At 37.5% G+C, this 101,907-nt stretch overlaps 3 protein-coding genes, 2 long non-coding RNA genes and 2 pseudogenes across 7 annotated transcripts in view; 4 read left to right on the top strand and 3 right to left on the bottom strand.

Annotated features, from left to right (window-relative positions):
- Nucleotides 1-39,071: 39,071 nt before the first annotated feature.
- LOC113530232 (uncharacterized) lies at nucleotides 39,072-39,230 on the bottom strand (annotated as a pseudogene).
- A 5,135-nt stretch (nucleotides 39,231-44,365) lies between these two features.
- Nucleotides 44,366-45,970, bottom strand: LOC128318792 (uncharacterized). The gene is made up of 3 exons (XR_008302226.1): nucleotides 45,658-45,970; nucleotides 44,598-44,651; nucleotides 44,366-44,427 (listed from the first exon to the last, which is right to left on the bottom strand). It is a non-coding gene; the product is annotated as an uncharacterized LOC128318792 (long non-coding RNA).
- Nucleotides 45,971-49,015: 3,045 nt separating this feature from the next.
- Nucleotides 49,016-50,998, top strand: LOC128318955 (uncharacterized). The gene is made up of 3 exons (XR_008302379.1): nucleotides 49,016-49,221; nucleotides 49,880-50,019; nucleotides 50,730-50,998. It is a non-coding gene; the product is annotated as an uncharacterized LOC128318955 (long non-coding RNA).
- A 10,085-nt stretch (nucleotides 50,999-61,083) lies between these two features.
- LOC113529563 (protein SCO2 homolog, mitochondrial) lies at nucleotides 61,084-63,219 on the top strand. Of its 3 annotated transcripts, none has more exons than XM_026918824.3 (2): nucleotides 61,084-61,315; nucleotides 62,118-63,219. In XM_026918824.3, exon 2 carries the CDS (start codon nucleotides 62,126-62,128, stop codon nucleotides 63,023-63,025), a length of 900 nt encoding a protein of 299 aa, XP_026774625.3. In that variant the 5' UTR covers nucleotides 61,084-61,315; nucleotides 62,118-62,125; the 3' UTR covers nucleotides 63,026-63,219. The 3 variants fall into 3 exon arrangements, with proteins under 3 accessions (XP_026774625.3, XP_026774624.3, XP_034163025.2); XM_026918823.3 differs by having other exon boundaries at nucleotides 61,087-61,479; XM_034307134.2 differs by lacking the exon at nucleotides 61,084-61,315 and adding an exon at nucleotides 61,501-61,964.
- A 133-nt stretch (nucleotides 63,220-63,352) lies between these two features.
- On the bottom strand, nucleotides 63,353-87,136 carry ncaph2 (non-SMC condensin II complex, subunit H2). Its single transcript, XM_026918715.3, has 20 exons — nucleotides 86,712-87,136; nucleotides 82,084-82,210; nucleotides 81,691-81,792; nucleotides 81,459-81,520; nucleotides 79,674-79,752; nucleotides 77,909-77,971; nucleotides 77,506-77,585; nucleotides 77,010-77,134; nucleotides 76,646-76,788; nucleotides 73,676-73,750; nucleotides 73,008-73,077; nucleotides 72,792-72,893; nucleotides 69,467-69,511; nucleotides 69,315-69,385; nucleotides 69,100-69,196; nucleotides 68,606-68,695; nucleotides 68,467-68,516; nucleotides 68,091-68,192; nucleotides 67,211-67,360; nucleotides 63,353-64,276 (listed from the first exon to the last, which is right to left on the bottom strand). Exons 2-20 carry the CDS (start codon nucleotides 82,189-82,191, stop codon nucleotides 64,133-64,135), a joined length of 1,758 nt encoding a protein of 585 aa, XP_026774516.1. The 5' UTR covers nucleotides 82,192-82,210; nucleotides 86,712-87,136; the 3' UTR covers nucleotides 63,353-64,132.
- LOC128318746 (uncharacterized) lies at nucleotides 86,188-93,359 on the top strand (annotated as a pseudogene).
- Nucleotides 93,360-98,555: 5,196 nt separating this feature from the next.
- cradd (CASP2 and RIPK1 domain containing adaptor with death domain) overlaps nucleotides 98,556-101,907 on the top strand; it is an 8,117-nt gene continuing 4,765 nt past the window's right edge. Inside the window, exon 1 of the mRNA XM_026919547.3 lies at nucleotides 98,556-99,682. Coding sequence (XP_026775348.1) covers nucleotides 99,352-99,682 — 331 coding nt within the window. The 5' untranslated portion in view covers nucleotides 98,556-99,351. The remainder of the gene's footprint in view (nucleotides 99,683-101,907) is intronic.

The following is a 101,907-nucleotide window of genomic DNA, read 5'->3' as shown; positions in this document are numbered from 1 at the left end:
TAATAAAAACCTATTATTATATATCAATTATAACATTTTATTGAAATTGTTCATACTTACAATCATTATTCTTCATAAATATGTTAAAAATGTCATTGCAAAGTAATTTCCTCAGGTGCATACATGCGTTTGTTCGAAAAACCACTTTCCCAAGCCGCTGGCGCCTTGAAACTCTCGGAATAGCGTTTTCAGCCCATGAAGAGCACACTTCTAAAAGCACGTACAGATTGGTTAACAACACAATGAACTAGTGCAAATTAGGTGAATAATGACTTTCTAAACTTGATTTTTCATGAATTTGACTCTATAAAACTTTTATTTCACTTTTATATCAAATAATACTTTTTAATAAAAACCTTTTATTTAATATCAGTGATAACATTTTATTTAAACTATTCTTACTTACAATCATTATTCTTCATAAATATGTGAAAAATGTCATTGCAAAGTAATTTCCTCAGGTGCATACATGCGTTTGTTCGAAAAACCACTTTCCCAAGCCGCTGGCGCCTTGAAACTCTCGGAATAGCGTTTTCAGCCCATGAAGAGCACACTTCTAAAAGCACGTACAGATTGGTTAACAACACAATGAACTAGTGCAAATTAGGTGAATAATGACTTTCTAAACTTGATTTTTCATGAATTTGACTCTATAAAACTTTTATTTCACTTTATATCAAATAATACGTTTTAATAAAAACCTATTATTATATATCAATTATAACATTTTATTGAAATTGTTCATACTTACAATCATTATTCTTCATAAATATGTTAAAAATGTCATTGCAAAGTAATTTCCTCAGGTGCATACATGCGTTTGTTCGAAAAACCACTTTCCCAAGCCGCTGGCGCCTTGAAACTCTCGGAATAGCGTTTTCAGCCCATGAAGAGCACACTTACAAAAGCACATACAGATTGGTTAAGAACACAGTGCATTAGTTTAAATTAGTTGACTAATGACTTTCTAAACTTGATTTTTCATGAATTTGACTCTATAAAACTTTTATTTCACTTTTATATCAAATAATACTTTTTAATAAAAACCTTTTATTTAATATCAGTGATAACATTTTATTGAAACTATTCTTACTTACAATCATTATTCTTCATAAATATGTGAAAAATGTCATTGCAAAGTAATTTCCTCAGGTGCATACATGCGTTTGTTCGAAAAACCACTTTCCCAATCCGCTGGCGCCTTGAAACTCTCGGAATAGCGTTTTCAGCCCACGAAGAGCACACTTCTAAATGCACGTACAGATTGATTAAGAACAAAGTGCATTAGTTTAAATTAGGTGAATAATGACTTTCTAAACTTGATTTTTCATGAATTTGACTCTATAAAACTTTTATTTCACTTTTATATCAAATAATACTTTTTAATAAAAACCTTTTATTTAATATGTGTGATAACATTTTATTTAAACTGTTCTTACTTACAATCATTATTCTTCATAAATATGTGAAAAATGTCATTGCAAAGTAATTTCCTCAGGTGCATACATGCGTTTGTTCGAAAAACCACTTTCCCAAGCCGCTGGCGCCTTGAAACTCTCGGAATAGCGTTTTCAGCCCACGAAGAGCACACTTCTAAATGCAGGTACAGATTGATTAAGAACACATTGCATTAGTTTAAATTAGGTGAATAATGACTTTCTAAACTTGATTTTTCATGAATTTGACTCTATAAAACTTTTATTTCACTTTTATATCAAATAATACGTTTGAATAAAAACCTAATTTTTTATATCAATTATAGCATTTAATTAAAACTATTCTTACTTACAATCATTATTCTTCATAAATATGTGAAAAATGTCATTGCAAAGTAATTTCCTCAGGTGCATACATGCGTTTGTTCGAAAAACCACTTTCCCAAGCCGCTGGCGCCTTGAAACTCTCGGAATAGCGTTTTCAGCCCACGAAGAGCACACTTCTAAATGCACGTACAGATTGATTAAGAACACAGTGCATTAGTTTAAATTAGGTGAATAATGACTTTCTAAACTTGATTTTTCATGAATTTGACTCTATAAAACTTTTATTTCACTTTTATATCAAATAATACTTTTTAATAAAAACCTTTTATTTAATATCAGTGATAACATTTTATTGAAACTATTCTTACTTACAATCATTATTCTTCATAAATATGTGAAAAATGTCATTGCAAAGTAATTTGCTCAGGTGCATACATGCGTTTGTTCGAAAAACCACTTTCCCAAGCCGCTGGCGCCTTGAAACTCTCGGAATAGCGTTTTCAGCCCACGAAGAGCACACTTCTAAAAGCACGTACACATTGATTAAGAACACAGTGCATTAGTTTAAATTAGGTGACTAATGACTTTCTAAACTTGATTTTTCATGAATTTGACTCTATAAAACTTTTATTTCACTTTTATATCAAATGATACGTTTTAATAAAAACCTAATTTTTTATATCAATTATTGCATTTAATTAAAACTATTCTTACTTACAATCATTATTCTTCATAAATATGTGAAAAATATTATTGCAAAGTAATTTGCTCAGGTGCATACATGCGTTTGTTCGAAAAACCACTTTCCCAAGCCGCTGGCGCCTTGAAACTCTCGGAATAGCGTTTTCAGCCCATGAAGAGCACACTTACAAAAGCACATACAGATTGGTTAAGAACACAGTGCATTAGTTTAAATTAGGTGAATAATGACTTTCTAAACTTGATTTTTCATGAATTTGACTCTATAAAACTTTTATTTCACTTTTATATCAAATAATACTTTTTAATAAAAACCTTTTATTTAATATCAGTGATAACATTTTATTGAAACTATTCTTACTTACAATCATTATTCTTCATAAATATGTGAAAAATGTTATTGCAAAGTAATTTGCTCAGGTGCATACATGCATTTGTTTGAAAAACCACTTTCCCAAGCCGCTGGCGCCTTGAAACTCTCGGAATAGCGTTTTCAGCCCACGAAGAGCACACTTCTAAAAGCACGTACACATTGATTAAGAACACAGTGCATTAGTTTAAATTAGGTGAATAATGACTTTCTAAACTTGATATTTCATGAATTTGACTCTATAAAACTTTTATTTCACTTTTATATCAAATAATACGTTTTAATAAAAACCTAATTTTTTATATCAATTATAGCATTTAATTAACACTATTCTTACTTACAATCATTATTCTTCATAAATATGTGAAAAATGTCATTGCAAAGTAATTTCCTCAGGTGCATACATGCGTTTGTTCGAAAAACCACTTTCCCAAGCCGCTGGCGGCTTGAAACTCTCGGAATAGCGTTTTCAGCCCACGAAGAGCACACTTCTAAATGCACGTACAGATTGATTAAGAACACAGTGCATTAGTTTAAATTAGGTGAATAATGACTTTCTAAACTTGATTTTTCATGAATTTGACTCTATAAAACTTTTATTTCACTTTTATATCAAATAATACTTTTTAATAAAAACCTTTTATTTAATATCAGTGATAACATTTTATTTAAACTGTTCTTACTTACAATCATTATTCTTCATAAATATGTGAAAAATGTTATTGCAAAGTAATTTCCTCAGGTGCATACATGCATTTGTTCGAAAAACCACTTTCCCAAGCCGCTGGCGCCTTGAAACTCTCGGAATAGCGTTTTCAGCCCATGAAGAGCACACTTACAAAAGCACATACAGATTGGTTAAGAACACAATGAAATAGTGCAAATTAGGTGAATAATGACTTTCTAAACTTGATTTTTCATGAATTTGACTCTATAAAACTTTTATTTCACTTTTATATCAAATAATACTTTTTAATAAAAACCTTTTATTTAATATCAGTGATATTTTATTGAAACTATTCTTACTTACAATCATTATTCTTCATAAATATGTGAAAAATGTCATTGCAAAGTAATTTGCTCAGGTGCATACATGCGTTTGTTCGAAAAACCACTTTCCCAAACCGCTGGCGCCTTGAAACTCTCGGAATAGCGTTTTCAGCCCATGAAGAGCACACTTACAAAAGCACAAACAGATTGGTTAAGAACACAGTGCATTAGTTTAAATTAGGTGAATAATGACTTTCTAAACTTGATTTTTCATGAATTTGACTCTATAAAACTTTTATTTCACTTTTATATCAAATAATACTTTTTAATAAAAACCTTTTATTTAATATCAGTGATAACATTTTATTGAAACTATTCTTACTTACAATCATTATTCTTCATAAATATGTGAAAAATGTCATTGCAAAGTAATTTCCTCAGGTGCATACATGCGTTTGTTCGAAAAACCACTTTCCCAAGCCGCTGGCGCCTTGAAACTCTCGGAATAGCGTTTTCAGCCCACGAAGAGCACACTTCTAAAAGCATGTACACATTGATTAAGAACACAGTGCATTAGTTTAAATTAGGTGACTAATGACTTTCTAAACTTGATTTTTCATGAATTTGACTCTATAAAACTTTTATTTCACTTTTATATCAAATGATACGTTTTAATAAAAACCTAATTTTTTATATCAATTATTGCATTTAATTAAAACTATTCTTACTTACAATCATTATTCTTCATAAATATGTGAAAAATATTATTGCAAAGTAATTTGCTCAGGTGCATACATGCGTTTGTTCGAAAAACCACTTTCCCAAGCCGCTGGCGCCTTGAAACTCTCGGAATAGCGTTTTCAGCCCATGAAGAGCACACTTCTAAAAGCACATACAGATTGGTTAACAACACAATGAACTAGTGCAAATTAGGTGAATAATGACTTTCTAAACTTGATTTTTCATGAATTTGACTCTATAAAACTTTTATTTCACTTTTATATCAAATAATACGTTTTAATAAAAACCTAATTTTTTATATCAATTATAGCATTTAATTAAAACTATTCTTACTTACAATCATTATTCTTCATAAATATGTGAAAAATGTTATTGCAAAGTAATTTGCTCAGGTGCATACATGCGTTTGTTCGAAAAACCACTTTCCCAAGCCGCTGGCGCCTTGAAACTCTCGGAATAGCGTTTTCAGCCCACGAAGAGCACACTTCTAAAAGCACATACAGATTGATTAAGAACACAGTGCATTAGTTTAAATTAGGTGAATAATGACTTTCTAAACTTGATTTTTCATGAATTTGACTCTATAAAACTTTTATTTCACTTTTATATCAAATAATACTTTTTAATAAAAACCTTTTATTTAATATCAGTGATAACATTTTATTGAAACTATTCTTACTTACAATCATTATTCTTCATAAATATGTGAAAAATGTTATTGCAAAGTAATTTCCTCAGGTGCATACATGCATTTGTTTGAAAAACCACTTTCCCAAGCCGCTGGCGCCTTGAAACTCTCGGAATAGCGTTTTCAGCCCATGAAGAGCACACTTACAAAAGCACATACAGATTGGTTAAGAACACAGTGCATTAGTTTAAATTAGGTGAATAATGACTTTCTAAACTTGATTTTTCATGAATTTGACTCTATAAAACTTTTATTTCACTTTTATATCAAATAATACTTTTTAATAAAAACCTTTTATTTAATATCAGTGATAACATTTTATTGAAACTATTCTTACTTACAATCATTATTCTTCATAAATATGTGAAAAATGTTATTGCAAAGTAATTTGCTCAGGTGCATACATGCATTTGTTCGAAAAACCACTTTCCCAAGCCGCTGGCGCCTTGAAACTCTCGGAATAGCGTTTTCAGCCCACGAAGAGCACACTTCTAAAAGCACGTACACATTGATTAAGAACACAGTGCATTAGTTTAAATTAGGTGAATAATGACTTTCTAAACTTGATATTTCATGAATTTGACTCTATAAAACTTTTATTTCACTTTTATATCAAATAATACGTTTTAATAAAAACCTAATTTTTTATATCAATTATAGCATTTAATTAACACTATTCTTACTTACAATCATTATTCTTCATAAATATGTGAAAAATGTCATTGCAAAGTAATTTCCTCAGGTGCATACATGCGTTTGTTCGAAAAACCACTTTCCCAAGCCGCTGGCGGCTTGAAACTCTCGGAATAGCGTTTTCAGCCCACGAAGAGCACACTTCTAAATGCACGTACAGATTGATTAAGAACACAGTGCATTAGTTTAAATTAGGTGAATAATGACTTTCTAAACTTGATTTTTCATGAATTTGACTCTATAAAACTTTTATTTCACTTTTATATCAAATAATACTTTTTAATAAAAACCTTTTATTTAATATCAGTGATAACATTTTATTTAAACTGTTCTTACTTACAATCATTATTCTTCATAAATATGTGAAAAATGTTATTGCAAAGTAATTTCCTCAGGTGCATACATGCATTTGTTCGAAAAACCACTTTCCCAAGCCGCTGGCGCCTTGAAACTCTCGGAATAGCGTTTTCAGCCCATGAAGAGCACACTTACAAAAGCACATACAGATTGGTTAAGAACACAATGAAATAGTGCAAATTAGGTGAATAATGACTTTCTAAACTTGATTTTTCATGAATTTGACTCTATAAAACTTTTATTTCACTTTTATATCAAATAATACTTTTTAATAAAAACCTTTTATTTAATATCAGTGATATTTTATTGAAACTATTCTTACTTACAATCATTATTCTTCATAAATATGTGAAAAATGTCATTGCAAAGTAATTTGCTCAGGTGCATACATGCGTTTGTTCGAAAAACCACTTTCCCAAGCCGCTGGCGCCTTGAAACTCTCGGAATAGCGTTTTCAGCCCACGAAGAGCACACTTACAAAAGCACAAACAGATTGGTTAAGAACACAGTGCATTAGTTTAAATTAGGTGAATAATGACTTTCTAAACTTGATTTTTCATGAATTTGACTCTATAAAACTTTTATTTCACTTTTATATCAAATAATACTTTTTAATAAAAACCTTTTATTTAATATCAGTGATAACATTTTATTGAAACTATTCTTACTTACAATCATTATTCTTCATAAATATGTGAAAAATGTCATTGCAAAGTAATTTCCTCAGGTGCATACATGCGTTTGTTCGAAAAACCACTTTCCCAAGCCGCTGGCGCCTTGAAACTCTCGGAATAGCGTTTTCAGCCCACGAAGAGCACACTTCTAAAAGCATGTACACATTGATTAAGAACACAGTGCATTAGTTTAAATTAGGTGACTAATGACTTTCTAAACTTGATTTTTCATGAATTTGACTCTATAAAACTTTTATTTCACTTTTATATCAAATGATACGTTTTAATAAAAACCTAATTTTTTATATCAATTATTGCATTTAATTAAAACTATTCTTACTTACAATCATTATTCTTCATAAATATGTGAAAAATATTATTGCAAAGTAATTTGCTCAGGTGCATACATGCGTTTGTTCGAAAAACCACTTTCCCAAGCCGCTGGCGCCTTGAAACTCTCGGAATAGCGTTTTCAGCCCATGAAGAGCACACTTCTAAAAGCACATACAGATTGGTTAACAACACAATGAACTAGTGCAAATTAGGTGAATAATGACTTTCTAAACTTGATTTTTCATGAATTTGACTCTATAAAACTTTTATTTCACTTTTATATCAAATAATACGTTTTAATAAAAACCTAATTTTTTATATCAATTATAGCATTTAATTAAAACTATTCTTACTTACAATCATTATTCTTCATAAATATGTGAAAAATGTTATTGCAAAGTAATTTGCTCAGGTGCATACATGCGTTTGTTCGAAAAACCACTTTCCCAAGCCGCTGGCGCCTTGAAACTCTCGGAATAGCGTTTTCAGCCCACGAAGAGCACACTTCTAAATGCACGTACAGATTGATTAAGAACACAGTGCATTAGTTTAAATTAGGTGAATAATGACTTTCTAAACTTGATTTTTCATGAATTTGACTCTATAAAACTTTTATTTCACTTTTATATCAAATAATACTTTTTAATAAAAACCTTTTATTTAATATCAGTGATAACATTTTATTGAAACTATTCTTACTTACAATCATTATTCTTCATAAATATGTGAAAAATGTTATTGCAAAGTAATTTCCTCAGGTGCATACATGCATTTGTTTGAAAAACCACTTTCCCAAGCCGCTGGCGCCTTGAAACTCTCGGAATAGCGTTTTCAGCCCACGAAGAGCACACTTACAAAAGCACATACAGATTGATTAAGAACACAGTGCATTAGTTTAAATTAGGTGAATAATGACTTTCTAAACTTGATTTTTCATGAATTTGACTCTATAAAACTTTTATTTCACTTTTATATCAAATAATACTTTTTAATAAAAACCTTTTATTTAATATCAGTGATAACATTTTATTGAAACTATTCTTACTTACAATCATTATTCTTCATAAATATGTGAAAAATGTTATTGCAAAGTAATTTGCTCAGGTGCATACATGCATTTGTTCGAAAAACCACTTTCCCAAGCCGCTGGCGCCTTGAAACTCTCGGAATAGCGTTTTCAGCCCACGAAGAGCACACTTCTAAAAGCACGTACACATTGATTAAGAACACAGTGCATTAGTTTAAATTAGGTGAATAATGACTTTCTAAACTTGATATTTCATGAATTTTACTCTATAAAACTTTTATTTCACTTTTATATCAAATAATACGTTTTAATAAAAACCTAATTTTTTATATCAATTATAGCATTTAATTAACACTATTCTTACTTACAATCATTATTCTTCATAAATATGTGAAAAATGTCATTGCAAAGTAATTTCCTCAGGTGCATACATGCGTTTGTTCGAAAAACCACTTTCCCAAGCCGCTGGCGCCTTGAAACTCTCGGAATAGCGTTTTCAGCCCACGAAGAGCACACTTCTAAATGCACGTACAGATTGATTAAGAACACAGTGCATTAGTTTAAATTAGGTGAATAATGACTTTCTAAACTTGATTTTTCATGAATTTGACTCTATAAAACTTTTATTTCACTTTTATATCAAATAATACTTTTTAATAAAAACCTTTTATTTAATATCAGTGATAACATTTTATTTAAACTGTTCTTACTTACAATCATTATTCTTCATAAATATGTGAAAAATGTTATTGCAAAGTAATTTGCTCAGGTGCATACATGCGTTTGTTCGAAAAACCACTTTCCCAAGCCGCTGGCGCCTTGAAACTCTCGGAATAGCGTTTTCAGCCCATGAAGAGCACACTTCTAAAAGCACATACAGATTGGTTAACAACACAATGAACTAGTGCAAATTAGGTGAATAATGACTTTCTAAACTTGATTTTTCATGAATTTGACTCTATAAAACTTTTATTTCACTTTTATATCAAATAATACGTTTTAATAAAAACCTAATTTTTTATATCAATTATAGCATTTAATTAAAACTATTCTTACTTACAATCATTATTCTTCATAAATATGTGAAAAATGTTATTGCAAAGTAATTTCCTCAGGTGCATACATGCGTTTGTTCGAAAAACCACTTTCCCAAGCCGCTGGCGGCTTGAAACTCTCGGAATAGCGTTTTCAGCCCACGAAGAGCACACTTCTAAAAGCACATACAGATTGATTAAGAACACAGTGCATTAGTTTAAATTAGGTGAATAATGACTTTCTAAACTTGATTTTTCATGAATTTGACTCTATAAAACTTTTATTTCACTTTTATATCAAATAATACTTTTTAATAAAAACCTTTTATTTAATATCAGTGATAACATTTTATTGAAACTATTCTTACTTACAATCATTATTCTTCATAAATATGTGAAAAATGTCATTGCAAAGTAATTTCCTCAGGTGCATACATGCATTTGTTTGAAAAACCACTTTCCCAAGCCGCTGGCGCCTTGAAACTCTCGGAATAGCGTTTTCAGCCCATGAAGAGCACACTTACAAAAGCACATACAGATTGGTTAAGAACACAGTGCATTAGTTTAAATTAGGTGAATAATGACTTTCTAAACTTGATTTTTCATGAATTTGACTCTATAAAACTTTTATTTCACTTTTATATCAAATAATACTTTTTAATAAAAACCTTTTATTTAATATCAGTGATAACATTTTATTGAAACTATTCTTACTTACAATCATTATTCTTCATAAATATGTGAAAAATGTTATTGCAAAGTAATTTGCTCAGGTGCATACATGCATTTGTTTGAAAAACCACTTTCCCAAGCCGCTGGCGCCTTGAAACTCTCGGAATAGCGTTTTCAGCCCATGAAGAGCACACTTCTAAAAGCACGTACACATTGATTAAGAACACAGTGCATTAGTTTAAATTAGGTGAATAATGACTTTCTAAACTTGATATTTCATGAATTTGACTCTATAAAACTTTTATTTCACTTTTATATCAAATAATACGTTTTAATAAAAACCTAATTTTTTTATATCAATTATAGCATTTAATTAACACTATTCTTACTTACAATCATTATTCTTCATAAATATGTGAAAAATGTCATTGCAAAGTAATTTCCTCAGGTGCATACATGCGTTTGTTCGAAAAACCACTTTCCCAAGCCGCTGGCGCCTTGAAACTCTCGGAATAGCGTTTTCAGCCCACGAAGAGCACACTTACAAAAGCACAAACAGATTGGTTAAGAACACAGTGCATTAGTTTAAATTAGGTGAATAATGACTTTCTAAACTTGATTTTTCATGAATTTGACTCTATAAAACTTTTATTTCACTTTTATATCAAATAATACTTTTTAATAAAAACCTTTTATTTAATATCAGTGATAACATTTTATTTAAACTGTTCTTACTTACAATCATTATTCTTCATAAATATGTGAAAAATGTTATTGCAAAGTAATTTCCTCAGGTGCATACATGCATTTGTTCGAAAAACCACTTTCCCAAGCCGCTGGCGCCTTGAAACTCTCGGAATAGCGTTTTCAGCCCATGAAGAGCACACTTACAAAAGCACATACAGATTGGTTAAGAACACAATGAAATAGTGCAAATTAGGTGAATAATGACTTTCTAAACTTGATTTTTCATGAATTTGACTCTATAAAACTTTTATTTCACTTTTATATCAAATAATACTTTTTAATAAAAACCTTTTATTTAATATCAGTGATATTTTATTGAAACTATTCTTACTTACAATCATTATTCTTCATAAATATGTGAAAAATGTCATTGCAAAGTAATTTCCTAAGGTGCATACATGCGTTTGTTCGAAAAACCACTTTCCCAAGCCGCTGGCGCCTTGAAACTCTCGGAATAGCGTTTTCAGCCCACGAAGAGCACACTTCTAAATGCACGTACAGATTGATTAAGAACACAGTGCATTAGTTTAAATTAGGTGAATAATGACTTTCTAAACTTGATTTTTCATGAATTTGACTCTATAAAACTTTTATTTCACTTTTATATCAAATAATACTTTTTAATAAAAACCTTTTATTTAATATCAGTGATAACATTTTATTGAAACTATTCTTACTTACAATCATTATTCTTCATAAATATGTGAAAAATGTCATTGCAAAGTAATTTGCTCAGGTGCATACATGCGTTTGTTCGAAAAACCACTTTCCCAAGCCGCTGGCGCCTTGAAACTCTCGGAATAGCGTTTTCAGCCCATGAAGAGCACACTTACAAAAGCACAAACAGATTGGTTAAGAACACAATGAACTAGTGCAAATTAGGTGAATAATGACTTTCTAAACTTGATTTTTCATGAATTTGACTCTATAAAACTTTTATTTCACTTTTATATCAAATAATACTTTTTAATAAAAACCTTTTATTTAATATCAGTGATAACATTTTATTGAAACTATTCTTACTTACAATCATTATTCTTCATAAATATGTGAAAAATGTCATTGCAAAGTAATTTCCTCAGGTGCATACATGCGTTTGTTCGAAAAACCACTTTCCCAAGCCGCTGGCGCCTTGAAACTCTCGGAATAGCGTTTTCAGCCCACGAAGAGCACACTTCTAAAAGCATGTACACATTGATTAAGAACACAGTGCATTAGTTTAAATTAGGTGACTAATGACTTTCTAAACTTGATTTTTCATGAATTTGACTCTATAAAACTTTTATTTCACTTTTATATCAAATGATACGTTTTAATAAAAACCTAATTTTTTATATCAATTATTGCATTTAATTAAAACTATTCTTACTTACAATCATTATTCTTCATAAATATGTGAAAAATGTCATTGCAAAGTAATTTCCTCAGGTGCATACATGCGTTTGTTCGAAAAACCACTTTCCCAAGCCGCTGGCGCCTTGAAACTCTCGGAATAGCGTTTTCAGCCCACGAAGAGCACACTTCTAAAAGCACATACAGATTGGTTAACAACACAATGAACTAGTGCAAATTAGGTGAATAATGACTTTCTAAACTTGATTTTTCATGAATTTGACTCTATAAAACTTTTATTTCACTTTTATATCAAATAATACGTTTTAATAAAAACCTAATTTTTTATATCAATTATAGCATTTAATTAAAACTATTCTTACTTACAATCATTATTCTTCATAAATATGTGAAAAATGTTATTGCAAAGTAATTTGCTCAGGTGCATACATGCGTTTGTTCGAAAAAACCACTTTCCCAAGCCGCTGGCGCCTTGAAACTCTCGGAATAGCGTTTTCAGCCCACGAAGAGCACACTTCTAAAAGCACATACAGATTGATTAAGAACACAGTGCATTAGTTTAAATTAGGTGAATAATGACTTTCTAAACTTGATTTTTCATGAATTTGACTCTATAAAACTTTTATTTCACTTTTATATCAAATAATACTTTTTAATAAAAACCTTTTATTTAATATCAGTGATAACATTTTATTGAAACTATTCTTACTTACAATCATTATTCTTCATAAATATGTGAAAAATGTTATTGCAAAGTAATTTGCTCAGGTGCATACATGCATTTGTTTGAAAAACCACTTTCCCAAGCCGCTGGCGCCTTGAAACTCTCGGAATAGCGTTTTCAGCCCACGAAGAGCACACTTCTAAAAGCACGTACACATTGATTAAGAACACAGTGCATTAGTTTAAATTAGGTGAATAATGACTTTCTAAACTTGATATTTCATGAATTTGACTCTATAAAACTTTTATTTCACTTTTATATCAAATAATACGTTTTAATAAAAACCTAATTTTTTATATCAATTATAGCATTTAATTAACACTATTCTTACTTACAATCATTATTCTTCATAAATATGTGAAAAATGTCATTGCAAAGTAATTTCCTCAGGTGCATACATGCGTTTGTTCGAAAAACCACTTTCCCAAGCCGCTGGCGCCTTGAAACTCTCGGAATAGCGTTTTCAGCCCACGAAGAGCACACTTCTAAATGCACGTACAGATTGATTAAGAACACAGTGCATTAGTTTAAATTAGGTGAATAATGACTTTCTAAACTTGATTTTTCATGAATTTGACTCTATAAAACTTTTATTTCACTTTTATATCAAATAATACTTTTTAATAAAAACCTTTTATTTAATATCAGTGATATTTTATTTAAACTATTCTTACTTACAATCATTATTCTTCATAAATATGTGAAAAATGTCATTGCAAAGTAATTTCCTCAGGTGCATACATGCGTTTGTTCGAAAAACCACTTTCCCAAGCCGCTGGCGCCTTGAAACTCTCGGAATAGCGTTTTCAGCCCATGAAGAGCACACTTCTAAAAGCACATACAGATTGGTTAAGAACACAATGAAATAGTGCAAATTAGGTGAATAATGACTTTCTAAACTTGATTTTTCATGAATTTGACTCTGTAAAATTTTTTTTTCACTTTTATATCAAATAATACCTTTGAATAAAACCTGTTTATTCAATATGAATTATAGTATTTTATTGAAACTATTCTTACTTAAAATCATTATTCTTCATAAATATGTTAAAAATGTCATTGCAAAGTAATTTCCTCAGGTGCATACATGCGTTTGTTCGAAAAACCACTTTCCCAAGCCGCTGGCGCCTTGAAACTCTCGGAATAGCGTTTTCAGCCCACGACATGTACACTACTTAAAATACACACAGATTTGTTAAGGAAACAAAGTGCTAGTTCAACATTTGTGAAGTATGACTTTCAAAACTTTTTTTTCACGATTTTTGTTTCATAACACGTTTATATAAATTAATGCATTTTATTAAAAACATTCATATTTAATATCAATTAATGCATTTTAATCAAAACATCCATTTTTAATACAATGATTCATCATAAACATGTCAAAAACGTCATTGCAAAGTACTTCACTAAACTGCATATTGGTTTTTGAGAAAAACCACTTTCCCAAGCTCCTGGTGTCTTGAAACTCTCTCAATTTTTTAGACCATCAAACGAACACTTCTAAAAAGGTAGTACACATTTGTTAAGGAAACAAAGTACTAGTGCAAATTTTGTGAACCATGACATTCTAAACTTTATTTATCACTATTTTGGCTTCATAACGCTTTCATATCAATTAATACATTTTATTAAAACAATAATATTTAATATCAATTAATGCATTTTATTAAAAACATAAATTTTTAATATCATTAATCTACGTAAACATGTAAAAAGTGTCTTTGAAAAGTACTTCACTCTAGCGCCTATATGCGTTTGTTAGAAAAACCACTTTCCCAATCTCTAAATAGCTTTTTAACTCGCACAATTCTAAAAGCACATGCACATGTTAAGAAAAACAGTGTCTTAGAGCATATTTGACGAATAATGACTTTTTAATATTTATTTTTCACAATTTTAACTTAATAACAATTAGATTAGTTTGCTTGTGGAGCCTCAATACCAGCTGAGCGAGGGGGCTTCTTTCAGTGCTCATTTCATGGTTTTTCAGGGCTTTAAAATGATAAGTTGAGGTCTTTCAATTTTAGATATTTTCCAAGATTTGATGGCTCTTTTCTCAGTGAGGATTAATAGAGCCTATTGGCCTAATTCTGCCCTGCATGCATTGTCAGGTGTGTTCCGCTGTACCTTGAAGATGCTTTTACAGAACTCTGCATGCAGGGCTTCAACTGTTTTTTTTTCCCCACATTTTTCAAAGTTATGATTTAGGAGATAATACCATACTTCACTGCCATATACTGCAATTGTTTCTATAACTGCCTGGAATATTTTGAGCCCGAATCTAATTGGTATTTGAAATTGAATAGATTTTTAATGGCATAGAAAGCCCTTCTTGCTTTCACTTTCAGTTCATTCACAGCCAAGTTAAAGTTTCCATTTGCACTGAATATCAGCGCAAGGTATGACGAGTTTGTGGCATGATCAATTTTGGTCATACCAAGGGTGAAATTATATCTCTTTCCCTGACATCTAGGTCTTTTGTGAACTATTAGAGCTTTTGATTTAATTGGGTTTATAGTCAGGGCCCAGGTCTGACAGAACGCGCGCAGGATGTCCTGCTGTAGACCGTCTTCTGTTGGAGACAGCAGGACCAGATCATTGGCATAGAGGAGGAACCTTATCGTGGATATTACACGATATATATATATATATATTCATATTGTGTGAGGCTAGGTGCTGCTGATTGTTCTAGTAGATATGCCAATTCATTAATGTATATATGGAAGAGAGTTGGTGGTAGTGAGCAGCCATTATCACCAACAGTTTAAGTAAGGCCATTCTTAATTTGTGATCTGTATTCTTGAGCATTTCATTGAGGATGCCATCTGGTCCACTTGCTTTTTTGATTTGCTGTGCCTTTATTTTATCAATCAGTTCTTTCTCTGTAATGGGGTAGTCTAAAGGGTTTTAGTATTTACCAAGTGTATTTTTCATATTGATCATTTTTTCATATATTTGGGTTTGTTCTGGGTTAGTTTTTAGTTTGCTATAAAGTTGTTCAAAGTGATTTTTCAAGGTGTCTCCATTTTGTATGGCAGTTTGTTCATGTTTTTTTTTTATTCAGAAAATACCAGTTGCACCAGAAATTGTTAGAATTGACAGATTCTTCAATAGTTTTAGCTGATTTTGGATGCACTGTTCTCTCTTTTGTCTGAGTGTATTTTTGTACTTTTTAATTTCTTCCCAAGATTGATGGCGCAAATATGCATTGTTTGGTTGTCTGTGGTTTTTATTTGATAATTGGCTTAATTTTTTGCTTATAGTTTTACAATATAAATCAAACCATTTTTCATTCTCTTGTTTGGCCTTATGAATTTTCTTAGAGGTTTTGCGGTCAGACAATGTTGCCAAATAAGTGAATATGTAATTTATGTTCTCCACAGCCAGATTTACGCCATCCTTCTCACGAGGATAAAAGCTAAATAGGTAGTTGTCTACAAGTGAACATACTTTTGGGTGGTCAATTGCTGTCCCATATTTTTCTGTGCTGGTTTGGGCCCATCTGTAGTTTTCTCTAATGTTATACAGCTTACTGGGCTGTGAATGCATGTTAATATTTTGTGCCCTTTTGAAATACACAGTATTTGTGATCTGACATTGTGAGAGTTAATTGTGAAGTCAAGACGTTTAATAAATTTAACAATCTTAACACTCCTCTAGAGTAATACAAACCCATGTATATTTATATCTGTATATACTTTTGTAATATTTACAGATAGCCATGTGCCAAGCATTACAGTCTTCTGTGTAGAGGAGCAGATTTGTGGTGATTTACCTGTCCCCTTGTTGTGAAAAGTCTGCCATTAAAGTCTCTGGATTTGTCTTCAGGCTGTATTTACTGTATTTATAGGCTTTCTTGTCCTTTGCACTCTTAATAGTTTGTGGATATGTGATTGAGTTTAGGAGGGGCTTTCCTGCTGTAGCTTTAATTGTTTTCTTTGTTTTGTTTTATTTTGATTTGTTTTTCTAACTGTCACTTTTTAACTGTCACTCCCAGACTGCTGCTAGTTTAACTATAAGTTTCTTAGCCAGCAAATATCCTTCCTTATTTCTGTTCCACTAATTTTGTAATAATCTTTTGTTTAATAATCAGTGCATATGGCAACTCTTAATTCCAGTATCTTCTGATTTGTCCGTCTGTCCTCCACACTGCTCTGTGTCAGTGCTGCTTAGTTGTATTGTTGAAGAATGCAGAAGAAATTAAAGGAAAATGGATCAGCTCCCAGTTATCACGGTTATTTTAATGTTCCTCTTGCTTTTATCTTCAATTTGACATAGATTTTGTTAGGTTTGGTTCACTCCAGAGGTGAAAAAAACCTGCAAAATTTGAAGAGCTCGTTTGGAGCATGACTTTCTTGCTGTTCTGAAAACTCTCTAAATAGCGTTTTCAGCCCACGAAGTTATGTTTGCACATAGAGGTTTGATAAGAAACTGAGTTTTAGTGCATATTTGCTGAAGGATTACTTTCTAAAGAGTTTGACTTTTTAGCACTTTATTAGCTAATTATGTATCTTAATGTAAACAATCATATTTTGTATCATGTCATTGAAAAGAACTTGACTCAAGTGTATGCATTCAGTCGTTAGAAAGGACATGTAAGCTTTTTTTGAGATAAAACACTCTCCCAAGCCCCTGGCGCCTTCAAATTCTCTGAATAGTTTTTTCAGCTGATGAAGCATACACTTCTAAAACCTTATACAGTCTTATTATGAAACCTGTGTATTAGTGCATATTTGGTGAATAATGGCTTTCTAAATATTTTTTTTCCATGATTTTGACTTTCTAACACTTTTTTAATCAAATAATGCGTTTTAAAATAAACATTCATATTTAAAATCATCATTCTTCATAAACATGTGAAAAATGTAATTGAAATTTACTTCACTCAAGTGCATATATATGATTGTTAGAAAAACCACTTTTCCAAGCTCCTGGCGTCATGAATCTCTGTAAATAGTGCGTTCATCCACTTTTTAAAGTGTTGGCACATTGACACTGTATTCAAGTTAATATTGACTCTGGGCATAGCTGAAATTTAACACTACTCAATAGTAAGCAGTGTAAAATAAATTTTACAACTTTTTAAAATAGATTTTTTAAAATAAATTTTACACTGGTGTGGATGAACTCACTCAGAGTGTAATTTGGAAAACATCATTTTAGTGTTATCTGTATTAACACTATTGTAATACAATAGCATAAAAATACAATTAAATATTACTTTGGAAAAAACATGTTTTTATTTGCAAAATACTATATTAATTGTAATCACATAAATCAATTTGTTTTTAAAATGTAACAATATGGCACTGTATGCTCTGTTGTCAGTCACATTAGAGTATTTCTTATCAAATGGTTTAAAGTAAATGAGTTGATCCATACAGATGACAGATACAGATCAATTTTAATTCCTCAATACAGTATGCATTTAAGTCGTTGTCAAAGTATAGTGTATCAGCACTGCAGGCTAAAATAAAAGCATGCTCTCCACATACAACAGATCTTTTTAAACACAGGGAGATCATAAGATTAACATAAAACAAACTAATGTGATATTCAGAACTATAATTTCTTAACCAATTGGTAGTTGAAACACCTGAAAATGGCTCTAAATGCAATAACTGGCTAAGCATTTCCCCAAATTACAAATGTTCTTTTACTTTTACAGGGCCAAATTCAAATCTGTTGAAACAATAATTCTCAAAGTGAAAAGCCAGTTGTATTGTCGTCGATTCTGAAATACTAAAGATTTTATTAGATTTGTAAAATTTTTTCTCAGAACTTTAAAAAAAATTGTACTTATCTTCAAACTGCAAGCAACACATATGGAGGACCAAATTTTTTAATGCATCTTGGATAGTATATCATCAGGTGGTGCTTGGGAATCAATTTCATTAGTGATTTCAACAGTGATTTGAAGAGATTATGTTGATCCCAGATCAAATGTTTCAAGTAACATATCATTCCATCAGCTATAACTGATGAGAACATTGCGTTGACAATCTGTATTAAAAGGAGAAGGAAGTTCCAGTGACCAATAACAGCATCATCAAAAATAAGAGGAGTATGGCAAAGAACACATCATGATTGGATAGCATTCCAACCCAGGTGTTTGCTTTTATCATCTGCTTGTTCGGTTTTTATGATACGTGTAACCATAACTAAAGCTCTGTATCCTGTCTGAGAGCATGTTTACAGAGACACAGCCCTTTTTAACAAAGTACTGAAAAACCAGCTTAAGGTGTACAACACCTTCCACCAAATCATATCAACACTGACGATGATATGGCATTTAACACACAGGGATTTTTAACACCAGTGAATGCAGTATAGGACTTTCATTCAGTGACTTTAGAATGAAGTAATGTTTAGAATGAAGTTGGTCTGAACATAAAATAAGTCCAGGATGAACCTCAGTAAATATAGTTTGACATTCATCCTTACTGGAGAAGCAAACCCAATGTGTTCCAATGAAAGATTCAACAAAAGCTAATTATTTAAAGCAAGAATATCTCCTGTCACTTGAAATACTGAACCAGCAAAAGAGTTTTCAAAATAAGAAAGCTGAATCCCTTCAGCTTCTAAAATTTTCTGATCATCAATAGGAAGCTTTAGTATCCCATTAAAACAATATTTCTTCACATCTTCAGTGTAGAAAAGAACTGCAAGATGTATATTCATTAACACAGAGTTCCACTTGGGTGAAAGATTTTTTTAAAAAGAAATACACACAGATATGTTTCTGGACTCCCCATTTAAGAGCCTGAAGAATTGGTGGTTTCAAAATCATCATAATAGGAGCTGGATTTGTAGAGCATACCTATGCTGTGAGAATAAAGAAACATTTTGGAAATATGAGCCATCATTAATGTCCTGGTAAAAAAGGATTGTTTAATTGAACAAATCAGTGCTCGGTTTTCTTATAAGTCTGAACTCTTTGGTTCAGGAGAAAAGGCTGTTAAAACTTCCTCTCGTGCTTGACTTTGAACATCATTATAACTTCTTACATAGACAAAACTATTGTTTCAACTATACTTCAACTGAGACCAGATGCTGGTAAGTATGCAACAATTGAACCTCACACTGATCACATCAATGTTATAGATTGAGGTCTGCATGAATGTATAAAAATTGCAAAGAGCTCCATCACAGAAGAGACTGAAACTGCAACAGTGAGCTTTAAACAGCCCATCAAAAGCTGCCACTGATGTCTCAGCCTTGCACGGGGATAGCCTTTTGGTCAAGGATGATGCGGAACCTTCTGATTTTGTTCTTTTGCTCACCAGTGCAGAGGAGGAAGGATTGCCTCGCTTCAGCTTGCTCAAGGAAGGTAGTGAGACTGGCTCCTTCGCTGGTTTTTTATCCCCTCTTGACTTTGAGGAGAGAAGATGCAGCAGCAAGAGAATTCTCTTGGTGACAGATGGTGACATTTCACCATCCCATCCTAGGGATAGACTGTATATGTTATCCAAATAAAAGTAGGATTAAAAGGCAAGAATACATCAATTTCTGAAATTAAGTTTGAAAACAGACCAAAGCTGTTCTCAGGATCAGGCTGAAGTGCTGAAAGCAGCTCCTCAAAATATGCATTTGGGGGGAGACTCCTGCAGTCAGCAACAACTTTAGGCTTGAAATATGTAGGCCACTTCGCCAAGAATTTTCCAGATGTCTCATCTCCAAACATCATGGAGAAATTCTACTCAGCACTCTAATGCAAGCGAATTCATTAATAAACACTCACAATATTTTTGCAATATAGATCTTGTAGATATGGAAAAAGACTCACAATTCACAGTGTACGATTAGTTTGTACACTTGATGGTGGAATCCTCCTTACAAAACATCACAAGCATTACAAGCAATTTTCACTGCTTGAATCCATAATCATTTCAGACAAGTGCAGGTTTTAAATAATGTTTAAGTAGAGATTTTTATGAATTCTTACTCATGTGACTCTACTATCACATCTGCCACCACATCTGTTAGTGTTTTGGTTTTATCATACTCCAGGAAGATTCCTTCACCCTTTGTATTATCCTTCAGAACAGTATCAACCATCTGCCAGAATAGTAAATCATAATGGCATGGAGCCAGAAGACATAACGTTTATAGCCTATGAAGCATACACTTATGTTAGCACATAGAGGATTGATAAGAGAACAGTGTGTTAGTTAACATTTGTTGAAAATTACTTTCTAAAGATTATTTTTCACAAGTTTGACTTTATGGTACTTTTTAATCAAATTATCCATTTTAATATAAACATTCATATTTAATTCATTTAATTCATTTCTCATCATGAACATCTGAAAAATGTAATTGAAAAGTCCTTCACTCAAGTGCATATGTGCGTTTGTTATGGGAAAAGGGTCACGATTCACTGTCCATGATTAGTTCATAACATCAGTTTGTAGTACGACATAATGGCTTGGAACAAGAAATCATTTCTTTGATGCCCCCAAAGAAAGAGAGCACAACTGCTAAAACCATTTTTTTGATTTGAAAAAAAAAAAAAGATCAATATTTACCATATTTTACTTTAATATTAGTTCATTAAAAATGTCAATATATTTAAGTTTTTCATCAGTTAAAGAGCTCTAACCCTCAGTCAGACGTTCAGGCTGCAGACTAAATTTTGCTGTTACTAACAGAATGGGAAAAAGCACACGTATTAAGTGACATCTAAAGCTCAAAGCAGAGCGTAAATAGTAAAGTAAATACCAACTTTCTTGACGAAATCTGTCGTAATGAAAGTTTTCTTCAGTCTGTGGACTTTTTACATACTTCTGCACTCCTCCAAACTCAAAACGTTATCATCAACGTTCATCTAACACATTACAGTTTTGTTAAGAAAACAGCGTGTTAGTGCATAATAATGCCTTTCTAAAGATTATTCTCGAGATTTTGACTCTTTTCACAATATTAGTAAATTAGGAATTTTAACGTAAAAAATCATATTTCGTATTATTTTTCACCATAAACATGTAAAAAAAATGTCATAGAAAAGTATTTCTCTCAAGTGCATTTATGCGTTTGTTAGAAAAATCACTTTAACTTCGTAATAGCGTTTTCAACGCCTGAAGCGCACACTTTCAAAAGCACATATTTAATATCAATTAATGCATTGTATTAAAAACATTCGTATTTAACATCAATTATAGCATCTTATTGAAAGAATTCTTGCTTAAAATCATTATTCTTCATTAACATGTCTTCATTAACAGCGTTTGTTCGAAAAACCACTTTCCCAAGCCGCTGGCGCCTTGAAACTCTCGGAATAGCGTTTTCAGCCAAAGAAGAGCACACTTCCAAAAGCACGTACACATTGGTTAAGAACACAGTCCATTAGTGCAAATTAGATGAATAATGACTTTCTAAACTTTATTTTCCATGATTTTGACTCTATAATATTTTAAGAATGTTTTATTAAACTATGTAATTTAATCTAAAGAAAATCCTATTTCGTATCATTTTTCATTGTAAACCTGAGAAAAATGTCAGTGAAAAGTAGTTAATTCTCATTCATGCAGGTGTTTGTTAGAAAAGCCACCTTTAATTAAAAACATTCATGTTTAATATCAGTTATAGCATTTTATTGAAACAATTCTAGTGGTTTTTCCAACAAACGCATATGTGCACATGCATGAAGTCCATTTCAATGATATTTATTGCATCTTTAGGATGAAAACTGATACGAGATAGGATTTTTTAGATAAAAGATATGAGTATAAGATCCGCGATACCAGATAAAATATTAAAATATTTGCTTTGATAATAACGTGTGAAAAAGTGTAAATCGTGAATAAAAAGTTTAGATGTCAATACTTGTCAAATATACAATGACACTGTTATTTTTGACAAATCTCTGTTTGCTAATACAGTTGTGCTCTTTAGGTGCTGAAAACGCTATTAAGACAGTTTGGGAACATAATGCACATGCATTTGTGCACATTCCTGTTTGTTTGTGCATTTGTGTACATCTCAATGATATTTTTCTCATGTTTGGGATGCAAAAGGACACGAGATATAATTGTTTACATCAAAATGTATGCATTAAAAAAAACGTGTGAAAAAGTGTAAATAGTCAAAAAAAAAGTTTAGATGTCAATACTTCTCAAATATGCAATAACACTGTCATTTATGACGATTCTCTAGGTGCACACTACAAGCGTGTCCCTTCGGCGCTGAAAACGTTATTTAGACAGTTTCAAAGCGCTACTTGCTTGGCAAAGTGGTTTTTCTACAAAAGGCATGCGTGTACGTGCATAAAGTACCAGTTCAATGACATTCGTCACACCTTTGGGTCTAAAAATGATAGGGCATTTGATTAATTTAATAATAATGGGTGAAAATGTCTAAACAGTGAGAAAAAAAATGTTTAGAAAGTCAATTCTCGTCAAATACGCACTATCACACTGTGTTCACATCAGTGCTCTTTGTACGAATACGTACGTGCTCTTAAGGCTCTGAAAACACTATTTTGTCAGTTGGTTTTTCTAACAAACCTATATGTACACATGTGTGTACATTTGCGCATTTGTTTACATTTCAATGACATTTTTCACGTTTAGCATAAAAAATACGAAATATAATTATTTTAAAATTGTAATTGGATAATAATGTCTCAAAAAGTCTAAATCATGAAAAAAAAATGCTTAGAAAGTAAATACTAATCAAACATGCAGTAACACTGTAATTTTTCAAATACCTCAGTGTGATATTTACTATGAAAAATGATACAAAATAAGTAGAAAAATATATAAGTTTATAATGTTTTGAAAAGTCCAAATCATGAAAAAAAAAGTTTAGAAAGTCATTACTTTAGTCATTACAAACTGGACATTTGAAAACACATGGTGTTTTTCCAGTCTTCAACTGTCCTGTTTGGGGGAGTTTGTGCCCATGATAGTCTCAGATTCTTGCTTTTAGCTTACAGGAGTGAAACCTGATGTAGTCTTCTGCTCTTGTAGCCCATCCACCTAAAGGTTTGATGTGCTGTGTGTTCTGAGATGCTTTTCTGCTTACCATGGTTGTATAGAGCATTTACTTGCGTTACTATAGACTTCCTGTCAGCTCAAATGAGTCTAGTAATTCTGCAGATCCTTGGCTCACAGGATGTTCTTTTGTTTTTCGTACCATTCTGTGTAAACTAGGGAATGTTGTGTGTGAAATTCCCAGGAGATCAGCAGTTTCAAAACTCAAACCTGCCCATCTGGTACCAACAACCATGCCACGGTTAAAGTCACAGAATTTTTTTCCCCATTTTGATGTTTGATATGCACATTAACTGAAGCTCTTGTCCTGTATCTGCATGACTTTATGCACTGGGCTGCTGCCTTATGATTGACTGATTTGATAACTGCATAAATTTTCCTGCTAAGGTGAAAAAGCATGAAGGCTACACATAATTTTTCCCTCAGCAAGGTACATATTGCTAAAGGACAGTCCAAATATTCACATTAACATACACTACCATGTTACATTAAGGTGGCAACTGCGAACTTTTCCCTTATTGAAGTGTAAAGCTTTGATATGTTCTATAAACTATGCTTTTTGGCTGATTTTTCGTCCCTGCGGTGTGAATAATAATAATGGCCTAATTGTTTAACTTACTAAAATAACTTTTCATAATGTAATTTAGTTATCTTGAATCAGTCCTATTAAATAGCATTTATGATTAAATTAAAACCAGTGGATTTAAAAGTTACATCGTACAGTAACACACATTTTTAGATTATCTGACAGATCATTTTTACAGGGCTGGCCTGTTTTACCTATGTTAGTATAAAGATCTAATTTTATGTTAATTAGGTTACTAAAGCAAACCATAATTTCTACATTTTTGTTTAGCTTGGGGAACAGACTGAATTATAATCAGGGAGGTTCACAAAGTACTCCTCCAAATTCTGTAGATCATGGCCTGAGTGATCTGTCATTAGATGTACAGCAAAACCCCTTATAGAATTGCTATTAATGAATGAAGGTATCATATGAATTGGCTTGAGAAAATTTAAGCTCACCAGTAGATTCACCAGAGCATTTATTAGATCTTTCACAACTCCACTAAAACTGCTTGTCTCTGCGTTTCTTCATTTGGATAAAATTTTCAAAATTCCCTTTAACCAAAAGGTCATTAAATGGTTCACCAAAAAGCTGTTCAGTGGCCTATCCTGTCAATAACTGAATACTATGTTCAACTCATGGCAGTATTTTGTTGTAATTACTGAAAATTCTTCTTCTTCAAAAAAAAAAAAAACCTGCATGTCATAATAACTTGCCATCAATACAACAGGCACAGCATATAATCAGTAAATAGGATAAACAGGGAAAGAACCAATAAACAAAATAAACCAGGATCACAAACACATAATAAGCAGCTCAGCGACATTAGCAGTAGACCAGCAGCAAGACTTCATAATGATTGAATCAAAGTCTGGATTATGTATTAAAGTGTGTGAGACTGTGAACAGAAATTCAGTGATTGCGAATGTGAATATGGATCATATGATGATTCCTTCATTGAGAATCATGGCAACTAGGGGTCAAGCACCGAAGCCCACACAATCATGATTTTATGATTCATCACACCACACCAAGGAATTCCAGTAAACCTCCAGAGGGCTACAATGAAAAATAGTTCACAGAATTTACTTAACTGTAACGTGTATGTTGACTCCACATGAATGAATTGAGTCGCATTAAAAAAATTGTTTTCATACAGCCAACATGATTTGATAATGTACAACTGATATAAAAGTCTACACATCACTCTTAAAATGGCAGGTTTTTGTGATGTGAAAAAAGGAAACCAAGATAAATCATGTAAGAACCTTTTCCACCCTCAACGTGAAATTACAGCGTATAAAAATTAATTGAAAACAATCAGAAACATTTTAGGGAAAAATAGGGAAAATAAAAATGTTACAATTACCTGGTTGCATAAACGTGCATACCCTTTTATAATTGGGGATGTGATTGTGTTCAGAATGAACCAATCACAATCACTCTCACGTTCAAAAGTAATTATCATACAGCTGTCATCAATGAAATTATTCTTCCTGGTTTCATCAAAAAGAAGAAGGGTATAAAAGAATTTCCAAAACATTAGATGTACCATGGAACACCGTAAAGGCCATCGTCAACAAATGAGGAAAATAGAGCACCACAATGACATCACCAAGAACAGGATGTCCCTCCAATATTTATAAAAGGACAAGTCAAAAACTTACCAGGGAGGCTGCCAAGAGACCTATGGCAACATTAAAGGAGCTGCACTAATATCTGACAAGTACTGATTGCATGTGACAACAGTTTTTCATATTCTTCATATGTCTGGGCTATGGGGTAGAGTGGTTTTGATGGAAGCCCTTCTTGACAAAAAAAAATTCAAGCTCAACTAAATCAACAAGATCATCAAGAACACCATAAAAGTGCAGCTTGGTGTTGGCAGCATCATGCTTTATGGCTGCTCTTCTTCTGCCAGAACTAGGGCTTTTATCAAGGTGCAGGGAATCATGAATAGCTACAAATACCAGTCGATTTTAGTGCAAAACCTTCATGTGTCTACTAGTAAACTGAAGATAAAAAGTAATTTCTCCTTTCAGCATGACAATGACCCAAAGCATACATCCAAATCAACAAAGGAATGGCTTAACCAAATGAAGATCAATCCCTAACAAAAAAATCTGTGGGGTGACATGAAGCAGGCTGTTCACAGGAGATGCCCTCACAATTTGATGGATCTAGAATGTTTTTTTCAAGATAGAGTGGGAAAATATTGCCAAGTCAAGATGCGCCACGCTGCTAGATTCTTACCTACTTCAAAAACTATGAGTTTAGCGGTGTGCACACTCATGCAACTAGGTTGTGCACACTTATGCAACAAGTTATTTATTTTTTCTCTAAAAAAAAGATTCTGATTGTTTATCACTTAATTTTTAGACTTTCTACTTTCACACTGAGGGAGGAAAAAGTTCTGATGCTTTATTTTGGTTTCATTTTTCTTTACCTCACTAAAACCTGCTGTTTTAACAGGGGGGTGTAGACTTTCTAAATCCATTATATTTTTAAAACCCTGGAATAAAATCAAACACTACCCACTCCCCTGAGCTCAGGAGCAAAACAAGGACCCTGCTGCTGTGAGGTAGCAATGTTACCCAGTAAACTACCATGTCCCTTAAAAACTAACAAAGTTAACGTAATACAAATTTAATACTTGTGAGATCTTATGATTGGATCGTGTTAATACTATGTGAATTGATCACTACATAATTCAAACTAGTAGATTAGATATGCGAATTAATAACTTTAGTATGAGCAATGAAATCACATTTTGATGAGAAATGTGTCAAGCTACATATATTACGTCAGAGATAGCAGTGAACCTGACCCCTTCTGCCCTCCACATGGATAGCCTAAAGATCACCATGAAATTAGTGTGGATGGTACCACACAGACATCCTAAAGATGGTTGTGGATTCACAAACCCCATCCTCTTCTGGGTGACCCCAGATAGCGTGATTATAAATAATTTTTCTTCCAAAATTCTATTGCTTGGAAAGCCTGCAATAGAGTTGTAGGCTAAGTTCACTACCCTGTTACTTGCAGCCCTGTTACCCACTGTAGGGTAACAAGGATGTGATGTATTAAGAAGAAAGATAGTTTTTTTTTTCTGAATGAGATATATTAAATTAATAAATGCCTACAGCCTGGTAGATTACAACTGAGTGCTGCTGAAAAGCAATCTCTTTAGTGCCCGGCATGATACTGATCTTGAGAGGAGAGCACAGTATCTTCAAAAAGAAAGAGAAAAGCAAAGAAGAGACTAAGGGGCAGGCAGGAAGAGCATTGATAAAGCACTCGAGTGAAAGAGGACAGTGGATCCAGTACACAAAGTGGAGATAAGCACATGAAAGGAGTAAAGCAAGGAAGCCTACTTTGAAAAAAATTGACCACTCCACCAGAAAGTCCTGAAATCCAGCAAGATCAGCAGTCACCTTCAAATTCATGGTGTCATTTGCCAAGGTCAGTTAGTACCGTGAATTATAAATGAATTACAACATAATCATAATGCAATAAGGGGGAAAAAATTTGGTGACAGTATGGGTTTATTGGCATACTGACCATTTTAAGGATTGTTGAATTGAATGTTTTTTGTTTTAGGCAACTTGTACAGGGGAAGAAAATATGATGAAGAAACTTCAAAAGGAGATCTCGGAATTACAGAAAAAGTTTAAAACAACAAAAGCAGTGCACAGCAAAACACAGGAAAAGGCTCCAGCACATGCAAAACGGGCATGCCTCACCTCAAACTAAAGTGAAGAAGCTTCTCAGACAATCCTCGAGCACAAATATAAGAAAACCTTTGTTTCACACTGCAGTAATTGAGAATATTAAAAGCAAATATATAAAAGGAGAGAGAGAAAGGCAAAATATTTCAAAAATAATCAAAGGAAAAATCATCCAAAAGCACATGTTACAACAATCTGCACAACAATGCCTGAGCTTCTCAAAATGGAGGTGGTGTCACCAGTCTGATGAAAATATTTGCACATATCAAAGGAAGAGACCAAACAGAATTGGTAGTGCCCTCGAAAGCAAGAGTGATTGTTTCTACCTCAATGATGACATAAGTAGATCAGTTACATATCACCAAGTTAGTATTGAGCCACAGGAACACTATCTCATGGGATGGTTGTGCAGATATAAGAGGTCAAAATAAAATTTAAACATAACATATGGCAGGAAGCAAACAGTTCTCCATTAATACAAATATTATATTTCATTAGCAAGATATCTTTAGCCCACACAGGCTTCCCTTTTGTGAAAGATGATGATAATGGGCTTAATAGTATTATAATATTACATGATATGCAATTACAGAAGTCATCCCCTGATTTTTGCAAGAAGTGGGGCCCTATAAACTATTAAAAGTCATAATATCATGTATGTAAAGAATTTTATTTGTTCCAGTTTAGGCCCATCACTACATATATAAAGGAGCCAAGCAACACACCACAAGAGCACAATGTAGGTATCTGATATGCATAATATTTCACAGTACAAAATGCTTCATCAGGCAGCACTCTCAGTATGTCTAATGGACCACACTGCCTTGCAAAAATCAACTCTGTGGTCAAGTTACAACACAGTCTGGAGGACCATGCTGTTATGTGAGTTAGAAGGCCCTATTCAGACAGATTGAGGTGGAAAAACTTGCAGATTCCTCCTAAACCTCTCATTATTTATTATTTATTTATTATTTATTGTTTTGGAAGGGAGTCCTTGTGTATTTCTCTCTTGGCACCTAATGCACAGAGTTGTATGAGCACATAGGTATTTACTGAGAAATCATATTTGATGAATATTAGCTTTTGAAACATTAATTTTGGTGCTTTTGAAGATTTTATTATGAAATGATCAATTTTTATAGAAACAATCATGTTTGATATCATTTTTAATCAATCATGTGAAAACACTTAACAATAATGCACACTACATTTGCTTGAAAAGCCACTTTCCTCAAGCCGTATTGTCTTGAACCTCTCTGTATAGTGTTTTTCGCACCTACTGCACACAGCTATGTGAGCACATAGGAATTCACAGAGAATGCAGCATGTTAGAACATGTTTGATGAATACTAATTTTCGTAATATTACTTTTCATGTTTTTGACATTTTAAGACTTTATTATCAATTTTGGCAATTTTATATATAAATAGTCATGTTTGAAATTGTACAATCTGGTGTGTAAGGGTGCATAAGAAGACTCTGAGGCAGGCGGAATTCGAGCAGAGCTCCGAGCTCACATTTAATCAACCCTGCACTTTCCAGCGCACTTTCAAAAACTCAATCAAAAAATCCAAACCAACTGAAAAGGAATGCTCTGTTCAAAACCAAGTTTGAATGGTTGAACTGACAGATACCAACTGTTGGACTCCTTCATGTGGTGGAGCCATTGGAACGAGGCGTGATCGGAACAGAGGGTAATCATGCTCCATCATGCTCTCTGAATGGGAGCTTGAAGCTGGTGTACAGCACGGGGCACTCCTCCCCCTCCAATACCTGGGAAAAAACGGCCCCCAACTGGCCTGACGCATTAGTCTGCAGAAAAAAAGGGTGAGAAAAGTCAGTTGAATGCAACAGGGGCCCCCACAATAAAACTACTTTTACCTGGCAGAAAGCTTGCATGCATGGTTCTGTCCACTGGACAGAATCTGGCTCTCCCTTTTTGTGAGGACAGTCAGTGTGCTGGTGACATATGAAAATTAAACACCTACAAACCTCTGATAGCTAACCCCAGGCTGCCTCAACCCCTTTTTGGTCTTAAGCATCAGACAGGCCTCAATCATTGCCGTCTTATCAATTTGGGGACACACCTGCCCATGGCTGATGTGGAAGCCCAGGTACTGTATTTCCACGCAGCCAATTGCACATTTCTTAGGATTAGGATTAGGAGTCCCGGCCATCTCAAAGATTTCAAGACAACTCTCAGATGTTATAAATGCTGCTGCCAATTATTACTATAAATGATGATCTAAATAAGTGGTATATGCATTGTGTGGATTGTGCATTCTGTCCATTACACGTTAAAATGTCGCTGGGGCTTCAAACAACCCAAATGGAAGGGTGAGAAATTGGTGTAACCCAAAGGAAGTAGAAAAGTATATTTTTTCTTGAGATATTGGAGTCAAGGTAATCTGCCAATACCCATAGGTCCAGTGTCAAATAATAAAGCAAGCCATGCCTAACCAAACGAGTAGTTCATCGATGCATGGCACTGGGTACGCATCAAATTTGGACACTACATTGACATTCCTATAGTCCACACAAACCCAGACCGACCTGTCGGCTTTGTGCACCAAAACCATCAGGCTGCTCCAATTAGTGCGGGACTCCTTGATTATTTCCATGTCCATGTCCCAACTAGTACCAGGTCCATGTCACCAGGGCCTCTATCCATCGTGCATCATCTCAATCTGTTCGCATGACCTCATATTTGACTTCTCCGACTTGCCATGTGACCTCAAAGGGACCTTGTCTCTTCACAAGTAATTTAGAGCTTGATGTGGGTAGTAAAACAAGTGCCTTATCTTACAGTGCAAATTTCCATAGCTGAGTAACCCTCTCAGACAGTTGGGACTGTCATTCTTGGGCCTGATGCAAATTCTCCTGTGTTAGGTGACTTAATGTGTGGAGTTTTGCTTTCAGGTCCAGAACGTATTGAATTTTGTTTTTTAGAAGGTCCATCCTAACAATTTTCCCTAATGATGTCTAAAGTGCCACAAGACATGCGCCCACACAAAAATTTGCATGGAAAAAACTCAGGGAGGCTTATGGGATCTCTTGTACTACAAACAACAGAGGTTAATTAAGGCTAATTAAGAGCATCATTGTCAAAGAACTTACGAATCATATATCATCATTTTAAACATTTGATTAACCCGTTCAACCAGCCCATTCCTCAGTGGATGATAAAAACTGGTGCGATCGATTTAATCCCTAATAATTCATAAACTTTGCAAAGAGTGAGTGACATAAAGGATGTGCCCTGGTCACTCAGGATCTCTGCACCACCTCCAAACACTGCCGTGAATGCCTGGCCAATAGAAATGGGCCATGAGACAGTTTTATCCTGCCCCAAATGCCCAGCCATGGAATTATGATGGGCTGCATGTTACAGGAGTTCCCTATGGCTCTTTGATACCAACGATTGTGTTGCCTCTTCCTTGATTTGTTTCCTGTGTCACTCAATATAACCTATTCTTAATAACTGAAAAGTATGGGTGGTATAACTCAACTTTAGGTTGGATTAGTTGACCATCAGCTACTCTCACTTGGCCAAAGGCGTGCCTCAGTGTCTTGACGCGACTGCTCAAAAGGGAAATCCCCGACAGGAAGCCCCACCAAGAGTAGAGGGACAGAACCCTCCTTGTCCCCCCTGATGCAGAGCTGATGTTGACAAGCTGACATCGATGGCCCCGGTTACTGCTTCCCCAGGCAAGGCTATGCTAAGGTTTCAGGCATTAGAAAGAGAGCTATTTGTGGCTGGGCCCTGCAGTAGTGAGACATTTATATTTATGGCATTATCCAGAGTGACTTACAAAAGTGCTTTTAAGTCTATCAAAAATATATTTGGATACTGGCTCACTAGGTCACAAACTAGGAATATCATCAGTCCAAAACTCTTTGTAAGTGCTAACTTAAATACTTTATGAAGAGGTAAGTCTTTAGACGTCGTTTGAAGACTGCCAGTGACTCAGCTGTTCGGACATCTAGGGGAAGTTCATTCCACCACCTAGGTGCCAGAACAGAGAAGAGTCTCGATGCATGCCTTCCTTGTAACCTGACAGTTGGAGGGACCAGTCGAGCAGTACTAGAGGATCGGAGGGAGCATGGTGCCATGCGAGGTGTGATAAGAGCTTTGAGATAAGTAGGTGCTGGTCCGTTTTTGGCTTTGTAGGTAAGCATTAGCATTTTAAATCTGATGCGGGCAGCTACAATCAGCCAGTGGAGAGAGCGTAGCAATGGGGTGGTGTTTGAAAATTTAGGAAGGTTGAAAACCCTGAGTTACACCCTGAGTCCACCAAGTCCCTTGTGAGTGTATTCCCTTGTATACTCATTCCCTTGTATGCTCCTGCTCTAAAGGGGAAGGCCTGCGGCATGTTAGGGATCAGGATCAGTGTTCCCGTATCCAGGAAAGATCGCTTATCCTGGAAATGCCTGGCTTCCCTGCCAGGAAACCTGCTCGAGCTCTGTCCCGGTCCTTGTGGGCACAGAATCTTCCACCTGTATGGACAGAGAGTGAGCTGGGGGAGACATCAGAGAAGGAGGAGAAGGAGGGAGGAAAAGCACCTTGGTTTGTGGCCCACGGCACATTGAGACATGCCTGCTTTTAGGTTTGGTGGCGGCTGGAGAGAGACTTTATGATCTCACTTAGTTTCAGGCTTCCAAATTCCCAAGTTTCAACACTACTCTAGAACCCAGTGTGTGATGGTGCAAAGGTCGGGGTCACACCAAACCCAATCACAAAACCAAACAAACCAAAAAGGATTGCAGTTTTCAATCCATTCAAGTTCAAATTCACAGTCCTCGCATTTGGGTGTGTATAATGAACACCCTAACTGTTTATGGCCATTACTGAAAACGCAACAAATGCAAATAAGTAGAGTGGAGACACAGAGGAGAATCATCACACGTTCCCTTTCACTTCAGATTGCATTATATCAATACGCTACTGACGCTAGATGACACCCCGCAGCCACGGATATAAATTTCATTATAATCATGTAAAAAACATCACTTAACACTGACAAACCACTTTCCTGAAGCCATAGTTCATTTAAACTCTGTGTAGTATTTTCTAGTACATAATGCACACAGACATGTGAGCAAATAAGGATTTACTGAGAAAGCAGTATTGAGAGCATATTTGATAATCCTAACATTCTAAACATTCATTCTTAAATATTTGACTTTTTAACACGTTATCATTAAATTATGCAAAATTATATAACCATTCATTTTTTATCAGAATCATGAGAAAAACATCACTTAAAAATCACTTTGTTAGAAAAATCACTTTCCCAAGCCCGGATCTCTGAAACTGTCTAAAAAGCGTTTTCTTGTTTTAGCACATGTATGTTCGTTAAGAAAACAGTGTTAGTAAACATCTGACGTGCTCTTTGTGCTAGTATGTGTGTGCTGCTTAGGCGCTGAAAATGCTATTTAGGTATGTTCAAAGTGCTACGAGCTTGGCAAAGTGTTTTTTTCTAATAAATGCATATGTGCACATGCATGAAGTACATTTCAATGACATTTATTGCATCTTTAGGATGAAAAATGACACGAGATATAATTGTTTGTATTAAAATTTATGAAAATTTTTTTTAGAATGTCAAGTTTCAGAACGTTAAGATAAAAGATACGAGTATAAGATACGAGATAAAATATTAAAATATTTGCTTTGATAATAATGTGCGAAAAAGTGTAAATCGTGAAAAAAAAATGTTTAGAACATCAATACTTGTCAAATATGCAATAACACTGCTATTTATGAGGAACCTCAAGGTGCTAATGCAAGTGTGTTCTTTAGGTGATGAAAATGCTATTGAGACAATTTCAAAGCGCTACTAGGTCGGCAAAGTGTTTTCTTCTAAAAAACGAATATGTGCAGGTGCATAAAGTACAGTTCAATGACATTTGTTGCACATTTGGGACGAAAAATGATAGGACATATAATTTTTTATGTTATTATAATACGTTAATAATAATGTGTGAAAAAGTCTAAATAGTGAGCAAAAAATGTTCAGAAAGCAATACTCATCAAATATGCACTATCACACTGTGTTCTTATCAATACTCTTTGTACTAATACAGGTATGTTCTTTATGCGCTGAAAACGCTATTTAGACAGTTTCAAAAGCTACGAGGTTGGCAAAGAGGTTTTTTCTAACAAACGCATATGTGCCCATGCATGAAGTCCATTTCAGTGACATTTATTGCATCTTTAGGATGAAAAATCTCCTCTGATTTCTCTCATCAATAGTGTGTTCCAGCCTGCAGATCCTTGGCTCACAGGATGTTCTTCTGATTTTCGCACCATTCTGTGTAAACTAGGGAATGTTGTGTGGGAAATTCCCAGAAGATCAGCAGTTTCTGAAATATTCAAACCTGCCCATCCGGTACCAACAACCATGCCACAGTTAAAGTCACAGAATTTTTTTCCCCATTCTGATGTTTGATATGCACATTAACTGAAGCTCTTGTCCTGTATCTGCATGACTTTATGCACTGGGCTGCTGCGTTATGATTGGCTGATTTGATAACTGCATAAATTTTCCTGCTATGGTGAAAAAGCATGAAGGCTACACATAATTTTTCCCTCAACAAGATACAAATTGCTCAAAGACAGTCCAAATATTCACAATAATATAACGCTCTACCATGTTACATTAAGGTGGCAACTGCGAACTTTTCCCTTATTGAAGTGTAAAGCTTTGATATGTTCTATAAACTATGCTTTTTGGCTGATTTTCCATCCCTGCGGTGTGAATAATAATAATGACCCAATTGTTAACTTACTAAAATAACTTTTCATAATGTAATTTAGTTATCTTGACTCAGTCCTATTAAATAGCATTTATGATTAAATTAAAACCAGTGGATTTAAAAGTTACATCGAAGACCAGGCAGAAAAGGAGAAAAGTGCTTTGAAAGATGAGACTGCTTCAATTGTTAAAGGAGGACAAGGCCTATCTTCAGTCTGAATTGTCTTGTAAGGTAGATTTTATCTAGGAACACATTTCTACCAAGAAGGAGGAAATCCCTCGTCCAAGTCGCCTGACAGCTTTTTCAAACTGTCTAAATAGCGTTTTCAGTGCCTAAAGAACACACATGTATTAGCACAAAGAGTATTGTTAAGAACACAGTGTGATAGTGCATTTTTGATGAGTATTAAATTTCTAAACATTTTTTTTCGCACAATTTAGACTTTTTCACACATTATTATTAAATTATTATTATAATATAAAAAGGTGGGTGGTGAAGTTTTAGACTTCATATGATGTTAATGTAATAATCACTATCTTGTGGCCTTCTGAGGTTAAAAATCTTTGTTGTGCCCATAAGGTATGAATCAGACTCAAAGAAAACCCAGCCACTTGAAAAGTCTGGTGAATCGGATGATGACTCCTCTGTACTGTCTGACTCTTTTGTGGAACTGCCAAAGAAGCCCACAGTGCATAAATACACAAGGCAAACACAAAAGTGACTACTCATGTGTGAGAGGTAATGAAATATCTGTTTCAAAGAATATGAAGTGTCAGAGATGCACCAAAATTTCAGAAATTGAAATATCATTGTCAGTTGTATAGGAACTACAGTAGTTCATGGTTTGTGACGATATCAGATTGTCAAAGAGCAGTCATCTTTATAATCTTTAGAAAATACATTCATGCAACCATAAGACTGACTAATTAATACCTATAAATCGGTGTATAATGCATTATGAGCATGGGCTTCATAGAAAGTGTTACCAAACTTATTTTTTGTGGCTATCTATGTTAGTATAAAGATCTAATTTTATGTGAATTGGGTTACTAAAACAAACCATAATTTCTACATTTTTGTTTAGCTTGGGGAACAGACTTAATTATAATCAGGGAGGTTCACAAAGTACTCCTCCGGGTTCTGTAGATCGTGGCCTGAGTGATCTGTCATTAGATGTACAGCACATCCCATTGTAGAATTGCTATTAACTGCCCACCCGTTTACTTTGAATAATGTATGCTAACAATTTTTTATTTATTTATTTATTTTTTTAGGAATGTGGTTGCATCACCCTCGCCTTCACCTCGCACCGGGGCACACAGGTGTCGTTCACTTTTCAGTGAGATCGAGAATCATACTGAGTAAGTGTATAGACATTATATTTTATAGATGTAATTTTGTTTATATCATCATAATACAAAAAGTATATATACTTGTATGATATTACTAAAACTTGTGTCTTTATGCATGGTCATTAGTGATTGATGATGATGATAAAAACAAAATACAATAGTTTCTTTTATTGTGTTATCAGCATGCTCATGTCTTTTTTTTTTTTTTTTTAAACAGATGTGACAGTGAAAATGATCAGCAACCTGTTCTAAACAGAGCAAAGGCAAGATACAGGCAGTCCTCCATGGCATAGAAAACACAGACTGATGATGACACAGTTCCACAGACTCTGCGATTCCTGCCTGCATGAGAACCTGGACCACAACTGAGATCTGCTGACGCACATTCTCTCATAAGTCTATTCAAACTGGTTTTTTTTCCAGAGAGTGCTGTGTCAACTCATTGCCACAACACCAATGCTCAGGCTGCCAAGGCAATTGCAAAGGGACACAAATATAAATGGACAGATGTAAACATCAGTGAGATGTACCACTACATCGGCCTCATATTTTACATGGCCATGGTGAAGTTGAGCTCCATCATGGACTACTGGCAACAGAGCAGTATTTTCACAGTACCTATTCCAGCTACAGTTATGCCAAGGGATAGATACCGGACAATTTCATGGAATGAAATGAGTCACCTGACTGAAAGGCTCATTATGCAGCTCATTAGGCGGGTCTTTGTCTTCTCAGGTGTGAATCACTGCATTATGCATGATCATTCATGCCTCCTCGCATATGGACTTTCTATATAAAAGGTGTCTTAGAAAATTTAAATCAATTTAAATCAATATATGGTAATCTGAATGAGTGAGCAGGATGATTTTCACGTCATTTTGAAGCAAAAATTCTATGTTACAAGATCCAGTTCTCAAACGTCTTGGGGACAAATGTTTTGAATGAGTTTTGTGGCCTTATTTCAGTAACTTTTGTTTCTTGTTTTTCCAATACCCACGCATAACTGTTATTTTCCCCAAAATACAAACTTGTACATATATGCTGCTCACATATTATTTTAGCCCAGTAACACTGATGCTTGCCTACAAAGCCAGAAACAGACCAGCACCCACTTATCTCAAAGCACTTATCACACCTCGAGCGCCACCACACTCCCTCCGGTCCTCTAGCACTGCTCGACTGCTCCCTCCATCTCTCAGGGTACAAGGAAGACATGCATCGAGACTTTTCTCTGTTCTGTCACCAAGATGGTGGAATGAACTTCCCCTAGACGTCCGAACTGCTGAGTCACTGGCAGTCTTCAAATGACGTCTAAAGACTTATCTCTTCATAAAATACTTAAATTAGCACTTTCAAAAAAAAAAAAAAAAAAAAAAAAAAGCATCTCCCCAACAGAGTTTTGGACTGATGGTATTCCTAGGTTGTGACCTAGCAAGCCAACATCAGAATGTATTTTTGATAGACTTCAAAGCACTATTGTAAGTCGCTCTGGATAAGGGCGCCTGCCAAATGCCATAAATGCAAATGTAATGTAAATGCAAAATGTAAAGTTTTGAATAGACAAGAAAAAATACAACACTTGATCATAGCCAAAAGGCACAGAAACAATAACCAGCATGTTCCTCTGGCCTGAAAAACACCCCACAGTAAAGTGGTTACTCCAGAATGGTAGGCAGACTCCACCCCCAACAGATACCGGCCAATCTCTTTTGTCACCTTGACAGCTATTGGAAACAGGCAGAGCAGTAGCTATAGGTGTAGGATTTGATTAGATTTAGCAATGGGCTATAGTTTGTATTAAAACCTGTTATTCTCCCTCCTTTCTCACTAAGCACAGCTGAAACATTTACAAATTACATCTGTTCCTTCCTTTTATGTACCATATGGCACTGTGCTCTTTTTTCTTCTGTGGGAGGAGATATAAAAGATATCAGGATGAGGATGAGGTTGAGGATGGGGGTGGGGGTGGGGTTGCTCAAGTCACCTTACTCTGAGCCACATTACTAGTTCCCAACCACTTATAGAGATAGTCATAATCAACCAACCAACCCATCCATCCACTCACTCAGTCATTCTGTCAGTCATTGTTTAAGCAATGGGTTATAGTTTGTATTAAAACCTGTTATTCTCCCTCCTTTCTCACTAAGCCCAGCTGAAACATTTACAAATTACATCTGTTCCTTTCTTTTATGTACCATATGGCACTGTGCTCTTTTTTCTTCTGTGGGAGGAGATATAAAAGATATCAGGATGAGGTTGAGGATGGGGATGGGGGTGGGGTTGCTCAAGTCACCTTACTCTGAGCCACATTACTAGTTCCCAACCACTTATAGAGATAGTCATAATCAACCAACCCATCCATCCACTCACTCAGTCATTCTGTCAGTCATTGTTTAAGCAATGGGTTATAGTTTGTATTAAAACCTGTTATTCTCCCTCCTTCCTCACTAAGCCCAGCTGAAACATTTACAAATTACATCTGTCCCTTTTTTTATGTACCATATAGCACTGTGCTCTTTTTTCTTCTGTGGGAGGAGCTGTAAAAGATATCAGGATGAGGTTGAGGATGGGGATGGGGATGGGGTTGCTCAAGTCACCTTACTCTGAGCCACATTACTAGTTCCCAATCACTTATAGAGATAGCCATCACCCACCCACTCAGTCAGTCAGTCAGTCAGTGTTTAAGCCATCCAAAAGCTGTCTGTGGGGTTGGAGTTGCTTCCCTTACTTCTTTCTAGCCACTTCTATGGTTGAGGTCTTTGTGAAGGAGAAAAAAAACAACTTCTTTCTTTCAACATTTTGAGAAGGTGCATCATTCCTGGAGGTACTGTAATACCAGGTTGATGTGTGGAGTGGATGGAGCAAGCTCTCAAAATCCATTTAATATAGAGTCCTCGAATAGAAAACATATCAGATATTGAATAGACAAGAACAGATTTTTTTTTTATTTAGAAAACACAGGCACATACAGTTCCACTTCCTCAAGCTCACGTATTTAGTAATTGAACCAGAACACTTGAATATTGCCAACCCCCCAAAAACAAGACAAATCAATCCCCACATTTACAAATGCATCAAACCCCCCCATAAAAACACTCTGCCACACTCCATCCCTCCACCCAACTTCGAGATAACAAAACACTGAGAAAAATCAACAAACAAATGCACCCAAGGAAAAGAAGAAGAAAAAAAGCTATCTCGCTCTTCCTCTTCCTGGCCTCTCTTGCAAAAGAGTGCCTCACAGAAGTCCACAGCTGCCTTCAACATTTCTGTGGTAGTCCCCACTACCCTCCATCTATACCGCAGGCTTTCAATTCGAGACTTTTTCTGCCTTGCTCATACTGCCTGGAAAAAATATCTGGACGGGCGCTCCCCATCCACCATCTCATGTGCCCCAGCCAATATAGCAAAGGCTTTGGCCTGTTTCTCAAAAAATACGATAGATTTGGGCTTTCCGCTCTGCAAACCCATCCCAATTCATAGACTCCCCGGATGCAAGTTTTGATCCTAGGACCTGCAACTCCTCCAAGGCAGCTTGGATCTCTTCTCGTTCACTCCGGGCTTTCCTCCTTGCCCATTCGCTACAAAAAAACCTGTGCGCTCCTTCACACCCTCCCACCAGTCACCCCAAGTGGGCCACCCCACCCTCATGGCCTGCCAGCCTTTAAAGGCAGTGCGGTATGACCCACAAAAGGCATTATCCTGCAGTAGGCCTATGTTGAGCCACCGAAAATTCCGGCCTCTGCTCTGCTCACTCAGGGCCACAGAAACTCCAACCATGTTGTGGTCCGAGGCCCATATAGGGTGATTTACATAGTCCCTCGCCTCCTGCCCTCTGGGAAAAAAACAGTAGTCTAGCCTGGACCGAGCTCCACGGGAATTGCTCCATGTGAAGCTTGGCACACTTGATCCCACCACTCTGCTGGCATCCAAGTAGAATGCTCTGCAAAGGGTCTGCAGCTCCAGACTCCCTTCTGTTACCTCCACTTTATCTAGGGAGACATTGAAATCACCACCCAGGAGTACCAGTCTGTTGGTGAAACAGACGTGCTCCAAGGCCCCGAAGAACTCCCCCCTTCCACCCCCAGCACAAGATGCATAGACATTTATCAGTCTAAGGGGGACCCCCCGCCATCTGCAATCGACACACAGGACCCTCCCTGGCACCATGCACACCGAAGCTTCTTTTATAACATCCCAACCCTTAAACAAGATACCTACTCCATCTTCTTTCACGTTCCCCACCCCCCACTCAGAAACCCCTTTCCCCCAGTCTTTTTTTAAAAACTTCCACATCCCCCTTGTCTTTCAGGTGACAATCCTGCAAAAACAGTACATCGAAGGACACATAACTTAAGGACAGAAAAAAACTCTCCTCTTTATGGGGTTCCTTAGCCCCCTCACATTTAAGGTGCAAATCTTCATCCTCTACTTTTTAAAAAAAACATTCAAACTCATAAACAGCCATACAATTAACAACCAGAGCAAAAGAACTTTTACATCTCATTCCCTTGGGGGCAGCTTACCCCTCTCTCTAGCTCCCCTCCCCATCCCGATAGTTACCCTGAGCCCCTCCTCATCCCATCCTGGAAAGGGGGAAGGGGGAAACAGGGGCAGTGTGTCCGGTGAGGAAAGCCCACAGTCCTCTATTTCCTCCACACCTTCTAGGAGCTCATATCGATTTGCTGTCATGAGGCAGGTTCTCCTCGCTGGCTCCACCTCCAACTCCTCCCTAGGGAAAGGCCGCTTCCCCGGAACTGTTACCCATTCCGGTGGCTCCGCTGAGCCGTCGAAAGGGATATTGCCGCACTCCATCTGCTCCCTTACTTCACCCAGCTCCTCAAGCTGTGCCTGAGAACCATCCTTGTGTAGGCCCACATGGGCAGAAGGATCCCGCACAGGCACCTCTGCCACAGCAGAGAGAGCCCCATCCCCATCCTTCCTCCACCGTTTCCATACCTCCTTCTCCATTCCTCTTGTTGCTCTCTGGTGCCCCCTGCTTTTGCCTTCCTCCTTCCACCACTTTTTCCCCTTCTTTGTTCTGTTTCAACTGGTTTCCCGCCTTTTCTGCATGTCTTTCTTCAAATAGGGCTGGAAAGCCATCTTAGGACATTGACTGCATCTTTTCATCCACTTTTCCTATCCTGGCTGACTTTTGACTTCCCTCCGCTTCTGAGGCAATCTTCCCCAGCTTTGTGTCCGAGCCTTCCTCGCCTTTCCCCTGCAAGTCATCAGAGAAGAAGAGGTCAGCAAAGGTTCTCTTCCTCAGAGAACAGTTTCTGTAGAGGTGGTCCTCCCCTCCACACAGGCTGCACTTTTTGGGGGTGTTGCACCCCGCCGACACATGCTCCTGTGAACCGCAAAAATGGCAATTTCTGATAGCGCAAAAGGATTTTGTGTGCCCAACTGCTCCACATTTCCTGCAGAACCCCACCGGGAGCTGCCGGATCTGACCGAAAGCGCACCTGGTATTTCTGTCTTCCGGTCCAAATCCCATCCACTCACTCAGTCACTCAGTCAGTCAGTGTTTAAGCAATGAGTTATAGTTTGTATTAAAACCTGTTATTCTCCCTCCTTTCTCACTAAGCACAGCTGAAAAATTTACAAATTACATCTGTACCTTTTTTTTTTTACCATATGGCACTGTGCTCTTTTTCCTCTGTGGGAGCTATAAAAGATATCAGGGTGGGGGTGGGGTTGCCCCTAACTGTAACCCTAACCCTAACCCTAATCCTAGCCCTAGCCCTAGCGCTAACCCACCTAACCTATCAGGGTGGGGGTGGGGTTGCTCAAGTCATCTTACACTGAGCCAGATTACTAGTTCCCTATCACTTATAGAGATATCCATACAGAAATGTAATATGACATATATGTTCCTATATCGCAAGTGATGCTGTCATATATGCTAAATATAAGACAATATATTGCTATCACATATATACATATCTCTGGTTATATGTTGATGTAAGTTTATAACATATATAAATTGTCCATATTAAAACAGTATATTGACATATATTAATACTATGTATATGATTATTTTTTATCTAATATTGTATGTTATGACCATATATGTCACCAATATATGTTTAATTTATATAATGCCATTTTATCTAAATAACATACATACAAACATTTTACATGCTTATGTTTTCCTGATTAATTCTTTGTTTTCGTTGTTTGAACAGCTTGAACTTTTAACAAGTCTACACAATCCACATTTCATTTCAATCCCATTTTAGAATTTGCACAATTTTTTATAAAAATGATTTCTTTTTATATTGTTTTTTTTTTTTTTTACATAATCATAATTAAAAAATCTAGGGACCCAACATATAATTTAAACGCATTTCTCTTGACTGCACTGATGCATCTATGTAAACTTGGGTTCTCCACTAGCATTAAAAGAAAAAAAACTTTATTGCTAAGGTAATATGAAATCGTAAGGTAATATGAAATAAAGTTTTTTCAACAGTACTTTACAAATTTTAGGAAAAATATATACATGTATACTCATGCATACACAAACATGTACTGTATGCATAACATGCATTCTCCTTACCTGCAAGGACCCGTCAGGTGCATCCAGATCATCTTGTTTTTCATCAACATCTGCAAAAAGCTGAAAAGAAAAATAATTAAAAGAATAAATAACAACATTTACAGATCACTTACTATGTAGCTGTGGGAAGGGGGTTATATTCTGAGAAAAAGTTCAGAAATCCAAGTTGTTACACTCTTGTAAGACTTTTAAATTTTATGGGCGTCACCATCCTTAATATTACTTTGGTCATTGTTGCTATGGTTACTATTAACAGAATACAGGCTTGACTCTTGCTGCACATTCATAAAGACAGTATTCGAGACGCTACTGTAAGCTGCTGTGTGAATGAGACATTTGGAGACTCACACCTGTATGTAAACACAGTTGTAAATCCCAGAAACTGACAGTGTGAACATGGCCTAAGTCACCAAAACCAACCTTATATTATCTTAATTAGTGCGTTGTTATCTAAAACATAGCATCACTTTGAAACATCAGAAACTCCTAACAACTGTTATTAAAGCCGGGCACACACTTAATGATTGTAAATGCTGATTATGAATGATAATTATGACAGATCCTGATCAAACGCGTCAAGTCAGAGCCAGTTGCATTCAGTCCATACAGTCGGTGTTCAAATTCCATGTGTAAGTATTTAAATCTGCTTCAGTCAAAGGAAACAATCGCTGTGTGTTGAGCACAGTCTTAGAATGTTTTAGCTAGTCGTTAAATGTGTGCCCGGCTTTAGGCTTGAAAGACATTTTCCACCAGCTGAGTTAGTTACAGTAACACAGTGTTACAACCAAGCCTTCAAGTGTATAACGAAAATGAAACAAAAATCATGGAAATTCCATTAATCAAAATGATACTATAAGTACAATATCAAGGGAATTAATTGACAATTATGATTTTTTTGTCATAACTGTGCTGCACTTTCTCTCATATCTGAACATGTATCCAACCACACTAGAAGGATGCTTAGATGACATATAGATGGATGGATAAATATGTGGATATATATCTATTATAGACAGATGCTTAATATCCATCTCAGGTAAATATCTGAATATCCTGTCTGTTACAATTAATCTCACCCACGGCATGGGGTAAGTTGTACAGTAATGTTTGCACTCCTTTCAGTGTAATTGTGTGAGAACAGTAGGTTCTGGAAACCGCTTTGTTGTTTCTGTTTCTGAGGAACTACTTTGTTTGGCGGAGCACTAATATTTTTTATTGATATCATTCATTACATTTTATTTGTGTTTTATTTTATGAAATCTTTCTATGTATGTGAAATAACCGTTTTGAAAAAACAATAAGCCCTGTGAAGCCAGCTCAGGGTATTTTACACTTCTTCGCCCACAGCTTCACGGTGCTTACTGATATATTAATCAAACTCAAATATTTTTTGTGTAATTGAGCCAAAATCAAAAGTGTTAGGTTGTGCCCCACTCTCACTCTACAGCCAACATTAGAAAGCACTTAATCCAGTATCAAACTCAGTGGACATCATTTGTTTAGAACAGTTGTGTTCATTGTTTGTCTCACCTGACTGGATGTCTCTACAGGGCTGATGATCACAACTGGATTCTGGTCTTCTGAAGGCTGGTTCTGCTGTGTTGCAATATGATACATATTTTGTTTTGTAGAAAATCTATTGCAGTATTTAGGGTGCTAAATAATTTTACTTCAAGCAATATTTTGTAACATTTATGACTAACGACAGATACACCATACAACATACTACACATTAGAGAGTAATTTGTAATTAAAATTCTCCATACCTGCACAGTATCGCTCACATGCTTGATACGCATGTCAAACAAAGCTGAGTCTTGCTGAAAGGCAAATAAAAATAACATGGTGACTAAAGTAATACCCAAGACATGCAACAAAAATTATTTCCTATAAATTCCTAAGAGAAAAAATTTGGGCACCCAGAGTAATTGTTAAGTTTAAATGTCAAGCTTATTGAGGCTATAGAGCATTAAAAAAATCAAAGGTTTGGAAACAAATTTCAAACAACTAGACATATGAGTTAACACAATAGCATATTGATACCTGTGAAGTGTTTGCTTTCAGGTATGTGCATTGAGCTATTCTCTTCAAGTGTGAAAACATTCATTAGAAGTGAGGGGTTTCATTCAACAGTGTCAAAGTTAATAACTACCCAACATGAACAAGTGTATAAATGTGAACCTGTGAAAACCCATCTATAGTCATACATACATTCATCCGACAAGTGTTTTGGGCATGCTTGTTTAGGACAAGTGCAACAGTGAAATGCAGATTACAATGGTGGAGATAGGTATTTAGGTTTTGCTTAGGTCAGACTGGGAAGGCACTGTCCTTTTATTTCAATTAACAAGTTAATACAAACCCATATTTTCATACATAGTTTTGAAACTATTATTTAATAAGTACAAATATCATTATGCACAGTTCTTTTATGACTTTTATTGTCATTTAAAACTTAGAAAGCTTTGGGTAACCCAACTTAAAAAAAAAAGTGTTGTATTAGTAAATGCATGGATGAAACCTTGAAAGCTTAATCACTTAAGCTTAGCCACTCATTGCCACTACATTAAAATCACTTAAATGATTAAGGTGGGATCTAATAAACATTTTACTGATCTGTGTCTGACATCGACCTTGCATTGCTGTTTATCTTGCAATTAACATGAACGTACTGAAATAAAAAACGTAGCTTTACCACTGTTCTAATTATTCAAACAATTGTATTAATGTTATTTTGCAATATGATTCCATTGTGATACATTCCTGCAAAATTCTCAAAGAATTCTTATACTGAGAATGTAAATTTATAAATATTAAGCTAGTCACCTGCCACAGACCCATCGAGTCCCTCTGCTATCCGCACTGGGTATAATCTTGATAAAACTGAACATTATAACCTTCTCCAGCGATGCTGTGTAGTTCGTGGAATGTCTTTTTTCTCCAAGAGATACTTCTTGTACTATCTGGGTGCACACAGTAGCAGAAGGTGAACAGTGTCGAACCGACGTCTTGTGGTCTTTCGAAGCCCAGGCTCAAATTCATCGGACAATCATGACAGAACAACACACGTGTGTTTGGCCTGTAGCGCTGCGCGGGTATCGAAGTACCGCGATTGCAGACTGTTCCGTATTCTTTCGAGTCGCTCTCGTGATACTTTGATGGCATACATCGATTGGTTTGCGCAACGAACTCGAAGTTCAAACTTCACGCCTTGTCGTAATTACAGTATTTACGGCATAACAACCCATGGAATTGTCTATAGCAACGGTAGTTGCGCCAGAAAAAATCTGTGTTTTGTTGTTTATTTTAAACCATAAATATGTGCAATACAATAATAAATTACGCCCATCAAGTTTGGACTAGCTACTATTTTTTAGATTTGTTCTTATACCGTCAAATAATATAAGACAATACAATAATACAATTATTTAGCCTACATACAGCATATGGAAATACTTAGCATAACTGAAGCACAAAAAGAGCATTGTGTTGCAATTACATTTATCAGAAAAAGCATTGTATTGTATATATACTGTATGCAATAATGAACTTCCTTTTAATTTGGGGGGAAATGAAATGTATTAATCTCAAACAAAACCTTATCAGTGGACAACATTACATTGCATTGTTTGGCTTTTAGATAATATTGCATGTACTTGCTATTTGAGGTTGTTTTTTTTTTTTCTCAAAAAAAAAAAAATCCTAATATCCTAATTGCTGTAATATCCTGTAATATCCTAACTGCTGCCTAGCGGTTACACTGCTGCAGACAAAACTGTATATGCAGAGGATTGTGAAGATGAAAGTATTATTGGCACCCCTCTCAAATCTGCGTGACATCTATTCTGAATGTCTTCTCAAACAGGCCACAAACATTCAGCAGGATCACTCTCATCCTGGAAACCCCTTTCTGTCAGCCTCCACTCAGGTAGACTGAGAACACTCCCCTCAGGTAGACCCCAGGAACACAGAATAATAGGTTACGGAACAGCTTTTTTCCCAGAGCTGTGGACAGGCTACAGAAGCCATAGCTACTTCTATCAATCCAGCTTCCCTCACATACATGTACACACATACACATATGCACAAACACACACATAATATACAGATATTACATGTAGAGTGGATATAAAAAGTCTACACACCCCTGTTAAAATGCCAGGTTTCTGGTGATGTAAAAAAAAAATGAGACCAAGATAAATCATTTCAGAACTTTTTCCACCTTTATTTTGACCTATAACCTGTACAACACATCTGAAAAACAAACTGAAATCTTATAGGGGGGCGAGTAAAAATAAAAAAAACAAAATAATGTGGTTTAACCCCAAATAAAGTTCAGCTGTTCTAGTAGGCTTTTCCTGACATTTTCTTAGTCGCATCTTACAGCAAAAGCCATGGTCCACAGAGAGCTTCCACAGCATCAGAGGGATCTGATTATTAAAAGGTATCAGTCAGGAGAAGGGTCCAAAAGAATTTCCAAGGCATTAGATATACCATGTAACCATCATCATCAAGTGGAGAAAATGTGGCGCAACAGCGACATTACCAAGAACTGGATGAAAAATTGATGAAAAGACGAGAAGAAAACTGATTAGGGAGGCTGCCAAGAGGCCTGAAGCAACATTAAAGCAGCTGCAGGAATTTCTGGCAAGTACTGGCTGTGTAGTACATGTGACAGCAATCTCCCGTATTCTGCATATGTCTGGGCTATGGGGTAGGGTGGCAAGACAGAAGCCTTTTCTTACAAAGAAAAACATCCAAGCATGGCGAAATTTTGCAAAACCACATTTGAAGTCTCCCAAAAGCATGTGGGAAAATGTGTTATGGTCTGTTGAAACCAAGGTTGAACTTTTTGGCCATAATTTCAAAAAGTATGTTGGGCGCAAAAAGAACACTGCACATCACCAGAAGAGCACCATACCCACGGTGAAGCATGGTGGTGGCAGCATCATGCTTTGGGGCTGTTTTTCTTCAGCTGGAACTGGGGCCTTAGTCAAGGTGGAGGAAATTACCTCCAAATACCAGTCAATATTGGCACAAAACCTTCAGGCTTCTGCTAGAAAGCTGAAGATGAAGAAGAACTTCATCTTTCAGCACGACAACGACCCAAAGCATACATCCAAATCAACAAAAGAATGGCTTCACCACGAGAAGATTAAAGTTTTTGAATGGCCCAGCCAGAGCCCAGCCCTGAATCCGATTGAAAGTCTATGGGGTGATCTGAAGAGGGCCGTGCACAAGAGATGCCCTCGCAATCTGACAGATTTGGAGCGTTTTTGTAATGAAGAGTGGGCGAATATTGCCAAGTCAAGATGTGCCATGCTGATAGACTCAAACCCAAAGAGACTGAGTGCTGTAATAAAATCAAAAGGTGCTTCAACAAAGTATTAGTTTAAGGGTGTGCACACTTATGCAACCACATTATTTTGTTTTTTTATTTTTACTCGCCCAACCTAAAAGATTTCAGTTTGTTTTTCAATTGAGCTGTACAGGTTATAGGTCACATTAAAGGTGGGAAAATTTCTGAAATGATTTATCTTGATCTCATTTTTTTACATCACAGAAGCCTGGCATTTTAACAGGGGTGTGTAGACTTTTTATATCCACTGTATGTAGATAATGCTGTAACTACAGGGTTTAATGTAATAACAGACTGTGCAATAATGATTTTTAATGTATTTTAATGTAATGTATTTTAAAGTATTTTTATGTGCTGTAAATTGGTTTGCTTCAACAGAATTTCGTCGTATAAACATATGCAATGAAAATACAGAACTAACTTAACTTTAAATAATTTTAATCAAATTACTACAAACTACTTACTGTAGGGTTCTAATTATTATTATTATTATTATTATTATTATTATTGTTATTTACATTACTGTGACCTAAACCAAGACTTACATAATGAACACATTATGCTTAATCCTTACTGATTATTGATTAAAGTGTTTAGATAAAAAAAAAATAATAATAAAATAAAATAAGATAAAATAATACAGAATGATAGAAACACATTCAGTCTGCATCTCAGGTCGTGCATTTAGGATGCGTTCCACCCTCAGTTCCTAGTGTTGCGTCATCGCCTAATAGGCGTCTTTATTATTCGCGCCAAAATTCAAACATAATCAAAAGACCGCCAAATTACGCGCATTCAGGAGAGAGACCAACGGATGATGAACATGTTCGCCCTTGTCGAGTGGAAAGAAGAAACGGATAATGAAAGCTGGAGCATTGTTCCAACATCACACATAAAAAACTTCGATAATAATGATTTCTTAGACGGACTGGATGACACATCTGTATATTTAATTGAGTGGAGAGGAGGACTGAAGAAAAAACCTAAAGGCGGATGGCCTTTGTACGAGGCAACGGTGCATAAAATTGCAGGTAATTTCTGAACTTTTATTATAATTCACACAATGATATTGCATGGAGAATAAATTTTAAATAATTGCTGGACCGCATGAGCCATTTATATACCAAGCTACTGATCAGATTGAAGCTAGTACAGATCGGGGAATTGTGCAGATATTCACCGTGTTTAACTGTTACATTTTTAATATTACTATTATTACTGCATTATTGTGTGCGGTGCATTTTCATGTTCTCATTTTCATGTTCATGTTTAAGAGCTAACTACGAGTAGATTATTACACTGCAGTGCATCATTCTAAGATCTTTAGCTAAATGTTTATGTGAGAATAATATCTTAAAAAAGTAAGCTTTTAGCTGTCACACACACGAAGTGGAGGAAAAAAATACAGTATGTGCCTAAATATATTCGTGGTCTAGAACTAATACAATAATACTCAAGTAAAGTAAGAATATCTTGCGGGATACCCTGCCAGTGCGTGTGCTAATATTTTGAACACTGTCCCCCATCATACTTGACATACTTACTGTGGGTGCAGGAGCACTTACATGTGCATGACTGTCCACTACAATAAGGGTTTAAAAAATATGGTCAGCCTATGTTGTTGTCATTGTCATAGCCTTAGTTGTATCTTTTGTTTTAGTTTCTACAATGCAAACCTTTTTCCCACAGAGAGACAGTGCACCCTAGAAAAACTAATGAGGACACAACGTCAGTCCAGTCCAAACCGTCTGAGCAAAAGAAAATGCAGGCCAAACCCTAAGTTTGTTGAAGAGGAGACCAGTAATGATGGACCATCTAGCCCCAAAAAGGTGACACTTTTTTTTCTTTCATATATATATATATTTTTATTGAGACCCAAAACTAGCATCTGCATTGCAAATGTAAAAAATTGGCTGCCCACTATAAAGTTGTTGCTTAAAGATAAAATTAAAAAAAATCATTATTACTTGTAACTTTGCAAATGAATTCCTAAATTTAGAAATTAAATACTTAAAATGAATCATCCAAAGTTAGGAGTACCTTATAATCTACAATTTTCCCTAGATCTTGACAGGATTAGTCATTTCTCTCAGCCAAGTACAAGCAGTCTGTCAGAGTTGTTTATGTTGCTCTGCCTGTTTTTACTTAAAAAAATAAAGTTTATGTACAAGTCTACATACCTGTTTACCTGTTTTAATGCCATCAGCTATTATCCACTCTGCTATTATTTCTGAGCTTACTATTTTGGGTAAGCCAATCTTCATTTTCTGCTAAAGAAATCTCATCATTCAACAAATATGGCTGAAGCTGTTGTGGTCTGCTTCCCTGTATGCTGTCTGGTTCAGTCTGTAATTCCTCAGATAAAGGTGAATAATTAGACAGCTTGAAATTGCTTATTCTTTTCTTGGTTTTGAAGAGCAGCTGATCCCATGTAGTTATTGGGAATGGAGGCAGATAAATTCAGAGAGAGCGTGATATTATCACTTTGTTTTTAATGTTTTGTCTTATGTCCTAATATTTTTTGTCATGTTTTATAAAGAGGCAAACTAGTGATGGAAATTTGGACAGGGAGCGTTACACCATGGACCTCGATTCCCTTCAGCTACAACTTCAGTTGTTCCACCTTTACCTACGTCACCATCTTCTGCCTCACCACTGCTGCCTAACTGTCTACCTTCACCTGCCTCATCATCGTCTGCTTCACCTCCACCTACCTCACCTTCTTCTGATCCTCCTTTGCCAGACATCATAGCACAATTAAAGGCAGAAATTGAAGCCCTCAAAATGGAATTAGAGAATCTAAAAACAAATGTTGTAAGTCGTAAGTGTTTATTAAAATAATTCCAAATATTTATTTATATTTATATTTATAGGTTTGCCCTTCTTTAAAATCTCAATCTTTGAACTGTTTTGCTCCCTAGAAATGCCAAAACTCCTCAGTACAATGTGCAAGCTGGGGGAATGGCTTGAAGCGAAGGAGCAGAGCCCACAGAAACAACTGGCATCACCTTCCACCATACAGGAAACTGTGAGTACGCTGTTTGCCTAACCACTATTGTAGTAACAGCAAGGTCTCCAAGGATCTGTTCACCATACCTGTGAACCAAAAGTTAAATATTTAAACCTTATTCAGAGTACACAATTAATGTTTAATATTAGGGCTGGGTAAAAAATATCAATGTCACTATTTTAATCAATTCTCATTTTTACAAAACAATATCGATTCGTATTTCTCTAGAATCAATTACTCTAGCCTGTTTACAGCTGATGAATGAACAACATTGCAGTGCACCTCTCATTTATTAAATTGCAGTAAGCTTTGTGCTTTGTTACTTTTAGTATGAAACAAATTCTCAGATTTGAAACTCTGTCTGTCTTATTATGAAATGCAAATAATAAATACCGTTTTAGCACTTTTGCGGTGACAGATCGCGCGGTGCGCCTTGCAGGCAATATCATAGTGAAGCGAGCACAAATGAGCATGCCACGCATCACACATCATCTCTTCTATACCAGTTACAGGCAAAAGTGTGATATAAACATGAATTGAATACCAGAAGGTATGTAAATAAATACAGTACAATTTACTGAAATGAATCCTGGCTCATGTAATTGGTCAATCAGTTCTTTAACCATGCTTCAAAGACGCCAACAACAGCTTCAGCAAGATGTCACATTTCCCTTATTAAAACCATATTTAATGACCATAAACTCGCTTATTCAGCTAGAAAAGAGAACTCTGGAGAGGAGTTGCTGTTCCTCTTTCAGCAGCTCCTATTGGGGGTCACCACAGCAGATCATTGGTCCACATATTTGATTTGGTTCAGTTTTTACACCAGATACCCTTCCTGTCACCCCTCCCCAATTTCATCTGGGCTTGGGACCAGCACTGAGAGCACACTGTTGCATACAACCCCAGTGGCTGGGGTCGGTTTCCTGGCCGGGAAACAAACCCGAGCCGCAGCGGTGAGAGTGCTGTGGCCTAACCACTAGACCGCCGAACTCTGGAGAGGAGCATTTTGTTAAATATATGCAACATATCACACATTCATTGTAATTTTCTTGTTCTTCAATATTTAATGTATGATTGATGATTGATGATTAATGTATGATATAAATGTTTTTATATGACAGGCACTGTATAAAGGTTTACATTTCAAGAAAACATACTTATGTAAAGATAGTATTGTAACTTTAATATTATAAAAACCTCCTTGTGTATAAATTAAGTGTTTGTATACAAATCAGTAAATTTTAACCTTTAATATTACAATAATGTAGTACCAACTGACTCCTATATTTTACAGTAGTAGTTGAGAGATTTTTTTCCTTGAGAAAATTTGCCATGTACCTTATATATATCCAAAATAATCACTATTGAATCGAATCGGAAATCGAATTAAATTGTGAAATTTGTGTCAATACCCAGCCATATTTAATATAGTAATCCTTGAAACATTCTAATCTGGCTATGTTTTCATGCTTTAATTATCTGTATTTGATTCTTAACATATGAAGGAAACTTCTGATCCATACCACATCATTTTCATAGCTACACAAGGCTTTCTGTTGCAACATCTCAGACAAATAGAGACCATTTCTAAAATAAAATTCTTTGACATTGCACATCGCTATCGTGACTGGTTAGGTTGAAAACTCAAGGAAAGAAAACAAGAAAATAATATTTTGAGACAGCACTGAAATTCCTTTTAGAAGAAACTGTTTATTTGACACAAAGTTAACCAAGTACAATTGTTTAGGATTTTTTAAATTTGTCTGAGACAGCCAAATCTTGGCCAAAATCGCACAGTGTACATTAAGCTTAGAGACACAAATTAAAACACACCTTCATTTTGTTTTGTAAACATTTCCCCCTTTATGCTTCAACCTTTGTATGTTTATTGGTTATTATTTGTCATATGTTAATTGTCATTTCTGTATGATCTGCAATGTCTTGATATCTTGCCTTATAAAATATCCTTAGGTCCTTGAAAGGAACTATATAAATAAAACATTATTATTATTATTTAGTAATAATAGTAGAAGTAGTAGTAGTAATAGTATAGAAAGTATGTAATGCAACGCTAAATTGTATCAGGCCCCCTAAAAACGTTTTGTTTTATTTATTAATATCACTTTAATAATAATGCATGCTTGTCCTCTCCCCACAGCTTGAAATTCACTCGGGCTCAGGAGTTTGTGTGCCAAAAAATGTGTTCTGGTCAGCTAGCCATGCAAACAGCCCCACTACCATGGCACGGATGCTTCTCCTTGGAGTATTTGATGTTGAGACACTTCTAAAGAGCAATCTCAGAGGTATGTAATTGGTCATAGTAGGGGTGGGCGATATGACCAAAATCTTATATCATGATATAAGTAATTTTATATTATGATAACGATATATATCGTTTTTTTTTTCTTTTAATACGTTTTTTATGATATTAAAATCTTTGATACCATAGATATTTCATAATTCTTATCACCAGTCAATATCATATACATTTATAAAAATCAAAAAACAAAATTACCCTAGTATATTAATTCTGGCATATTTACAGATATATGTACACTCATGCTTCATAAATAATTTGAGTTTGACTATTTACACTTTACCGATTTTACTGAAGCAGGCTATCCAAGGATTAGGTTGAAAATTTTAATGTATGGTTGAGTAGTTAGTGGAGTGTAGTTAATTCTGATTTCGTTCTAATCTCCATTATGTTGCTCTTTCTTAGGTGGCAAGTCCAAAAATGCAAGCCCTGAGGAAACAAAAGTGGCCTTGGACAGAACAAAAATTGATGCAATAATGAGTATGTATATTACTTGGTTAATTGGGCTCATTTATCTTTACAATTGTGTTAAACCAAATTTGACAGTAAAACCATCAGAATTTAGCAGTTTAATCTTGGTGTATCAGTGTGATGACACTTTACACCTGGTTCTGAATAATGCCTAAATTTCAGAAACGTTCAGTTTATCTACCTAACAAAGTATGTCCTGTGTTAATTTAGTGTGTTTTAGGTGATTATAATTTGGATGTCCTTAAATAAATGTTATAAAACTAAAATGTATTTCTTTGTCATTTTACAGATGCAGTGATCCAGAAATTTCCCGGAACCACCAGGAGCCAACTAGGGATAGCCATTAATCAAAAGGTCACTGAGCTGCGGGGAAAAGACTCAACAAACTTATCATATACTTGGTAGAGTTTCCTGTTCTGGGCTTGTTTTATGTTTTGTTGTAATATTCAGTTCAATAGTTGTGTGTTCAGTAGTTTTCTAATTTTGCCCAGCTTAACAGTTTTTCTCTTTAAATTAAAACAGTTTTAATAAAGTTTTATGGTTTTAACTGTTTTACTCTATTACTTCTTTTTTGCTAACTGCACCGTTTACTGTATAGGGCTTAGGCATGCCATGTGCATTACTTGGGAGATTAAATACTCATTGCAATTGATTAAAAGATGCAAATTTGCCATCTACATAAAGGTCCCCGATAGATATCAAACCTTTGCTTTTATACTCGGAAAAACCCAAGTCTAGCTGAGATGGTTTAAACAAATGGTTATTAGCGATGGGTGTGTGGAGAGAGACGTCAGGCGATTTAAGATGTTTTCTTATATGATTTAATATTCGTATCGAATTTTTGATTATTAAATTAGTCCCAATTAGTTTTGATAAGGGAGACACTTTGGAAAACAGTAAAACTGGGAGACAAGATGTTGTTAAAGACATTGTCTCTATCCTAAGCCATAGAGAATCAGCCAGAAGTAGCATGTTTGTGGATCAATCTCTTTGCGGATAAAAGAGCATCTGTAGAAACCAAAAGGAAAGCTATTAATCAATCTGGAGTTCTTCTGCCTTTGCTCAGTGTAGCCATTCCTTTTATAAGCGGCTTAATTGCATCCTGTAACGATTAACATGGAGACGGCAGAGAAAATGTATTTAGTCCCTCAACATCAGTTTGATAAACTTAGAAACATCACCACAGAGAACTAAAGACTGTTGTAAACAACTTAGAAGAGGCCTTACAATGGATTTTGTTAAGGACTGATCTGAATGATTATGAGAAGGTGAAAGTCTATGCATCTGCCTTGCAAATGATTTTAAAACTTGGTTAAACTAGGAGATCAGGAAACCGCTCAGCTGACCCTGTCTCTACATAAAATACCAGAAAGCAAAACAGAAGCATGAGTGACAGAAGGTCCACAACCTCCCAAAGAGGAAATCGTGCAAGAGGTGCTAGCTAACGTTTCTGCGAGGAACAAAAGAAATGCTTCGTACATTATGGAAAAAATTAAATCTGGTGAAGTTGCTTCATGGAACGATAATGGTGAATTTATTTTTAAAGGAAACACTATCAAAGGATCTCACATGGTGGATTTTCTTAAGAATCTCACAGCCCCTCATAAAGCATCTGATGATCAGAGACCTTTAGGATGGAAAGAATTATTACAGACTGTAGCTAGCCTAAATATACCTTTTTCAACAATACCTAATGGTGTCCGACGCAAAATATCCGACATAAAAAAAAATCTAAAGATCCGGATCCTCAGACACCCCCCTCTCAGCTTGTTTCCCCTTCTTCACCCCTAAAAGCAAAGCAAAAGCAAACATTTTTAAATCTCCTACTCCTAGCCGTTCTGTCTGGTTTGATGACTGATGAGTTGTTTTGTTGTATTTTGTTAACATTTCTTTCAATAAAATAATATTGCATCAACAATTTTCTTGTGAAGCATTGTAATTTAATATTCCACTACACATGTAATTGAAACATATCTAGAGAGTTAAAACACTGTAAACAAGTGATTGCTTTTTATTTACTCTAAGGTACTTTTTTTTTAACCAAAGAAACAACCACATTGTCATTTCTATTTAAAAATTTGCTATACATAGACATAATATGGTTAAACGAATAACCTTTAGCTCTGTAACACAGAAAAACACACAGTGTTACCTGCAGCAAAGTGAAGTAAAATTTTTAACTTGTACAGGATTAAATTTTATTTTGCAACTGTTTTTGTCAAAAAAAAATTATTGAGGGAGGAGAGAGTTCATAGTCTGGTGGGTGCTGCTATAGGATAGTTAACAACCACCATCATGAGCTATGTTATAAACATCATTTTTTACAGGCTAGATGTAAAAAAGTGTTGTTCAAGTGGAGGTAATCCTCACCATTTCCAAGGGCCCATTTGTCCATCAGAGCCGAAAGTGGAGGTATTTCAACATAAGTGTACTTTTTGATACTCATTTGTGTATAATGTAATGTGAAAATATCCAATTCTGACTTAGTATACTCTGAGGATAGACTGCATGAGAAAGCCATGATGTTAGAAAATGTTCAGCTGCTTTTTTTGTGAGAGATGGGAGGATGCTTGTTGCCTCTCTGCTTGGTCTTTTTCAGTCTTTTGCCTCTCTGCTTGGTCTTGATTTTAGTTACCTTACATCTTTTATTTGGAATCATGTGTCGAAGCCCAGGCAATGTGCAATCAATGCAAGACCTGATCTGTCTTGAGTCTGAGTTTGTGTCTTGGTCATAATATTGCTTACTATGTTGTTTACAATACTTTTGGCCGCTGTTTGTGAATGAGATTTTGCAATAGCAAACCTCCTTTTGATGAACGGAACTGCCATTCTAAAAAAAATCCTTGAAGAGACCTCCTAGACCTAGTGGGGCTCCATGAAAACCTGGAAGGCCATTGATCCACACAGGACTGCGGATCAACTACACATCTATCATTTTTACAGATGGAGTGAATAGCAGGTCTGAAGTGTAGTTTAGCTATAAATTTCACATAACTAAAAGGCATATGCTTGCTCTGATCCAATTTGACTTCGATTACTATATCAGTACTTTGGTTCTTGGTGAGAGGTACATAATGTGGCTTATCATAAGTAATAGTGACGACTTTGTTGTTTCCCCCCGTTATATGTACGCATCTCAGTAAAGGGACAAAGCTGTCACCAACCCTCTGATATTCAATAATGTCCATATATACATACATTGTGCAAAAGCCTGCATGAATACAAGTAGAATTAGGCGCATATTTTTGTCTGTGGTACATTAACAGATCATCAAGATTCATAATGAGCATATATGCTAAGTTTCCATTAGCACAAGTTTTTTGGGTCAGGATGCGTTTTTTTTTTTTCATAGGGTTATAGTTTCCAGTTTTTTTCACTGCTCTGTTGATTTCATTATCCAGTTTTTCAATACTTTCATAATATCTTTCAATACTTTCATAATATTATGTTTGTTTACAGACACTCATTTACACATATGTTTTTTAACATCTGTGTACATCAGTGTACGCTTTAGGTATTTAAAGCACGTTTTAGCTACTTTCAAGGTGCTCGGGCTTCAGGAGCATATGATTTTTCAAACAAATGCATACAATACATATAAAAAGTCTACAAACTCCTGTTAAAATTGCAGATTTTTGTGATGTAAAAAAAATTAAAGCAAGATAAATCATGTCAACCCTCAATGTGAAATTACAACATATAAAAATTAAGTGAAAAACAATCAGAAACATTTTAGGGAAAAAGAGGAAAAATAAAAAACTTACAACAACCTGGTTGCATAAGTATACACAACCCTAAACTAGTACATTGTTGAAGCAGCTTTTGATTTTATTACACCATTCAGTCTTTTTGGCTAAAAGTCTATCAGCATGCCTCATCTTGACTTGGCAATATTTTCTCATTCTTGCAAAAACAGTCATCAAATTGGCCCATCAGATTATAAAGGTATCTCCTGTGCACAGCCCATTTCAGGTCACCCCACAGAGTTTTAGCTGGATTCAGGTCTGGGCTCCGGCTCGGCCATTCAAAACACCGATCTTCTTTCGGGTAAGCCGTTCCTTTGTTGATATGGATGTATGATTTGGGTCATTGTTGTGCTGAAAGGTGACCTTCCTTTTCATTCTTCTAGAATGAAAACTACTAGCAGCCACCAGAAGGTTTTGCACAAAAATCAATTTGTATGGTATTTGTGATTAGGTATTTGATATTATACATGATTATAAATTATAAATGCCTCAGTTCTGCCCCAGTTCTGGCTGAAGTAAAGCAGCCCTAAAGCATGATGTTACAAACACCACCGCCTAAACAGCACTTCATCTGTTTGCCTTTATCACATGGATGCAGTTTTAGCAGAGGTTTAATCAAGTGAGGGTTAAACCAACCAGGCATCACACATCATATATTAACAAGGTAGAGACATAGAAGGAAAGAAACACTCAAAACCTATTAGTTTAAAAATCACATCACAGACTCTAACAGGCAGCAAATTGTGTGCCCAGCCAGAAACCTGAAAAATAAATTTCAAATATAAAGGTGTTTATAGCATTAGGAATAAGTTTAATTTGCAAAAGGTATCAAGTTCTACCAGGTTCTAGCTCAGTAAGCAAAGAATTGTGGGTCACTCTGTATCAGGTATCTTGGGGTACCTTGAATGTCAAGATTCATAGCAGGGATTGTCTCACTGTCAGCCACAGCATTGAGTTGAGGAGAGATGAGATAAGCTTCCCAGTTATGCAATGGTGGGAAATGCACTTGAGGTCAGTGTTATTGAGTAGGTGGAGGAATCTGTGAGGTGCATGGAGAAACACAATTATTTCCCACAGTAGGACCCACAGCTTAGAGGGCCCATTCAGTACAGTCCATGGCCAATAAGCATGGCAGTTGTTCCTTCATAGGAGCAGGTATGAGAGCTGAAAAATAACCAATAACATCATAAGCACTGTTCCCTTCAATTTGGGATTTGGGATTGGATTTGTCCATGTGTGACCAAATGTGAAAAGGCTTAGACATATCCTAGTGTTTCAGAGCTTGAGAGGAAATCAGGGCAGATTTAAGCAGAGTGACTCATCTATTTCTGGGGTCCAAGTGATACAAGTGCTACCTGGCTGGACACCTTTTAGGGCATTATTTAAAAGTTTGTCCAAATCAGAGAAATCTGGAATATACTGTCTGTTGAAATAAAAAAGCTCATAGCAGACCTCCGTCCTGTAACAGTTACGATTTAACTAGAAAGGGTAATATTTTGACTCTCCTTTTTCACAATACATATATTGAATTAAGGTGGTGTAAAGTAAATCATCTTTGTTGTGATCTTTGTTGTGACTTGTCAAGTTGTGATTTGGAATTCTATTTGTAAATTTAATATAATGAATAAAATATTTACCAAGAAAAATGAACAGGTTACATATAGAGTATGTTTCCTTATTGCATTCAGTAATTTTTTTGTCCAATATCTTCATTATATCCTTCCAAAACATCCTAGAATGAATACAGTTGGAGAAAGTGTTTTCAATACATTCATTGTTTTCACCACAGAAGTTACATATATCCTCCACCTGTAGATTGTGTTTTAAGACAATACTGTTGCAGGGGTAACATTTGTGAAGGATTATGGATGTGACTTCTGTGACAGTGTTACTTGCTACATATTCATTACAGAGGATCCATACCTTGTTCCAGTCACTTTCGATGCCCACTGAGACAGCACTACAGGTATATATCTTGGGATATACAGGTCTCTAATAACTCTATTAGTAAATCTTTTTCACTAATATTAATTCCATTGTTGAAGCTGTATTACAGTTATCAAATGTTGATACTGGTTTTGAGGTTTCTCTTTAGCAATAGCTTCTGATCCTGTAATATATTCTTTAGTGATAATTTCAATATTATATATAAGAAGGGATTTGGAGTGTTACCAACAAAATATTGCCCCTGCACAAATTTTTAAAGAATAAATTTTTCATGTGACAGATGTCTGTTATTCCAAACATTGAGGAGAGTAGATGTGTTTATAAATAAGAGACCAGAGGAGTAATGAGTATGTTTGACTGGTAACTTTCCTACTGCATAAGGACACTGCATGTGGGAAAAATGATGAGGCACAATAAAGTTGCTTTAGATAATAAAACTCTTCCTTGGAGACCGAGATCTCTTGCAAACAATTGAATTTCTTCCTGATAGAATCTGAAATCAGCCAACCTTTACAAATACCTAGCTTTATATAGCAAATCTTGTCCATATAAATGTATGACTAATGCTTACAAATGCTTTTTAAAAACCATAAAACAAAGAAAGAAAAAAGAATAGGTCTTTATATTCTACCAAGCCTGATGTTTTTGGAAATCTGACGATCTTTCAGAAACCCTGACTGGCACTCATCAGTGAGCTTATTAATTCTGTTTTAGCCTTCTGCTAAAACAAAAGCTAGGTTTTTGTAGTCATTGTTTAACAACGTTATTGGATGCTGCTTATCAAGAAGTAGAGGATCCTTGGTTGACTTTATTATAAGTCCTTTTCATAAGTTGCAAGCAGAAAATGAGATATGAGCTCTAATAAAATTTGGAATTCAGACCATCACATCCAGGTGATTTATTTATTTACTTATTTATTTATTTAATTCTATTTATGTATTTATTTTTGTTATTTCAGTGTTTTCAGCATTATTATTTAGATTTGCTATTTTTTTCAGTAATTCAATAATTTTAGTCTTTTCCTTGGCTCGATTTTTACTAAAAGCTAGTGCTGTGCACCAGACCTTGAACTTAAGTAATTATCATCATGCTGTAGTGAATTTCCCAATAATTCCTTTTAAATCATCACTTCTAAGTAAATTTCTATTTAAGCTACCATTAATATACATTTTTAGTTGCTAAGAAAGTTTATTATGAATCTAATCACGCTGTGGTCAGTGAGGACAGAGGGACACACTTCAGTCTCATCTGCCGAGGAAAATAACTAATTTGCTCTTAGCAACAGAGACGAGAGAAATCTGAGGCCTGGCGCAGATCGGGCAGCAGCACGTGCCATGCCCGGCGCATGCGTGATTCTAATCGGGATCAGGTAACCATAACGCCTCGTGTCACGAATCAGCTAACGAGCATAATAAGCACAATGGTCACAGCAAAACAAAACCACAATTTACAACTATATTAGAAATAAAAAATTTTCATTGAATTTACCGTTCAAAGTAGTCGATATTTAAACAATATCTCGGCTAAATAAAACAAGACCTCTGCTAAGCTGAATCTGTTCTTTCGAAACTAACAGTGGATTTACTCATGACATGCAGTCCGGCTAGGCTGGCTATGAAGCTAATCCTGAGGTGAGAAGGAGCGGCATCAGGGCTAGTAATATCTTTAATCTTTTCACAGGTGTTTTATTTAATCTAGCCGTTACATAGCCTTTTCAGCTTGTTAAAGCAGCGTTAAGTCATTGACAGCTGTATTAGTATCATTCTAAGCACACCAGATGCGGTTCAGATAAAAGGTAGGTGTGAGGAGACTCATGCACAAATCTGCTTTATTCATTTATGGGTACTTTTACAGCCCTGGTCCTAGAGAGCCGTTTTCCTGCTTATTTTATCCAACTATTTTTTCCTGCTCTAACACACTCGGGGGGTTTAAGGGTTTGCCTTTACATTAGCATGTCCTGCTCCAATACACACACACACAGTCCTGCTCCAACACACAGCTTCTGAGTGACTGTTAATCAGCTGACTGGGTAAATCAGGAGTGTTTGTGCAGGATTTTGAAGTCCAGGCCTGACGGCCCATGACTGCAGTTCCATGTTTTCACTGCTCCAAATCTAGTTGAGAAATACTTATGGCAGGTTTGCTAACTAGCATGCAGGCTTGGGTGTACCTGGAGCAGATAAAACTTTAAAAGTTGAAGGACCTTCAAGGGCATGTGTGGCTGCAGGCCTTTATTCCACCCAGAAAGGCAAAGTTCAACTGGTGAAACAGGTGGAATAAGGTGAGACTCCTGCTGGGTTGGATTGCAAATCTGCAGCCATGCTGGCTTTTTACATCAGGGAATCCAGTCCTTGACTATTAAGTGCTCTTCGTTAAGTATTGGTGAGCTTAAACAAAACGAAGCATTTGATTGCGTTTTTTTCTTCTTTTCCAGGTCTGAAGATGCTTGGTGTCAGACCTCTCGCCTGTTATAGGACATCATGGAGCATGCTGAGAATCCCTCTACAAGTCAGCCACAACCATATACCAAGGCTGTATAGCTGCTACACACTACACACAAATAGGTGTCAAAATAAGAAACATGCACATTTCAAATGTACTCGTGAAAAAGCTCTTCTGTCACAATCATTTGAGCACCAGCAAGCTACATTTTCTCAGGACAATACCCAACCTCCAAAGTCTAGTTTCTCAGCCAGGATAAAGCTCCAAACACGACTGGCCGTGACACTACTTGTTGGAGGTGCTATAATTGGCACCTGCTGGTTTGTGCATGAGGAAAAGCAGCAGAAGCTGCAGATGCAGCGGATAGAGCAGTTGAGGAAAGTGGCCATAGGTGAGGGAGACTTCTGCTTGCTGGACCACACTGGTCAGCGACGGACCAAAAAGGACTTCTTGGGGCAGTGGGTGCTCATGTACTTCGGCTTCACGCACTGCCCTGATATCTGCCCTGATGAGCTGGAAAAGATGAGCAGTGTGGTAAAGCTGCTGGAGGAGACAAACCTGCACTGTGTGCAGCCGCTGTTTATAACCGTCGATCCTGAAAGAGATGATGTGGCTGCTATGGCTAAGTATGTCGGAGATTTTCACCCACGGCTGATCGGATTGACAGGCACACCTGAGGAGGTAAAGGAAGCTGGACGAGCTTACAGGGTTTATGCAAGTGCTGGACCCAAGGACGAAGATGGAGACTATATAGTGGACCACACCATCCTTATATACCTCATCAATCCAGATGGCCTTTTCCTGGATTATTACAACCGAATGAAAAATGCCATGCAAATTGCTGAAAGCATTCGTCAACACATGAAGAATTATGTGAAGTTATTCCCTGAACAGCGTTAAGTCTGATACAGGGAGATTTGATTATATATTGCAAAATAAAGTGTACCTGGATATGGACTAGGCACTGAGTAAACAGACCAGTAAACAGAAACAGGCTAAACAGAAGATAAATATGACTGACCTTTTTAAAATGTGCCACTGATCAACTTTTAAAAAAAAAAGACCAGAATACATTTTTTTTTTATATAAAAATAATGTAAGTAGTTGTTTAATCGAGGTTCTGAGCAGTTTATCCAAATGAATAAAAAAAAATAATAATTCTATACTTTCAGAAAATGATGCATGTTCTTTATCACGTTGTTGATCAAAATTCATACATGAATGTAATATAGCACAAGTCGATGGTTTAATCACACAGGTGCACTTTAAAGCATTGAAAATATAGTAATATATGAGTCATTAGACAGTGACACAAATGACATTAAAATAGTACAACCACGCATAATGAACATCTCATACACAAAGAACTGTTTACCCAAAACTGCACTTAAGCCTGACTTTAAAAAAAAAAAAAAAAAAAAAATCTTTAAATGGGTATGCACTTTAATATACACTCACTCTCCACTTTATTAGGAACACCTGCACCTTCATGCAGTTATCCAATCAGTTAATCATGTGGCAGCAGCACAATGCATAAAATCATTCAGATACAGGTCAAGAGCTTCAGTTAATGTTCACATCAAACATCAGAATGAAGAAGTGTGATCTTTGTGACTTTAACTGTGACATGGCTGTTGGTGCCAGATGGGCAGGTTTGAGTGTTTCAGAAACTGCTGATCTCCTGGGATTTTCACACGCTACAGTCTCTAGAGTTTACACAGAATGGTGCGAAAAACAAAAAACAGAGTGAGCGACAGGTCTGTGGGTTCTTCATTCTGATGTTTGATGTGAAGCTCTTGACCTGTATCTGCATGATTTTATGCACTGTGCTGCTGCCACATGATTGGCTGAAGTGGACAGTGAGTGTAGTTATAAGTTGAACAGATTCACACAAAAGGACCAAATGAAATTGCCTGTCTGTTCCGGATGATGTGTATAAATGTCCTTTTGCAGTGTTATTCTAATCTTACACAGGCAGTGAGCCAAGATGAAGACTTGTGACTTGACTCAGGGAAGGTCATGCTCCAGGGGTGCGCTGTAGGACTTGAGGCGTTCGTGTGCCCTCTGTTTGGTCAGTAAAGTCAGGTGAACGGTGTCTATGCTCTCATCAAGTCCAGGTCTCTTATCAATCTCCACTGTGTAGTCATTGGCCTGAAGGACACACACACACACACACATCAGATCCCTGCAGGGCTTTCTTCCCCAAATTCAATTACTATATCAGTTTCATATGTCACATTGACTTAAACATGAAGAATCAGTTCATAACTGTACAAGAAACTAAATCTGAGCTGCTTCTTAGGATTTGTGGGCAACACATGCTGGGATTTTTGTTCCAGAAATAGGGCTTGAGAAATCCTAAACTGAATTTTGTATCCTGATTTAAAGTAGTTGAATCCTGCACCTGCAGCATTGTTGGTTTCGAAATAAATCAGATTACAATTAACTAACCCAATTCCAGACACTCTGGAGAGGTTTGAGTGTCTGCTGACAAAGACCAGAAGTAACCCCAGTAACCCCGTCAACACCAAACTGAGGTTACACATACACCGATCAGCCATAACATTAATACCATTGACAAGTGAAGTGAATAATATTGATTATCTCGTTACAATGGCACCTGTCACGGGGTGGGATACATTAGGCAGCAAGTGAACAGTCAGTTCTTGAAGTTGATGTGCTGGAAGCAGTAAAAATGGGCAAGCGTAAGGAGCTGAGAGACTTTGACAAGGTCCATTTGTGATGGCTAGACGACTGGGGCAGAGAATCTCCAAAACAGCAGGTGTTGTGGGGTGTTCCTGGTATGCAGCGGTTAGAACCTACCAAAGGTGGTCCAAAAAAGGACAACCGGTGAACCGATGACAGGGTCACGGACGCGCAAGGCTCACTGATGCACGTGGGGAGCGAAGGCCCGTCTGGTCCGATCTCACAGAAGAGCTACTGTGGCACAGACTGCTGAAAAAGTTAAAGCTGGCTCTGATAGAAAGGTGTCAGAACACACAGTGCATCACAGCTTGCTGCGTATGGAGCTGCGTAGCTACAGACGGGTCAGAGAGCCCATGCTGACCCTGTCCACCACCGAAAGCTCCTACATTGGGCACTTGAGCATCAGAACTGGACCATGGAGCAATGGAAGAAGGTGGCCTGGTCTGATGAATCATGTTTTCTTTTACATCATGTGGAAGGCCGTGTGCGTGCGAGTCGCTTACCTGGGGAAGAGATGGCACCAAGCTGCACTATAGGAAGAAGGCAAGCTGGTGGAGGCAGTGTGATAATCTGGACTATGTTCTGCTGGGAAACCTCAGGTCCTGGCCTTCATGTGGATGTTACTTTGACACGCACCACCTACCTAAACATTCCTGCAGACCGAGTTACACCCCTTCATGGCAATGGTATTCCCTAATGGCACACCTAATTCTGCGCTTTTTATATACAGTAGGCGAGGTTGTGTCCAACTATAACATGCCATTTTCCAGGCATGTTTCAAGGCACAAGTTTTCAAGCTAACTGATCCGATTTTCATTTAATTCTTGCACCTGGGATGGAAAAAAAAAAATACACATTTTCATTCCAGTATGGTATTTTCATAACAATAGTCACCTACTCTCCTTTTATCACTGTTCAGGACATCACAACAAACTCAGTACCCATCACATTCAGAACCACAATATTTTATTTTAAGTAGGTTAGCAGTTTAATCAGTACTACCTGTACCCTAGTTGAATACCTGTGTACTTTATCCATCACACATCGCTACCTGTGAAACTAGGAGCTGTTCTTGGGAGGATGTGTGGTGACCATTTCCAGTCATTTCCATTGCAAATTTAATGTTACCAGTAAATATGAGCAGGAGCAAGGAAAGAGCTTGGCTTTTTTTTTGGTGAAGATACGTAAAGCAAAGAGAACCTTCCAGGTTTTTATCATACCAGATAATGGGTAAAATGGGTGGCATACTATTTTTACATACTTTTATGGTAAAAGTTATGGTTGTATGTAGGGGTATAACAATAGGCAAATTTGAAATAATTCCATTATGTTTGTGACTTGATATGATACATTTACATATTACAAGTACAGTAATAAAAACTTTATAATGACAGTGTCTGTGATCCTTTCAGACTCTTCACTGTGTTCTCCACCACTGAATATTCAACCACTGCAGTCATTTCTTTAGCCTGGATTCAATCAGTGAGCAAAGGTTGCCTGAATGCAGCAGAGTGTTTGCTGTGTGTGTATATATATACGCTGTATGTTTGCTGTATTAACACCAGTGTATTGTACACGTTTGGAAGATTTGGCACACTGTAATGTTTCAGTTCACCACTCATCGTAACTTACCGGGAAGCCAAAGTGCTCTCGAACACTAGGCCTTAGCATGAGCGTTAGCATGCTCTTGGAGAAAATAGAAAAACAGCAAGCATGGGGAACATGTTTTTTTCCCCCCTTTGGATCGCTGGGAACAAATTTCTGATCAAGCTAGTTACTGCGGGTAAATGAATAAAAATGAATCTAAAACATTAATTTACTGCATAAATAATTTAAATTGTTGGCCTTTAAATCCTCCAGAAAAAGGATTTTGTAGTCTGAGAAACTTTGGGAGACACTACTTCTAGATTTTTGTGCAAGTAGAGAAGCGATTCCAGCCAGAAACATTAATCAGCGTGTCTAGTTGACTGTTTGAGCAACCGACGGTCTACACTATTTTTAGCTCCACCCATATGTCCCAGTTTGGCTCACATAGTACCCGAGTACCTTAATTAAAAAGTTTAAAAAAAAAAAAAAAGAACAAAGAGACAGTCAGTATTATTACAGTATGTTTACAGACATCCATGCAGACCTCCAACTACCAATAGTAATTTAATCTAGTTAAAATTATCTAAAAATTCTGAACAGAAATTTGTTGTTACTTGTCCTTCTTAGTTATCAGGTAGATGAATGAGGCCCCCAAAACTAATCAAACTTTTCATTCCATTTTGAAGCATTAAGGTCAGGGATGTGTATGTCTCACTATTATAATCTTTGCACATACTAAACTGGAATCAACCTTATCTAATGAACACAGTGAATGTGTGTGCAGGTACTAACCAGCTGAAGAGATGCCAGCATGTATCTACAGGCTTCTGTGTTTTCCATGCCTTTGACAAGAGATGCAAACGATCGCCTCATCCCAACAGCACCAAGTGCACGGACAATCTGGTCCCCATAGTCATGAATGTCAAAAACCACATGGTCCTCCTGGACAACAGAGAGCACCACTCACTGAGTCAGCTGAATTTTTATTTTTTTATTTTTTATTTTTTTAAAAACAAGAAATTGAATATTAAAGGTAATTTTAACAACGGGAAAACTTACTCAAATTAACATGACAAATCATTTTATAAAAACATTTATTAACAATTTTTTGTTCAGGTTGTTTAGACATTAAAAGGTGAAATAAAATTAAATTAATTAAGATTAAGATTAAATAGAAATGTTAAAAAAAAATAAGCAGGATTTGCACAAACAATTTTTTTCTCTTTCTCTCATGTGCATTTATACTTGTTATACTTATATATGTGAGCCTTTAAAAGAATCCTAAGCAAGCAATTGGATTTATGGATTTCCATAAATACTGCTTACATAACTACATACAATTTATTTATATTAGTTATTTAAAACACTTCTCCAATAATAATCCCCCCCAACACACACACACACACTCTCACACACTTCAGCTCAGGAAGAGCTGTTAATTAGCTGATTAGTTGGATCAGGTGTGTTGAGGAGGAAAAACACTCCAGTCAACATGGACATTATGCCAAGTAGTAAACAGAACACAAGGGTTAAAGGCAAGACACACATGTACTGTACAGCAGATACAGGAATAAAGCTTGCATACAGACCTTCTGTGTGATTCTGATCAACCTCACCACAACATAAGTAGGTATGAAAGTATGAGCGCCCTCTCACCCAGTTCACTCATTACCTGAGCCAAGAGCCGAGGGTTGATCTCGTCCTCCCACTCCTTTACCCTGCGAGACAGAGCCGTCTCCTGAGCGTACTTCTGGGAGTTGGCTAGGAACAGCTCCTACAGACAGAGAGGACCCAGTCAAAGTTCACACATGCATGTATATCCCTGCCCAGGGAATATAATTTGAGCTGTATCCCTGGATATATGGAGCAAATATCTGTTTAATCTGGCTAAATGGTCAGGTCTGAACAGCAACCTTCATCACTGCTTGGCCCTCTAACAGACTGACAATTGCACAAAATTAATTAAAATCACTCAATTAGTTATGAGAAAACTGAACACGGAACAACCCGAAACAAATTTCTTAAGTATTACAAGAGGCCATGCGTACCACACTCTTTTTGACCAAGTCTTCATAACTAATCCGGCCCATCTGTGAGTCTGGGAACAAAGAGGAACGATGTACAGTTGTAGTCGTAAAAAACATGCATTCATGCTTATGAGAACTAGGTTGAATCTGTATATATTACCAGTGAAAATTGGGTCATGTTCACTAATAATGTCTCCAGGTGCATGATCTTCAACCAAAGTTTCATTTTCATGATCTGAGAAGTCATCACCTGGATAAAAAAAAAAAAAATTAATTTATGAATGAAATGGCGTGGTGTTTTAGAAAAAGGTAACTTTATTTACTAAACATCGTCTACATAATAGACATTTCTTTGTAAACACACACAGTAGTCTCTTCCACTCATGATGAGCTTGTGTTAACACATCTGCTGTTATGCGATCCAGCCAAGAGAATGATTTCAATATGTTCTTCTTTTATCAAAGGCATTCTTAAAGGCTATCTGAAAAAATATATAATATAAACTAAGTATGAAAAACTTTGGAAGACATTTTGCTAAAGTGTTAATTTCCTCCATGTATGGAGACTTCTGGGACACCCTGTAATACCTCCAGGAAGAAAAATCTAACTGATCTGCTTTACAAATCTGTATATGGACATGCTCGTTTCTCTCACCATCCAAGCCTGGATGTCGGACCACCTCATCCTTGTCCTCTTGACTCTCTGGCTCCAAGTAAGTTCTTCTCAGCATGTCATCAGATATGTACACACCCTGAAACAGATGTAGGATTAGACGTGTTAGTAGTACACATACCAACTTGCAACTTTTCATAAATACAGATACACACAGTAAACAAATGCATTATCCACCGGACATTCTAAAAAGATACCGTTTTTCTTAGGACCCTCTTCCGCAATTTAAGCCGCTGGCCTATCTTGCCCAGGTAGATGTAGTTGAATTCTATAAAGGAAAAATTCATAATCATAAATCAAGTCAAACAGACTGTAGAGAGCAATCATACACGTTGTTCTGAAAATTTACCAGGATAAAAAGGTCCATTCTTAAGCTTGCGGTCCATGCTCTCATCTACAGGAAAAGAGAAGCAGAAACATTAGAAGCATTAGATAGTTTAATATCTCAAAGGGACTTACAGCCACAACACAGTATACAACACTTACCGTTCACTTTAATAGAAAAACCTATACACCTGCTCACTGATGGAGTTATCCTATCATTCAATCATGTGGCAGCAGCGCAATGCATAAACTCATGCAGATACAGGCAAAAACTTTTCTCTTTTTAATGAAGGCTGATATGTATTCCTTTCAGGCTTGTTATATAGGGAACATGTGTTGATTGGTTGTATCTAAGCCCCCACAGTATATGAGCCCCAATTTTTCACCCAAACTACTTGCAGACATTTCTTTATTTTCATGCTCTCTTATACTCTTAGGAGGGGATTTTAACCATGTTAGATCCAGCCATAGACCAATCTCCTTCAGAAGGTGTCAGGTCAAGGAAAAGCATTAGGCTTTCTGAATTGTGCAATGATCTGGAATTTCTGATGTCTGGAGGTCATTGCATATGAAGTGTAGTGACTATACTTTTTTTCCCCCCCTCAGCTGCATCAAACTTCTTCGCACATCGATCTGTTTGTATCATCAAGCGGGATACTGGATTTATTTATTTATCTAATTCTTAAAAAGGATAAACCACCTGACCTATGTAGCTTTTACAGACCCACCAGTTTAAATGGGGTTGATGTTAAACTGCTACGTTGCTGGCAGAAGAATCGAGCCTCAGATTCCTGTTCTTGGCTGACAGGAGTGGAACCTGATGTGGTCTTCTGCTGTTGTAGTTCATCCACTTCAAGGTTCAATGTGTTGTGCATGCTGAGATGCTTTTCTGCTCACCACCGTTGTAAAGAGTGATTAAATGAGTTACTATATCCTTCCTGGCAGCTTGAACCAATCTGGCCATTTTCCTCTGACCCAGGAGATCAGCAGTTTCTGAAATACTCAAATCAGCCCATCTGGCACCAACATTCATACATTTACATCACCGAGATCACACTTTTTCTTCATTCTGATGTTTGATGTGAACATTATCTGAAGCACTTGACCTGCATCTGCATGATTTTATGCACTGTGCTGCTGCCACATGATTGGATAGCTGCATAAATGAACAGGGGTACAGGTACAGGTGTTCCTAATAAAGTGGACAGTGAGTGTATAGTGCTACAGTATATGACCAAAAGTTTGTGCACCCCTGACCTTCACACCCATATGTGCTTGTCTAACATCCCATTTCCAGATTTATTCCCCCTGTGTTTGCTGTTATAATGAGCTCCACTCTTCTGGGAAGCTTTCCACTAGATGTTGGAGCGTGGCTGTGGGGATTTGTGTTCATTCAGCTACAAGAGCATTAGTGAGGTCAGGCGCTGATGTTGGGATGTTGAGGAGGTCTGGGGTTCAGTCGGTGTTCCAGTTCATCCCAAAGGTGTTCAGTGGGGTTGAGGTCAGGGCTCTGTGCAGGACACTCGAGTTCTTCCACTCCAACCTTCACACACCATGTCTTCATGGAGCTCGCTTTGTGCACAGGGGCATTGTCATGCTGCAACAGGTTTCAGCCTCTTAGTTCCAGTGAAGGGAAACTGTAAAGCTACAGCACACAGAGGCATTCTACACAATTGTGTGCTTCAGACTTTGTGGAAACAGTCTGGGGAAGAACCACATATGGGTGTGATGGTCAGGGGACATACTTTTATCCATACAGTGTACATACACAGTAGTTTTTAGCAGGAAGAAATTATTATTTTTTTTTAATTCAAGTCCTTTTTAAACTGATTTAAAATTTCTCTGTGTTGTGAGAAATACAAACGAAAATGTAGTTCTGAATGTCTACTCTTGGTTTGAGCCCTGGGTTTCACCTATGAAGACTGCATTTGTTGTTAAAAAGGATAAACCAACATGAAGACCAGAGAGCTGTCTATGGGAGAAAAGCAAACCAGCAAAAAGCTGAGAAAAGATTGAAAAATCAGTCAGACCTATTTCACAAGCATTGGACATAGCCAATACAACAATGTGGAATGTCCTGAAAAAGAAAGAAACCACTGGTGTACTAACAACCAGACATCAAACAGGTCGCCCAAGGAAAACCCAAAAACAACAGTCAGTGACATCACCAGCAACCTCCACAGGGCAGCAAAAATATAGAGGCCATACCACAAGATGTAAAATGCTCCTCAGCAGTGGTTCACAGAGAAATACAGAAATGAGCCACAAAAGTTCTGGCACCAAGATGAACCTCTACCAAAGTGATGGAAAAACCAAACTGTGGAGAAAGAATGGATCTGCTCATGATCCAAAACATATGAGCTCATCAGTCAAGCACAGTGGAGGTAGTGTCATGGCTTGGGCTTGCATGGCTGCTTCTGGAACAGACTCACTAATCTTTATTGATGATGGAGCTCATGATGGTAGCAGCAGAATGAATTCAGAAGTCCACAGAAACATTCTGTCTATTTACAGAGAAATGCATTGGGAGGAACTTCATCATGCAGCAAGACAACACACTGCAACACAACAAAGCACTTCATCAGGGGGAAAAGTGGAAGGTTTTAGACTGGCCAAGTCAATCACCAGACCTTAACCCAACTGAGCAGCATTTCACCTCCTGAAGAGGAGACCGAAGGGAGAAACCCCCCAAAACTAACAACCAACTGAAAGAAGCTGCGCTACAAGCCTGGAAAAGCATCACAAAAAAAGAATGCAAGTTTGTTGATGTCAGTGGGTCACTGGCTTGATGCAGTTATTGCATGGAAGGGATACGCAACCAAATATTAAGTGTTATTTAAGACTGTCTGTTCCAATACTTTTGCTCACCTAATAATTGGGTGGTCAGTCAGCAAAGGTGTCATGTTCCAAGTTGTTTAACATGTCTAGATGTAAATATCAGGAAATGAAAGTGAAATTCTGATCTATTGTCTCATATTCATCTTTTGATCTCAAATCCCAGCGTATTATGTGTATAGCAAAAACAAAAGAATTGGCCTTGTGCTCCAATACTTCCGGAGGGGAATTTTATGTTTGGCTAATTGTCATAATAATGATGTGGCATATCAAATTATGAGGACAGAAGTGTTTAATACTGAGTTACATTCAGTATGAGCGCTGAGAGTTTGGATTGGCGATTCACAAACACACTGTACATGTTAATCTCTGATTTATTGCATCACCCTACAAGTTTATTGAACATCATATTTTTTTTCTCCATATCATGCAGCCCTAGTCAGGGAGTCAGTCAGCAATGACATTCTAGCCAAAAAAAAAACAAAAAACAAAAAAAAACAAACAAACAGACTTACAAGCACTTGTGCACCACCCCCAGAAGTCCTGTATCTTTGAGCTGCCTTTCCGTTTCCTTTTGCCTGATTCATCTAGGCCAGCAGGCACATTGTAGCACTTCCCTAGAGAGAAGAAAGAAACTTTCACATACAGCAGTTCAGAGAGTCAGAAATGTGAGATGTACCACTTACTTCATTATAAATATTATGAGAAAAAAATGAGACAATCTTGTTCACCTGTTTTTAGGTGTTTATCTTCTCCTATATGTACATAGGGATCATGCCATTTCCAAGGATCCACAGTTTCCTGTAACAATTACATGTATATATCATAACATTTATGTGCTATCAAATGGCTTTCAGTAGTTACCAATATAATAAAGGAATAGTCCATACCATGCACAGTCATAATCTATGCAGCCTATTTATCTCCTTAAACAATAATTCCTTTAAAAAATTAAACAAGTACACTGTTCAGAAACAGGCTATATCATCTAAACCAGACATAACATTCTCTTGTCCTATATGTTGGAAGTTCATCACAATTTGCTGATTTGCCTGCTCAATAACCCCTATTAAGGTAAAGTCTTCTTTTAGGAACCTATCGTCTGTGCCATGGGTGCCTAAGCCATTTTAGAAATAAGGTTGGCCCACTGTTAAGAATGTTCAATGAAATAAAAAAAAAATCAATCAAGAACAAGCTTTCCATAACAAAACAATTGCAATCACACAATCTATTATTTATTAACATTTACATTATTTGTTTTCCATCTGGACAAACTGGACCCCTGATCTAAAACATACCTTATTTTAATCCAGTTAGTGTAATGTAAATATTAATTTAAGGAATATAAACATTATCGATTTGGCCTCTCTGCAGATCCTGCAGTTTGCTGACTTCTTACCTGTAGATGCTTGGGCTCTGCAGCAACCGGTTGCACTGTAGGCCTCTCACGCAGCATTCTCCTCACACTGGGGGCCTAAAGGAAATTCAGAGATATCCCTGAATTACAGAGTGATTCCCTACTTCATACTCTAATTCATGTCTCCTTGACTCCTTGATGCTACGTCCTTCAGCCTGTCAACCCAGAAACTGACTGTCCAACATCTCTTTAACATTAATTATCAATATATCAGCTGTTTAAATTTATCAACTGCACATACGCAGGTGCTTCCTACTCCTTTTTAATTATTCCAACAGTCTAAATTCTCCACCTCCACAAAATAGCCACAAATAAAGAGCTAATATCAGCAAATAATACAATAATACAATATTATTGTATTATACACTACCTGGCCAAAAAAAAGTCGCACAATCTAATATTTTGTTGCACTGCATTTAGCTTTGATTACGGCACGCATTCGTCCTGGCATTGTTTCAACAACCTTATGCAACTTCACAACATTTATTTCCATCCAGAGTTGCATTAATTTTTGGCTGAGATCTTGCATTGAGGACAGGAGAGTCAGACCACTCTGTAAAGTCTTCTCCAGCACATCCCAAAGACTTTCAATGGGGTTAAAGTCAGGACTCTGTGGTGGCCAATTCATGTGTGAAAATGATTCCTCACGCTCCCTGAATGACTCTTTCACAAGTTAAGCCTGATGAATCTTAGCATTTTCATCCCGGAATATGCCTGTGCCGTCAGGGAAGAAAAAGTCCATTGACGGGATAACCTGGTCATTCAGTACATTCAGATGCTCAGCTGACTTCATTTTATTGCCGCACAATGAGGCTGAGCCTCGACCTGACCAACTGATGCAACCCCAGATCATAACACTGCCTCCAGAGGCTTGTACAGTTGGCACTATGCATGACGGGTGAATCACTTCATGCATTTCCCTTCTTACCCTGACACGCCCATTGCTTTGGAATAGGATAAATCTGATTTTATCACACCACATGACCTTTTTCCATTGCTCCACAGTCCAGTCTTTATGCTCCCTAGCAAATTGAAGTCATTTTTTTTCTGATTAGTCTCACTAACAAATGGCTTTCTTGTGGCCACACAGCTGTTTAGTCCAAATCCTGTAAGTTCTCATCACATTGTGCGTGTGGAAATGCTCTTACTTTCACTATTAAACATAACATTCTCCTGTCGATTTTTTTACGATGTGACATCACCAAGCGTTTTAAAGATCTCCGATCACAATCATTGAAGATTTTTTTCCGACTACATTTCTGCTGTAAAGTTGACGCTTCACCACTATCCTTCCAGGCTTTAATAATGCACTGGACATTTCATAACCCAGTTCCAGTGATTGCTGAAATCTCCTTAGTTGTTTTCTTTGCTTGATGCAGGCCAACAATTTTCCCCTTCAGTAACATCTTTTCCACGACCATGGGATACGTAATCTGCCATGGTTGTTTAAGAAATGAGAAGCTACACACTGCATCAGTTAAGGTTAAAAGAATTGTTGCCAGCTGACTCCATCTGACTCAGGACTCCACTGCCCTCTCTGCAGACTATTTACCACCGCAGAGTCCACAGGAGAGCTGCCTCCATCCTTAAGGACCCAAACCACCCACAATACAGACTGTTCACACTCCTGCCCTCAGTACGGAGGTACAGGAGTGTGAAATGCAAGACTTCCAGACTAAGGAACTCCTTCTTCACCTCAGCCATTAGACTTCTAAATGGGTAGCCAGTGGACACAGACTAGTCTCACATATCTCATAGGTGGACTGAACTGTTTAGGTGGACTGAACTGCTACAGCTCAATCTGCACATCTGTAAATGTTACTGCTGCTATTTCTTATCAAGTAGCTTCATTTCGATTTGCACATTGTTAAATGTGACAGCTGCTATTGTTATTGTGTAGTTGCACTCAATTTGCTACAGGCTACTGTACTATTGTTTTTGTATTAGTTATTGTTATTGTTTTGTACATAAGTCAATATTGCACATAGAGATATACTTCATATTACTGCTACATGTGAACACATTACTCTTACATGTACTGTAATATTGTTTTGCACAAGTCAACATTGCACACTCACACATACAGATGTACATAGCCTATATTTCTATATACATAATCTATATTTCTACTTCTGCAACATAGCTACACTTTATTATGTTTGTTTGTATGTATGTGTATGTCTGTTTTTATTTTTTACATAGTTTGCATTTGTCTTGGCATTCAATGTGGACAGCAAAGAAAGAATTTCATTGTACAGGGAAACTTGGTTTTCCTCACTGTGCACATGACGATAAACGCTTTGAATCTTGAATCTTGAATCTAATTTAAAATCCTTGGATCTAAGTTGATCAATTGAATTTTCATAAAACATGCCCATATGAAAAGACAGGTGATGCAGTAGAATCTAGAGGCAAAAAACCTAAAACTTTCTAAAATTTAAAACTTTCTAAGCCCATCACCTTTTAACTTAATATAAGTGATATACATATCCAATGATGTTCAGACTGACGTTGATTCAGTGCGTAATCACAGTGTTTTGTGTTTAAGGAGATGCTGTACAATAGCTGTGTAACAGGTCATCAGAAGTAAGCAAGGACATCTCATTTGGCATCAATGAGAAAAAATGTCAAGGAGATAAAGCCTATTGAGCCTTCAGAACAGTACGAGTTTGCCCAGCGGTCACTTTGTGCAGGAACGACATATGCTGTTAATTTTTATATTATATTATATTATATTATATTATATATTATATTATATATATATATATATATATATATATATATATATATATATATATATATATATATATATATATACACACACACACACACACACACACACACACACACACACACACACACACACACACACACACACGCTGTTAATTTTATATGTATATATTTATTTATTTATTTATTTATTTTTTGCATATGATAAATATTTATTGGTACCTGATGTCTCTGGACATGCTTGTCAGACTCTGGTTCCACCTCCATACCATTGTCTGTCACTTGAGCAAGCTCCTCTCCACCATGGCCATCATCATCATTCTCATAATGTTCAACAGCACCAACAGCCTCTGCCCTGCCCTGCCCTAGACACCAAAGTAAAATACAGGTAATCAACAGAAAACAGGAAAATAATGAATATACATAAAATTTAGGAACTCTTGTAGCAGATGCTAATGCTAGGGAGTCTACTGAGCCAGACCAATCTAACACTACATTCTTCATTCTTCCTTACTGCTTATACGCAACATGTACAAAACAAACTGACATTATGGGCAGAACAGAGACCGGTGCAAGAGTCCATTACCTGAAGCCTCTCTGTGGAACTGAACACAAGAGGAACCCAGACCCAGGCGCATGATTCCCATCATGTCCTGGGTGAAGTTATTGATCCGAAAATCTTTACAGCTCCCAAGAACCTCTCCCTTAAGACTGGAACAAACACAAACTTTTCAAAGATCTGAACTACTGTTAATTTCTGCATTATTAAGTGCTTTGCTAAGTGCTTATTTCCTCTCATATGCTGCACCAATTAAGCACAACAAACTAGATTTCAGAAGATTGAGCTTGTTTTGAATACAGCCCCAAAAAATGAATGAAACAGCAATGTAATCTTTAAAAGTATTCTCTGTGCTTATAATACAGTTTTCCCCCTCATTCTAACCAAGGGAATGTTTGGGGAAAAAAATGTTGTTTAGCCAGACCCTTTTTGTTTCTAGTACTTGTCCGGTGAAATGGATCCCAAGTCCAGCAGAATTCCCTACCTTATATCAGTGAATGGATGCCTTGTAGCTGGTCTTTACCTGAGGAGTGGATACTTTTGCTTTTCATGTGCCTCTGCAGGAATCAGAGACTCAGGAGGGAGTCGAACAATCTTCACTGGCTGAGTGAAGAAACACAGCAGAGCTATGATGCAAACATACTGCACACCCAACATACCTGAGAAGAATTAACCTGCATATATTATGCACATGATGAATTACTTACAGTATGTGAACAATACCATATTCAATGCGGTTCTCACTAGGTTTACTTGTGAGAACCAGCAAAACTGAAACAAGCTGTGCTGGCACATTTTCTCATCTTGTGTGTGTATGTGTGATGCACTCACACACACCCATACACACATAATTTCTAGATACAACAGACCAGCACAAAATATATATCTTAGTTTAAATTATGTGAAAATGACACGCAGTCACTTACATCAGCTGGATCACTTTTCATCTCCACACTGTGAGTACTGGGCTCCTCTCCCACCACATCAAACTGTGTAAGGGCAGAGTATTCTTACTCATATGGCATAACTGCATTTTTGTAACTAGAACTACATAAGATATAACAACAGCCAAGCATTTTAAACAATTAATATAGGTGCAAGCAGCAATTATTGAGCACTTTAAGTCCTGTAAGAACATGCGTGAAAAGATATTAATTAATATTGTGCAAGCCTATAAGCACCTAAATCAGAGAAAAGGCAAGATAATTTTAAGAAATATCGGCCCTCATTAACATTGTCTAATAGCTGCTGAACATAGATTAGCCAATGGCGGCCACGATTTTCAAGATTCACAACTGTCCTCAGACACTGATGGGACCTTGGACAAAGACAGTTCACACAAGATTTCAAGTAGATTGGACCAATGGTTCCACATTTAGCACCAATTTCATGTTTTGTCCTGTTATAGCACCACAACTCCGCCATTTGTGCACATGACCTCAAATTGAGCCCATACATAAGTCTTCCATGTTTGGTGAATATCTCATTCTGTTCAAGAGTTATAGCCATTTCAGTAAAAGTGGCCATGCCCCCTTCAAACGTTTTGATGTGCCGCCACAAGCTTAAATCAAAAGTTAAAATTTTTTTTGATAATTATTGATAATGGGACCCCAGAGAATCTTTCTGGACTGGTTTGGTTCCAAGCGGATGAACGGGCTAGGACTAGTTCACAAAGTAGATTTAGAAAAAAAATCCAATATGGTGGAAACTTTTTCATGGCATCAATGAAGTTAGAGATATAGGTTTTGCTCATCTTGACCCAAGGATTCCAAGGATATGAGACACCTGAGTCTGTGACAAACGGTTCAAAAGTTATGGCCATTTTTGTAAATTTTTTGTTTTGATCACTGTAGCGTCACCATGTAGCCGATTGGGGCGAGACTTTGTGCCGGTGTAGACTGGAGGAGTGCTAAAAAGTTTCATGTCACCAGGACTTACGGTTTAGTCTGCACGATCAGTTTTAGGGCAGCAGAATAATAATAATAATAATAATAATAATAATAATAATAATAATAATAATAACGCTAGGGTTTCAGCACTTTGTGCTTGAACCCCTAAAAGCCATTACATGACTATATAAAGTAATTATCTTATAGATCCTGTAGTTATACAGTACTGTTCAGTTTTGAAGAGGCCTTCAAAAAATAATGAAATTAAATGTTTCCACAGAAAAGTTTTTTTTTTAATGAACCAAAGTAGATATTTAGTGTGACAACTATTTGCTTTTATAAAACAGCAGTAGTCTCAGGTACATTTGGTGTGTTTTATAAGGAAATTAGCAGGTTCTACTGAGCATCTTAGAGACTTCCACGGTCTTCTGGAGACTTTGACTGTCACACTCGATTCTGTATTTGCAGATAATCCCTGACAGACTTCATTATGTTTTGTGTCTGAAAAGCAGTCTTTCTTTACTGACTATAGCAGTGCGCACACACACACACGCCAAGAATCATGAACTTGGCCCTGACAGAGCGAAAGCTGTGAGTTTCCCGTCGTCGTGTTGGTTTTTGTCGAGTTTTGAGAGAGCGCTTAAAAGCGTGGACTGAATAAATGCGAGCCCGGAGCTCAGTTAAAATTCCACCTGTCTGCAGAATCTTCCTCCACGCCCTCACTTTCTGTAACATTTAGTTTTTTTTTTTGCTGGAAAAGTAACATGGTTTTAGTGATTCAGTAATGTTATTAGTTAAATACCTCACAGTCATCCGTATCATTGTCTGTGCTGGAGCCCCCAGTTACACCATCTGCTGAAGCAGAGCCTTGCTTGTCACGTCTATGGAAACAAAATGCAACAATTTTACACCTGTATCTCAGACGGACGACTGATTTAACAAATGGTTTTAACTTTGCCCTTTATTACATATTACCATTTTATATACTGTTATTAGTTCAGAAAGTGTTTCTAAAGCATCTCTAGAAATGTTGTCCATTAATTACTAAATTTTGAAGAGATGATCAAGCTTTTCAAATTTTCAATCAAATGAACAGTTCTGAATTTTGACCATGAAGGCTCGCTCACATGACTCACAGCAAATACAAAAGCTGCAAAATGTTTGTTGAACACCCCAAATCCTCTGACTCAGACCTTGGTGTATTAGTTAGATACACTATATTGCCAAAAGTTTTGTTACACCCCTTTAAATCATTGAATTCAGGTGTTCCAATCACTTCCATGGCCACCGGTGTATAAAATCAAGCACCTAGGCATGCAGACTGCTTCTACAAACATTTGTGAAAGAATGGGTCGCTCTCAGGAGCCCAGTGAATTCAAGCGTGGTACCGTGATAGGTTGCCACCTGTGCAATAAGTCCATTCGTGAAATTTCCTCACTATTAAATATTCCGCGGTCAACTGTTCGTGGTATTACAACAAAGTGGAAGCAATTGGGAACAACAGCAACTCAGCCACGAAGTGGTAGGCCACGTAAAATCACAGAGCGCGGTCAGCGCATGCTGAGGCACACAGTGCGCAGAAGTCGCCAACTTTCTGCAGTCAATAGCTACAGACCTCCAAACTACATGTGACCTGCAGATTCGCTTAAGAACAGTGCGTAGAGAGCTTCATGGAATGGGTTTCCATGGCCGAGCAGCTGCATCCAAGCCTTACATCACCAAGTGCAATGCAAAGCGTTGGATGCAGTGGTGTAAAGCACGCCGCCACTGGACGTGTTCTCTGGAGTGACGAATGACGTTTCTCTGGCTGGCAATCCGATGGATGAGTCTGGGTTTGGCGGTTGCCAGGAGAACGGTACTTGCCTGACTGTATTGTGCCAAGTGTAAAGTTTGGTGGAGGGGGGATTATGGTGTGGGGTTGTTTTTCAGGGGTTGGGCTTGGCCCCTTAGTTCCAGTGAAAGGAACTCTTAATGCTTCAGCATACCAAGACATTTTGGACAATTTCATGCTCCCAAACTTGTGGGAACAGTTTGGAACGGGCCCCTTCCTGTTCCAACATGACTGCGCACCAGTGCACAAAGCAAGGTCCATAAAGACATGGATGAGTGAGTTTGGTGTGGAGGAACTTGACTGGCCTGCACAGAGTCCTGACCTCAACCCCATAGAACACCTTTGGGATGAATTAGAGCGGAGACTAAGAGCCAGGCCTTCTCGTCCAACATCAATGCCTGACCTCATACATGCGCTTCTACAAGAATGGTCAAAAATTCCCATAAACACACTCCTAAACCTTGTGGAAAGCTGCAAAGGGTGGGCCAACTCCATATTAAACCCTATGGATTAAGAATGGGATGTCATTAAAGTTCATGTGCATGTAAAGGCAGACGTCCCAAAACTTTTGGCAATATAGTGTATTATATACTTAGGACAAACGATAGCTAATAGATACAGAGCAGAATCTGAAAATAACAAGCCTGGTCCATATTGGGAGATGTGGAAGCTCCTCTTCTGTTTTACAGCCACCCTGTCTAAGTCCACAAAGTAGCTTATCAGTAGTTTTATAAAAATTACAACATATAATATTACCTGCGGTTTTTGTTTGAGATGCAGTCTAAAGTCTGAAACACCAAACTGTGAAGTAGTTCAACCTGGAAGGAATATAAAGAAATGAATTACTTAAGAAACAAGAAGGGTTTGCAATGCATTATTTGATACATAATGTTATTTGTGCCTCAAAGAACCTGTCAAGAAAACTTAGCAAAATGATCAGCTGGATTTCCAAGTCAGATGTCCGTCCTACAGCCAGGCTAAAACTCACCTTTCTGCCATAGATGCATGTAGAGCCTTGAATTAACAGTGCTGCTTCAGCAAAGTTCATCATTGTCTTGCCTCCATCAAATGAGATGGTCATTTGGTCCAGCTGCACAAGACACAGATATCAGCAGCAGAACAGTCACAGAGTCTAATCCCTGTATATACACATGCTGCCTGTTGTTCATTTGCACATAAAACTCGACATAATTTTTGAGCTCAAAAGCCAGAGCACCCATGCTGTACCCCTGAGCAAGGCCCGTAACCACCAGCTGTTCAGCTTATGCTTGTAGACAGTATGCTTATTTGTTAAAGCATCTGCTAATAAGTACATGTAAATTATACAAGCTTTGAGATCCAGTGTTAAGACCGTAATAGATCAATCTTTTTACAGACGTACCTCTTCTAGGTACTCCCCAAGTTGGGTGGCCAGATCAACATCCCAGTTTTTTGTAAGGTCCCGGATGGGCTGTAACAGGTGGGCAAACCTGGTCTCCATAGAATTCATAGCTACAAAGCTGCACGTCCTTTAAAAGAAAGATAACATGTCGTTTTCTTTTTGATATTCATTCCTTATCACTCAAAGTCAGAGTATTTGACCATATTTAAACCACTGACTAAAGATCTGGGCAATGTTTGGCTTGCACAAGAGAGAGCATGTAATAGGCTCCTCTTAAGACATGAACGTGGTGTGAACAAAACATGGGCAAAACATCATGTTGCAAATATATAGCTTCAGTCAGGTCCATAAATATTTGGACAATAACAAAGGTCTTATTTTAGCTGTCTTACACAGTACAGGAGTTAAAATTAAATAATGAATATGACTTTCATTTGAGGATATTTACATCCAAATCGGGTGAATGGTGCAAGAATTAACAGTGTGGGACCAAAAGTAATTGGACAAACTAACAATCACAAATTAAAACTGTCATTTTTAATACGTGGTTGCAAATCCTTTGTATTGTAACTTCTACACAATGTGGTAGACAATTTCTAAATATTTATGTACCTGACTGTATATAATGATGATGTCTTGCAGTGTCAAATGTTTGGGAAAGACTTTATTTAAATTTTAGTATGATATATATATATATATATATATATACACACACACACACACACACACACACACACACACACACACACACACACACACACACAGAGATATATATATATATATATATATATATATATATATATATATATATATATATATATATATATATATATATATATATATATATATATATATTTCTCAAATAAGAGAAAGGAGCCAGTACTATAGTAAGATAAGATATTGCATTATTAATTTATGTGATTTTTCCCAAAAAATAAACTAGTTAGTGTTTAATATTAAAAAAAGACTTTATTGCAAATTAACAAGAACATTTTTTAATTGCCACAATTTTGGCTGACAGTTGATGGTCTTTTGTGTAGAATTCATACCTTATAACCATTACAGCAGTGTATTAATTCATATAAACATATCGAAAAATATAAAGGTCAATTCATGAGAAATCACTGGTGGTCTCCCATTTGACCATCTCAGATTTGCCTCATACTTTCTGGACATAAAATCACTTTTCCCAATAAATAGTGTGCAAAAGTTGACTGCTGCAAGCACCAGATTAACATGGCATCTTTGGCATCATGCTCCACTGGAGAAATGCTCAACTGTACTGAAGACTGTCACAAATTGAATTATGTTTAAAAAAAAAAAAAAAAAAGTAAGCTTATTCATAATATAATGAATGTGTGTAGGCTCATAAAGTCAAGTAATCTGGAATTGTGAAAATTTACAGTTCTGAAAGTCAATATATAACAATAATTGGTGAAAAGGCTACACACATTCATTACATGTCCAACTGATTATGAATAAGCTTACCCTGTAAGATTATTTTTTTACATAATCCAATTTCAGTCTCTTAAATCATAAACAATGCAAAACACAAAACAATTTGTGTCTGTATAAAGCTAAATAAATTTGGAAAAAAAAAAAGCTACGAACAGAGATTTAATATTGTAAACAAAATGTACTACAGGTTCACCATTTCTTAAAAAAATTGAATAGGAAACATGATTCTACAGGAAACAAACTATAAAAAGTGTATGCACTATTAACTAATAATTCATTCATTATACTGATTATAATAAAAGATTTTCTAATGAATGCATTCCTTTGTTTAATTATGGTGTAGTCAGTAAAAATGGTAAGGAGTTAGTGCACCTGTGCCGAGGCCTGGGCCTCTACGTGCTGAACGGTTTGATCCGAGGGAACTCTTTAGGCCGCTTTACATACTGCTCCCGTCTTGAGGCGAGTGTAGTCGACTATGCCATTATAGACTTAGACCCCTCCTCCATACGTGCATTCACTGTCACACCACACACCTCCTTATCAGATCACTGTCAAATTAATGTGCTCCTCAAGAAAGCCCTACAACTCCACAGGACAGACCATGAGCCCAGCAATCTGTTCAAACTTAACCCAACCTATAAATGGTCTTCCAAAAGTGAATCTGAGTTCCTTAGTGCAATTGGCTCCAAAGAGATCAGCAACCTAATCAGTAGATTCCATCTAACACAATTCAAGGATAACAAAATTGATGTAAACTCTGCAGTAGAACAAATAAATGATATCTATCAAAAATGTGCAATCAATGCTAACCTTCTCCATACAAACAAGAAAGCTAAACAAAAAATTTGAAAGCTAAACAAAAAATTTGAAAGCTAAACAAAAAATTTGAAAGCTAAACAAAAAATTAGGGATAAAATCTGGTTTGATAAAGAGTGCAAAATGAACAGAAACCTACTCCAACAGCTCTCCAACCAGAAGCACAGGGACCCATACAAGGCCGAAACTAGACAAACTTATTGTGAAGCACTCAGAGACTACAAAAACACCATCCGCCAGAAGAAGCAGCAACATCATTACAACACCCTTCACGAAATTGTAGATTTAATAAACAATAAATAAACTCTGGGAAAAATGGAACAAACTAAACAAACAACAAAACCAGGAAATAACCATAAAAATGGAGAAATATGGGAAAATTTTTGGACTGTTTCAAAAATTTATTTAAAGAAATTACTCCAGAAACCCTCACACCTGATCAGAAAAACATACAAAAAATGCTAGCCAACTGGTATCTGCAATCAAAAATAAGACCATCAGATTACCCAGAAGCACTGACACACACTTACTGACCCCAGTAATTACAGAGGCATGTGTGTGAACAGTAATCTGGGGAAGACCTTCTGTTGTATTCTCAACTTCCGGATACAGGAGTTCCTCACTGAGTACACTGGCACCAGGTAGACATTCCTGTCACAATGTGGGGTAAAATCTTTGACAGTGTTATTATACCTATCGCTCTGTATGGATGTGCAGTGTGGAGCTCAGTCTACTCTAGATGGCACAAACACCCCAAAGAAGCCCTGCAGAATTCTGTCCAAACATCCTGAGAGTTCAAAAAGACTAACGCATGCAGAGCTAATCTATACATCTACATATACATATTCAAAATCTATCTCTTAAATTAATGTCCCCTAAAACAATTCAAAACAAAGCCCTTAAAACCCAACAGCTAAGCCCTAAACCCCATCCCCTGTTCCAGCTGGCTCTGAAACTCACAAACCCACCAACATCTAACAGTCAGTTTCAGACCAGCTCTGAAACACCACCAAATTAGAATAAACCAAATCAGAAAAGCTAATAAAATGCATATCTGGACCACTGGGAAAGCGAGAGTAAAAAAAACAGAGTAAACTAGAACATTATCGGGCCCTAAAGAGAAAGTGTGAGCTGGCGGAACACCTCCTCAGGGTCAGAGATACAAAACAGAGACAGATCTTTACACACTCCAGTCCAGCGATAGAGAAAGGCAGACCCAAACAAACATGGCTTCCAAAGGAAGAACGAGTGTGTTGTCGCTGTAAGACTGGCGAGGTTGAGACACAGGCACACTTTCTCCTTCACCGTGATAACTTTCCTAACACAAGAGAAAAATACTTTGAAAACTTCTCTAAACACTTACCGCAGTTTTCCAGCCAATCAGAAACAGGTATGCAGGTGCTGCTGGGGGCGGAGTCACGCACCTGAGCTGCACGTGCTCACAAACCACTTACTGCTGTGATCACACCTCACTGCACAACTGTACGCACTCAACACACATCTTATTTACTCTGGCTCTAATTTACTTTACTGTGTTTTATTTATTTTGTTGTATGTTGTATACATACATAACTACTGCTTAGACTTTCATCCGACACTGGCACCTTGCGTTCTGTCACTTGTTCTGCTTTCTTTTCTATACTGATGCTTTGGCAGTACAGTGTGTAAACAATCATGCCAATAAAGTACTTTAAAATTGAAAAATTGAAAAGTTAGAGAGAGAGAGAGAGAGTGACTTGACTTAACACTAAGTTAACACTAAGTGAATGTGTTCAGTCTACACACAGTCCTTAAGCTTTCTACAGTCAGATGACAGAAAGAGAAGTTATGATGAAGGATAACAGCAAATTGGCCAGAGGTGAGAGGAACACCTGAGTATCAGCTCGCTACAGGAGGAATCAGTGTTAATACTGAACACTGAGTACTGATTACTGACTACTGAACACTGAGTACTGATTACTGACTACTGAACACTGAGTACTGACTACTGACTACTGAACACTGAATACTGAACACTGAGTACTGACTACTGAACACTGAGTACTGATTACTGACTACTGAACACTGAATACTGAACACTGAGTACTGATTACTGACTACTGAACACTGAGTACTGATTACTGACTACTGAACACTGAATACTGAACACTGAGTACTGATTACTGACTACTGAACACTGAGTACTGATTACTGACTACTGAACACTGAATACTGAACACTGAATACTGAACACTGAACACTGAGTACTGAACACTGAATACTGAACAGTGAACACACCACCGTTGACTCACTTACTCCTGCTAACTAGCTAAGTGCTAACGCGCTGCTCCACAACACACTTACAGCAAACTCACCTTATAAAGAGGAGAAATTCGTTCCGAGCTGAAGCTCACTCTTCACAGAAAGCTGCGAATCTGAGCGTCTTAAACGGAGATAAACAGAAGCTGCTCTAAAACACAGCCCGCGCAGCGGCCGTTTTCAATTTTTTACCGCCTCAGTGACGCTCATAAGAGGAAGTGACGCCACACGGAGCGGAAGAGGGATAAAGTTTTGTCCACGGAAGAAGTCGTGGTGTTGCGTCCCAAACACAGCCAGGAGAAAACACTGGAAAATCTTTCATGATATTTATCCCTGTCGATTTAAACTCTAAATATAAAGATGCAAATGATTCATGTTTCAAATGTTTTCTGCCGTAACAGTGAAACACCTGTGTGTGTGTGTGTGTGAGAGAGAGAGAGAGAGAGAGAGAGAGTGTGTGCATATGGGAGAATGTGTGTGAGAGAGAGAGAGAGAGAGAGAGAGAGAGAGAGTGTGTGCATATGGGAGAACGTGTGTGAGAGAGAGAGAGAGAGAGAGAGAGGGAGAGAGAGTCAGCTGGTCAGCTGGTCCTGAGACTCAATAACACACTAACACTAACCACTAACACACAGCAGTCTCAGACCAGCTCTGCTCACCAAAGTCTAATCGGAGTCAATCAAATTACTGAGCAGATGAGAAGAGTGTATCTGGAGCACTGGGACAGTCAGAACCAAACCCAGTCCAGATTACACTGCTGTCGGCCCTAAACAGAGAGTATGAACTGGCAGAGTGTCTCTTCACCATCAGAGATATAAAGCAGAGACACATCCTGACCAGGTACAGGCTGAGTGAGCACAGTCTCGCCGTGGAGAAGGGCGAACCAGGAAAACAGGAGAACCTGGCTGCCCAGAGAACAGAGACTATGTGCTCACTGTACGAGCGGTGAGGTCGAGACAGAGCTGCACTTCCTCCTCCACTGTGAAAAATATCAACACCAGAGAGACATCTTCACCAAAAACATCACACACAAAATACCAAATTTCTGCAATTTAACAGATGAAGAAAAACTAAGAATCATTCTGGGAGAAGGAAACACTGCAACATTCACTGCAAAGTATGTATCAGAATGTGAGAGCCTGAGGGACAGCGAGACACCGAGTGTCCTGCACACACCCTGAATACACAGACCATGTTCACACACTCACCTGTCAGGTTCTTGTTACTGTTGTTGTTTGTTCTATGTATATATATATATATATATATATATATATATATATATATATATATATATATATATATATATAAATGGCAAAGTCTTCAGCAGTCAGGGAGGATGGAGCAGGACGAGCCGGTGGGTTGAGTAGTGAAGAAAAGATGTTGTGGAGCTGCGAGGATCTTATGCAGAGGTTCCAGCTTTTCCAGCACGGTGAAAGACCAGATCTGTGTCAAGTTGTGATTTCTTCCACTTTCTCTATGCTGTTCTTAATTCTCTCTGATTGCCCCGTAACACATCTAATAGTATATATATATATATATATATATATATATATATATATATATATATATACTATTACTGTTCCTGTCTATGAAGTTTGTAATGTTTAAATATATGTATATATGTGTTTTTATTTATTTTATTTTTTTTATGAATTTTGGTTTAATCTACTTACACTATTTGCTTTGGCAACAATGTGATTTATAACATTCATGCCAATAAAGAACTGATGAACTGAACTGAGAGAGAGAGTGTGCATGTTTGTGTGTGTGTGTGTGTGAGAGAGAGAGAGAGAGAGAGAGAGAGAGAGTGTGCATGTGGGAGAATGTGTGTGTGTGTGTGTGTGTGTGTGAGAGAGAGAGAGAGAGAGAGAGAGTGTGCATATGGGAGAATGTGTGTGTGTGTGTGCGTGAGAGAGAGAGAGAGAGAGAGAGAGAGTGTGTGCATGTGGGAGAATGTGTGTGTGTGTGTGTGTGAGAGAGAGAGAGAGCGAGTGTGTGCATATGGGAGAACGTGTGTGAGAGAGAGAGAGAGAGAGAGGAAGAGAGAGTCAGCTGGTCAGCTGGTCCTGAGACTCAATAACACACTAACACTAACCACTAACACACAGCAGTCTCAGACCAGCTCTGCTCACCAAAGTCTAATCGGAGTCAATCAAATTACTGAGCAGATGAGAAGAGTGTATCTGGAGCACTGGGACAGTCAGAACCAAACCCAGTCCAGATTACACTGCTGTCGGCCCTAAACAGAGAGTATGAACTGGCAGCGTGTCTCTTCACCATCAGAGATATAAAGCGGAGACACATCCTGACCAGGTACAGGCTGAGTGAGCACAGTCTCGCCGTGGAGAAGGGCGAACCAGGAAAACAGGAGAACCTGGCTGCCCAGAGAACAGAGACTATGTGCTCACTGTACGAGCGGTGAGGTCGAGACAGAGCTGCACTTCCTCCTCCACTGTGAAAAATATCAACACCAGAGAGACATCTTCACCAAAAACATCACACACAAAATACCAAATTTCTGCAATTTAACAGATGAAGAAAAACTAAGAATCATTCTGGGAGAAGGAAACACTGCAACATTCACTGCAAAGTATGTATCAGAATGTGAGAGCCTGAGGGACAGCGAGACACCGAGTGTCCTGCACACACCCTGAATACACAGACCATGTTCACACACTCACCTGTCAGGTTCTTGTTACTGTTGTTGTTTGTTCTATGTATATATATACATATATATATATATATATATATATATATATATAAAATGGCAAAGTCTTCAGCAGTCAGGGAGGATGGAGCAGGACGAGCCGGTGGGTTGAGTAGTGAAGAAAAGATGTTGTGGAGCTGCGAGGATCTTGTGCAGAGGTTCCAGCTTTCCCAGCACGGTGAAAGACCAGATCTGTGTCAAGTTGTGATTTCTTCCCCTTTCTCTCTGCTGTTCTTAATTCTCTCTGATTGCCCCGTAACACATCTAATAGTATATATATATATATATATATACTATTACTGTTCCTGTCTATGAAGTTTGTAATGTTTAAATATATGTATATATGTGTTTTTATTTATTTTATTTTTTTTATGAATTTTGGTTTAATCTACTTACACTATTTGCTTTGGCAACAATGTGATTTATAACATTCATGCCAATAAAGAACTGATGAACTGAACTGAGAGAGAGAGTGTGCATGTTTGTGTGTGTGTGTGTGTGAGAGAGAGAGAGAGTGTGCATGTGGGAGAATGTGTGTGTGTGTGTGTGTGTGTGTGTGTGTGAGAGAGAGAGAGAGAGAGAGAGAGAGTGTGCATATGGGAGAATGTGTGTGTGTGTGTGTGTGAGAGAGAGAGAGAGAGAGAGAGAGTGTGTGCATGTGGGAGAATGTGTGTGTGTGTGTGTGTGAGAGAGAGAGAGAGCGAGTGTGTGCATATGGGAGAACGTGTCTGTGTGTGAGAGAGAGTGTGCATGTGGGAGAATGTGTGTGTCTGTGTGTGTGTGAGAGAGAGAGAGAGAGAGAGTGTGTGCATGTGGGAGAATGTGCGTGTCTGTGTGTGTGAGAGAGAGAGAGAGAGTGTGTGCATGTGGGAGAATGTGCGTGTCTGTGTGTGTGAGAGAGAGAGAGAGAGTGTGTGCATGTGGGAGAATGTGTGTGTGAGTGAGTGTGTGCAGTAATAGGAGCGGGTTAGTGGTAGGAAGCTCCTGGCTTTATCAGCTGAGTGTGAGTGAGTGTGTGTGTATGTGAGTGTCTGTAGCGGTCAGAAGCATAATCCGCAACAGTTAGACACATAAATTTAGAAAGTGTCACGTTTAGTAGTGTATATCCTTCTTGCTCAGTTAAGTGCTACCAGTTCCCTCTCAGCCCTATTCTCACTAACCCCACTCCTGACTGAGCTGCAGACATGTGCCTCAAACCCACCTCTGCTGTTGCCTCTCACAGACCCAGAAGCTCTCATGCACAAGCCAGAGGCCGAACCACCAGTAACCTCGTCTACCCTCCTCTGTTGTTTCAGTCTCACACAGCGGTGGTAGGTGGGCTCTGGAATTGCCAGTCTGCTGTAAAGATTTCATCTCACCTTTAGCTTCCCATTACTCTCTTGACTTTTTGGCACTAACTGAGATCTGGATCTCTCCACAGAACTCAGCTACACCAACTGCCTTATCCTCTGCTTATGCTTTCTCTCACACTCCATGAGAAACTGGCAGGGGTGGTGGTACAGGTCTGCTGTTGTCTCGGAAATGGTGCTTCACAACTCTCTCCCTGTCTCATCTCAACATCTCATCCTTTGAATTCCATGTAGTTACAGTTACCTCCCCGATCAACCTTCTCATCGGTGTCATCTACCGCCCACCTGGTCCCCTAGGAACCTTCCTTGAAGAAATGGACATGCTCTTCAGTCTTTTCCCTACTCACAGCACCCCTCTTACTGTCCTTAGAGACTTCAACCTCCCTGCCAACAAGCTCCAGTCCTCTTCCCTTCTCCCTCTTCTGCATTCCTTCTCCTTAACATTCAATAGCTGCCCTCCCACACACAAGAGAGGAAATGCCCTGGACTTGTCTTCAGCCGTCCCTTTCCTGCTACAGACATCAGTGCTACCCCACTCCACATCTCTGATCATCACTTGGTATCCTTCACCATCACCCTCCCTATTCTGCCTAAAACCACCAGCCTTCAATACTTCTCTCCCACTTGTAGAAACCTCCACTCTATCTTCCCTTCCTCCTTAGCTTCCTGCACCCTATCATCCCTTCCTGTCCCTGACTCCTTTTCCTCCCTACCATTGGAGCTAGCCACTGACACTTTCCTCTCCTCACTTTCTAAACCCAGGAAGATTTCCTGCCCTGCTCCTTGACTATCAGATGTGTTACGGGGCAATCGGAGAGAATTAAGAACAGCAGAGAGAAAGTGGAAGAAATCACAACTCGACACAGATCTGGTCTTTCACCGTGCTCTCATCCAAATTCTCATCTGAAGCAACTTCTGCTAAGACTGCCTTCTACAAGGGAATGCTGGAACCTCTGCACAAGATCCTCGCAGCTCCACAACATCTTTTCTTCACTACTCAACCCACCGGCTCCTCCTGCTCCATCCTCCCTGACTGCTGAAGACTTTGCCACTTTTTATGATGAGAAGATTGAAAAAAATCTGCCAGACTTTCACTTCTACCCCAACTCCTTCACTACACACTGAGGATTCTCCTTCTCTGGCACATTTTTCTAAACTAGCAACAGAAGAGATCCTGCAAATCATCTTGTCCTGCAATCCTACCACCTGCCCATTGGAGCCAATTCCTTCCACAATGCTCCAGACCATCTCTCAAGATCTCCTCCCCTTCATCACCACTATCATCGATGGCTCCATAACATCTGCTCATGTACCAACTGCATTCAAGAAAGCAAGGGTTATTCCCATCCTGAAGAATCCCACTCTGGATACCTCTGACATCAGCAACTACCAACTAGTATCACTTCTCTCTTTTCTTCCTAAAATCCTCAAATGCACCATCTACAATCAACTGTCTCTCTATCTCTCACAGAACAACCTCCAAGATCCCAACCAGTCTGGCTTCAAACTGGCACACTCCACAGAGACTGCCCTTTTGGTCATCATTGAGAAGCTACATGCTGCTAGATCAGCCAAACTGTCTTCAGTTCTCATCCTCCTTGATCTTTCAGCAGCGTTTGACACAGTGAACCACAAGGCTCTCTTGTCCACCCTCATGAGTCTAGGAATTTGTGATGCAGCATGGCAATGGTTTGCTTCCTACCTGGAAGGTCGGTCACCACATCTGCTCCCTGCAGACTCTCCATTGGTGTCCCACAAGGCTCAATACTTGGTCCTCTCCTGTTCTCCCTCTATACTGGATCTCTTGGTGTGGTCATATCCTCACATGGGTTTTCATACCAGTGCTATGCGGATGCCTCTCAACTCATCCTCTCCTTCCTTCAGACACTCATGTTTCTGCTCAAATCTCAGCATGTCTAGCAGATATCTCATCATGGATGGCAGCTCATCGGCTGAAACTTAATCCCAGCAAAACTGAACTGCTGTTCATCCCAGGTGATTCATCCCCACGTCAGGATCTTGCGATCTCCCTGGACAACTCTCTGATCTCACCTTTGGTTACTGCACGCAACCTTGGGGTAACCATGGACAATCAACAGTCCTTTTCCTCTCACATTGCTAATCTGACACTCTCCTGTCGATTTCTCCTTTACAACATCAGAAGGATTCGTCCATTTCTCTCCACAGGCCACACAGGTGCTCGTTCAGTCGCTTGTCATTTGAGACTGGACTACTGAGACTCGCTCCTGGCAGGTCTGCCTCTGAGCGCCATCAACCACTGCAACTGATCCAGACTGCAGAAGCATGACTGGTTTTCAACTTTCCTAAGTTCTCCCACATCACCCCATTGCTACGCTTCCTCCACTGGCTTCCTGTAGCTGCTGCATCAGATTTAAAACACTGATGTTCACCTACAAAGCAAAAACGGTCCAGCACCCACTTATCTCAAAGCACTTATCACACCTCGAGCGGCACCACGCTCCCTCCGATCCTCTAGCACTGCTTGACTGATCCCTCCATCTCTCAGGGTACAAGGAAGACATGCATCAAGACTCTTCTCTGTTCTGGCACCAAGGTGGTGGAATGAACTTCCCCTAGATGTCCAAACAGCTGAGTCACTGGCAGTCTTCAAACGACATCTAAAGATCTACCTCTTCCTAAAGTACTTAATTAGCACAAAAAAAAAAAAAAAAAATAATTGTATTGTCTGAGCTCTGGTCTATTACCTCCCCAACAGAGTTTTGGACTGATGGTATTCCTAGTCCATGACGTAGTGAGCCAAAATCAGAGTGTATTTATTGATAGAGACTTCAAAGCACTTTTGTAAGTCGCCCTGGATAAGAGCATCTGCCCAATGCCATAAATGTAATGTAAATGAGTGTGTGTGTGAGTGTGTGCAGTAAAGGAGGGGGTTAGTGGTAGGAAGCTCCTGGCTTTATCAGCTGAGTGTGTATGTAAGTGTGTGGGTGTGTGTGTGAGTGTGAGAGAGTGTGAGTGAGAGAGTGTGAGTGTGTGTGTGTGTGAGAGTGTGAGTGTGTGTGTGTGTGAGTGTGTGAGTGAGTGTGTGAGAGTGTGAGTGAGTGTGTGAGAGTGTGTGTGTGTGAGAGAGAGTGTGAGAATGTGGGTGTGAGAGTGTGAGTGAATGTGTGAGTGTGTGAGTGTGAGTGAGTGTGTGTGTGAGAGTGTGAGAGTGTGAGTGAGAGTGTGAGTGTGAGTGAGAGTGTGAGTGTGTGTGAGAGAGTGTGTGTCAGTGTCAGTTATTATTATTATTTATTATTATTCTGCAGTGCTAATGATAATGCTAGTAATGCTAATGATAATGCTAGTAATGCTAATGATAATGCTTCAGTGTAGGCTTCAGTGTAGGCTTCAATTAATTATTTCTTACATCCTGTTTTTAAGTTCACAGTTTCATATGACTTTAATAACCACCTTATAATTTTTCCATTAAATTTCCTTATATTTAAAATACTAGTAAATGTCAGTTCACAGTGTCCATGCAGCAGCCAGCGCTTCTGTCCAGCCGTTCCTCTCATGTGTATATTAACTCCACACGTTCAGCTCTTTCCTCTCGTGTGTATATTAACTCCACACGCTCAGCTCTTTCGTGTGTATATTAACTCCACATGTTCAGCTCTTTCGTGTGTATATTAACTCCACACGCTCAGCTCTTTCGTGTGTATATTAACTCCACACGTTCAGCTCTTTCGTGTGTATATTAACTCCACACGCTCAGCTCTTTCATGTGTATATTAACTCCACATGTTCAGCTCTTTCGTGTGTATATTAACTCCACACGCTCAGCTCTTTCATGTGTATATTAACTCCACGCGTTCAGCTCTTTCGTGTGTATATTAACTCCACACGTTCAGCTCTTTCGTGTGTATATTTACCAGTCGAAAACTAGAACGTAAATGGCGTCAAACTAAATTGGTAGTATTTCAAATAGCATGGAAGGAGAGCCTTCTGAGCTATAAGAAAGCTCTTAGTGTTGCTAGATCAATGTATCTCTCCACCCTAATTGAAGATAACAGAAATAATCCTAGATTCTTATTTAATACTGTAGCAAAAGTAACTAGGAATAAGACCACAATAGAAACACGCACACAATCATTATATAGCAGCGATGACTTCATGAATTTTTTCAATGGTAAAATTGAAAATATCAGGCTAGAAATTCAGACTATTAATTTAAAACCGGACAGTTCTATAACTAACCCTGTAGATGATAATATAATAATATTAGATAAACAACTACAATGCTTTACTCCCCTTGAAGAGACTGAACTAATTTCACTAATTTCATCATCAAAATCATCAACCTATATGCTAGATCCTTTACCTACTTTTTCCTCAAACAGATAATTCCTGAAACAATCAAACCTCTTTTAAAGATAATCAATTCTTCCCTTAGCATTGGCTATGTACCTAAATCTTTTAAATTAGCAGTTATCAAGCCCTTTATTAAAAAACCTGACCTTGACCCCTGTCAGCTGTCTAACTGTAGACCAATATCAAACCTCCCCTTTATCTCCAAGGTCCTAGAAAAGGTTGTAGCACAGCAGCTATGCTTATACTTACATAGGAATAACATTCATGAAATGTATCAGTCAGGATTTAGGCCTCATCATAGCACAGAGACAGCGCTGGTTAAAGTGATAAATGACCTACTGCTGGCCTCTGATCAGGGTTGTGTCTCCTTGCTTGTGCTGCTTGACCTTAGTGCAGCTTTTGATACCACTGATCATGCTATTCTCCTCGATAGACTAGAAAATGTAGTAGGCATTAAGGAAACGGCCCTTTCCTGGCTCAGGTCTTATTTGACTGATCGTTATCAGTTTGTAAACGTAAATGGTGACTTCTCTTCTCATACTAAGGTAAAGTTTGGTGTCCCGCAAGGCTCTGTTTTAGGCCCACTGCTCTTTTCTCTATATATGCTACCTCTGGGTAAAATTATCCGTAAGCATGGTATTAGCTTCCACTGTTACGCTGATGACACACAGTTGTATGTTTCAGCAAAGCCAGATGACAGACACCAGCTTAATAAAGGTGAGGAATGTGTAAAAGACATTAGAAACTGGATGCTTATTAACTTTCTCTTACTTAATTCTGACAAGACAGAAGTACTTGTACTAGGACAACGTGCAGCTAGAAGTAAGCTTTCTGATTACATAATAACTCTGGATGGCCTTTCTGTTTCATCATGTGCAGCAGTAAAAGACCTTGGTGTGATTATCGACTCTAGTCTTTCTTTTGAAGCTCAAGTAGATAATATAACTATGATTGCTTTCTTTCAGCTCTGAAATATTGCTTAGATAAGAAATATAATGTCACTACACAATGCAGAAAAATTTGTTCATGCTTTTGTTACCTCTAGGTTGGATTATTGTAGTGCCTTACTGTCTGGATGTTCCAGTAGGAGCATAAACAAGCTCCAGTTAGTCCAGAATGCAGCAGCGAGAGTCCTTACTAGAACCAGAAGATATGACCACATCACCCCTCTCTTATCCACACTGCATTGGCTCCCAATCAAATTTCGTATTGATTATAAAATACTACTATTGACCTATAAAGCACTAAATGGTCTCGCGCCACAGTACCTGAGCGAAATTTTGGTCTTTTATGATCCGCCACGCCTACTCAGATCAAAATGTGCAGGCTATTTGTTGGTACCTCGAATAGTGCAGGCTATAGCTGGGGGTAGAGCTTTCTCTTACAAAGCCCCACAGTTATGGAACAGCCTTCCACTTAGTGTTCGGGGCTCAGACACAGTCTCAGTGTTTAAGTCCAGGCTGAAAACATATTTGTTTAGTCAAGCCTTTTGTGAATAGTTTTCTTAGGTAAAGGAGCAGGTCTGGAGGGTTTCACAGGCATAGAGTGTTGTGGTGTACTGGGATGTTTGGATGCTGTCGCCCCCCCACTCTCACACGTTCACTCAGGTTTGTCGACAGTGGAGTGGCTGGCTGCCTTATGTCCCAGGGTGCCCTCATGTCTGTGTTAGCTTCTGGCTCTCCCTTTTAGTTATGCTGTCATAGCTAGTCTTGCCGGAGTCCCTGCTTGCACTCTGCATGCAAAGTACATCGTGCTTAACCATAAGGGGGACAAAAGCTCACCTAACAATCTCTTCCTTTCTCTCCATCTCTCTCTCTCCCTCATTCTCTGTTGAGCTACACATGCTACTTCTGAGATGCCAGAGATGCCAGTGATCCTCACCCCTTCTGCTCCTCCTCGCTGCCTGACCCATCCTGATGCCCCTTCTGCTCCTCCTCGCTGCCTGACCCACCCTGATGCCCTACTTCTGGTTGGACTTCTCATCGGTTGAGTTCGCTCGCTGCTGCTGGGGCCCCATATGGACTGCCTGAAAAACTGTTTGGATTGCTGGGGATGGTGCCACCTGGGGGCTGTGGAGATGGCATGGGGATCACATATGGGGAGCTGTACTGTAATGGCTTGGGATGCGATTGCTGTAGTGGCTTTGGGGCTGCAGTTGCCACGAGCAGCTTCGTACTCTGGACTCCATCAGTGGACAGTGGATAGATTTTAACCAGCCGGACTTCTTGCAAAAACTGCGATGAATTTATTGGTTGCACAATTGCAGTATTTGTCCATATAGTACACAATAATAGAAGGGATTTATTTATAATTGCACTATCCGTTGCACCCAGATGAGGATGGGTTCCCTTTTGAGCCTGGTTCCTCTCAAAGTTTCTTCCTCATATCATCTCGGGGAGTTTTTCCTTGCCACCGTTGCCACTGCTTATTAGGGATAAATTCACAGTGATAAATTCAAATATTTACAATATATTTTTGTGAATCCATTTATTTCTGTAAAGCTGTTTTGTGACAATGTCCATTGTTAAAAGCGCTATACAAATAAAATTGAATTGAATTGAATATTAACTCCACACGTTCAGCTCTTTCTTGTGTATATTGACTCCACGCATTCAGCTCTTTTCTTTACTTGCCGTATTTCACAGAGGCCTGTTTTGTGCTTTCCTGTGCGGTAAGGTGTAGAATTTAGATTTGTGACCCATCCTTGAACGAGTAAATATGATCTGTTCTTCTCTCTTAAGTTTTGCATGATTTTGTTTATATACTATTCTGTGTATGAAACCGTCACCCTGTCTTACAGCGACCGCAACACTCCTGCAGTTTCCTGCTACTAACTCCTGACCTGCTTAGTGGGACTGTTACAGCAGGATTGTCCAGTTTAAGTGATTCTTTGGCCATTTTATCTCCTTTCATTTCCCTGCACTCCCAAACTGAGCTGCAGCTCCCACTTGCTTCAGTCTGTACTGTATGAGCATAATTGCTGTGATGGTGTCCCCTCGACCTGACTGATGTGTTTGTAGGCTAAGCAGCAACATGTCACAGCTCTGTCCTGCATCACTCCCTCTGCACAGGTAACAGGCTGGCAGGTAGGTCCTGGGGGCGGAGCTTAAGGAACACGGGTGGGAATTGGGGCGGGCTCAAAGAATAAAAAAAAAAAATCATTCAGCTGTTGAACCCAACCACTTAAATGTCAGAGAAAAAAAATAGGCCAATCTTACGTAACGCACCTTTAGGTTTCGTAACATGTGACATTTTTGCGCATGCGCGGCGGACTGACTCGCGCCTCATTATTAAAAAGAAACACATAATTATCCACGCTTTCATACTCAAATTTATTCACACAAAGAGCAAAGTTGACCGTTTGAAGAACCAGCTGATTCAGGATTTAGAAAATCGTTTAACTGTAAGATAATAAAACATTGAAAACCAAGTGCCGTTATGAGTGTCCTTCATCTCACAGCTCTGATCCTGGGCATGCAAAGCATTCTGCGCATGCGCGGTGACCTGCACAGGGGGCGTGGTTGCCGCACCCCCAGACACGCCCACTACACGGCGCGCTGCTGAAGTCCCTGGCAGGGGTAGGATTAGATTAAATTAATGTTTAAATTAAATGACATCTGTTTAAGTTAAATGACAGTCAAACAAAGTGAGCAGACACAAAGCTGGATTATATTTTTATAATGTCATATGTTAATCATAGCCAAAAGCTTCCTTTGTTCGTAAGTTATTAGCCCCTTAGCTTCACTTAGCGGCGTTAGCACTGTGCTCAGTGTTATCATCATCATCTATCATTAACTCTATCATCATTAACTCTATCATTAACCCCGTTATCATTAAACCTATCATCACTAACCCTATCATCATTAACTCTATCATCATTAACTCTATTATCATTAATCCCGTTATCATTAACTCTATCATCATTAACTCTATCATCATTAACTCTATCATTAACCCCGTTATCATTAAACCTATCATCACTAACCCTATCATCATTAACTCTATCATCATTAACTCTATCATTAACCCCGTTATCATTAACTCTATCATCATTAACTCTATCATCATTAACTCTATCATTAACCCCGTTATCATTAACTCTATCATCATTAACTCTATCATCATTAACTCTATCATTAACCCCGTTATCATTAAACCTATCATCACTAACCCTATCATCATTAACTCTATTATCATTAATCCCGTTATCATTAACTCTATCATCATTAACTCTATCATCATTAACTCTATTATCATTAATCCCGTTATCATTAACTCTATTATCATTAATCCCGTTATCATTACCGGATCATGGAGTCGAGGCACAGGGATCTCCTCCGAGCGCAGAGGCTGCATCTGTGCGAGCAGCTCGTAGTGGATGATCTGATAATTCAGTATTTATATCAAGAGGACATTTTAACCGAGGCTCAAGTGGAGGAAATTCAGTCACAGAAGTCTAACAAAAACAAGACATTAATGCTGCTTAGTATTCTTCCAAACCGTGGCCCCAATGCTTTTAAAGTGTTTGTGCAATCCCTCGAGCAGGACTTCCCCTGGATTAAAGAGAAACTGCTGCTTTTAGCTGAGGGAGAGGAGGATGAGGAGGATGGAGGAAGGGGGACAGAGCTGTCCAACACCTCCGGTGAGTTTCACACAGCACGGGGTTTATTACTGAGCTCTTGAAGGAAAGACACAACAAAAAGAATGTTATAAAAGATACCGTTCAGCACTCAGTGTGAAGGGTAAGTGCAGGGGGATTTAAATGTCATGTTACAGTACAATGCCTGTAAAGTAAAGTTGGATGTAGCTAAAAGCTCTGTGGTTATAAGGCTATAATTCTGTGGTTATATTTTATGAACCTCAAGGTGGATGGTTTATCTGTCAGCCAAGAACAGAAAGCTAAGGCTGCAGTGGGCACAGGCTCAGCAAAACTGGACAGTTGAAGACTAGAGAAATGTAGCCTGGTCTGATGAATCTTGATTTCTTCTGAGACACACAGATGACAGGGTCAGAATTTGGTGCAAACAGCATGAATCCATGGACCCAACCTGCCTTGTGTCACCAGTCCAAGCTGGTGGAGGTGGTGTAATGGTGTGGGGAATGTTTTCTTGCCACACTTTGGGCCCGTTAATAATCAATCAATCATGGCCTGAATGCCACAGCCTATTACAGTATTGCTGCTGAACATGTGCAGCCCTTCATGGAGACAATTTCCCCACTTTCTAATGGCTGCTAACAGCATGATAATGCACCACATCACAAAGCAAAACTCGTCTCAAACTGGTTTCATGAACATGACAATGAGTTCAGCGTTCTTCAGTGGCTTTCCCAGTCACCGGATCTGAATTCAGTAGAACACCTTTGGGACGTGGTAGAACAGGAGACTCGCAGCATGAAAGTGCAGCTGAAAAATCTGCAGGAAATGCGTGATGCGATCGTCTCAACACGGACCAGAATCTCAATCTTCTAACATCTTGTGGAATCCATGCCACGAAGAATTGAGGCTGGTTTGAGAGCAAAGGGAGGCCCTAACCAGTATTAGTGTAGTGTTCCTAATAAAGTGCTCAGTGAGTGTAGAGCGCAATACAATAAAAGAATCAGTGGTAGTCAGTGGTAGTGAGTAGTTATGAAAAAAAAAACATGAAGGAAATGGTTACAGATGGAATAACTTGCTTTTATTACTATAAGTATAATTAGTGATTGGCTGTTGGGAACATTGGCTCACAGAAACGCGACTAACTCAGTCTGATTCATAACCTGCTCTCTCACCTCGTATGAGCATCAGCTATGATGTGAGCTGGAGAGCTGTATCGAGTGCAGAACAGTCTAATCTCAGCTTATAAAGTTGCTAGATTTGTCTCTAGATTTGACTCTTTTTTGATATAAGTCAGTAGAGGAGTCTAAAAAGTCACCACATATAGAGACAAAGTCTTTAAGTTGGCAACACCACAGAGAACAACAACTAAACACAAAGACATACACACAGAAACAGAGATAACTATACACCAGTGCTGAGGTAAGTGCTGGTCTTTGTCTGTAATACAAACATTAGTCACAAGTCAGTCAGTCATTACTATGAATTGTACAATCATTCTCAAAATCAAAGAAAATTAATTACCTTTCTTCAGTTTAATTCAATTTTGTCCATATAATTTATTTTAACAATGAACATGAACACAAAGCAGCTTTACAGAAATCTGGATGTAGATGTAGATTACCCAAACATGACTGGTCGTCTGGGACAGCACGGTTCTTAAAATACAGTAAGTGGAGAGAGGAAAAGTGAAGGGATATAATGGAGGCATGAATGGATGCATGAAACACCCCACAGCTACAGTGAAATGATGCGCTGATGGATCCTCTGTGCTAGAAGCAGGGGAATAAGGCAGACTGGGAAATATTAGAATGTTACTCTAGTTCCAGGAACATTAAAACCAAGACACATAAATTACAATACATGGAGAGTTGGCACAGTTTTGACCTTGTAAAAGAAACAGAACAGTGAGCCAACCAACGACATTAGTGGTACATGGTTTATCCACGTACGATACTGTGGGCGTGTGGCTTGATTCAGAAGAAAGAAGTCATTAGGCTGTTGCCAAGTTTCAGTCAGACATGTAAAGTCAATGCTATGGTCCATAATTACATCAGAATTGAGCAATGCCTTATTGGTCAGTGAGCAGGTAAGATAAGACAATGTTGATGTTTGTAGGATTAGGTTTTAATTGACTCAACCATTGAGTCTGCTTTAGGCGATTGGCTTAACTAGCTATAATCCACACCACGCCATGTCAGAGAGCGCAATGATCCAAATGCAGGGAATGCTTCTGATGTCAGAGATGAGAGTGGTCCGGTTATAGCAACAAC

The sequence above is a fragment of the Pangasianodon hypophthalmus genome, chromosome 9, assembly GCF_027358585.1.
Source record: "Pangasianodon hypophthalmus isolate fPanHyp1 chromosome 9, fPanHyp1.pri, whole genome shotgun sequence".
Classification (NCBI taxonomy): Eukaryota; Metazoa; Chordata; class Actinopteri; order Siluriformes; family Pangasiidae; genus Pangasianodon; species Pangasianodon hypophthalmus.
This window is presented reverse-complemented; position numbering and strand designations above follow the sequence as displayed.

Bases quoted from the DNA above. Each gene is read 5' to 3' on its own strand.
- ncaph2 (XM_026918715.3), bottom strand. From the start codon at position 82,191: ATGAATTCTATGGAGACCAGGTTTGCCCACCTGTTACAGCCCATCCGG. The intron at 68,696-69,099 runs GTGAGAGAAACG...TTTTTTATCCAG, and splicing joins CCGACATCCAGGCTTGGATG to GTGATGACTTCTCAGATCAT. The intron at 64,277-67,210 runs GTTAGTACCTGC...TGTGTCCTTCAG, and splicing joins TGCTGGCATCTCTTCAGCTG to GCCAATGACTACACAGTGGA.
- LOC113529563 (XM_026918824.3), top strand. From the start codon at position 62,126: ATGCTTGGTGTCAGACCTCTCGCCTGTTATAGGACATCATGGAGCATG.